At 37.8% G+C, this 144179-nt stretch overlaps 2 protein-coding genes across 5 annotated transcripts; one reads left to right on the top strand and one right to left on the bottom strand.

Moving 5' to 3' along the window:
* The first annotated feature begins 44697 nt into the window (after positions 1-44697).
* On the top strand, positions 44698-45491 carry LOC126349273 (uncharacterized). Its single transcript, XM_050002417.1, has 2 exons — positions 44698-45177; positions 45257-45491. The coding sequence occupies exons 1-2, from the start codon at positions 44970-44972 to the stop codon at positions 45382-45384; spliced, it is 336 nt and encodes a 111-aa protein (XP_049858374.1). The 5' UTR covers positions 44698-44969; the 3' UTR covers positions 45385-45491.
* Positions 45492-82936: 37445 nt separating this feature from the next.
* LOC126349227 (scaffold protein salvador) lies at positions 82937-137293 on the bottom strand. 4 transcript variants are annotated; one of them, XM_050002415.1, is made up of 11 exons: positions 136708-137293; positions 135688-135874; positions 135535-135608; positions 123183-123301; positions 108196-108355; positions 107337-107492; positions 105807-105942; positions 96743-96929; positions 93900-94072; positions 91526-91691; positions 82937-91432 (listed from the first exon to the last, which is right to left on the bottom strand). In XM_050002415.1, the coding sequence occupies exons 2-11, from the start codon at positions 135776-135778 to the stop codon at positions 91315-91317; spliced, it is 1380 nt and encodes a 459-aa protein (XP_049858372.1). In that variant the 5' UTR covers positions 135779-135874; positions 136708-137293; the 3' UTR covers positions 82937-91314. The 4 variants fall into 4 exon arrangements, with proteins under 4 accessions (XP_049858372.1, XP_049858371.1, XP_049858370.1 ...); XM_050002414.1 differs by having other exon boundaries at positions 137059-137194; XM_050002413.1 differs by having other exon boundaries at positions 136976-137147.
* Between the last annotated feature and the right edge of the window lie 6886 nt (positions 137294-144179).

Below are 144179 nucleotides of genomic sequence, written 5' to 3'. Positions count from 1 at the left end.
GTCTGAGTTTACTGTGTGTCTTTATGTATGTACATTTTTCTTTTTTCCCCCTGTTGCTAGTTGCACCTGTTAGTACGATTAATGTCTTACTTTTCAGGTAAAAATAACAAAATCTTCTATACATAAAACAGTAGTTGTAAAAAGCTGAATTATATAAAAAATTCTGCTACACACAAAAACCTATCAGAAAAGAATGATTACGATTTTGAAAAGACTGCCGTGAGAAATGTAGTATTTATATCCTTTATTTACCAATATAGTGTAAAAATAGTACCTATGTGCATACATAAGAAATATCTCTGTATAAAAAACGCTAGTATTAGTGTAAAATGTATCTCTGTGCATGAGTATATGTATATAAGTTCATCCATAAGCACAAAAATGTTAACAGAAGTAGAATTTAATGTAAAAAAAGAAAAAATATTGTTAAATACTAGAAACTAAAAAAATGTTAACAAAAATAATGTGTTGCAAAAAGTTTTGCTAGTAAAGAAAAAAATAAAATCCATACGAATTATAAAAATGGTGTAATGTGTGTGTGTGTGTGTGTGTGTGTGTGTGTGTGTGTGTGTGTGTGTGTGTGTGTGTGTGTGTTCCACATCTCCTAAATCACTGGACTGATTTCAACCAAACTTGGTATACATATCCGCTGCTGTCTGTCAACGATTGCTTTTGGGGCAATCTGTCACAACCTATCACAGTTCAGGAGATATGACGTCATAAACAACGAAATTTATGAAAAACAGCAGCATCGTGGACCATGTTTAAATTTATTACTTCTTTGCTACTAACTATATTGTAATACATTTTGCTGACAGTATCTACATAGGCCGCTGAATGTATGTACACAAATATATCATCGTATGATGTGCGATTCAAGAAATATGACATCATAAACACTTAGATGTGTGGGAAAATCGCCTCAAGCATGAAATGTTAATAGATTTATTCTTTACTACTAACACGTTCCAACAGTTGGGTCAACTCAAGAAAATTCGTGATACCTGGCAGTGCTTTTGACAGCTTTCAACTGTTAAGTTCGAAGAGTTGTTGGCAGAAACAGTTACCACACAGATCTCAAGAATCGTTATCACGAGAGAAGTTTACAAAATAACGTTGTAGACGCACCAAGCAGAAGTGCCCAGCATACAGAAACTATCTTGAATATTACACTACAAACACAGTTCATTTTCTGTTTTCGTTTCGAATAGAAAATTGGCAAAATGAATATCTGGGGAATGTTGGGGTTGTAAGTTAGTGTTGTTAATGAATCAGAAACTAAATTGTTATTATGTTCATCCCTACTATTATTTACAAAAAAAGGTACACCATGATCCTAACCAAACCTTGCAGCTGATCCCTTCAGTGGAGTGAATAAATCAAGAATTACGAGGTTCACACAGTTGTTCATATGAGAAAAGGGAGAGGGAGGACTTAAGTCTTCCTACCGGTCAAGTGACAGAATAAGGTCGAGGGGGAGAGTGACATTGATTTTGAAGCCAGAACCTGCACAGAAGATGGCCGACCTTCACTTCCCCACCACTTTTGTCACACAATTGCTCGAAAGGCATGGGCAGACACGTGACAGTTATCAGGTCTCATCCTGACCATGAATGTACCACATATGATTGCTCCAGATGTATTCGCATGATTCTGACATAAGATCGTTATCTGGGCTCCAACTCACTAGTACCCTACTCTCTACCAATCGAGTTGCATTGCCAATTTTAGCAGTTTCAGTCGAATTTCTGTTTTGCGATCACTTAATTCATGTTTTTTGGCGTTTGCATGATGACTGAAAGCAGGAAGCGTATTACAATATCCCGTGGTGAAACAGTTTCCAGTGACTGATTTCAGATTTCGGCCTTCTCTCTGTCATCTTCGCTCTTGGTGCCAGTGCGGTAGATGATTTCGATCCTCATCAGCATTCCTCTACAATGAGTGACATATTGAGCCCAGAAAGAGGATAATGTAGTTATTTTTATTACATTATTAGTATTGCAGTACTAAAAAACAGTTGTGCACGGCTTTCTGTTTGTCACTGTTTTTGATCACAAGGAGTTCAGAAACAATTGCTCCCACTTTCATTTCTCTGGCTCTACCAACAGCTAAAATATCACAAAACAATTTCTTCAGTATGGTCGCGACAATAATCTAGGAACCATATTTAGCTTTCAGTGTTCGTATTTTTCCAGATACACTAACGTAACCATTCAAGCAATTAAAAAGTTGTAAGTGAGAGGAACGCACATCTATGCTCGCTGTCAGATAGCTCCTACCAGTACCAGCTAATGCATGTGGTTGCGGAATTGCAACGCCCACAAAAACTCTCCTCCCCTCTCAAGTGGTCAGACTGCAGCCACCCTCAGTTCCATTCTCTATGCAATCTGTCCAGCCCTGAGACCATGGGATACCACACTGACTCGTCGAAAAGTGGAGCTTATTTTCATACCATTATTCCAGATTACCCTGCAGACTAAATAAGACACTTCAGGATGTGGAAAGAAGACTCTCAACGTTATGGATGAAGTTGAGCACAATTGACATCTGAACAGGACATATGGTAGCAGATATTGGCTACTGAGGTTATTAACTAGCACCAGCTCCAAGAAACGTTGTAAATAGTCATCTGTGTCTCAACAGTATTTTATGTAAGTTGAGTGACTGGGCTTCTTAAGTAAAAAAAAAACACCACGAGACAATCTATGATGTAATCGTCACAGTCCTAGCTACACTAATGGCCATTAAAATTGCTACACCACGAAGATGTGCTACAAACGCGAAATTTAACCGACAGGAAGAAGATGCTGTGATATGCAAATGATTAGCTTTTCAGAGCATTCACACAAGGCTGGCGCTGGTGGCGACACCTACAACGTGCTAGCGTGAGGAAAGTTTCCAACCGATTTTTCTTACACAAACAGTAGTTGTTCGACGTTGCCTGGTGAAAAGTTGTTGTGATACCTCGTGTGAGGAGGAGAAATGAGTACCATCACGTTTCCGACTTTGATAAAGGTCGGATTGTAGCCTATCGCGATTGCCCGCGTTGGTCGAGATCCAATGACTGTTAGCAGAATATGGAATCGGTGGGTTCAGGAGGGTAATACGGAACGCCGAGCTGGATCCCAACGGCCTCTTATCACTAGCAGTCGAGATGACAGGCGTCTTATCCACATGACTATAACGGATCGTGCAGCCACGTCTCAGTCCCTGAGCCGACAGATGGGGACGTTTGCTAGACAACAACCATCTGCACGAACAGTTCAACGACGTTTGCACCAGCATGGACTATCAGGTCGGAGACCATGACTGCGCTTACTCTTGACGCTGCATCACAGACAGGAGCCCCTGCGATGGTGTACTCAACGACGAACCTGGGTGCACCAATGTCAAAACGTCATTTTTTCGGATGAATCCAGGTTCTGTTTACAGCATCATGATGGTAGCATCCGTTTTTGGCGGCATCGCGGTGAACGCATATTGGAAACGTGTATTCGTCATCGCCATACTGGCATATCACCCAGCGTGGTGGTATGGGGTGCCATTGGTTACACGTCTCGGTCACCTCTTGTTCGCATTGACGGCACTTTAAACAGTGCACGTTACATTTCAGATGTGTTACGACCCGTGGGTCTACCTTTCATTCGATTACTGCGAAACCCTACATTTGAGCAGGATAATGCACGACCGCATGCTACAGGTCTTCTACGGGCCTTTCTGGACACAGAAAATGTTCGACTGGTGCCCTGGCCAGAACGTTCTGCAGATCTCTCACCAATTGAAAACGTCTGGTCAATGGTGGCCGAGTAATTGGCTCGTCACAATACGCCAGTCACTACTCTTGATGAACTGTGGTATTGTGTTGAAGCTGCATGGGCAGCTGTAACTGAACACGCCGTCCAAGCTCTGTTTGACTCAATGCCTAAGCGTATCAAGGCCGTTAGTACGGCCAGAGGTGGTTGTTCTGGGTACTGATTTCTCAGGATCTATGCGCCCAAATTGCGTGAAAATGTAATCACATGTCAGTTCTAGTATAACATATTTGTCCAATGAATACCCGTTTTTCATCTGTATTTCTTCTTTGGGTAGCAATTTCAATGGCCAGTAGTGTAGTTTTAGTCTTATACAGAAAATGTATGTACTAACTTTCCACCAAATTCTTGGCACTGAATTCGTCGAGTTGACTCCAACAGACACCCTACTTTTTGTTCAATCACTGCTTTTTGTGTAATTCCTTCTTCCACACTATGTCTATGGTGTGAAAGTTCACAAAGGAATGAAATTTTAGCAATGACATTGGGGAATACGTCAGTAATTTACTGTTCCATGCATTTTGAGCTACGAAATATATATAAATGTGCATACCCCTCACCCTGCTTCCATCACAGCTTGCCAGAGTTAGCAGTATATTTGTATCGCTATGCCACATCGTCAGTTATGAATGTGGGCTGCTGCCAGTCTCCTATTGTACGCTATTGGCAGAGCGTCCCATCGCAGCCAGCTACACGATTTCACACTTAGTGCTGCTTTAATTTTACAACCGGACAGCGTTCTATTATGCTGAGCGGCGTGAGGCTACAAGGGCAGCTATCGCTGTGATCACTGCATCGAGCGCGCCGCTGCTAAATGCTCTTTACCTCCGTAGAGGAATGCCTGAAACTACATCACTGTTAGAAAGTGTTAGACGTCCTTGATTGTAGTGACGTTCTGTTAGTTACACATCTTCACTCATAAATGTAAATGCATTTTGGAGGCGAGGGGGCGGGATGCCTTGCAACAGTACTTAGCAAAAATGTGATATCATACTGCCAACTATTGCCTCAGAATGTGGTCTGCGTTAACTGAGGCGTTCGCTACCTCTGCTCTGAAAGTGGTGCTGTTTTTTTTATTATTATTATTTTCTTCCTAATGTGCATGTGTGCGTTTATCATCATAGTGAAAATTTATTAATTAACCCCTACAAAGAAAAAGTGCTTCGAAGTTTTACACAACGAATGCCTAAACAACACTGGAATTGTGAAGAGATTTAACTGTTCAAGGACAGCTATGGGTCGATATCTGTAGAAGCTGATGGCCAAAGAAAATATGGAAAAATTACCACGAAGCGGATGCCTCCCCATTTTTTCGCCCCTGGAGGACAGATACTTCGTCTAATAAGCTGGAAAAACAGGAGTGCTGCTTCAACTGAATTGGCGAAAGCATTGCGAGAGGCAAAGGAAGTTGATTCCAACTTTTCAGTTGTTAGAAAGACTGTGCAATGGGAATGAAGACTAGAGTTGCCAAGAAGAAGCTCTTTTGAATATTGCTGCAATAAGGAAAAAGAAGTTGGTATGAATTAGACTACGCACAAACTGGACGAAGGAGACGTGGAGTACTGTATTTTCAGATGAAAGTCGATTTCCCATGACAAGTGACAGACCACAGTTCGTCAGATCTGAACCCAATGAAAGGGCTGATTCTGACTGCTTTGTCCGAACCATGAAACATGTTACATCTGTAATGGTGAGGGGAACAATGACATACGAACGTGATGGAAGGCTTTAATTGTTCTGCGAGCAATAAATAGTGATCAATACGAAGTTGTGATTCAGTGCCCTCTAGTGTTAATGCACGTGATACTGTCTTAATTTGCTCTGTGGATTTTCCATCAGGATCTGGTTCCATGCCAATCATTAAAAAAGTGAGTTTGGTTGTTTTATTTTTGTAACAATTTTTGCACAGTTACTGCTGCTATATATCACACAAATGTGTCATTTCAGATTCGTTTTGTCATGACTGAACTGGGTATCAGAAATTTCCATGATTCAAATGGTTCAAATGGCTCTGAGCACAATGGGACTCAACTGCTGTGGTCATCAGTCCCCTAGAACTTAGAACTACTTAAACCTAACTAACCTAAGGACATCACACACATCCATGCCCGAGGCAGGATTCGAAACTGCGACCATGGCAGTCGCACGGTTAAATTTCCATGACCAGGAATTTCGCCATACCTTAATCCAATTGAGCATTTGTGGCAACTGGCTGGGAAAGAGCATCAGAGAAAGAAGCATGCAACAAAACAGGATCTGTTGGAGGTGGTTGTAAAAGTGCGGTGCCACAAAATTGACATCAGTACCATTAGAAAATTGGTCGACTGCGACAGTGTAATGCTGTAGGAAGGGCAAAGGGGGAACTGACAAAATCCTAATATCATTTCAAGTACGATAATTGAATAATTCACTTGTGATACACAATACTTTACACTATGACCAAATTAAATGGAAATTTCGTCAAAATATTGAATATTTAATTTCAGTAACATGAAATGTCATTGTACAGATACGTATGTACTGTTGAGATATTTTGTTGGATTAAAATATTAGAATTTCTTTTCCTTGATTATAATGTTCCTTCTTGCTTATAGGCTACCGTTCTTTAAGACATATTTGAAATTTCAAAGACGGAGGTGTTTCTTGAAGTTCTGCACCCAATTCTTAAAATCCTACAGGGACACGCAGTACTTTAGATCAGTTGTGTACTTTTAAGTTTTCAACCACAAATCTCGTCTGGTATTTCGTATATTGTTTTTCTGGCGGCACCGCGCGACTGTATCGAACACTGAACAGACCTCAAGCAACATGGTATCAACATCGACAGCTATATGTACCAACATTCGGGATCTTGGAAGACCAGAGCGAGTTTTCTCAACGTTACGAGCAACATGCTGGCGTGTTACTCTGTATTTTGCTCACGTGATGACATTGTGGAACTGTGCAGAACTCTGGCCACAAGTCGAGGTTCACAGTACCTACTGCCTTATGGGTCTCGTGAGTGGACAGAGGCAGTTGACTTTCACACGATCATTGTTTATGGAATGCATGTTGATATTCTGCCCCCAGAAAGCTCATAATACACTATCATAATACTTGTTCAAAAGTTCCATAGCCAACCAACTTTAGCAATATAGGCCTACAGTTATATGAATCAGCTCAATGACAGTTCTTGAAAATGGGGATGAGTGTTTAATAGCGTAGTGGTCTACCTTTTTTGGCACACAGTACAGCGTTGTGATTCTGTGTCACATCGATAGGACGATTCTCGATAGAGTGAAAAGAATGGAAACGTATAATTTTCGAACCGACAGGCCATTCTTCACCTTTCTTGAGTGGTCCCTGAATGTCTATTTCTGTCAAGGATTTCGCTTTCATTGTGACCGTCGGTGATACCTGTATTGATAACAATCGGTTTGCTAAGTATAACGAATAACAGACTGTAACACATGCCAAGATCACAGTATATTGTAGGCATTGGCTAAAACCAAAATCAGTTTAGAAATATGTGAACACTGTGTACACTATCATTTTCGAGACTACCAGAGATTTGAAAGGTATGTCATTGTAAAATTATCATACTTTTGCCGGCCGCTGTGGCCGAGCAGTTCTAGGCGCTTCAGTCTGCTAGTGTCGCAGGTTCGAATCCTGCCTCGGGCATGGATGTGTCTGATGTCATTATGTGAGGTTCAAGTAGCTCTAAGTTCTAGGAGACTGATGACCTCACATGTTAAGTCTCATAGTGCTCAGAGCCACTTCAACCATTTTTATCATACTTTTCCTAGCTACTCCCCTAAGTATATAGTTTCTCCACACCACCTAAATTTATGGTTACACATCGCTTATTTTCTGTTTCACTCGTGTTGTTATAATGACGACGTGAATGAGTGTACGTCTTTGGATTTCGGTACAAACGATTACACTTTGCTTGTGATATTTCAGCATCTGGCTTAGTTGTCTTCTTAAAATGCTCTGACTTGTGATCTTAGCTACACTCGTCTCAGTATCACTACAAGTTTCTGTTTCAAAAGCGAACCTACTACATACAGCCTTCATACAGTGCGTAGTACAGAGGACCTTGTATAACTGATAGTCATTCTCTGTTGTTTTCAACTCTCAAATGGAATGATGAGAGAATGACTCCGTGCTTCCAAAAATTAAGTATCATCTATAATGTAGCTTTGTCTATGCTGTGAGGTAAATATCTGCTGCCTATGCAATTCTTATAAGTGCTTCTCCAGCAGACCAATGTAATGCTGTTCTGTTGATTTTACTTTAATATAAGGACTGCTGGATGGCGTTAAATCATCGCCACGTTCGTGCTGTGTGTTCTGAATTCTCATCTGCATTCAACAGGAAAAGTTTTCATCAGAATTTATGTGACTAAAGGTTCAAAAATCACACTTTCATTTCCTTTCAACCTATCAAGGTCTTGTACTATCCATGTGATTCTGTATTGTGTGCAAAAAAGAAGGTAGACCAATATTCTATAAAGCATTCATCCACATTTTCAAGAACTGTCATTGAGATTATACATACACTGAGGTTGCAAAACAATATTCACATATACAGGTAGCGGTAGTATCACATACACAAGGTATAAAAGTGCAGTGCATTGGCAGAGCAGTCATTTATATTCAGATGTTTCACGTGGAAAGGTTTCCAAAGTTATTATGGCCGCATGAAGAGAATTAACAGACTTGGAATGCGAAACGGAAGGTGGAGCTAGACGCTTGGGACATTCCATTTCGTAAATCGTCAGAGAATTCAATATTCCGAGACCCACAGTGTCAAGAGTGTGCCGAGAATACCAAATTTCGGGCATAACCTCTCACCGCGGACAACATAGTACCCAACGGTCTTCACTTAACGACCGAGAGTAGCGGCGTCTGCATATAGCTGTCGGTGTTAACAGACAAGCAACATCGCTTGAAATAAATGCAGATATCAATGTGAAACGTACGACGACTGTATCCGTTAGGACACTGCGGAGAAATTTGGCATTAATGGACTATGACAGAAAATGACCAATGCGAGTGCCTTTGCTAACAGCATGACGTCGCCTGCAGCGTCTCTCCTGGACTCGCGACCATAACAGTTGGACCCCAAACTACTGGACAACCCTGCCCCAGTCAGATGAGTCGTGATTCAAGTGGTAAGAGCTTATTGTAGGGTTCGAGAGTGTCACTGACCCCACAGAGCCATGAACCCAAGTTGTCAGCAAGGTACTATGCAAGCTGATGGTGGCTCCATAATGGTGTGGGCTGTGTTAACATGGAATGGACTGGGTCTTCTGGTCCAACTGAACCAATCATTGACTGCAAATGGCTATGTTCGGCTACTTGGATTGTTTTCAGCCATTCATGGACCTCATGTTTCCAAACAACGATGAATTTTTTATGGATGATAATGCGCCATGCAACCAACTCACAAACGTTTTGCGATCGGTCTGAAGAACATTATGGACAATTAGAGAGAATTATTTGGCCACCCACATTGCACGAAATGAATCCCATTGAACACTTGTAGAACATAATCGAGAGATCAGTTCGTGCACAAACACCTGCAACAGCAACACTTTCGCAATTATGGACGGTTATAGAGAAAGCAACGCTCAATATTTCTGCAAGGGACTTCCAACGACTCATTGAATCCATGCGAGGTCGAGTTGCTGTACAGTGCCACTCCGAAGGAGGTCCGACACTATGTTCGGAAGTATCCCTTGACTTTTGTCACCTCATTAATATGGCAACGTTGGTTGTCTGTGGAATTTTTCAGTAGTCTTACGCTCGTGTATTACGAACTTTCTAGGAGCAAAATATCAACATGCACCCATAAACAGCGATCGTGTGAAAGTCAGCTCGCTTTGCTGATACACGAGACACAGAAGAAAATAGGTACCATGTTGCTCAACTTCTGCATAGAGTCCGATAAGGTTCCATAATGTCACCACATGCAGAATATAAGGAATATATTTCCAGATTTATGACTGGATTGAAGAGTTCCTAATAAATAGCATGTTGTTCTTAATTGTGAGGTAACTCTGTTCATTCACAATTCCGGACGGCGGTAGATACATACGTCTATGTTGTACCATGTTCCTTGACCTCTCGTCAGCGTTTGATACAGTTCCATGAAGTCTTCACAGGAAGAAAATATTAAATATTAGACCATGTTTGCGGCTGTAAGCAAGAGTTCCTAGCTGATATCATGCTGCTCTTAACAATGCGGAAAGTTTAGGCTTAAAATCAATTTCAGGCATAACTCTTTGTAGGGCTGCAGCATTCATCAACAGCAGCTCTAGTGCAGTGGTCACAGTGGTATCAGCTCTCACCATCAGATGCTACTCAATACAAGAATACCATTTAGTTTCAAAATTAAAGCAGAGATGAATGTGAATTCATGTAGCTAACAGTGGCAGAACACACTGTCTGTAGTGTACAATAGGCGACTGACATCTACCTATACTCCTAAATCATGACACTGTGTAGTGGCATAAACATACTGCTAATTGCAACACACCCTGGTGGAAGTAGGAAGTGAGGTACACTGTCACCACATGACATGATGTGCACTGGTGACTGCAGTCGCACTGTTAGAGCCACACTGTGGTCAAACCACAGTACATTCCGTACTGGATGATGTGGCATCCTAACTAATGGGTATTCTGTGAACCCTAGCATGTCTGGGTGAAAGCCTCCAGCTGTGGCCAGAGATGAGACCACATTCTGCATCAAGAGTCCATTGTGTGCAATTGACCACCAGCCAGAAGTGAGGTGTGGTTGGATGCAGGGTGCAGGAAGGCATTGACAGTGTGATGTGAAGTGTCTGCTGATTGGCACAAAGTGGTTCGTGTCCTGCTCAGCATCTTTAAACAAAAACATGCGAGTGTATATCTCTCCCATTCCTAACCTGCATCACAAGAAAATGACCAGTGCTTGACAACCATACTGTTTGCATCTGTGGGCTGTACAGTTTTAAAGTTAGGACAAGTGGTCTAATTTTGACAAGCAGTGAGTTTCTTAATATTTTAAATTTAGAGTAAGTGGACTTTTGAATCCCTCGACATTTTGAACATAGGACAAGCGTTTCCTAATTTTCCACCGCTTTAAAATTAGAACACGAGGATTTTTTGAATATCCCATCATTTTAAACTTAGGAGAAGCGACCTCTTGGGTTTCAAACTTTGGTGTCAAGCTGTGACGCCATAGAGGTGGAGGAGATTGTTTAGCTGTCATTTCAAACTGCCCTATTTTAATTTAACGTCATTTTGTACGTGCAATAGGATTCTAAACTTAGTGTAAGTGGGTTGGCAACCATTCAGTTGGTCTGTTATATCACATTAAGCTGTTATAGGTCTGGGGAATATCTGACAACCAGCTAAGCAGTCCCTGTATCCTCAGGTCAGCCATCTTCGCTTCTGATGTTATAGAAGTTGTTCTTGTACCTAAGGTTGTATCTTAGATCGCCATCTTGGATTTTCGAATTTCTCACAAAGGTGACAATTGACCTACTTGCTGTCTTGCATTACCTATCATTTTACACTTAGGACAAGTGGCTTGCTTCCACAGTGATAACAGGAGATTGGGGAGGGGGGGACACAATTTTCTCGATGTCCCACCATTTTATACATGAGGCAGTTTGGATACATCAGATGTGTAGGAGGAGGGGATGGGGAAATCTGGCATATTGAATGACATCATCGATATTGTCATAGGGGAAGGGAGTGAAGGAAATATGGCCACAATCAGGCTGTTCCTGAACTATTACAGATATATTTTTTGCATTAACTGCTGGTGGATGGCTTTGCATTGTGCTCAGTAATGAAGTATGGTTCAGCATTACCTGAGATGGGTCATCATCAACGATTGTGGCAGAAACGTGTCGATTAGACTGCCAGTAAGGCTGCTCCTTCCATTTCTGCAGCATACCAAACGAGTACAGCATTCGTTTGTGAATTATTTTTATGGGCTCCGAGCAGAAGCGATTTATTTTCAGTTACCTGCACGATTACTGGTTCAGTCCTTAAATTTCTTGCGTATTTGTTTGCTTACTAGGCAGCCTAGCGTTTTAATAGCACTGTACTGTGGACTTTTGCTGTCATTAGTATAGATAGGGACTGTGACTACTCTTTTCTGATGCAGGCTGAGATGATGACCCTTCGCTCACATCTTCAGCTCGTGCTGGCTTCAGTCAAGCAGCTCGAGTCTTTCGCCAATTGCCATCAATGGGACAGAAGTGGTGACCATGAGACGTCCAGCCTGTCCATTGAGTCCCCCTGATCGCTCCTCTTCTATTGATGCCCCTGTTACCGTCTGCATTGAGGTTTACCTTCACTTGTTACTGACTGGTAAGTCATTCCAAGGTGTGGCACACTGTGAAAGACTTTACAGGAGGCCGATCGAAAGGCCTCCCCAGTTCACCTCTCACACAGGCTTAAGGTTCTATCTATGGCCGATACAAATCCTGAGCCAGGTGCATCACTTGTCCTGTTTTAGAGGAAGCCTCTTATTGTGCAAGATCTGATCAGTCACAGACGGAGGGATATTTGGCGGCTAGGAGCTGCAATGCCAGGTGCATAGCTGCCAAGGAGGGGAAGTAATCCAGTGTGAACTCTGTGTGCATACCCATCATCCAAGATGTGGAATGGGTCTTTTCAGATGCCATGAAATGCACTGGATAAAGCCAATGGCAAGTGGTAGCTCATGTCGGTACTAATAAACTGTGTTACTTTGGATTGGAAGAGATTCTGTCTGGTTTCGAGCAGCTAGCTGAATTGTGATATCAAGGCAGAGCTCACTGTCAGCAACATTATCAGCAGGACGACTGCGGACCTTTGCTGCAGAGCCAAGTGGAGGGTCTAAATCAGAGTCTCAGATAGGTCTGACACCTTATGGGCTACAAATTCTTCGACTTGAGTCATAGGGTGGTAGGGTATTGAGTCCTGCTTAATATGTCATGGGTCCAGTACACACAGGAGGCAGCTACATCAACAGTGGGGGCTACGTGGATTTTTAGGGAGGGGTCTTAGAAAGAACAAAGAGGGTTTCAGACTAAAACTAACCAAGTCAAACACAGGACAAGGGTTGAGCTAGGGACTAGGTTTTATAGTAGTGAATTATCACAACTATGTTGGGAAAGAACCAGAGCTCCAGGCACTAACAGAAAGCTGGAGGTAAGTTCAGCTGAAGTAGATCCATTTAGTAGGTTCCAGCTCACTTTACATTTTCCACTGAAAATCACTAGTTTCACTCGTTCTTTTCACTAGAAAATGGAAACCTATCTAGAATCTACTAAATGGATTTACTATAAACCACTCTTCAGGTCTAACTTCCTTATCAAAATTAATGACAAAGAATATTTCTTATATCACATTCACCAATTTTAAAAATAATAATTTTTTCATACAAAAGGTGAATGTAAGAAAATAAAATTTAACATTGTTATTATAAAAGATGAATGTAAGAAAATAAATAAAATGAACTATGGTGAATGTAAGAAGTCAATTCTTTAAATAAATTTTTCCCACACAAAAGATTTTTATGATTTGCTGTTTGTATATGCTTTTTGGGATAAGACTTATTTACTATTTTACCACTTTCACATGTAACCTTAATTTTCTGATGTCTCAGTACACATTCTTTACAAATCCAGCGACATCCATATTTTTGACACTTATCTTTATAAAATTCATTAATACTCTTTTTCTCTAGACAGCCACCACACTGCTTTAGCAGTTTGGTATTGTCCATTTATCCAAAAAATAAGATCATAAAATTTAATAGAAAAAATAAAAATCCATTCTCAATAAGAGCAAGTTTTTCAGTTTCTATTTTCTCTATCTTTCTGAAAATATTTCGAACTGAAATGCAAGCAAGCTATAACGATTTCTTTTAACTTTTTCTAATTTTTTATTCATTCAGAGTTAAAGGTTTTCAGATTCTGTCCTGTGCATCATAAGTTAAATTTTTCTTACCATACATCGTTACATATGCAAAAGTATTTGTAGATATATTTTCATTAAAAGTTACACAAAGTTTCATAGTCGTTTTCTGTGAAGATACAATATTCTTTCTGTGAATCATGTTAATCACGAATATAGGATAGTTTATTATGAAATTATGTGGTGTTATGTAATTGTCTGATTTGAGTAGTATAAGTGGTTGAAAATCGAGAAATGCATAATATTCTTCGAGAAAATTATTTAGGGTCTTAATATTCCATACTGCCTGTGGAAAATTTCGGTTCTTCCATTTTTCAAACATAAATTCCATAGATTAGCATGGTCGGATAATGGAGAGTCATATAGCTGATTACTCTTACAATTTGTCTGAAATGTAACAAATACAAAATATGGCATATCCAATTCCACCAAGCTATAGTCATTTTTGTGATATGTAGTTCGAATTTTCCTTGCCACTAAATCCTGGAACTTCTACAGTTTGTAGTTCATAAAAAGATATTGGAATGTTTAGATTTTTCAGAACATTTTCTCGTTACTCTAACTCAGTTATTATCACAGACACATACAAAATCCAGAATGGCATGAAAATGAAAAAATGAAAATAAACTGAGAATGCAAATAAAATGTAGCAAGGAGACGTTTATGGAGTTATATAGAATAACATTATAAAATTATTAATCTTGTAAATGTTTATCTATATAAATGAATAACTTTTCAATTGATTATAATTTACTACCAGGTATAAACCAAAATCAGTTAAAATTAATTGAAACAATGAACAATAACATAGTATTGAACCATTTTTACTGATTAAAAAAAAGAAAGGAAGAGGAAAAAGCTGGTGGAAATTTACTCTTTTCATTAACTATCCATCTTGTGAAACAGATTATTGAATATCTAACAAAAAGGAAAGACGTTTCGGGATTAACACAACATGAATGTAGATTTCTTCCATTACTATTAGCTGTATTATCTTATTTTGCATCAATTGGTTCTCTTGCTGATGGCTCTGCAGCATTGGCAAAGGAGTAATAAACAAGAAAAAAGTTGTTGTAGAATTGGAAAAACGGAAAAGAGATAATGAAGCAATGGAAAAGAGAACTGGCACTGGAATAAATTAAGTAAAAATATTTCAAAGAAGTAATTACAAAATTTGATAAACCTTTATCTAGTTTTAGCAGAAGAATTAATTAAACAATCAAAAATTAAATATTTTCATAGCGTTTTTTCGATTGATGAAGTAGTTAATGAGCCAAAAACATTAGAATATGGAATTTGTGTTTTATTCGATTTGTGGAAAATTCCAAACGAATTGGTTATATATCTTGGTTCAAGTTAGTTGAATTATAATAGACAATAAATTCACAACTTTGACGAAATAATATGTGGACCTTTGTGACTATTTATTTTAAAACTTTATGTATGAGTTAGAAGATAATGATATTTTGAGTTTAATAAATGGACATTTTTGGAAGTAAGGTGTAGCCTATAGATCACCCAGTTGATGGCCACATAAATTCAAACATAAAAGACGAATCTGATACAAAAATAGGAAGTTTAACTAAACATTTCAATAAAGAATTGCTTGTCATTTTTGAAACACCAAAAGGATATATTGATGTAAGGTGGAAGAATGCTAGATATAAAAGATTTAATAAATGGTTATGATGCTGTTACTAAACAGTATTTAGAAAAAGCAAATGCTAAAGAACCTGAATATACAGATATTTTAACACAATTCAGTAATTATGTTACTTCTAACCAATTTACTGAAAAACTTAAGTAACCCAATTGAAATGGCCTAACTAATTATTTTAAACAAAAAGGAAATAGAAAAGTTTTTACAGATTATTTCTCGAAGGTGGATATAACACCATATCTAAGTCACTTAAGTAACCTTCAGAAAAGAATATGCTACAAACAAAAACTGAAATTTCATTTTGTTAGAGATTATGATTAATGAAATATTCATTTGAACACAGTGTAAAAATCAGTAGAACTATTTAATTTGGGGTAAATACATTTGGTGGTTTCTCAATTATGATTTTAAAACGTAGATAAAAAGACATAATAACGATAAATTACAAATTTTATATCCAACTCAGTTCAATAATCCATTATTTGACATGAAAATGAAATCCAAAATATTCTAACTCCATGTCAGTTAGTTAAAACTACGCCTGTTTCAGGTGAATTAATTTTGTTTGAGAACCACATTAGCATCAAATGATGGCAATAGAACAGAATAATAATTTAAATCTTTTTAAATTTTCGTCTATATAAATGGAGAAACATGCTTCACACTCAGTCAAAAATGTCTCTGAGCACTATGGGACTCAACATCTGAGGTCATCAGTCCCCTAGAACTTAGAACTACTTAAACCTAACCAACCTAAGGATATCACACTCATCCATGTTAGAGGCAGGATTCGAACCTGCGATCTGCGGTCGTATGGTTCCAAAATGAAGCACCTACAACCGCTCGGCTAAACTGGCCGGCTCGCTCTCAGTCCTTCAGGATGAACACATTTACTGTTTGAAGTGTAAAAAGTTTACTGAAACACATAATCTTCACAGATAACTAAAAATGGAAGACAAAGAATTATAGGCCTTTGTACATTATGGAAATCTAAAAAGAGTAAAATCGTCAAAAAATATCGTAGGTGAAGGTCTAAATAATGAATAAATTATAAATGAATTATATAAAACAATGAAAAAACTTTTAAAAGAAGAAATGTAATTTCTTTTGGAATTGATGATTTATGGCAACATGATGTAGTCTAAATTGGAAAGTTGAAAGGAATGTCGGAAATAAATGAAGGATATATGTATTAACAGTTGCAGATGTTCTTTTCAAAATTTGGGCAATTCCAGTTAAAGATAAAACAAGTAAAAATACAGATGATGCTTTTAAAAAATGATGAACACTGTAATGTCAATCATTAATTAACTTTCAACGAATTAAAAGCAACTATTGTTGAATGGTTCAATAGAACATTTAAAGATAAGACATGGAAAAAATGTTCTCTTCAAGCACATTATAAATAGTAGAACTACTTTCGAAATAAGTTGACAAATATAATAATACAAACCAGAAATATAAGAATGAAACCAACAGTAACTAACAAAAATAATTATAAACCAACTGTTGCTGTAGCTAAAGGTAAGAAAAATTGCTGGCCTCAGTCTCCTTACATTGATGATAAATTTAAAGTTATAATAACTAAACTTAAAGGGCTTTTTAAAAAAGGATATAAAGTAAATTGGTCAGCAGAAATTTTTGAAACTGAAGATACCGTTCATTCAAATCCAATCATATACAAATTGAAAGATTTAAATGAAGAAGAAGTAAAAGATAATTTATATTAACAAGACTAACAAAAAATATCTTGATGTTTATCTTGTCGAGGAAGTCTTAAATGAAAAAAGGTAACAAGGTTAATATTAAATGGTTAGTTTTCGATTATTCACACAATGGTAGAGTAAAGTCTGCTTCAGCTGATGCTAATTTTTTAATAATGTTAGTAAAAATATTTTGTATATAAATGTAGTTTGATATTGAAAACTGACATACGTATGATATTGATTACAATATCTATTCTGTTAACTGTTGTATTAAAGAAGATGAGTGGTTACCAAAGCAACCTTTTACACTTTGATATGCAAATAAATGTTAACAAAAACGATTTAATGCCAAAATTCTTTGAGAATTTTAAATTTGAATTGATGGCATCACATAATGGATGTAGTGAATATTGTTTATTAGATGTACATAAAACACTTATGAATGTTATTTAAAATTTAATTTTGCACAAAGTAATTGGACATTTACTTTTGCTGAGACATAATTAATTTGCAAGTGCAAGACCCTTGTTCATTGTATTTTGAGGCAGCAGAACCTGTCTTCAGACTATGTTGCATCATATACCTACATCTTATAAACATATCAAACAGTATAAATGATAAAAATAAAACTTTAGCTCTTTCTAGCAGTATGTTATTCTGTTGAGGCACAGCCATAAGTCTGCATCAGTTGCTATCACAATAGATCTAAATTCAAAAATCAATTAACTGATGAAAATGTGAACTATTTATACAGTGCCAGCTGAAGCAGGCTATGGCCTGTACCCAATCTCAGCGCAGAAGAAATATATATTGTTTATGAAAACTTTAAAAAAAATTGTAATGTTGCTCACTTTAATACTTAAATTTTCCTTCTAAATTTGTATAGGATTTCATTTAATATTCCACAACTCTTTCCATATATTTCTTTTTGGATTAATTTGTATCCTTGTGATTCCAAAAGATTTTCTTGTGTTTGTCTAACTATATTATTCTTGTCAGGATATTCTTCATAGCTTTACTATGTAATTAGCGTTAGTTCTTCTCTAATCAAATCATCTAAGACTATTTTATCAATTATATTGTTGTTTACTTTGGTAGTGAGTTACTGAGAAATATTTTTGGTTTTATTTCTGAAGGAGGTAGTAATATATTTTTAAATATTTTATCTCTAACTTCATAATCATTTAATTATAGTTCATTCAACGACAAGTCACTCCCTCTATAAATAAAAATATGTAAGTAATATTTTGTGTTATCAAAGGACATAGTATATAATTCTTTAGAATATTTTCTATGTCCTTTAAAAGTTGATTATAATAATCTTCGAGTATTCAAACTCATCATCTGGATTTACACCAGAAAAGCTTAATTTGATTAATCTGATTGTTGTTCCAATAACTTAATAAAAATGATCCTTCTGTTGTTGTTTCATAGTCACTGCCTCGATTATATCATTTTTCTATTTTCGACTTCAATTTGTTTATTTGTTTTAATTTTTATATTTTTAAATTCTTCATACAGTTTTTGTTCACCTGATATTCCTTCCAAATTTAGTTTATCCTGAAATTCTTGCCACATGATCTTCATACAATTCTTGTATATACGACATAGTATCTCAATCTATTTTGTCCTGAAATTCTCTTGCAAAATCTTCAGATAAATTTCTTTTTAGTTTGATTTTATGATGGAATTTGAAGATAAATTTAAATTGGGAATAATTTTAAAATGTAAAAATCTATTTATCTTGTATAGTAAGTTGTTGTTTTTGTTCTTTCATTTTTAATTTATTATAAAGATTATCGAATTCCTTGTGTACATGGAAATAATATATGTCAATATTATTATAAAAATTATTTTCAACAAATTCTGAGCAAAGAACATTCGAAAATATTATTTTCAATGGAAAATGATGAAAAACAAGAAACTGAAACAGTGACAAAGAAATGAAAACTTGTCAGCAGATAAAAAGTTGATTTATATAGATTTTTAATATTAAATTTTTTCCAAACTAATTTTGCATGTTTATAGCCTTCATCACTTACTCCATAGTCATCCAATCTGCTATAAAATTCTTCCTTTGCTGCTAATTGTGTCTCTTCATTTTTTTTCAAGAATCCATGTAATGATATGGTTATACACCTTTTCCGACCACCAAATTAAATAACTAATCTGGGAAAATTTTTGTGAAGTTTTTCATTTGATCTCTTTTCAAATTGCCAATTGTGAATGTAGGGCTCTAGGTGCTACAGTCTGGAACCACGCGACTGCTGTGGTTGCATGTTCGTACCATGCCTCCAGCATGGATGTGTGTGGACCGATGACAACAGATGTTAAGTCCCATAGTGCTCAGAGCCATTTTTTCTTTTCGAATTTGATGAAACTTTATCAAGCAAAGTAGCCATAAACTTAAGTATGTCAATAAATGTCGTTTTTAAGCTTCCAATTCTCTTACCAAAACTAATATGTCTCTCTTCATTGTTGAATTTAATGAAATTTTATCAAATGTGAAACCATAAGCTTAAATATATCAATAAATCTCGTTTTTAAGCTCCCTGTTCTCTTACCAAAACTAATATATCTATCTTTGATGTTTAGTATTAAATCTACTTCTTTTTCATCATAGACAGGTTCTTTCACAAACAGCTGCAAATTATATCCTGATAAATTATGTTAATAAATTGGTACAAAAGATCTGGCATTTTATCTGTAAATTATATTTGTTACATAACGGGTTTATAAATGTTTCAGTTAAATCATAATGATGACGAAACTTTATTTTTAGTGAGTAATAACAGTTACACAATGTACATTTTATCAGTCTTGCGTATCTGGATTGTCCTTAATGGTTTCATTTGTTCAGAAAACATTCTTCCAATTTATTCAACCTCTTTCTTATAAACTCAATAAATCTTTTATGACAATTTGGTCCTCTGTAACCAACAGGAAATTTATAGTGTCCATTTAAATATTTAATATAATAGCAAAATCCACTTATTTCCTGTTTTTGATATGTCATGCTATATGAATTATCTGGATTTGGTTGACAGTTATCCATCTGCAATAGTAAACTTTCAAAATTAGCATAAATAACAAATGCAACAAGGTTGAAAATTTTTAAAACTTACATAGGAACCATTCTCTGGCATTTCTACTTGTAATGGTTTGTTAACTAAACAGCTTGATGTATGATTATCTAATTACTCTTTACTAGTGAAATGGAGTAAACACATATCACAAATAAATTGTGGTTGTTCATGTTTATAAATGTGACTCAAAACAAGCCTTGCCAAATTTTTATATAACAATTGTGTGAATTATTTTCTTCCTTAAAACAAGTGAGATTTCCTTTTTTAGTGGATCAACTTCATATTTTTCATCGAACGAATAAACATTTATAGATGCCTTAATCATATTTTCAAATTTTGGAATATAATCAACCTCTACAGGAAACTCAAAAGTTTGAAATATCTGATTAAGATCACTACCAACATTTTTATATTTACTAAGTATATCTGCATATTTATCTGGAGTATATAGTGCAGGATTGACAGCCCACAGAAAATATATGTGATCAATATTTTTTACATGAAGAGATGGCTTTTTATTTTTATAATATCTGGTAATTTGATGTAAGATAATCGTCTCTGTGGAACAAATCTGTTAATTCCTAGTAGTAACCAACGACTCTATTTAATGACCATCCTGATCTGTGTGCCTTTAAATCATCCATCGTTGATAAAATATTAAGTTTAACAATCTTAAATATTTAGTTAATGGACTTTCATTTGTGATTCTAAAGTGTTCCATCTGGAACTGAAATTCCCTAATATTTCTGCTTACCTGCATTTCGTATTCACAAAAATGCCTGCAAGTTATTTTCCATCAATGATGTAATCTTAGAGTACTTTTACAGTTTTCATAATCTTCGGTATTACCACAGTTAAGAAATGACTAGTTTCAATAGAGTTTATATTATTTTCCATATTTATATTCTGTAATTTGTTTCAAAATGCAATATCAACTAGATAACCTCTAATCGTTCTTCTCTCTCTCTTTGGTTCTCAAATAAAGTAATATAAAAAGGAAATAATATTTCTTTATCAATTCTAGAATTTTGTTTCTCAAGGATGTTGTTAGAAAATGGAAATGGTTTTTTCAATGGTTGACCTTCATTATCAGATCTAGATAATTGTTACTCAAATATGTTGTTAGAAAATTGAAACATTTTTTTCAATGCTTTATCTTTGTTAGTTTCGATAACATCATCATCATTTTTAATTTTACAATAATGTAATTGTTTCCAAAGATGTCCTTCTTGTAGATTTAAATGGGTGATTTATGTCTTTTAATAAATCTAATTAGAATGGCTTTATTTAATTTTCTATATCCTCTTAAATCATTCCTGTCATAATAATCGCAAAACTGAACAACTTTGAATTGTCCCATTTGGTATGTCTGTTTCTAGAAAATATAATTGACTAGAATTGTAAACACCAATTTTTCAATTTTTATATTTCACAGTTTCCACAACACATTTTTTTACATTTACAATTATAGTTATCGTTATGAGAAGGATTTTTTAAAAACAATATAATCTTTTTATCTGCTGACAAGTTTTACATTTCTTTGCCACTGCATCTTAAAACTGATGTACTTGAATATTTTAGGAAAACTTGTATAAAAGCATATTATTTCGATCCATCTTAGTATTTTACTACCTCAAGATTATCTTGGGCTGCAATGTTGAATATGACAAATTAGATTTATTTCCCGAGTATGAAACGATTTTATTTCTTGAAAAAAGAATAAGAGGAGGAATAGCACAGTGTTGTAAAGATACTTTAAAGCCAACAATAAATATATGAAGGATTTTTATATTGAAAAGATATCGAATTACATAGCATATTTAGATGTGAATAATTTATATGGATATGGTATGAGTCGATATTTATTATTTGGTGAATTTATATGCGATGAATGAAATAATTTTGATAGTACAAAAATAAGTGAACTTTCAGCTACTGCAAGAAATAATTATGTTTTTGAAGTAAATTTAGAGTATCCAAAAGAATTACATGATATGTTTTTGAAGTATATTTAGAGTATCCTAAAGAATTACATGATTTACATAAAGATTTACCAATCACTCCTGAAAATGAAACTGTACCCAGAATTAAACAAAACAAATTGTTAACTACTCCAGAAAACTAAAAGTAAATGTGTAGGTCATTATAGAAATCTTAAACAGTATTTATCATTAGGAATGAAATTAATAAAAATACATATAGTATAAAAATTTAAGAATCGGATTGGTCAATGAAGTATATAGATTTAAGTACAGAAATGAGAAGTAAAGCAAAAAATGATTCTGGAGAATATTTCTATGAGCTAATGAATAATTCAGTCGTTGGCACGTCAATACAAAATATTAGATATAGAGATGATATAAAAAATTAGTATCAGATGGAGAAAAATGTTGTAAATTACGAGCAAAGCCAAACTCTAAAGCAAGAACTATATTTAATGAAAATCTTGTTGGTATTCATATGAATAAGACGAGAACCACATCTAATAAACAACTCTATGTTCGAAGAGTATACTTAATTTATCTAAACAACTAATGTATGATTTTCACTACAGAATAATGAATCCGAAATATGGAGAAAACATTGAGTAGCGTTCTCGAGATATAGTCAGTTATATCTACAAATTTGATACTAGTGATTATGCTGAAAATCATATTTATGGTGCTCCACAAGTTGACAAGGAAAATGAAAGATGTATGTAATGGAAAAATAATGGAAGAATTGTGTGGTCTGAGAGCAAGAAGTAGGCTTGTGAAGTTGGTGATAAAATAGAGAACAAATCTAAAGGGGTTAACAAATCTATTGTTAAAAATGGAATAAACTTAGAAAATTATACAGATTGTTGATTTAACAATAGAGAACAGTACAGAAGAATTAATGATTCAAAGTGAAAAACACAAAATATATACAACTGAAATAAACAAGAAGGCCTTGAGCCCCTATGATGAAAAAAGATTTGTTTTGAAAAATAAAATAGCTGCATTGCCATATGGTCATTACAAATTTTTAAAAAATTCTTATATTCGCCATAATTTATTTTATTTATTTTCTTCTGTTCACCTTTTATAAAAACAATATTAAATTTTATTTTCTTATGTTCACCTTTTGTATGGGAAAAATAATTACTTTGGAAAACTGGTGAACGTGATATGAGAAAATATTCATTGTTATTAATTTTTCTAAGGGAGTTAGACCTGAAGAGTGGATTATTGAAGATCCATTTAGTAGGTTCTAGGTAAGTTTTCATTGTCTAGTGAAAAGAACGAGTGAAACAAGTGACTTTCAGTAGAAAATTAAAAAGTCAGCTAGATCCTACTAAACGGAACTACTTGCCGAAAGATTTACGAAGGAACTAACACTCTTCAGAAAGGAGAGATTGAATACTATTTGCAGTGGTGTCTTTAGCTGTTAGAAGTACTTAATGTTATAGTGAAATTGTACTAGGTAGTTCCTGTGAGTTAGTATGGGTAGAGGTTACAGTTGACAACTGGAATCAGTTAATAATTGACTCCTTTTACTGACCACCAGATAATTCAAAGAAGACTTGAGTCTTATTTTAAATAGATTCCTCACTCATATAATTGAGATTAGTATTGCCTTCAGTCTAACCTCGAAATGTTCGCGAAATTATGTGCTTAAAGTTGGTGGTAGGTATGAAACATGATCCGAAATCGTACTAAATGTTTTCCCTGAAAATTAATTTTAACTCTTCGTTCAGGAGTGTAAATAGTTGAAAAAACATTCTCAGCCTCTTAGCAACAAGTGATCCCGAGCAAAAAGGGAACATCATGTGGGATGGACTGATTAATGACCACAAGCTAATTGTAGTGAGACTCGATAAAAAATAAACGCAAAATAGACTCAATAAAAAATAAACGCAAAATATATCCTTTTAAAAAAGAGATAAGAATTTGCGTGACACCTTCCTAAGAGACTGCCTCCATTCCTTTCGAACTATGAAAGAACAGATCAGATGTACTCTTGGCTTATATTCATAGAAAAATTATCAAGAGCACTGGAGAGATTTGTTCCAAATAAATTAGCAATAGAGCGAGCTGATCCCCCATGGTGCACATAACAGGTCAGAACCCTGTTGCAGAAGGAACTAAAAAGCAGGCCAAATTTAAAGAAACGCAAAATCCCTAATACCAACGAAGGTTTACTTACTGAAGCTTGAAAACTTAGCATGAACTTCAATGCAAGATGCTTTTGATGGTTTCCACTAGGAAATTCTATCTCGAAATCTGTCACAAAATAAAAAGATATTCTGGTCATATGTGACGTACGCCAGCAACAAGACACAATCATTATCTTCACTGCACAATGGCGAAGGTAATGTAACCGATAACAATGTCACTAAAGCATAGTTACTGAATATGGTTTTCCAAAATTCCTTCACAAAGAGGATGAAGTAAGTATTCCAGAATTCGAATCAAAAACTGCTGGCAACACGACTATCTTTACTTAGCCAATTAGTATAACAGTTACATTCCTTTCAAAGTATGCTGACACAGTACTTCTGTACTTAACAAACAAATACAACTGCTCACTTGATGAAAGATCTGTACCTAAAGATGTGAAAGTTGCACGGATCACACCAATACTCAAGAAAGGAAGTTGGAGTAATCCAGTGAGTTATAGTCACATCGCTGGCGATGATTTTTAGTAGGATTTTGGAATGTACACTGTTTTCAAACATTATCAGTTACCTCTAGGAAAACGATTTGTTAATACACATCCAGCATGAATAAAGAAAATGTCGTTCTTTTGAAACACTACTAGCTCACAAAGTAATCAACAAGGGATCTCAGACTGACTCCATATTTCTGTATCTCAAAGGCTTTTGATTCTGTTCTTCGCAAGTGGCCTATAATCAAATTGCATGCCTGTGGAATTTCATCTTAGCTGTGCTACTGGATTTGTGATTTCCTGTCGGGAATAGCTGACAGGTAGTTATCGAGTAATACAGAAGTAATATATGCCAATCCCCAAGTAAGTGCTGTAGAGCATCTGCTGTTCCTAGTTTATGCAAACGATTTGGGAGACAATATGAGCAACTCTCTTAAATTGTTTGCAAATGATGCTGTCAATTACCGTGAGTACTAAAATGAATCTGTTAAATATCAGTTGCACAATGAATGACACAAGTCTTAAGTATGCCAGTTCAGTTAAATACATAGGATTTACGACTATGAACACCTTTCATTGAAACAATTACATAGATAATGTTGTGGAGAATCCAAACCAAAGACTGTATTTTATTGGCACAACACTTAGAAGATGCAAGAGATTTACTAAAGACACTTCCTACACTACATTTGTCCATTCCCTACTAGAGTATTACTGTACAGTACAGGATCCTTAAAAGATTCGAATTATGGAGAACATCGAAGAATGCAAAGAAAGACAGCTCATTTTGTATTATCACAAATAGGGAAAAGTGCGTCACACATATGATGCGTGGGTTGAGGTGGCAGTCATTAAAAATAAGGCGTCTTTCAATGTGATGAGATCTTTTCATGAAATCTCCAACTGTATCCTATAAATGCGAAAATGTTTCGTTGACGTCCTGCTATGTAGGGAGAAATGATCATTGTAATAAAATAAGAGAAATCAATGCTCACATGGAAAGATTCAAGTGTTCGTTTTTCCCCTTCACTGTTTGAGAGCGAAAAACTAGAGGAATAGTGAGAAAGTGGTTTGATGAACCCTCTGTCAGATATAGAACCCGTGTGAATTGCGGAGTAGTCTTGTAGCTGTACATATAGAACCCATGGACAGGTCCCATTGTTATGATGTTTGGAGAGGCACAGCAGTGTTACTCCTGGCGCCATGATTTAGAGAGCTGTTAGGTATGATTTCAGATCATAGCTGGTCGTGACTGAGAGAACTCTGATGGAACGACAATACATCATGGACATCCTACATTCTCATGAACTACCTCTATATGACAGGAACCTGGTATAATTTTCTAACAGGATAACGATCATTCACACACAGCACATGTCTCTACAAATACTGTGTGTGATGTTGAGGTATTCGCATGGAAAGCAAAATCTCCCAGATCTATCACCAAAAGAACAGGTGTGGGGTCAGTTTCTATGTCACATCCGTCTTGGGATACCAAGGAACAGTCTGTAGGCCAACTTGCCTCAGCAGTCAACACAACTGCTTTATGACACCCTTCCCAACAAAATCAAGTCAATGCTTGCGTCCAGACCAGAGAGGGTGCAACTCAATACTGATAAGTGGGCTCATACTTCCAAGTTCTTTGCAAATTTGGCTCGATTTTGTTATAACTGAAGTAACATCACATAGCCTCTAACCACACAACAACAACAACAACAAAATTCAGTTATCATGGGTTCTAAATTGCAAACCATAGGAGCTATGAGCACTTGTTCAGGGTTCTCATGCTGTTTCACAGGAGCAAAAGGAACAACCACCTAGTGGTATTTTATTGCAGTGCACAGTTGGCCATATCCCCAAAGCCCCAAGAAGACGTTTAATTCAGACAAAACGCATTAGAAAGGGGGTTTTGTCATAGCTGATTACGAATCTGAAATTAAAAATTGTCTAAACAAACTGGCGGATCCAATACAGCAATGAGATCAATAGTTACAACAGTTAACACAGTGACAATGTGTTTTGCTTATTAAACCAAAATAAGAGAATATTCATCGAAAATGTATTGAACAATAACATTTTTTCAGTACCAAAAAATTCCCATACAATAATTTAATGGAACAAACCTCAAAATTGGTAATAGAATACAACAATAAACCTAGCAGTATAATCAACAATAGAAGTAATTGTTATGATATTAATAATAATTAATATTATTATTAACATTATTATTACTATTACAGTTATTATTATTATAACAATAATAAGTGTCGCTATTGAAGACAAATTGCTCTTGAAATTCAAAAAGTAGTCTGAATGATGTTGAAGATGTTCTGCTACATACAAATTGATGTGATTGGTCTTATAACTTTTTAATCCAAATCAGTATCGTTCTCAAAGTCCCCAGAGACAGAATTCACATCGGAATCCGCTATGGTCTGCCATGGTGTGATTGGAATTGCAGGAGACAGCAATATTTCTATTGCCTCCTTTGACAAACGTTTCATGTGTTTTTGTGGTAGGTTTCTAATACTGGAAATATATGGATTGAAAGTTACCATAAGCGCTTGATGACATCTTCCATTGTTTGTACTCTAGAACACTTTCTGGAAAAGTTTTCGTGATATCTTTTAATATCTTTGTTCCTCGCTTCCCATGCTTCTTTCGATAACTGACCAATTGCTAACAATGAGTGGGATATTGTTTGTGGACTTTGAATCAATAGGTTATGCCTTAAGTGGAGATGTAATGCCATCGATACAACTCAACAAATTTTCTTGCTGTTGCCATCGTATAATTGTGGAACTTATCCTACTGATTTCCTGTCAACTCTAAATTACGTGTAAGATGACGTGAAATGGTTCTATCAAATCTATGTCCAGTGATGTTACAAGAGCAAGTGTTCTCGAATTTTCAAAAAAGCATCTAGCTGTATGTCCATCATTGGTACTTCCCTAGCCAGGTTTCAGACGATCAACAGTTAGTCCCAATTTTGAACTGAGTCCCTTTTCAGTGATCTTCTTGTGCATTTCTAACAATTCTTTTTCTTTGGCACTGCATACTCGCCATTTTTTAATCCCAAGTTTGAATGACGAAGACAACCAGCATTTGAAAAACCTAATCCAAGCATATAATGGTGAGAGTCAAACCTCAGATTCTGTGTGTTGACTTCTTGTTGTAAAACATCATCAATGTTACTGAAATCTTTACTAGCACTTCCACATAAACAGCAATGTTTCGAAGAGTCTGTGAATGCGAGTGCATTGCATACGTTCCCATCGATCACTGTGAACATCATATTGTACGAAACAGTGATTTATTTTCCATACATAACATTTTCAAAGAGAGCAAGTGACTTTATCTCCTTTTCAATCCATTGTACTACACTGACTGTAGTTTCTGTGCTTACGTGCAAAATGTGTAGTCTCAGTGCTCTACAGAATCGAGGAGTCGAATATAATGGATTCTTCCAAATCACAACTGCTCCCTATGATTGTTGATCATAGAAATAAGTTGTAAAGGTATCCCTGAAAAAATACATTCACATCTGATACGCGCTCATCCTTAAATGTTTGTTTACATTCACTCTGCCCAGAACTTCCGTCACGACCCCATTTGTAAATGAATTGCACGGCTAACATTTGTTTGATCCACACTACAAATTATACCCTCCTGGCACAATAAAATATGGTCAGCTGTATGATCCAATAAGGCTTATAGCTGGATTCCAGCCAAGTTTTCTGTGATGGTGATAGCAGTGTCAGGCTGATAGCAACGTTTTTTGCTTCCGCCAGTTTCTTGTAGGAAGGATACAGCTATCACTTATTCTCCTTACTTGTCGTTCTCAATACCTGATATTGACTCTTTTTGAATTTGTCAACCTCTACATTTAGTGAATGAGCGGCTTCAGCAGGCAAAGTTTTTTCACTTGTCATGGTCGATTCAAAGACCTGTCGATAAGAGGACGCTCTCTCATTGTTCTCTCATAAACAACCTTTTGCAGCATTCAGTTGACCTGCTGAGTGCAGCATCATTTCATTAGCGTAAACTAACTCTTGTGACATCAAAGTTTCATGAATTGACTGGGTTCTTCTGCATTTCGACCTCTTGTTCAATGACGCAAACTCCCCAGAAGGATGGGCACTGTATTTACTAGTCGATAGCAGATCACAGTCCACCTGACACTTGGCACAAACAACAGGTGCTGGAAATGAAACGAGTCCATTAAGACATACATTGTTTTGTTTCCGAAAGAGGCTTTCTGTCCTGTTTGCCTTTTGCCACATTGCTCTCTATTTACCAAACGATGTGGAGAGACATACTTTCATATCTTCCAGTATGTGCAACGTTCGACCAACTTTCTTGGAAAGTTATTCTTACAAGTAAGGGATTAATGCAGGCAGGCCACCACTCAAATGGTGTTTAGCAATGCTGAATATTTCTTGCCCTGTGAATTTCATATAGTCTTCATCAAACCTCTGTGAAAAATACTACATTAACATTAGCAACAAATTAAGTACAGATAAACACTCAAATATCGTAATCGTGTTGCATGGGAAACATAGTTCTGAAGCCTGCTGTGCCTGGTCTGGACAAATATTCATTATACAAGAAAATAGGCAGATGTAGACAGCTGATTCTTGTCAACTCCGTCCGATAATTGATCAATCTATAGTGTGGGAGTTGTGGTTCCATGGTATATTGCGGACTATGCTACGTTTACTCCCATTAAGAATGTAATATCGGCAAATCATGGCACAAGTATCGGTAAAGATCTAATGTAAATAGGATAACCATGACAGTAAGACTGCATTAGTGGATGAACGTGTTCTACATACCTGTAGCAATCGTTTCAGTCTTGTTGAACTGAATTTCTTCACTTCACTACATAAATATCCACTCACTAACTGAGTGTAGATTCACCTAATTGTCACAGCGACATGTCTGCTCTCAACAAAAGGTCACCTTTGAACTGACATAATACGACAGGTATCGAAGATATGGACCCATCGTTTTGGAGTGAGATGCACTCATCCCTCCAGATTTCCAGAACCAGAAACTCATTTTCCAGTGTTGTGCCCATGATTTGGGGATTGGGCCGCACTGTGCATGGAGTACGTTTCCCCTCCACTGTGGGGACTTTGTTTGTTTAGAATTGTTTTGTATGTTAGACGACAGAATATAGTGTATTGAGTGAAACTGTTTCAAGTGAAATGGCGAAATACAAGTATTCCATTCACTGAATAGTATTCTTGTAAGATTCATAAGTGCGTACAGAATCAGCACGTGCAATAAGGAGATTATTTCAAAAGGAATTTCCAATTGTTCACGTTCCTAATCGGATTATGATTCGTCGATTGATAAATAAATTTCGTGAAACGGAAAGTGTTCTTGACAAGAAACATAGACCAACATGTACAGCACTCACAGAGATAACAATGGGCATGTTCTGAAAAGGTCACCTATAAAATCAGTTTGACAGTCTTCTCAGCAAATGAGAATTTTGTATGGCTCTATTCAACTGGCTACAAAGTTACTGAAATTATATTGCTATAAAAGCTATAAAATAACTGTAGTACAAGAACTTAAACCAGGTGATACGGTAAAAAGGTTGTGGATTTGTGATTGGATTCTGAATAGGTTGCACGACAGAGAATTTGACCCTCGCCTAACTATCTTTACTTTTTTTTGGGACGAAGTGTGGTTCCATCTGAGTAGATACAGGTTAATTCGCAAAACAATCAGTACTGCAGTTCTGAAAAGCCTAATGTAGCATTCAAGCCACACCTGCGTGATCAGACAGTAGGAGTGTGGTGCGCTATTAGTAGTGAGAGAATAATTGGCTGGGTTTTTCTTTTCAGAAAACAATTAACAGCGAGAGACACATGGAAAATATTTTGTGGCCTTTTTTTGCCAGGTAACTGAGAGCGAAAGTGCTTTCTCCACCTTTCAGTAGGATTCTGCGATGTCACATACAGCCAATTCCCAATTTCAGTAAATCTATTTCGTTGTTGTTGGGGTCTTCAGTCCAGAGACTGGTTTGATGCAGCTCTCCATGCTACTCTATCCTGTGCAAGCTGCTTCATCTCCCAGTACCTACTGCAACCTACATCCTTCTGAATCTGCTTAGTGTATTCATCACTTGGTCTCCCTCTACTATTTTTACCCTCCACACTGCCCTCCAACACTAAATTGGTGATCCCTTGATGCCTCAGAACATGTCCTACCAACCAATCCCTTCTTCTGGTCAAGTTGTGCCATAAACTTCTCTTCTCCCCAACCCTATTCAACACTTACTCATTAGTTATGTGATCTGCCCATCTAATCTTCAACATTCTTCTGTAGCACCACATTTCGAAAGCTTCTATTCTCTTCTTGTCAAAACTATTTATCGTCCAAGTTTCACTTCCATACATGGCTACACTCCATACAAATACTTCTAGAAATGACTTCCTGACACATAATCTATACCCGATGTTAACAAATTTCTGTTCTTCAGAAACGCTTTCCTTGCCATTGCCAGTCTACATTTTTATATCCTCTGTACTTCGACCATCATCAGTTATTTTGCTTCCCAAATAGCAAAACTCCTTTACTACTTTTAAGTGTCTCATTTCCTAATGTAATTCCCTCAGCATCACCCGACTTAATTCGACTACATTCCATTATCCTCGTTTTGCTTTTGTTGGTGTTCATGTTATATCCTCCTTTCAAGACACTGTCCATTCCATTCAACTGCTCTTCCAAGTCCTTTGCTGTCTCTGCCAGAACTACAATGTCATCGGTGAACCTCAAAATTTTTATTTCTTCTCCATGGATTTTAATACCTACTCCGAATTTTTCTTTTGTTTCCTTTACTGCTTGCTCAATATACAGATTGAATAACATCAGGGAGAGGCTACAACCCTGTCTCACTCCCTTCCTAACCACTGCTTCCCTTTCACGTCCCTTGACTCTTATAACTGCCATCTGGTTTCTGTACAAATTGCAAATAGCTTTTCGCTCCCTGTATTTTACCCCTGCCACCTTTAGAATTTGAAAGAGAGTATTCCAGTCAACATTGTCAAAAGCTTTCTCTAAGCCTACAAGTTGTAGGAACGTTGGTTTGCCTTTTCTTAATCTTTCTTCTAAGATAAGTTGTAAGGTCAACATTGCCTCACATGTTCCAGTATTTCTACGGAATCCAAACTGATCTTCCCCAAGGTCGGCTTCTACTAGTTTTTCCATTCGTCTGTAAAGAATTCGTGTTACTATTTCGCAGCTGTGACTTATTAAACTGATAGTTTGGCAATTTTCACATCTGTCAACACCTGCTTTCTTTGGGATTTGAATTATTATATTCTTCTTGAAGTCTGAGTGTATTTCGCCTGTCTCATACATCTTGCTCACCAGATGGTATAGTTTTGTCAGGACTGGCTCTCCCAAGGTTGTCAGCAGTTCTAATGGAATGTTGTCTACTCCGGGGGCCTTGTTTCGACTCAGGTCTTTCAGTGCTCTGTCAAACTCTTCACGCAATATCGTATCTCCCATTTCATCTTCATCTACATCCTCCTCCATTTCCATAATATTGTCCTCAATTCCATCACCCCTGTATAGACCCTCTATATACTCCTTCCACCTTTCTACTTTCCCTCCTTTGTAAATCCATAACATGTTTCAAAATAGAGTTATCACTAACAATATAATGACTCCTCGTTCCCAGGACTTAACCTTTGTGATTTTTATACACATTTTTCAAACTTTCATAGCCATTAAATACACAAATGAAGACTGTCTGTTACCACTTACCGAACTGAAATGACATTTAGTTCATTGTTGACTTTGTAAGCTATATCAGAGAGTGTGAACAATTTCTGCATTTCAGTTAAAATTGCGTTTAACACACACATGAGCGCACACATGCGCATGAAATTATATTTTGAGAACGCCATGTTATATGCACCCTTTTTTCAGCGTACTTATATTTATATTAGAACACCTACATCAACGTCAGACGTTACGTCCAACTTCTAAAAATTTTCCTGTGATCAACTGTCGTAACAGACTTGTAAAATGTTTTCACCAGCACCTTCACATACAGCAGACGCCCTAATCGTGACCGTTTTCTGAAAATACGATGGACATCAAGGGAATTTAGAGGGAACAGGTCAGTTAAATTTGTATCTTCTTCACGAAAGTGCTGGGAACAAACGTCTCAAGAATTTGTAGGCAATGGCGCACATAAGGAAGGGAGCGGGGGGATGGACCTGGAGGTATGGTTCTTTTTAATATTATAGAAGACGAATGTCGAGTTGTAAGTAACCATAAAAAAGTTCCAGCTATACCCAGTTAAAAACCTACATGATATCAACTTTTAAGTCATATTCTTAAAAGAAAAATTCCTGATTGCACTATATTTTTTTCTTTGCCTGAGTGTTAGGGGAGGGAGCGTGTCTCCTCCTTGCTCCCAGTCATGGGTGCCCTTGTTTTATAGGTGAACAGTTCTCCCTGTGATCTTCTTTAAACCAGCATTCCTTAGAGCTCTCCTTTTCGCTAGTCTGAAGTATCATAATAATTACAAGATTAGAAACAATCATAACATAAGTAACAGCAATGTGACTGTGCCATTTGCTAAAAACACACCACTATTACTAGATTTGTTAAAACCTGTAAACTAACATATTTAAACACTGACAGCATTTCAGGTAAGACAAATTGTATATAATTATTTATGCTTATGTACAGTACAAAGGCAGATGCACATAAGATGTTTTACTCATGTATACATTGAGAAATGTTCCTTACCTTGAATCTTCTGTCTACTGCACAAAATATTACAGCCAAACATGACAAATGTAGTTACCATTACGTCAAAACTCTAAAGTTAATGTAGTTATGTCATTTTATCCCTATTTCTTATGACTGTTTAATCAGTAGACAAAGGTGGTTTACATGTCATTTAGAATCGTAATATGATGGCTGCTACAAAGTGCTACCTTCAGTGACATCAATAATATTGCATACAGTATCGCCAGTATAGTAATACATGCCTTATGTTAAATACACTAAAATTTTAGAAACACGATAGTTCTGATGACAACAAGTAAATATGAAATGATGTGCACAAAAATTATCAGTGTGCTCTACTGTTGCTGCCAATTTAACTGAATGGGAAAGCTTTTCCAGGAACAACTAACCAGGGAATAAAATGGCACACTCCAATTTATACTGCAGTTAGCCTATTCCTCAGTTAGCTATTCCTGGATTTATCCTGAGATTTATAGCTGGCCCTTAGCCTACTTAAGTCAGCTGTAGATGTGCTGTCTTGTTCTGCCAAGAGTGAATAGACCTTTGATCATAGATATTGGTACCTTCAGTCGAAGGAAACCATGTTCCAATTAAAACAGAGATTCAGTTCAATCTCTTTAGTCTCCTATTAACAATACACATGTATGGGTGTAGTCAGTTCATGGTCAAGACTGGTTACAATTCAATTTCTTTTATGTAAGTTGTTTACAAACTTACACGAAAATACTTATTCATGTTCAGATATTATTCTTTGCTATAAAATCTGTATGTTATTATAATTTGTTTTAGCTCCACTTTGAATTTATGAAATTCTCTTATTTTCTTTTTGCAGCAGGCAATGCACTAAAAAGTATTTTGAGCCAATAATGTATACTTTCTTGTAAAGGAATTTTTTTGAGTCTGCTTTATGAAAATCATCTTTGTTTCTTGTTTGATACTTATGAACACCATTGTTCAATGTTGAAAATTCCTGGTGATTCTTCAAAAAACTCACTTTCATAAATGTATAAAATAGGAAGTAACATTGTTTTAAATTCTTTAAACATGTCCTTGGATGGCCCTCTATGGGCAGCTCCTTTTATTATTCTAATAGCTCTTTTTTGAAGACTGAAAGTTTGTTTTTTCATACCTGTATTTCTCAATAACATCACAGCTTATCACAGTAAGCTATTCATGTAAGTGTAATAGGCACACAACAATGGTTCAATGCTGAAAAAATCCAGAAGCATTCTTAGCACATAACAGCATTTATTAGTTTTTTATTCAAAACTTCTACATGCATCTCCCATCTCAAGTGTTCATCCACACACACACACACACACACACACACACACACACACACACACACACACACACACACACACACACAAATACACACACACAGAAATTTTGTGTATGGAGCTTGTACTATAGTGTAGTTCCCTAAATCAGCTTTCATGGTGCTTCCAACTTTATTTCTAATGTCAGTTAAATTCACTCATACTATTTTTCCTTAATTACGAGCAAAGTGTAACCCCTAGCATGTTGTCCTGCCTCATTTAATGTCTTAGAGAGAAAGATAATCCTCAGGGCACCCTTTTATGAAAATTCTTGTGCCATCAGCAAACATTCTTGTGTCTGCATCCCTCAAATCATTTGCAGATACCAGAAACAACAGAGTGTATCACTTGGAAGACTGAGGCACTCCATAGCTTTTTTTAAAAATCTGATAGGTATTCCTTGCCCTTGTGACTAATTTGTACTCTCTGTACTCTGTCAGTGAGATAAGACTTGAACCATTTGAAAGTCAGTCCCTGGAACCCATAACAACATAGTTCCAAAAGCTGTAAGTCATGGCTGATTAGATCAAATGCTTTGGATAAATCTAAGAATAGCCTGCAGCTTATTTATTCATATTCAAGACATTAGCATCATATTTTTGTATTGAAAGACTGCTGTTTCTGTTGATTTGTTCTTCTTCCTGCACCTATTTTGAAGATTCATCAATATTTCATTTATATTCAGGAAATCAGCTTGCCTTTCGTATTTTACTCTTTCACTTACCTTAGAAAAAACTGTCAGTAGAGACTATGTTTTATAATTATTTATGTCAGACGTGCTATCCTCTTTGTAGAGTGACTTTATTATGGATCACTTTAGTTTTAATGGAAAAATCCCTGTCCTGAAAGAAGTATTAATAATGTAAATCAGTTGAGAATCTTTACTGGTGGAACTAGGTTTGATTGCCTTTGCCTGGATTTCTATCAGTACTACTAGACATTCTATTTTTTATTTTATTAACAGCATCTCACACCTCTGAATCTGTTGCTAGATACAGAAATTTCATCTTTTCACAAGTTTGTACATTTATATTCTTATTGTTTTTAACTTCACATCTTATAATCAGGTTTTTTTGCTATGTTTATATTATGTTCATTGCATATACTTGCGATCTGTTGAGCTTCTTCTGTCGATTTTCCCTCACTTTCATTTTGAAGTTATGTTGTTATCATTAACAAATCTTCTCTGTACATGTTTTTCAGTGACTGTACATTTATTATTCTGCCCAATGCTTATTATCATTTTCAAAGTCATATTATCAGAAGATCCAGTGAGCTGTTACTTTAATATTAAAAATAATGCAACATTGTTTACCAGTCAGTAAGCCCAAAGGATGTTTATTGACTTTTATATTAGCTCCACAATTCTAAGACCGTTTATGTTTAGGATAAAATAGGTTAAGTAGTGTGTAAGCTTAGGGACTGGTAATCTTAGCAGTTAAGTTCCATAAGATTTCACACACATTTGAACATTTTTTATGTTTACCATAGAGTATAAATATCTACAGAGAGAACATTCAGATGCACAGAATGAGAAGTCTGTCCATAGCATCTACTGCAGTTCCAGTTACATAATGTTGAGATGGTGCATTTTAGCCCACACAGTATTTAGCGTATTTTCAGTGTTACTGCTTCGCCGCTGCAGATAGATCATCTTCAGAAGTACTGTGAAACTTTTTATATGCGTTTTATAGCCATCTGAACAACTTAATACAATGAACTGAAGTTATCTAACCTCTGTTCTAATTAATTATGTTACAATAATTCAGAGGAGCTAGAATGTCACGAAAAAACAACGGATTTGAAACTATGAAATTGTTACACTAAATATGGTAAGAGATTTACACCACCTGCTGGTCCATTACTATTTGCAAGTTTTCTTTACTTTTCTGCTTTTATATACAAGTAAAATATCATTAATATTTATTCGACATCTCATCAGAAAAGTAAACCCATACACTACGCACAAGAAAACAAAAAATACAAGATCTATGCTCGACTTTTGGAGTAATAAAAATGTGACAAGCAATAATATTCTTTTTTTAGATTTTCTATTTCACTGATTCGTATTACTAATCTGTCCTATGTTGCAATGACACTTTATGGGAAACTGTCTCATGCAGAAATACAGATATACACAAGGGTTTGAGAACCTGCATAAAATGTCGGAAATTAATCAGATCATCTCATCATTTTGTCCATATAAGAACATAGCACCAATGCATATACACTGACTGGCAGTTTACTCAAAAATACTTACAAACTTATCTGTCTCTTGTCTGATAAATACATGGCCATAAGATCGCAGAAATTGTCTCTACAATGAAATAATATATAAGACTATCTCTCAATATTTTTCAACATATAAAGTGCTTCATATCAATATGACATTTACAGTTATACATTTTTGTTGGACGTACCTGTGAAACCCTGGTCCATGTGATGGAACATTTTTATAGTAATGTGTGACTTTAATTACTTATAAGTAATATTTCAAGTAGATCAAAAAATATATTTAAAAAACTTCCTATTGTCAGCATAACAACTTGTTTGATCTCAAAATTGATTATCCCAGATAATATCTGTCACGCTGCTAAAGGAATCTCCACTTGACACTGTGTAGAAATGTTGTCTGTAAAGTCGTGTGCATGGCACTAAATTGCATCTCATTTATCAGATTTTACACGACTATTACTTAAGATGGAAGCACTTTTCAATAGCAAAAGGAACATATAGTCACAAAATACTACCCTTGCACAACACTGACATATGTCTCCTATTATAATATTTCATGTAAATCGTCCGAAATAATTAAGCTTCATACATCAGCACACAAGAAATTGATATTACATAGCATGCTATGTCACTACTTTTAAAGATTCAATCTGAGTTGAATTCTGTCTTTTAAAGTAATTTGGGACCACCGGTGCACATTTATTTCCATTCATTTATATCTAACAACATTTATGTTAGTTAAAATTCTCGATTCAAAACTGCCATGTAGATATTTTTGTTAAGACGATGGCAGACAGACGATAGTCAATTTGTCTATTGTTATTCTCGATTCCTTTTATATCAAGTTATTATATTCAGATAAAAGTCTTTAAGCCTTTTGTTGTCTATTCTTTAGCATTTAAAATTATTCTCAATGAAAAATGTTTCATATTTTTTATACCCACTATTAGTAAACTCCACTATAAGTTACTTGTGCTAATGGCTGCACTCCTAATTGTGGAGCTGAAAATTAACACTTAAAAACATTAATTGGATTGGATTACAATTGAAATAAATACAAATCCATGTCTAGACAACAGCGACTCTATTTTTCAAATAATAATTAACAATATAGTTAAAGGTTTTCTCTTTACAGGCCTCAAACATCTTATGTTTGAACAGTTCATCGGTTAGCACAGGAAGAACAACGGAACCACTATTGTCACAGATAACAAAAAAAGAGTATAACTGTCGTTTTCTATGAACGTAGTTCTCTGATAGTTTTAATTTACACAGAAATTAAATTATTACAGAAATAATGAAATCTTATCGTCATTTTTACACGATACAGTCTCATTTATACACAGTATCGCTAATATTTGTTGAAGTTTGTACACTTAGTTCATTTTAACATCTTGGGGCTCAAACATGGTGTTGTGGATATTACATCCTTGTAGGAAAAGACATATTGCTACTTACCATGAAGAACACACTTCAAGCTGCAGCCAGGCACAATTAAAATACACTTACATAAAGCTTTCAGCTACAGCTTTTATCAGCAAAAGAGAAACACACACTATTCAATCTCACACACAAGCACACCTCAAGCACCCATGACGACCAACTCCAACAGCTCTGTCCAGTACCTATCTGCAATTAAACGTGCCTGATTTACCGTAAAACGCAATCTATCTTTTCCTACATTGTTTGATTTTGTCCTCCTTACACATAATTGTCTTTACATCTGTATCATCAACAATAATGCTTTACAGCTGTTATCAAAACTGAAACTTGCAGAAATGTTTATAAAACAAAGAAAATAAGTATGACATTCAAGTTTCGCTATTCCCGCAAATTGTAGACAAGCAGCGGTGTTCCAAAACTAGTGACTAGTCCAGTTTGAGAACATCATTACATTTACATGCGACACATCTTCCGAAAGACGAAACCCGAATTTCGAAAACTGTTTTTCGCATTCATGTTTACATGAAGTGGATTCGCTAGCCCAGTTATACATGGCTCCTGCAAAACAGCCATTACAATTTGTGATTTATTCAGTACAATCAGTATTTCTCTTCAATTAGACGAGGTGTAAACAGCTTCAGTCTAATATTTCTACTTATTGTTCACTGTGCGAAAAGACACTCCATCCACATAAGCTGAGAATTTTCAAAAACAAGACGAGAACTGACACCTCAAGCATAATTCAAAACCAGCGGCATTTACAAGGGAACGGAGATGCGGAAATGGAAAACGGCAATTAGATGCTGACTTCCAGACCCGATTTTGAAGTGTTTACATGACCACCCACAAGCAGTATTGGGAAATCGGTTTATGAAATCCGGTTTTGGGAGCCCGATGTAAACAGTGTGCAACAATAATCAGTTCATCATAAGAATAAACCTGATGGAAACAAACACAAACGCGATGATTTGTCAGAAGACGTAGTACACGTACACTGGTGTTGTTACACTCTTGGAAGTTGGCCCTACTTTTGTATTACATATCTTAGTGCTAAGTTACGTTAAATGAAACTTTAAGATATTCAAATGTTGAATGTTTTTCTTAATCACGCTTTAGCTACGTAGTTTTCATTTCAAAAATCGTGTGCAGTCAGAGCCTCTGCAGCGTTGTGCTCTGATTGTTGCTCTGTTAACGCGCAGTATGAAAATGGCTGGAGCATGGTTAAAAAGTGCCGAGAAATATGCCATTCTTAATGTTTTTCATAAATTTACGGAGATAATCGGCTTTGATGTTTTACCAACATTATATATAATACAGTTGGTACAAAAAGACCACACTGAACATGCAGTGGAGTCGGTAGCGTAATGGAATGTGAACCAATCGCATTTGTTCGTGCGTTGATTCAACTCTTTAAAGTATCTTTTTTTTCTCTTTCAATGTGAAATACCCACATCTCATAATTATAAAAATCATCATCGTTTTTTTCTAATACTGCACATATTCTTGTTTCTAATTACATATTGGATGTGAAATTCGTGTTTTCATTCCAATTACAAATTCTTAATTATCGATGTTTTGTGAAAGACTGCCCATAATAATAATAATATTTTATTGTCGTTAAGCTTACAGAAGCAATAGACAACGTCAAATTACAAAATGTAACAACATTATTTGCAGGAGTTATAAATACAATATTACAATAGTTTTATAAATAGTCAATAGACAGGAGATACAATATATAAAGTGAGGTAGTACAACTAAATCAATCAGAATGTACCAGTACAAAATACAGGAAGAAGTCAGAATACTGAATACCAAGACAGGAAAACATATTATATACAAAGAAATATTACATCAGCTTATAATAACTGCCCCTTGCAACTGTGCTTAGAAAAACAGATTAATGCTTATCACTAGCTACTAATAAATAGGTAACTAGAACTGCTAATTAAATAATTAATATTATTACTACCTACTAACAAATAGGTAACTAGAACTGCTAATGAAATAATTAATATAGTATATTGGGAGTAGCCAAAGTTTATAATATTATTTGTTTTTGACTGCAATCAAGAAATTCATCAAGGGAATAAAAAGGATGCTCGACCAGCAAATCATACAGCTTTGGCTCGATCTTTTCAATAGGTCAATCGAATTTACAAAGAGAAAATTTATTGCAACATTTGGAACCTATTACATGATAGCTTTTTAAAGACTTAGTTAAACGCTGAAAAGGTACATCAATGTGTTTCCTGTTTCTCGTATTATACGAATGCATATTTTCTATTAATTGCTTGTTTGGTAAATTGTTCATGGTATGTGGAACAACAGTCATAACTTCAAGTTTCACAAACAATGGCTTGCAGGAATCTAGTCTACCAGAATCAGTGATAATTCTTACAACTTTTTTGCAGTAGAAGAATATCATGTACATGGCTACAGTTTCCCCATAATAGTAAACCATAAGAAATAATGCTGTGAAAGAAGGCAAAATATGCTGATCTAATATACTGATCTGATACACAACCTTTTAACCTTCTCAACAAATAGATTACTCTAGAAAGCCCAGCAGATATATTGTTAGTGTGGTAATTCCAATTAAGTTTACGATATAAATATATATCAAGAAATTTAACATTATTTGAAACATTCAGAAATAAGGTATCTCTTAAGCCGAAAAACATGATCTGTGTTTTATTTTGATTTAATAAAAAGCCGTATGCTCTGAATCATTTTGATGCTTCACTGATGGTATTTTCTGTTATACTTTTTAACAATTCAATGTCAGGGTCATTGTTGGTAAAGGTTGTATCGGCAGCATATAAGATTTAATGGGAACTTACATTAGATGGTAAATCATTAATCATAATAAGAAAAATCAATGGGCCAAGCACCGAGCCCTGATGCCCATCACATAGGACATCGGCTACATTGGATCTATCTTCATTAATACAAACAATCTGTTTACGGTGCTCCAAAAAAAGACCTGAGAATACCCAAGCCACTGTTTTGAAAACCTAAAATCTCTAATTTATGCAGAAGTAACTTATGGTTCACTCAATCAAATGCTTTACTTAGATCACAAAAGGTGACCAGAGCAAACTCTTTATCTTCGAATACCTGGAGAACCTTTTTAATGAGCGAATCAATAGCATGAGTGGTTGATCTATTTTTCCTAAAACCATATTTCTCAATGGAAATAATAGAATTATTATCTCGAAAGTTACACATTTGGTTATACATAACAGTTTCTAATACTTTAGAAAAAAAACAGGAGTGAGGTATATGGGGCGGTAACTAGATGGACATTTTCCATCTCCATTCTTCACACATTTAGCATTGGAGGGCAGCGTGGAGGCTAAAAATCGTAGAGGGAGACCAAGAAATGAATACACTAAGCAGATTCAGAAGGATATAGGTTGCAGTAAGTACTGGGAGATGAAGAAGCTTGCACAGGGTAGAGTAGCATGGAGAGTTGCATCAAACCAGTCTCAGGACTGAAGACCGCAATAACAACATTCTTATACACAGGAACAACTCTACATAACTTCAGTACATTGGGGAAAATTCCGTGTCAGACACTTATTTATAACATAAGTTAGAGGGCCGACAATGCATTCAATAACATTTTTCTATATCTTAGAGGATATACCGTGTATATCGGCACTGCTCGAAGACTTAGACTTACTTTAAAAATTTTAAACCTCCTGCTGTGTCACTTCAGAGAACAAAAAATTATGTCTGTCATGCCTAAACCCCAAATTACAGTTTTCCATCATTTGAGCAGCAGTGTCCGCGGTTTTAATGATATTTATCTGAATATCCCTAACTGACTGTGTACAGAAATTGTTAAAATCATTTGCTGAGATAGCTACCTCTTTTGGTTTGTTATTTTTGGCGACTGAGTTTATTATATTCCAAGCTTTTTTACATTTATTTTTTGATGCCTCGATACTTATAGTGTTATGTTAATGTTTTTTTTGCTTCAATAATAGTTTTTCTTAGCTTTTGTACAGAAAAATTTGGATTGCTGAGTATTAATCGTTTTATTTAGATCGAAAAACGACATAACTTTATTCTTTAAATTGACTAATTAAAGGATAAACCACTCTTTATTTCTCTTTTCGATTTTAGATTCACTGGCGGTCACTTTAATTTTACATCTTCTTTGCGGAATAGGCATTTCAAACAAAGTATCGAATATTGAAAAAATTTTCTCAAAAACACAATCAGCTAACAAATGTTCTACTTTATCAGACATATCAAACCAATTGAAGGTATTAAGCTGGGATCTAAAATTAAACAATTTTGTGTCATCCACAGGTCTTGTTACAACTAATTTGGACTTATGAGATGTATTGTTACAAAAGAATTTTCAAAAGTGAGAAATACACCATCATGATCAGAAAAGAGAAAGTTGACTACACCACATGAAAAAGTTGATCTTAAGTAGTTTGTTACGATGTTATCAAGACAGGCCAAGCCTCTGGTTGGTTTGGTGTTGTGGTAGACAAAGTTAAATTGCCTAAGTAAATTATTAAATTCTCGTACACTGGATTTATCTTCTGTAATATCAAAGTTAGCATTTAGGTGCCCCCAATTAGTATCTCATAGTTTTTCCACTTCTCACCACTAAAAAACTCTAATAATTCCTCCAATTTTTCAACAAACAAAGAGGGATCACCTTCTGGGGATCTGTACAGAGTTAGAACTACTAACTTTATGTCATTTATACATATTCCTGATACCTCAAAATGAAATTCCTTACACGGAGAACTCACATCTAGCTTGCTACTATAACCCAGCCAAGAGTTTTTAACGTAAACTGCAGTACCATCATGTATACACTTATCCCTGCAGAAGTTACTAATCAGTTTAAAGTCATCAAATTGAATAAAGCAAATTTCATCATATTTACAACAATGCTCATTAACATGAATCACATCAAACTGATTTTCTAAAGTTGTTTAAATTAAGAAAACGTAACAATTTAATTTTAAGGCACAAATGAAGAACCAAATTCTCTTTATTTGGACTATGTCCATCATTTTATACCACAGAGGTAGATGAGTATCGTAGAAACATGAAAAACAATCATTTTCACAGCATCGGGCATATCATACAAATGCTGTATTTTTACATTTGCTACTGTGCCATTACAACATGAACCCACCAGAACTGATTTGGAGCCAACTTCGGGATTTGGCCAGAGAAGTAACATGACTGTAAAGCTGCCCTACATATTGGAACAAAGGCACACGGCTTTTTCACACGTCACTGCCGAACGCTGTCGGGATATAGAACGGATCGTCATAAAAGAAGAAGAGAAAATGCTGCGCCTGGTTGGCTTCGTGGATTCTGTTGTTGATAGGCTCATTGTCAACGTAGCAGGTGATACTTCCAGAATTGAAATGTATTTCTCGGATTCAGATAAGAAAGGAGACGACTGATTGTAAGCAATACCTTCAGTGGCTTCAATATTTAACTGTACGGTGAAATCCTTCAGTACTCCCTTACGTTACATACAACTTATCCAGAAAAATTACCCTGTGGGTAAGCCAGGAATTTCATCATTCTTGGTTTTATTTACATTAGTACGTCAGCTAAATACGATAACGTGTTGTGGTTTTCTTATAGTGGTCTAAGGAGCTTTTGTGGGAGATTTGCAGTGTAGTACTTCATTCCGCTTAAAAATTAAATGGTATTCGAAGCTGTATTGCACCTGTGCTCCTCTCTTTTTACGTGTGAACTGCAGCTGGTCGCGTCACTGCAGGCTAACTTAACCAGCTGACCGGCCAGTGCTGTCCAAGTTAAATGCGCCGGTAAAGCTGCTGTCCCGTATTATCGCTAAGTCGATGTGCGCGCAACACACAGCACAAAACGTACCCTTATTTTCGTACTTGACAGTACTCGAGACAGCCTGGATGCAGTCCAAAATGAAACGGAAATCCAATAAAGTTCCAGCAAACGCGGAAGAATACGTAGTACAATGTTTACATCTGGTTTACTCTTATGATGAACGGACTATAGATTATGCTCACTCCATAGATATACGTACTTTATGTTGTTTGCACTCGCAATATCGATATTTCGTAAAAATCTGTGATTATTTGTCGTCGTCCTCAGATGCAACTGCTAACCGGTTTGTGAATTGAAAAGAATCAAAGAATTAAGAAAGCAGCGGTGTAGGATGATTGAATGAGCGTTTAATTATGATCTTTTCTTTTTCAAAGTAAAATACAACTTAAATATGCACCAGTTGTGGAGGCAAGCAAAATCTTAGTTATGTTTTGCTACAGATCTCCAAATTCACATATATTTTAGTGTACACAGTCTGCGCGTAGACTGCACTATGCAGTTCAAGTGGCTTAGACGTTTTGTGCGTAGACGGACCCGTCCGATACCCGCGCAAACAGCTACAGATTGGAAGAAGAGATTATCCATTGCGTACATGTTAATAGCTTGGAATGCCTTCGGATTTGTTTGTTATATGATGTACACTGGTCGCACGGACTGGGCAAAGTATTATGGTTACAAAACATCGGATGATCCTACGCCAGGTATGCTGGCAGTGTATTATAGACGCAGTTGTGTTCATTAAACAGTGCGCAGTTTATCGTTATTTGTCCATTGTTCTAGGTGTGTACTGGGCCCGAACATTAAGCAAGGGAGAAACAAAGATCGTCAGGCTCTCTGGCTTTCATAAAACAGGTGAAGAAACATTCAAAAGGGAGGCAGAAACCACCGAAGATGTCCCATCACCTTGATTACTGTCCACTATGTGCATTACCCTTCAGCGAGTGAAAATATTAGTATTGTATAGGTATCATTGCGCAGGGAAACTTGATTGAAATAAAGTTTGTTGTTAACAGCAGTCGCATATGTTTGTCATATAAGTCATTCAGTACTGTTGTCATGGGGAGCACCAAAATTGTGGAAGACAATTTGCCGTTTCTGCCGTGAGAGAGAGGTGATGTTAACCCCCAGTTGCCCAGTTTATCACCGTGGTTTCAGTTCTATATTTTGGCGAGCTCTGCAAATCAAACATGTAACGGGTGTTGCATTCAGAAGTTACTAGATAACATGTACAGCATATTTTTGTAATTGGTAATCAAATATAGCTATCTTGTAATCCCAAGTAATGCTAATTTCGTTTTTCATGTAACACACTGCATATTTTTTGTATGATGGGGAAACATGGGTGGAAATACTCCAGAGTACACATATTTGGTTTATATAGGTAACTGTCTGCCATATGAATGCTGTCATGACCTAATGTTTTGCTTACTTTCCCACAGAAAGTGAAACAGAAGTGTGGGAAATGCAAGTTACTGTCACTGTTCAGTACTGTAATGCAATATTCCAAGAGTTATGTCAGCAGATGTAGTGCCACCGAGCCAAAGGGAGTGCCATAAAATTGTACATTAATTTATTTAAATATTGCGTGCTTTCAGCTTTGAGAAGCTAACTCAGTTGCTGCATTCGAAATATTTTTCATTAGAACTTTTTTTGTGAGTGAGGGAAGTGAATAGCCAGTGAGATAAGATCATGTGTAAGTGATGCATTGTTTCTATGAGAAGAGATTACAAAGCAACAAGCAGTTTGCAAAATGAAGACAGGATCAGTCATTTGCAAGGAACTTTAGACTTTTGAAGATTTATTTCCTGTGAGTTATGATATTATTAAGAGCTAAATTGCTTAGTCCGTCGTAAAAACTATTAATCATTAAGATGCAAAATCAGGGGTCATGGAACACTTCTTAAACATTCAGCTCGTAGCAAATAATAGAGAATTAAAAATACAAAACAGTTACAGTCTGTAGAATCACAGTTCTGAAAAGCAACTTGCAATAATTTTCATCAAAAGATGGTCTCATAAATAACATTTAGTTTGAAATCATGAAGTAAAAGCAAATGGAAATATATACTGATTAACTGTGCATATTGTGGCCTTATTTTGAAATAAAAATATAGAATGGACACATGTTGATAGTTACAAGTTGTATTAGTGGTGGCATAGTGGAAAATTCGTATAAGTTGTCACACAGGGTGACTCAGAACTGGCATTCTGTTTTGAACAGGTCTTTGATTGTTGTTAGACAAATAAATAAATGAATGAATCATGCTTGGATATGCAAATGATTAGCATTTCAGCTCAACCGCATAAAGAAGCTAGAAGTACTGCCATCTACAGTCTCTATATAGAGAACGATCTCTCTTTCAGAAATTTAAATTTGGTTGTGTGTGAGAAGATTGCATTGTTTCTCATTTAAGGAGAAATACCTTCCAGCACTTACTGGCATTCAGTAGCAGTAGAATTGTGACCTATTGAGACTCTGGTTTTATTATACCACGATCTTGCTTGCATTAGTCAGAATCCTGCCAATTTTGTGCGAATATGGAACTGATTGTTTCATGAGGGCCATACTGAACACTATGCAAGTAATGTCCAAAGGACAGATTAATAGTCAGTTGTTACAGTAAGTAAAATTTTGTTATTTAGTGTCTGTTGTGGTGTTTCAATTTTAATGAGGATCAGTCTGCTTTAAACTTCCTCAAACGATAGTGAAAGGTATTTACAGAAGTAAGTACACAATGATTGCTGTTCAGATGACAAGTTTTGATTGAACTTGGATATGATATTGATGTCCTGCTTTGGCATATTTTTATAACATTCCCAATAAGGGTAGAAGGGCATACCATAGTGACAGTTCTTAACATCCGAGATTCAACAATCATCATCAAATTCAGGCATGCACTTGACAATCATGTGGGAAATTGGATGCCATGGACAGATGTAGAAGTAACTTAAGGCATGCTCTAGGTGATTGTGTTGGGACCTTTGCGGTTCTCGTAGTGTATTAATGAACTGTCACACAATATTATTTATAAGTTGAGATTTTGGGGGATGAAGTACTGTCTAAATGAAATGCATTTGCAGTAATATTCAGCCATATGTAATTAAGATTTCAGAGTGGTGCAAAGATCAGGAAGTTGTTTTATATATTTAGAATTGTAATATAGTATACATTATAAAAAATGTATCTCATGGTTACAGTAACGATAATCACAATAGGTACCGCTACTCTATGGTGAAACATGTGGTGATCTATCTTAACATTCATTGCTTTTGTGCAGAAGCTGGGCATTTTGAACAGATACATCAGTTAGATGAGCTGTTACGGAAAAATGCCATTTCTGCCTCATACGTGGGCAGTAGAGGGATATTTTTCGAGGTACTGACACCCCCAGTTTCTGTTCTGTGAAAAAAGAGTCCAACTTATCAGAGAGGCAAAACTTGATTGTAGTTGGTGGCAATCATAAAATCATTGTTATCCTGCCATTGGACAATCGAAATACCTGAAACAATGGAAAAAATCAGCTTGAGTGTCATACATGTATACCAGTACTTCATTGTAAAGTAATTTTCTGATCACCAGTATTATTACCTGCCATTATGTCTACGAAGGATTCATGTGCACCTCTCTTTTCCTTCTTTAATTTTTAAGGTTAAGTTTGTATGCAGCTGTTCAGAATTTGATTTTGACAAATGGTACCTTACCTGATGCAGCAATACGTCTTTTCTTCAGACCTTGTAAAATTTCAGTACTGGAAAATAGATTATCAAAGAAGAGTTTATGTGGTGTATCACATAGCAGTTGGTCGGCATATGTTATTACGACTCCGCATCCTAAGCCTTTGACAGCATATTTTTCATTGCAAGCTCCAGCTCCTTGGTAAGGTTCCAATCATACAGAGTGATCATCGCTAGTTCGTCCACAGCAGAATTTGTACCCATACCGAACAGGCTTTCCTTTGATTAATTGTTTGCATCTATGCCTGCCAAAATACAAAACCATAGACTCATCTACAGAATGATGTTGGTGTGCAACAAAATTTTTGAAATTGCCATTTAGCTTACTTAGTTGCTGATTTTGCAAAAATCTATCAGCAACTAAGTATGCTAAATGGCAATTTAGCTTGTGGTGAATGCTGTACCAAGAGACACATTTTATTTCATTATGAAAAACTTGCATATCTGTATCAATGATCAATTACATAAATCTTGAGATGAAATAAAATGTGTCTCTTGGTAAAGCATTCGCCATAAGCGCATTGTGACTATCGTTTTCTGCATAACGTTTTCCTCCTTGGGACCACTATGTAACCACTCAAAATAAGAATACTTGTAAACACAATTATTTCATTTCCAATGCAGTCACCTAACTTGTTTCTTTTGACAGCATACTAATTGCTGTATATAACAGCCATACTAATTATTCCTTCATCACAACAGTTGGTGACATAATCTAATGGACTTTTCCCTGGATTTGCTGGGACTGTACGCACAAAGAGCCATCCTTTTTTGTCCACTCATATTGAACTTTCAGGACATTGAGTTGCAGAGTGTGATGATGCCTGATATTTCTTTGACGATTAAAATGGCCGGGAACAATAATACTTGAAGATGGTAATTTTTCATTCTTATCTTTGTAGTCAGTTATGGCTGCAATTCTTGTATCAGAGTTTGTTATGAAAACACTGGAATTCTGTTGGTTCACTGATCTGTCAGATCATCAGCTGCATTATTGGGTGAGAAAAGTGTCACATCTATCCCATTTCTGGGCACATCATCAGTACTGTTCAGTATTGTGCTCAGGTCATGCAACGTAATTCATTTCCTGTCCGCAAATAAAGTTATGTCTAATATCCTTCTGGAAAGATGACAAGAAAGATGTCACTACGATTTCTGGCACACACATGCACTTCAAAAATAGTTGTAGATAACAAAGATCTAACCTTCCTACTACTACATGTACAGTGAACTTTAAATACTTATTAAAATCATGGAAGGTAAACTTCCTCATCAACAATTATGTCTGTCAACTCATCCAGCTCAGTTACACATTGAACTTCACATTATTCAAATGCAGTCTATAATAACGAAACAGAGATAGAAATTATACATATCTCAACAATGCATATTTATATCATATTTATAAATTTTAGAGTGCAGCGGTCAGCCGTCCATTTTAGATTTTATTATGGAAATCCAGATTTCAGCTAGTAGCTAGCCATTCTCAATGCACTATTTTTTATTCTCAGACCATGTAAGTCCCTGTTGTTTGGGAATCAGTCACAGTTCTGTGAATACTACATAGTAGTAGCTACTAGCCGAAATCTGGATTTGGATAATAAAATCTATAAAGAACAACTGATTGCTGCACTCTATAATTTATAAGTCACATACAGTCGCTGAGTGCATCCACTTTCCGGATGGAAGGTAACCTGGTATATATAATATTTTATTGTTGAAAAAAAAAATTGGTGAAAAAATTAATAACATGGGTTTAGACAAGACAAGAGACTTTTATTTTAAGAGTGTGTGTAATCCTTCAGAAGGGACGTCAGGTTCATCTAGGTTAACAGAGGTACTGCTGTTTTCTGACGTACATGTAACATCATAAGCACCGTAGTATGCGATTAATATTGTCATAATGCTTTGCAAACTTTAATGGGTATGCCTGGAGAGATGATGATGATCTTCTTTTTGAGGCACACTATTTAGAAAACCAGCATTCAAAGCTGACTGCAGAACAGTTCTACCACAGCCAACATACATTACGCACAAGGACAATGAAGATAAGAAAGAGAAATTAGGGCTCTTGATTGAGGCATGTAGATAGTTTTTCCCTCACTCTATCTGAGAGCAGAACAGTAAAGGAAATGTTTTGTAGTGGTACAGGGTATCCTCCGTACAGTGCCTTGCAGATTACGTATGTAGGTGTAGATAACTGCATGCCTGTAGTGTTGGAGTGACAGAATGCAGGGTAACAATAACAACTATCTACAGAATTAAAAAGTATTCACTGTGGAAGCTCCCTATATGGTCTCTCTCTCTCTCTCTCTCTCTCTCTCACACACACACACACACACACACACACACACACACACACACACACACACACACACACACACACTGTAAATGATGATTTATTCTACATCCCTGTTCTCCTTGATTTACTGATCACAGTGGTTTATAGATTTACTGATCACAGTGGTTTATAGAATTATAGGAAACAATTTACAAGCATTTCCTCTGCAAGATAAGCATTGGCACAGTATATCACTGTAGACTGTTACAGTACCTTTATTACATAAACCAAATAATGTGACACAGAGAGCCTTCTTCTTCAGGAACAGATCTGTGGCAGCCTTCCTCAGTGTGTGTTTTCAGGTCTGGCTATGAAATGCATCTATGAAGAACACAGATTATTTCCTTGTGTCAGAAAGTCTGGGTTGTGTCTTAGCTCGGAGGAGACAGTCAATACCGCACTCCGATTGTTATGCAAATTGTTGCCCTCAGACAATCTTACAAGTAGCTTTATGAATGTTTGGAAATTTTAACTCCGCAAAATGTCTGACGTGTTCTAACCAAGAACTGAAAATCCACCTTACTTAACTCAGTAGCTGAGAATGTTATTTGCTCCCCAGAAAGCAGGTTAATTCTTGATTTGGGATTAACTGTATTATGTAATTTCAGAAAAGTTACAGTCAGCCACAGGTCCTAATTGTGAACAGTTTCATTAAATAAAACATTACTTAACACCCAGCTCAGTAAAAAATTTAAAATAAATGAACACATCAGCTTGTTTGGTGCTTAGAAATATTTCTTAATGTGCAGACAATAAAAGTGACATGTTTTCTTACACCAACAACATAAATTAAGTATTATTCTGCAAAAAGTAGCAATAAGAATATCGTGAAAAGGAATGAATAAATATAAAATTAAAAGAAAAGTCTGGAGGTAGAATTAAAATTCAGGGTAGAAGGAGATCAGTGATAAGATTTACATGTAACATTGCTATCCTCAATGGAATTGAGGGAGAATTACATGACCTAACAAATGGAATCTACTGAGCACAGAGAAAGCCAAAGAAAGATGAATGTATTGAAGAAATTTAACAGCAAAATGGGGTACTTCAAAGCAGATGAAGCGAAGGAGTTGTTATGGTGGACAAAACAAGGAAGACGTAAGAAGCAGACTAGTGCAAGGGAAGAGAATATTCATCGTGAAGATAAGTCTGCTAGTATCAACTATTTTGCTTAATATGAAAAGAAATTTCTGATATTTTATGTATGGAGTACAGCATGGTAGGGAAGTGAATCACGGACTGTGGGAAAATTGAAAAAGAAAAGAATTTAAGTGTGCAAGATGTAGTTGTGTAGAAAGATATTAAAAGTTAGGTAAACTGATAAGTTAAGAAATTGGGAGATTCTCCACAGAATCATTTAAGAAAGTAGTATGTGGCGAACACTGAACAGCTGAAGGGACGGGATGAAGAACATGTGTCAAGACAAGGAATAATTTCTATTGTGCTACAGGGAATCATAGTGGGAGAAGTCAGAGATAGAATATAACCTGCAAACAAGTGAGGATCTGTTGTGTACTGTGCTATTCTGAAATATAGAGGTTGCCACAGGAGATCAAATAAATCACCATGGGCCAGATTAAACCAGCCATGAGCCTGATAACAGAAAGAGAGCATTCTGGACAACATTTGAAAATAAAATTTTGATAATCAAATAGCATTAACACTGGCCGGCAATATATTTTCCAAATTTAGACAAATTGCTTAACTCTCATACAGCTAGAGTGAGATTCAAACCCGTGCCCTGTTATTCCGATTTGGCCCTGTTATTCTGATTTGGGTCCCTTATAGTGCCTTTAAAGCACTTGAGATGAGTGCATAGTTCATTCTTTTGAAGAGGCCACAAGCAATTTCCTGTCTCATCTCTGACCAATCTGAGGTGTTACTCGTTGTCTAATGATTTCATTCAGTGTAAGTTAATGCATGACCTACCTTGCTGGAGGTGTAATTAAATTTGACTTGGGGGACTTTATTACACTGACAAAAACATTTTCAGTACTCACTAAAACCATCATAGATACAATACCATGGTCAGTCCATTTTCCTAATAGTGCCCAGGAAAGCAAGTATTTGATGGAAATAATACTTTCATTAAATAGAACTTTCTTCAACAAATACAACTAAAAGAAACAAAGACATTAACACCCATTATTGTGAAATAAAAGTGTTACAGTGAGCCATTAAATGCAAAGTCCTCATGATTAATGGAAAGTCAGTCATTAATCAACAGCCCTACCACAATAAAGAGACTATTAGGAGAGCCACAGCTGGGCAGTAAAATAACAGATACAATATGTAGTTGAGGTAACGACAATGAAAACAAGTTACAGGGACTATATACACTAATAATAATGACGTGGCTCAATGGTTTGGTGCAAGTATTTCAGTTTTGGATGCCATTCTGGTGACTTGCATGCCCCTGAGCCAATGGCACCTAGTGTTCCCAGTCGATCACCCACCTGGTCACTTAACTACGCCAAACATTGGATAACTGTCATGGCTGGGCTAGAACCTGTGTACCCAACATGGCAAGATATCGGCACACTGATGACCATGTCCTTAATAGTATGTTGGTCCACACTGTAAAACAATACGGCAGTGATTCTATGTGGCATGGATTCAACAAGAACTTGGCAAGTTTCTGAGGTATGTGGCATCAAATACGAGGCCTTTTGGAAAAGTATCTAACCTTGTTTCTTTTTATTCCCAAATGCCTGATGGATTTGAATCTAGTGTGCTGACCTTGAACCTTCATATGTATACATGAATTTTTTCCCAACTGTCAATAGTGTTGGTTGCTGGCAAGCAGCAGTTGAGTGAGGTAGTGTGTAGTGTCACACTGGTTTTTAATTGCAAGGGAAATGATGGAATGATTGTACCAGTGCTACTGCATCAAATTTTGCCAGAAACTGGGCGACAGCCAGATGGAAACCATTTGGAAGGTTCAAACAGCTTTCAATGATGACGCCATGGGCATCATACAGAATAAGGAGTGGTACAATCAGTTTAAAGACAGCTGCACTTCGGTGGAGAGTGAGCCACACTCCAATCAGCGATCAACGTGCCGAATGACCAGGTCATTGCCAAAGTAAACACTGTGGTGATGCGGGACCATCGTGTGTCTAACAGAGAAATTGCAGAAGAAGTGGACATCAGAACTTTTTTGGCACATTCCATTGTGGAGAAAATCTGGCCGTGAAGAAAGTGTCAGCAAAATTTCTGCCCAAGCTGCTGATGACGGGGCAAAAGCATATTCGTTTAGAAGTTTCCCAGGACATGCTTGACTCCACGAACAGTGACTGAACACCATATTCACTGATAACAAGTAGTGGGTGTATAGGTATGACCTGGAAACCAAATCCTAGTCATCACAGTGTTAGCATTCTTTATCATCAAGAACAAAGAAGGCCCACCAACTGTGCAGCAACATCAGTGTGATGAGTACACATCAAAGGGTCAATCACCAAAGAGTGCAATGATGTCCTCTGTTGGCTGCATGATGATGTGTAATGCAAGAAACTTGACTTCTTGTCAACAGGAAATTGGTGCCACCATCATGACAATGCTCCAGCATATTTCTCACACTTGATTCATACTTTTTTTGGTGAAAAACTGGTTTTCTGTGATTCAACGGCGCCATACTCTCCTGATATGGTCCTCTGCAACTTCTGGCTGTTCCCCAAACTCAAGAGGCCATTGAAAGAAACACGATTTTAGATGAGAGGATATTATGCAGCAACGACAGCCAAGGCAAACTCCTTTCCAAAGCAGACTTTTTTTTAGCATGCTTCCAAATATGGCAGCACCACTGCGACAAGTGTGTGGAGTCCCAAGGGAACTAGCTTGAGGATGATTATGTTTCCAACACTCCAGGTAAGCAGCTTTTTTTTGCCAGCCAAAGATGTGATACTTTTCTATCAGACTTTGTATCTACACACAGGCCGTGCAACTCCCATTAATATGGGCCAACAGTAAGTACACGGAGCTGGCATCCCAGTTATGTTCCACCAGGTTCAGATCAGGAGATTTTGGTGGCAAAGAAATCAATGAGAGTTCACTATTATGCCCTTCAGACCACTTTGGCACAATTGTGCTCTTGTGATACAGGTAGTTATCCAACTGGATGATGCCATCAGGAAAGAGACAGCAAGCATGAAGAGGTGCAGGTGGTCTGCAGTAATGTTGACATAGTCCACAGCTGTTGTGGAACTTTCAGTTACTACCATAAGACCCATGGTAGCTCAGGTAAATGTCCCACATAACATAATACTGTCCACTTGCTCCCGCCAGTATGCATCCATGACCCAGTGCATGTTTCAATCAGCCATTTACCTGGATAATAGCATATCCGCATTCAATCATCAAACTGGAGTAACATAAAAACTGATTCATCCTACCAGGTGAAATGTTTCCACTGCCCCATGATCCAATCTTGATGATTCCATGCCCACTGCAATTGTAATTGATAGTGTCATTGCTTCAACATAGGAAACACATTGGGTTGTCTGCTGTGGATCCCCATTTCCAATGCGCTGAATGGTGTTCTGTGTAATGCTTACAAACAAACATTGTACTCTGCCATAGATTGCACCCCTTCCTGCTTTACAGTGGGCCAACTTCCAGTCTCCACACATTGTAATGACACATGACGTTCAACACGTTGTCACCTCTTCATAATTTCACCATCCAACTGCTTTTCATAGATGGTCAAGACAGATGATAATTGCCCACAGTCACTGAGTAGTTAATAATAGAAGACAGCTATTCATCAGATTCAAAATTAGGGAAAAATAGTATTAAGAAAAGGATAGAGTGCTGCTGGTCATAAAGTTGACCAGTTGAGTTGCAGACAGGCACAACAAAAAGACTGTTACACATTACAGTTTTCGGTCAAAGCCATCTTCAGCAAAGAAAAAGAGAGTGGACCTGCTTCGAGTAAGTCAGTCCCAATAAAGTATGTATGTTTACATGGATGTCAGGCATCCAGCAGTGTGTCCCTGCTCACAGCAGTGCAGAGTAGGACTCATTTATTGTGCATTTGTAGCTAGAACTCATTAATAACCACATTCGTAGCAAGTTTCTCCATTCAAGCGTACATGTTATCTCAAAACGTGGTTAAGAATTTAAATAAGTAATATATATCCATCATATTTGTCTTGTGTGATTCACAAACTCAATATTACTTTTGTGTCTGTTTTGAGTAATACTAGGAGTTAAGCGCAATGATGAGCACTCAGAAAGGCTTATTGTGTTGTATGGTTTATTCAGACTAAATCTGGCACTCTTATGAACAGGAACTTCCAAATTAGGTATCAGAATTGTTAAAGATCAAGTTTTACAAATGTGTACAGGTGATATTAATGTTTTGAAGACCTGTTTCACAAGTACCATCACCATAGCTGATGCAAACATGTTGCACAGTATGGAGTGGACTGGAATATAGTTCAAATGTTGTGCATATCACAGAAGGAGCACATATTGAACTAGAATAAAAATACTTCCTGAGTATGTGAATCACATTAACCAGAAGTGCTCATATGTTACTTAGTTCAGGTGCTGTAGTGTAATGAAGTTGCAAACTACCTTCCACCACACTCAGTATATACCCGTGTCAAGACAAGATCTTCCAGGCATCCCTTTATTTAGATGGCATATAGCTTAGGTATATATAAGTGTTTGTATATGGCAGTTATGAAAATAGTTATGCAGTCTTTACCAAGGGAGTATGTATTGTTTTACATGCCACACCATGTACTGTGTACAAGTGGTGCTAACACAATCTGTAGCACAGGGTTAGTGGATATGTACAAGGATCCCTAAATGTCATACTGGCCTTTACATGTGAAAGCCAGAATAATAATTTATCTTCTAACAGCTGTGGATTGGAAGACATTAAAAAGCATAACAAAGAGAGAAAATTAACGAACTACACACTGGTGCAGCCTCGACAATGTGGTTACCTGTAAAGGACCTGACAGGCAGAGTGCAGATCAAAATAGGACTTCTTATGAGTACAACTGAACATAATTCGTATGTAAATGAAATTTTCATATTATTATGTCTCTTATAACTGGACGTAATACACACACAGTGTCCAATGTTGACAGTAGGAAAAATCTTCCTTGAAAAGCATAGTTTAACATGCTGACAACAAAAATGTCTTCTGTCATTACATAATAATTTAGGTGTTCACAAAGACTACAAGTTAACTTCTGAAAATTTGTTTATACAAACAGCCATATACTTAACCACTCATAGCAAAAACATGCATTTACAGAGTGAAGATGTTGTACCCAGGTAGGAACTGCCCAATGGAAAGTTGGAATTAATTACAACTTGATGATTTATTCTGAAAACAAGATGAAACATAACTCAGCGTAATCACTCACGTCCAGGTCCATAGCCAAAGTTCACTCTCATAAACTCTATCACACATTATAACTAAAAACACACACGTCTACATGACAATGCCATCTGTCACACGCTACACCTGACAACTGATTACTTCACACAGAAAAGTATCTCATTAATCTCTCACTGTCTGTATTCACCCAGTTTATTGCCTAACACTTTATTTTTGTCCTTCTACACCAAACAAGCATGTATAGCATTAGTGATTTATGTGCAAATGTGGTAGTAAGTAGTGTATCTGATCATGATGGTCAAATGCTCACACAAAACATTAAAATCATTTAGTTAGCATAATTAAAATAAAGTAGTGACTAACAAAAATGTAATCAATGATTAATTCATATTGTTTAGAACTTAATAACTTATGGGAAGAACAGTGGGAGAGAGTTGCTCAGTAGGCATAACTGATAAACATACTCTTTCAGCACTTTGCCCAGTTTTTCCTAAACAAATGAGGATAAAAGTAAACAGAAGCAGGGGATGAGGTTAGTTAACGTGTGGGTTTAAAGTATCATGTGCAAGGAAGAAAAACCACAGGACAGGGTGTAAGGAAGAGTTGAAACTACATTATTACAAATATTATAGCCTATTATTGAAAAAAAAATTACAGCACACAAGCTCTACACACAAAACTAAAATACCCCATGACGAGTTGGGGGGGGGGGGAACCGATTCATTATTAAACCATAAACGTAAAAGCAATGAGGAAAATTATGTTTGGTTCTCTGATAATTGCTATTGCAGAAATGATGACACACCGAAATCACTGCCCACCAGTTTCAGATATTACGTCAACTAAGTGGCAGCAAACACTGTGTCTTACAAATAACCAACCAGCCATGGATGCAATAAATTCACCCCAGCACACATTGTTTAAAATACTAACAAAAGTTAATTTCAAAAATGCAGCATATAAGGAGATTAAAAAACTGATTACACCTGTCAGAGATGGTAGTTGTTTTGGCAATGATGATGAATGTTAAAATTTTATGCCGATTTAGTAGGACAATCCTTGAGTTATCTTTTTAATCTGTTCGTGACTCAGAAATATTTAATGACAGTGTTAGACATGCACTAGTGATGCCCACCTATAAAACTGGAGGTAAATCCTCTACTTACAAACCTGCTTCACTCCTTTTAGTATTTTCTATTTTTTTTAAGAAAGTGACTACTCATTATTTGCTCAGTAGCATGTTACCTTTATGGCGAGTGTTATACTTATAACACAGGAAACACCATTTACTTTCACTACGTAATATTTTATTGGCACACGATAAATCAAAACAGAAAGAAATAGATTTCGACAATCACGGTAACAGTCATGACGAATGTCTCACACCAACTAGTCAACAACGAAAGTAAGTAAAAACTGAGTACAAAAAAGCTAAGATATTAATATTTTCTGGCAGTTCTGCTACACCTGCCTCCCATTTCATATGCAGAGAGCCATATTTGATCCCATAAATGAAGTCATGATGTAATAAAATTCTACCTAGAATACTCAAATGTTCTGGTATTTGTGGAATCTCTATTGAATGGATGGGTTGTATCTGTGTAACAGGAAGCAGATGGTCAAACAGACACATTCAACCACAGTACAGTACATGGGCATCATTTAGTTCCATTATCATGGACATTCAAAAATTATGAGCAACATTTAAACTGATTGTAAATTGTGCTTTCCCGAAGTATGTGCTAAGTAAGTAGATAAAGGATAGAAAAGACCCTCTGTGGTGTAATGACAAAATTTGGAAAATGCTGGGGAAACAGAGATAGTAACATTCTTTCTGAGAATCTGAGAAAATAAATTCTGGTCCTACAAAAAATCACTAAAGGGATCAAAACTTCTATTCCATCATGCATCAAGCTGCCTGTTGTGGCAGAATGAGACAACAAAAGGAAAGGTGATGTTTTAAAGACAGCATTTAAAAAATCATTCATGGACAAAGAAGTATGCATTACTGGAATTGAGAAGCTACTGACAGAGCTAAAAGCCAGTATATCATCAGGAGAACGGAGAGTACTCCATGGCATTGGTTCCTTACTTAGTTTGCATTTATTGTGAATCCTTCACCCAGCACAAAGTGCCAAGTGAGTAAGTAAAATCACTGGTGGCTCTTGTATATAAAGGTAAAGGAACAGATCCACAAAATTGATGACGAATATCCTTAACATTGGTTTGTAGCAGAATTCTTGAACACATTCTAAGTTAAAATACAAAAATTTTCTTGAGACAGTAAAGCTTCTGTCCACAAATCAAGAGAGATTTAAACTGCATTGCTTGTGTGAAATTCAGCTTCCCCCTTTCTTGCATGATATCTTGTTAATCATCGATGAAGGATGACAGGCAGATCACATATTGCTAGATTTCTGGAAAGCATTTGACATAGTATTCCACTGCAGACTGTTAATGTAGGTCCAAGCATCCAGAATAGATTCTCAGATATGTGAATGGCTTGAAGACTTCTTAAGTAATAGAGGCCAGTACATTTCCCTCACCGGTGAGCGTCTCAAAGGCAAGAGTCAGGAGTGGCATAGGGAAGTGTTAAAGAACTGATATTCTTCTTTATAAACATAAATGATCTGTCAGATAAGGTGAGCAGCACTCTGCAACTCTTAGCTGATGATGCTTAGGTTTATGAAAAAGTGTTGTCGTTGATGACTGTAGGAGGACATAGCTGTTGTTGTTGTTGTGGTCTTCAGTCCTGAGACTGGTTTGATGCAGCTCTCCATGCTAATCTATCCTGTGCAAGCTCCTTCATCTCCCAGTACCTACTGCAACCTACATCCTTCTGAATCTGCTTAGTGTATTCATCTCTTGGTCTACCTCTACGATTTTTACCCTCCACACTGCCCTCCAATGCTAAATTTGTGATCCCTTGATGCCTCAGGACATGTCCTACCAACCGATCCGTTCTTCTAGTCAAGTTGTGCCACAAACTTCTCTTCTCTTCAATCCTATTCAATACCTCCTCATTACTTATGTGATCTACCCACCTAATCTTCAACATTCTTCTGTAGCACCACATTTCAAAAGCTTCTATTCTCTTCTTGTCCAAACTATTTATTGTCCATGTTTCACTTCCATACATGGCTACACTCCATACAAATACTTTCAGAAACGACTTACTGACACTTAAATCTATACCCGATGTTAACAAATTTCTCTTCTTCAGAAACGCTTTCCTTGCCATTGCCAGTCTACATTTTATATCCTCTCTACTTCGACCGTCGTCATCAGTATTTTGCTCCCCAAATAGCAAAACTCCTTTACTACTTTAAGGGTCTCATTTCCTAATCTAATTCCCTCAGCATCACCCGACTTAATTCGACTACATTCCATTATCCTTGTTTTGCTTTTGTTGATGTTCATCTTATACCCTCCTTTCAAGACACTGTCCATTCCTTTCAACTGCTCTTCCAAGTCCTTTGCTGTCTCTGACAGAATTACAATGTCATCGGCAAACCTCAAAGTTTTTATTTCTTCTCCCTGGATATTAATACCTACTCCAAATTTTTCTTTTGTTTCCTTTACTGCTTGCTCAATATACAGATTGAATAACATCGGGGAGAGGCTACAACTCTGTCTCACTCCCTTCCCAACCACTGCTTCCCTTTCATGGCCCTCGACTCTTACAACTGCCATCTGGTTTCTGTACAAATTGTAAATAGCCTTTCGCTCCCTGTATTTTACCCCTGCCACGTTTAAAATTTGAAAGAGAGTATTCCAGTCAACATTGTCAAAAGCTTTCTCTAAGTCTACAAATGCTAGAAATGTAGGTTTGCCTTTCCTTAATCTTCCTTCTAAAATAAGTCATAAGATCAGTATTGCCTCACGTGTTCCAACATTTCTACGGAATCCAAACTGATCTTCCCCAAGGTCGCCTTCTACCAGTTTTTCCATTCGTCTGTAAAGAATTCGGGTTAGTATTTTGCAGCTGTGACTTATTAAACTGATAGTTCGGTAATTTTCACATCTGTCAACACCTGCTTTCTTTTGGATTGGAATTATTATATTCTTCTTGAAGTCTGAGGGTATTTCGCCTGTCTCATACATTTTTCTCACCAGATAGTAGAGTTTGGTCAGGACTGGCTCCCCCAAGGCTGTCAGTAGTTATGGAATGTTATCTACTCCCGGGGCCTTGTTTCGACTCAGGTCTTTCAGTGCTCTGTCAAACTCTTCACGCAGTATCGCATCTCCCATTTCATCTTCATCTACATCCTCTTCCATTTCCATAATATTTCCCTCAAGTACATCGCCCTTGTATAGACCCTCTATATACTCCTTCCACCTTTCTGCTTTCCCCTCTTGGCTTACAGCTGGGTTTCCATCTGAGCTCTTGATATTCATACAAGTGGCTCTCTTTTCTCCAAAGGTCTCTTTAATTTTCCTGTAGGCTGTATCTATCTTACCCCAAGTGAGATAAGCCTCTACATCCTTACATTTGCCCTCTAGCCATGCCTGCTTAGCCATTTTGCACTTCCTGTTGGTCTCATTTTTGAGACGTTTGTATTCCTTTTTGCCTGCTTCATTTACTGCATTTTTATATTTTCTCCTTTCATCAATTAAATTCAATATTTCTTTTGTTACCCTTGTCTTTTTACCTACTTGATCCTCTGCTACCTTCACTACTTCATCCCTCAGAGCTACCCATTCTTCTTCTACTGTATTTCTTTCCCCCATTCGTGTGAATTGTTCCCTTATGCTCTCCCTGAAACTCGGTACAACCTCTGGTTTAGTCAGTTTATCCAGGTCCCATCTCCTTAAATTCCAACCTTTTTGCTGTTTCTTCAGTTTTAATTTACAGTTCATAACCAATAGATTGTGGTCAGAGTCCACATCTGCCCCTGGAAATGTCCAACAATTTCAAACCTGATTCCTAAATTTCTGTCTTACCATTATATAATCTATCTGATACCTTTTAGTATCTCCAGGATTCTTCCATGTATACAAACTTCTTTTACGATTCTTGAACCAAGTGTTAGTTATAATTAAGTTATGATCTTTGCAAAATTCTACCAGACGGCTTCCTCTTTCATTTCTTAGCCCCAATCCATATTCACCTACTATGTTTCCTTCTCTCCCTTTTCCCACTGTCGAATTCCAGTCACCCATGACTATCAAATTTTCGTCTCCCTTCACTACCTGAATAATTTCTTTTATCTCATCATACATTTCTTCAATTTCTTTGTCGTCTGCAGAGCTAGTTGGCATATAAACTTGTACTACTGTAGTAGGCATGGGCTTTGTGTCTATCTTGGCCACAATAATACGTTCACTATGCTGTTTGTAGTAGCTTACCCACACTCCTATTTTTTATTCAGTATTAAACTTACTCCTACATTACCCCTATTTGATTTTGTATTTATAACCCTGTATTCACCTGACCAGACGTCTTGTTCCTCCTGCCACTGAACTTCACTAATTCCCACTATATCTAACTTTAACCTGTCCATTTCCCTTTTTAAATTTTCTAACCTACCTGCCCGATTAAGGGATCTGACACTCAATGCTCCGATCCGTAGAATGCCAGTTTTCTTTCTCTTGATAACGATGTCCTCCTGAGTAGTCCCGGCCCGGAGATCCGAATGGGGGACTATTTTACCTCCGGAATATTTTACCCAAGAGGACGCCATCATCATTTAATCATACAGGAAAGCTGCATGCCCTCGGGAAAAATCATGGCTGTAGTTTCCCCTTGCTTTCAGCCGTTCGTAGTACCAAAACAGCAAGGCTGTTTTGGTTAGTGTTACAGGGCCAGATCAGTCAATCATCCAGACTGTTGCCCCTGCAGCTACTGAAAAGGCTGCTGTCCCTCTTCAGGAACCACACGTTTGTCTGGCCTCTCAACAGATACCCCTCCGTTGTGGTTGCACCTACGGTACGGCTATCTGTATTGTTGAGGCACGCAAGCCTCCCCACCAACGGCAAGGTCCATGGTTCATGGGAGGGAGGACATAGCATAAGTTGGAATTTCTATTTGGTTTGATGAAGGGGAGCATGCTCTAAAGTATTTAACAAAGATGAGTAAGAAAAACAATCAAGTAATTTTCAAATACAGTATTAGTTGTGTGCTCCTTGACATAGTCATGTTAATTAAATACCTGAGCATAACATTGCAAAGCACTTTGAAATGGAACAAGCACATAAAGTTGGTGGGAGGGAAGGCAAATGGCCACCTATATTTAATGAGAGAATTGTAGGAAAGTGTAGCTCCTCTATGAAGGGGACAATGTACAGAACAATAGTGCAACCTCTTCTTGAGCCTGCTCAGGTGTTTGGGATCCCCACCAGAACAGACTAAAGGAAGATATCGAAGCAATTCAGAAATGTTGCTAGATTTGTTTCTGGTAGGTTTGATCAACACTTGAGTATAATTCATAAAGACAAACTGGATTCCCTGGAAGAAGGACAATATTCTTTTTCCGAACAATATTGAGAGAACTGCATTTGCAGCTGACTGTGGTTTACACACAGAAGACACAAAAACAATTTTCATGTAGACTTCACCTCCACATCTGGGGTTTAGTGTGGAGTTACATACTCTGGCAGAATTGAACAAACCACCATGCAACATAAATCAAGAAATTGAGACCTCCAAACAATTCAAAAGAAAATTAAATACTTACCTCATAAGCCACTTTTTCTATGAATCACCTGAATATCTTAATTCAGGGACTAAAAAATTCTTTCAAATTCATGGCAAGTGTGTGTGGTCATTGTAATACTTCATGACAAATAGTAATGTACTATATACATAAGACCAATTTTCTGTGAAAAATATCCTTGTAATCATCTAATATTAAGCTACCCATAACAAATAACTAGCTGCAAGAGGTGTAACTGAGTAGACAGCAGACTTTTTTTCCAAAAAGTAGCAGCCTTCTTTCCAATTTATTTGATGAAATTTATCTGTCATAAGAACGGGCAGCATTAAAAAGTTAGTTTTCTGTTAATACCGTAAACAGATTAAGATTCTATGATTTACTTATAATTTTTAATGTTTACCTTGATTCATTTCACATCCCATAAAGTTTCTCCTTCTTGATGGTATCTACAGAACACAATGAATGGATTAAAGCATGAATAAAAGCATTAAATGAAGATTATTTTCTTAGTGGGAGGTCTTTTCCTTTCTGTCTTCTTTACTCAAGCTCCTGTGGTTTGCTCGTTCTACATATGGACCTATGATCTGTGTCAGTTTTGTTCGTAGCAGCAGGTATGGTCAGCCTTAGTGTGCATCTGTTTCAAGATGCAATGTTTTCTATAGTTGGCAGGAATTTCATTGTTTTCACATGGCGCCAAACTTAGAAGCGAACTACGCTGTTTGCAGCAGCACTGTGTAGTAGAATTTTTTTTTTTTTTTCCTAATTTGTAACAACAGTGTTGTTGATTTGAATATACACTGCTAAACAAAAGATGTGAAGAACCTAGAAATGGAGGAGGTGATGAAATGAAATTTCATGGGTTAACAAGATTTGTGATATTATTAGAATGACTGCAAAGCTGAGTCAAATTTATAAAGAACTTGGCAGCTTGAGCCCACTTACCAGTATGACTTTGCATCCCCTATGGCCCGGATGCATGCACTTATTTGGTAGGGAAGGGTGGCATAAAGTTTTTGCATCTTCTCCTATAGCAAGCCAGCACTACTGTTGCAGCTGGTCCTTGGGTACTGGCCCTGGACAGAGTTGATGTCTTAGCTAGTCCCACACATGCTGTCTCGGCAAAGTATCTGGTAACCTTGCTGGCCACGAAAACACCCAAACATCACACAGACAGTTCATAGAGATGTGTCATGTGCACAATGCCCTCTTGAAAAATAGCACCACAACACTGTTACACGAGAGGTAACACATGGGGATGCAGGATGTATGTAATGTACCACTGTGCCATCAGTGTTCCTTCAATCACTACTGGCCATTGCCTGAAGTCATACTCAGTGGCTCCTCACATCATGATGCCAGGGGCAATAGAGCTGTGCCTCTCCAAAACATTGGAAGAATGGAATCACACACCAGGTCACTGCCATACTCACCAACAACAGTCATCCAAGGTAGTGCAGAACCGCAAATCATTGCTGAGCACAATGCAATGCCATTTGTCAGCAGTCCACACTTCCCAGTGATGGCACCTTCCCAAACATGGCTGCTTGCGACATAGTGTTAATGGCAGCTTCCCCTTGGGTTCATAATTCCCTAGTGAGGCTGCTGCTAGTCTTTGACCAATGGGGCAGGATCACAGAGAATGTTGTAGGGGACTCCTTTACATGTTCTCGGATCGCAGTAGCATATGTGAAAGGGTTACAATGTGCTTGGTGCACAATACGGTGCTCTTCTCTTGCAGTGGTAAAGTGTGGTCAGCAGGAACCTAGAAAATGAGTATGTCTGCTCTCTGGTTCTCATGCAGATCTACACTGGGTCACTAATATAACAAAATGCCCACAAATGTATACATTGCACGACTGAAGCCAGTCAAATGGAGGTGCACAATTGATGACTTGTTGGCCAAATGGATACCCACAATGAGGCTCCTTTCAAACTCTATCTGATGCTGATAACTCTTTCCCACATGAGTTCACAGCATCTCTGTGTCCTTCACAGTGATCAGTCAACATCTGACACTGTTCACACACTTTATATGCCCTACCATGCCCAGTAACAACACTAAAAAAAATGGCTCTGAGCACTATGTGACTTAACTTCTGAGGTCATCAGTCACCTAGAACTTAGAACTAATTAAACCTAACCAACCTAAGGACATCACACACATCCATGCCCAAGGCAGGTTCGAACCTGCGATCGTAGCGGTCGCTCGGTTCCAGACTGTAGTGCTTAGAACCGCACGGCCACTTCGGCCAGCAACAACACTAAACATGAACAACACTAACACACTCTTGTGGCCATTCTACAGGTCACAGAGAAGTGCTGCTCTAAATGATTACTTACCTGCCAAGGGTGTGCAAGTACATGTACAAGTTATATTCACACCTGGCCATATTTTCTGTGTGTTTTTCTTGTTTTCCAGGCACTGTACAATATCATTTAAAATTATTTTTACCTCCATGTATCACTTCTGGTTTTGTAGAAAATGAATTTCTTTTTTACATGCTGCATTATCTGTGACATTACATTTATTGGAAAAGGGCTAGTGCCCTTGTAAAAAAAATTCTTGAAATGTAAATTGCTGGAACACTGCATATTGTGGGTAAAATGCCCCTTATAACTTTTTCATGTACAGTGTTTACTATTACACTGGCAGCTACAGGCATTCCCTTTGAACTCCAAGAAGCAAGCACTGGGCTGCAAGCATGTGCCTCATGACAGCTCTACATATACTCATATATGCCTGACACAGTACAGTCTGCACTTCATTTAGAAAACCACTTATGTGTATTCCAGTAATCTGCAGGAGTGTAGTCAGAAAATAAATAGAATTTAGTGGGAACTGAGGGACATTCAGCATAGGGTATTTATTTCAGTGCATGAAGCATTTGTATTCAGAGACAGATAGAAAATAACACTTTCATTGATAAAACAGGCAGCCAGGAAGCAAATTGTAATGTACATAATTCATACTGATTCAAACTAGAGATACTCAAAAACTGACAGGAAAATTATGTTCACCCCATTTGTAATTCAACCAATGCACAAAATCAGTTATCATTATTGCATCAGAATACCCAAGGACTAAGGGGTAAGTTTAATGGGTTGCTTGATTGTGTTGAAGAATTAGAGTTGAGCAAACCACTTGATATAATCTGCCTCTCTGAAAATCATGTGACCACTGCTGTATGTATGTTAAATGTTACAGGATTCAAGTTAGTTTCTTACTTCAGTAGAGAAAATACGGAGAAAGGAGGAGTTGCCACATTTGTCAGAAACTGTTTTGATTTCAAGAATATTGATATTAATAAAATTTGCTCAGAGCAGCTCTTAGAAGCATGTGCAACAGAAGTAGTATTTCATAATAAGTCTTTTATAATAGTAAGTATATACAGATCACCTTCAGGAAATTTTAACCTCTTCACAAAAGATCTGGAATCTCTGTTTCCCCATCTCACGATAAAAACAAGGAAATAGCGAATGCTGGTGATTTTAATGTGGATTTATTGAAAAGCTCTGTCACTGAACAATTATTGCAATCAGTAACACTACGATTCAATTTAGTTCCTACTGTGAACTTTGCAACTAGGATATGTAAATGCTTTGAGACTGCTATTGATAATATCTCCATAGACAAATCTAGTGAAAAAAGTCATATCACAAAACTAATAGTAAATGGGCTATCTGATTATGACAAGCAGCATCTTGTGTAAAATGTTGAAACTTATCAGGATAAAAAATCTATAAAATCGCAGTACAGCAGGGTAATAAATCAGTCAAAAATTGAGAAATTCAGGAAATTGCTAAAAGACACAAACTGGGTAGATGTTTACAATACTTCTGACTCAAATGGAAAATACAAATCATTCATTAATAAAGTTACTTCCACTTTTGAAAATTGTTTTCCACTAAAGTTAACTCAAATTACACGAAAGTCAAAAAAATAAACCATGGATTACACAAGGAATAAAGATATCATGTGGGGCAAAAAGAAGACTTGTATCTACTATCTAGGAACAGCTCTGATGTTAGCATTGCAGTGAATTACAAAGAATAGTGCAGAATACTGAAGCATGTAATTCAGAAATCGAAGTAGCTTTATTTTGAGAAAATGATAATTACATCAAGCAACAAAATAAAAACTGTATTGGATAAAGTGAGGACAGAGACAGGTGGGGCCAAAAAGGAAGAGGAATAGAAAGCTCTAAAAATAAATGAGACTTTGGTAACAAGTGCATGAAGTGTTGCTAACCTCTTTAACCCCTTTCTCTTACTGACAGCTTGGGGTTATTAGGTTTGACAAACAGTGAAATCAAAGAGTGCTCATGAGAGTTGAGTTCTATTTTAAGTTATTTTGTAATAAATCTCTATTCAGTGGAACATTTCCAGACTGTCTAAAATATGCTGAAGTTAAGCCTCTTTACAACAAGGGGGATAAAGAAATATCATAAAACAATTGATCAATTTCACTTTTACCATCTTTCTCAAAAATATTTGAAAATGTTGTGTTCAAGCATCTCCATAAGCATCTGACTACAAATAATATATTGTCCAAGTCACAGTTTGGGTTTCTTAAGGATTCTGATATAGATAAAGCTATTTACACTTACAACGAGAATGTACTTAATTCAGTGGATAATAAATTAGAGGCTAGTGACATTTTCTGTGATCTGTCGAAAGCTTTTGACTGTGTGAACCACAGCATTCTCTGAAGTAAATTATAATATTATGGTGTCACCGGCAATGCTGCAAAATGGTTGAGTCTTATCTAACTAACACGAAACAAAGTGTATCATTTCAAAATACCTGTGCAGTAAGCCTTCAACTGACTGGAAATTAATTGCATGTGGTGTTCTGCAAGGTTCCATCTTGGGTCCACTACAATTTCTTGGGTATATTAATGAACCTCTCTTCTGTTACATTGGCAGATGCTAAGTTTGTTTCATTTGCAGATGATACAAACATTACAATATGTAGCAAGTCAAGTAAAGGTTTAGAAATAGCAGCTAATCAAATTTCCACTGACATTAATGAATGGTTTAAAACTAATTCACAGTCATTACTCTTTGAAAAAACCCACTATATGTAGTTCAGAACCTGTAAGAGATTTCCTTCCAGCATATGCAACATATGAAGACATGCATATTGAAGAGCTTGTAAGTGTTAAATTTCTGGGATTACAACTTGATAATAAATTCAGTTGGGAAAGGCATGCCACATAATTGCTTGAGCACCTAAAAAGTCTGTATTTGCAGCAAGAATGATGTCAGAAGGATATAAAAATAAAAAGACTTGCATACTTTGCTTACTTTCTTTCTATTATGTCATACAGGATCATATTCTGGGGTAACTCATCAAACCAAGCAAAAGTTTTTAGTGTGCAAAAGTACGTAATAAGAATCATTTATGGTGTAAATTCAAGAACATCATGTACAAACCTGTTCAAGGAACTTTGCATTCTAACCACTGCTTCTCAGTATATTTATTCCTTAATGTAATTTGGTGCCTGTAATATATCTTTATTTCCAACCACTAGCTCAATACATAGTATCAATACTAGGGATATGAACAATCTACATAAAGACCTAAAATCACTTTCTTTGGTCCAAAAAGGAGTCCAATATTCAGGAACACATATTTTCGATAAATTGCCAGCAACCACAAGAAACTTGGTTTCAGATGAAGTGTGGTTTATACAGAGATTGAAAGACTTTTTGATAGGCAACTCCTTCTACACTACAGATGAATATCTAACAGGGATTGTTAGATCAGCCTAAGTAAAAATGTCTGTTAGATTTCAGTTTTGATGGCACTCGGTCCCAATGTCAAGATTAGGTATTTTGTGTATGATGCATTTATTAAAGGTGTATAACAATGGCTCACCCTGACAGTTTATTAATTCTGTAAATATTAGTAGTTCCAGTTTACTGTAATGTACTCACCTATTTTGACAACCTCTATTGATACATGACCATGGTAGTAAGTATCATATTCAAATGTTTCATGTTTTTTATGTTGTACTTTCTGGCACATTCCACACCCATGAAAATCATCTCATTTTTGGGTCTATGGAATGAAAACAGAATCTAATCTAATCTAAAAGAAAAATAGTATCAAGTGATACAAAAATAGCAAAACTATTTAACTAGGAATCTAGTTTAATAGTGGATATGGTTGGGAAACTGCATGGGGGAGAACTAGAGGGACAAGTTAGGAATGTTGTCAACAAGTTCACACATAGTAAAGGGGAAGTATACATCACTGTAAAGGCAATAGGTGCAAATAAAGCTGCAGGTGTAAACAAAATTAGCAGATAAATAATAAAAGTGATTGCTGCATTGTGCCTTAACTTAGATAACTATTTGATTTGTATAAATAATTGTGTTCACAGATATATTGAAATAATGGTACTAATACCTGCATGAGAGGGAAAAGGAACAAGGGGTCATAGAAGGTACATACCAATTAGTCTTACTTGTATTGGGAGTAAATATGATAATGGAAGCTTCTTGATGCAATATAAATATTGTTAATGGCATAAAGTCATGTTTGCAGAAAACAGGGTAGTGGTGCATGAGTTAGCATGGGTTCAGAGCAGTGTTTTCATGTGAGGCAACGTTAATTGGTTATCAGGAGGATATTTTGTAAGTAATTGAAAGAAAGGGCATCTTGGCTGTTTAGCCATTGGTGTCTCCAAAGCTTTTGATATGTACATCATATGGTACTGCTAGCAAACCTACGTAGCCTGGAAAAGCAATATGTTATGAGGCAGCATATTTTCAGCACAGAAAATAGATGGTGATGGATTTCACATCTAAGGTAATGATCATAGAGCTGGGTAACATGAAGAAGTAAATCAGGACCTTCAATGTATCCAATTCACGCCAAGAATATAAAAAGGAGCTTAGAGGGTTGTGAGATATAGTAAAAGAACCGAAAAGTTACAAAAACTGGATCCAGGTAAATGGGCTGCTGCAAATGCAGAGAAGAGTCAACTAATAACATTCATAAGTAGTGTAAGTCATATGATTATGAACAGCAATCAGCCAATGTCAGAGAAGGACTACAATGCTGATATTTTGGTGTGACAATGAGTATTAGAAAACTACATATAGAGCTGTACGTAGATAAGGGAGTAAACAAGCTCATAAGTTTCTGCATGTGTTAGGATACCCTAGGGTGCAAGTAGTGGTATAAATGAGAAAACTTGCATGCCATTTGTAAGGCCCCAGTTGCAATGTGCTGTCAGGATACGGGGTCCCAACTTCCAATTAATTGTTGCACAAGAACTAAACATTGTACAAATGTAATACATATTGCATTTCGAAGAGAAACTCTGAATTTTGTTTTTACAAACATTTCATGTGCAAACCATGAGTGACCGGGCAATGTCAGTACAGTAATCAAATTCTTGCCTTACCCGTCTCAGCATGGCATCGCTTCTCTTTGGCAGGCACAATGAATTTGTTGTGACAGTGGTAAATGGTCTTCCTTGTTGGTGGCTTCTTACTGTACTTGGTTCTAAACATCTGTAGCACACTTGTTTTTGTTGCACTCCAACACACAGAAAGCTCGCTCTGCACGTGAAATCGCCATGTTTGCAACTAGCGCTGAGTAAGGTCAAATTACCAAACTATGCTGTGGCAGTATACATGAAAATAGACTTTCATGATTTCTCTTCAAAATGACATATGTATGATATCAGTACAATGTTTGGTTCTTGTGCAATAAATAATTGAAAGTGTTCCCAGACTTTATGTATACCCTGTACTTATGTGGTAAATAAATGTCTTGTTCAGTGTATTTGTGAGCAAATAAAATTATCTTATACCTTATATCTAAAAACAAAGATGATGTGACTTACCAAGCAAAAGCGCTGGCAGGTCAATAGACACACAAACAAACACAAACATACACACAAAATTCAAGCTTTCGCAACCCAAGGTTGCTTCGTCAAGAAAGAGAAAACTTGCATGCTGTTTGTAAGGCCCCAGTTGCAATATGCTGTCAGGAACCTGCCAACGCTTTTGTTTGGTAAGTCACATCATCTTTGTTTTTAGATATATTTTTCCCACGTGGAATGTTTCCCTCTATTATATTCAATTCTTATACCTGACATATACACACATCGAAAAAGTTTTGCATCACTCCCCTTCCCAGAACTCCTGCAGATAGACATCGACTGTGGGTATTGTTTCACAGACACAGTCCCTTTGACTGTTCAGAGATCTCACTAAACCCACCTAAAGATGTAAACTACCATGCATGAGCAGCACCTATTAGATAGTTGGGGTCCAACAGCCGATCAGTCCCAGTCATTCCACCAGGAAGGAGGTACATGGCTCATGTTGTCTGTAGTTCAACCATACCTAGACAGTCAGTACCACAGTTCAATCATGTCAGTATTGTTACTTTGTGCCAGGAAGGGCTCTCAACAAGGGAAGTGTCCAGGCATCTCAGAGTGAACCAAAGCGATGTTGTTCAGACATGGAGGAGATACAGAGAGACAAGAACTGCCGATGACATGCTTCGCTCCGGCCGCCCAAGGGCTAGTGCTGCAATGTGCAATGGATGACCGCTACCTACGAATTGTGGCTCAGAGGAACTCTGACAGCGATGCCACCATGTGGAATAATGCTTTTTGTGCAGCCACAGGACGTAATGTTATGACTCAAACTGTGCGCAATAGGCTGCATGATATGCAACTTCATGCCTGACGTCCATGGCGAGGTGCATCTTTGCAACCATGACACTATGCAGTGCCATACACATGGCTCCAACAAAGTACTAAATGGACTGCTCAGGATTGGCATCACATTCTCTTCACCGATGAGTGTCGCATATGTCTTCAACAGACAATTGTCGGAGGCATGTTTGGGGGCAACCCGGTCAGGCTGAATGACTTAGACACATTGTACAGTGAGTGCAGCAAGGTGGAGGTTCCCTGCTGTTTTGGGATGGCATAATGTGGTGCCAACATACGCTGCTGGGAGGTATGGAAGGCTCTGTGACAGCTATACGATACATGAATGCCATCCTCCGACCGATAGTGCAACCATAGCAGCAGCATACTGGCGAGGCATTTGTCTTCATGGATGAACATTAGCACCTCTATTGTGCACATCTTGTGAGTGACTTCCTTCAGGATAACGACATCACTCAAGTAGAGTGGCTAGCATGTTCTCCAGACATGAACCCTATCGAACATGCCTGGGATAGATTGAAAAGGGCTGTTTATGGATGAAATGACCCACCAACCACTCTGAAGGATCTATATCGAATCACCATTGAGGAGTTGGACAATGTGGACCAACAGTTCCTTTATGAACTTGTGGATAGTATGCCATGATGAATACAGGCATGCATCAATGCAAGAGGATATGCTACTGAGTATTAGAGGTATTGGTGTGTACAGCAATCTGGACCACCACCTCTGAAGGTCTCACTGTATGGTGGTACAACATGCAATGTGTGGTTTTCATGAGGAAAAAAAGGGTGAGAATGATGTTTATGTTGATCTCTATTCCAATTTTCTAACATGTTCCGGAACTGAGGCGATGCAAAACTTGTTTTGATGTGTGTACATTTTATTGCCAATTGCTTGGCTGCGCTATCTCTGGATGTTATGAAGTCCAAGCTCTTATTCTGTTCTAGCGTTCTGCAGAACTGAGCATGGAATGTCAGAGACCTTAATCGGGCAGGCAGATTAGAAAATTTAAAAAGGGAAATGGATAGGTTAAAATTACATATAGTGGGAGTTAGTGAAGTTAGGTGGCAAGAGGAACATTACTTTTGGTCAGGTGAATACATGGTTATAAATACAAAATCAAATAGGGGTAATGTAGGAGCAGGTTTAATAATGAATAAAAAAAAAAAAATCGGAGTGCGGGTAAGCTATTACAATCAGCATAGTGAATCTATTGTTGTAGCCAAGATAGACACAAAGCCCACACCCACCACAGTAGTACATGTTTATACACCAAATAGCTCTGCAGAAGATGAAGTAATTGAAGAAATGTATGATGAGATAAAAGAAATTATTCAGATAGTAATGGGAGATGAAAATTTAATAGTCATGAGTGACTGGAATTTGATAGTTGGAAAAGGAAGATAAGGGAAAATAGTAGGTGATAATGGACTGGAGGAAAGAATGAAAGAGGAAGCCGTCTGGTAGAATTTTGTATAGAGCATAATTTAATCATAGCCAACACTTGGTTTAAGAACCGTGAAAGAAGACTGTATACTTGGAAGAAATCTGGAATCACCAGAAGGTTTCAGATTGATCATATAATGGTAAGACAGAGATTTCAGAACCAGATTTTAAATTATAATACATTTACAATTTATTGGTTATGAACTGTAGATTAAAACTGAAGAAACTACAAAAATTTAGGAATTTAAGGAGATGGATCCTCACAGACTGAAAGAACCAGGGGTTATACAGAAATTCAGAGGGAGCATTAGGGAATCATTGACAAAAACAGGGGAAAGGAATACAGTTGAAGTATGGGTGGCTGTGACAGATGACATAGTGAAGGCAACAGAGGGCTAGTATAAATCCCTGGGTAACACAAGAGATCTGAATTTAATTGATGAAAGGAGAAAATATAAAAAAGCTGTAAATGAAGTGGGCAAAAGGGAATACATCAGTCTAAAAAATGAGACTGACAGGAAGTGAGAAACAGCTAAGCAGGAATGGCTAGAGGGCAAATGTACTGATTTGGAAGCATGTATCACATGGGGAAAGATAGATGCTGCCTACAGAAAAATTATAGAGAGCTTTCGAGAAAAGAGAACCACCTGTATGAACGCCAAGAGCTCAAATGCAATAACAGTCGTAAGCAAAGAAGGGAAAGCGGAAAGCTGGGAGGAGTACTTAGAGGATCTATACAAGGGAGATGTACTTGAGGGCACTATTATGAAAATGGAAGAGGGCATAGATGAAGATGAGATGGAAGATATGATACTGCATAAAGAATTTGATAGAACAGTGAAAGGTCTAAGTCAGAACACAGCCCTGGAATTAGAAAACATTCTGTCAGAACTACTGATAGCTTTGGGAGAGCAACCATGACAAAACTCTTCCATCTGGTGAGCAAGATGAATGAGACAGACAAAATACCCTCAAACTTCAAGAAGAATATAATAATTCCAATTCAAAAGAAAGCAGGTGCTGATAGATGTGAAAATTATTGAACTATCAGTTTAATAAGCCACGGTTGCACAATAGTAACACAAACTCTTTATAGGAGAATGGAAAAACTGGTAGAAGTCTACCTCTGGGAGGATCAGTTTGGATTCCAGAGAAATGTACGAACATGTGGGGCAATACTGACCCTATGATTTCTCATAGAAGATACGTTAAGGAAAGGCAAAACTTTGTTTATAACATTTATATACTTAGAGAACACTTTTGACAATGTTGACAAGAATACTCTCTTTAAAATTCTAAAGCTGGCAGGGGTAAAATACTGGGAGCAAAAGGCTATTTACAATCAGTACAGAAGCCAAATGGCAGTTATAAGAATCAAAGGGCATGAAAGTGAAGCAGTTGTGAAGGGAGTGAGACAGGGCTGTAGCTTGGAGTAGAAATTAAAGTTAGGAAGAAGAAATAAAAACTTTGATGTTTACTGATGACGTTGTAATTCTGTCAGAGATGGCAAAAGACTGGGAAAGACAGCTGAATAGAATGGACAGTGTCTTGAAACTAGAATATAAGAGGAACACCAACAAAAGAAAAACAAGGATAATAGAATGTACTCAAATTGAATGAGGTGGTGATGAGGGAATTAGATTACGAAATGAGAAACTTCAAGTAGTAGATTAGTTTTTTTACTTCTGCAGCAAAATAACTGATGATGGCCAAAGTAGAGAGGATATAAAATGTAGACTGGTAACGGTTGTTAAAGCTTTTCTGAAGATGAGAATTTTTTAACATCGAGTATAGTCTCAGGAAGATTTTTCTGGAAGTATTTGTACGGAGTGTAGCCACATTTGGAAGTAAAACACGGATGATAAACAGTCTAGACAGTAAGAGAACATAACTTTTGAAATGTGGTGCTACAGAAGAATGCTGAAGATTAGAAGGGTAGATCATGTAACTAATGAGTAGGTACTGAACAGAATTGGTGAGAAAAGAAATTTGTGGCACAACCTGACTAGAAGAAGGGATCAGTTGGTAGGACACAGTCTGAGATATCAAGAGAAAACCAGTTAAATATTGGAGGGAAGTTTGGGAGGTAAAAATCATAGTGGGAGACAAAGTGATGAATACAGTAAGCAGATTCATAAGGATGTAGGTTGCAGTACAAGTTACTCTGAGATGAAGAGGCTTGCACAGGACAGAGCAGCAGCATGGAGAGTTGCTTCGAATCAGTCTTTGGACTGAAGACCACAACAACAACATTCTATATTTAGACATTTACTGTCTCTTTTGCATAAATTTCTTTTCAACTGACATCAGGTCACAAACTGATGGGTAGACAAAGTTATAGTTATCAACCTGAAAAGAAATTAAAGTTGCATAATAAATTTTTCATTTGTTTACCAGTACGTCTATTGTCTTCACACACGTTGAAATCTGCATGTCATAGCACTGTAGCACACAACTAGAGGAGCTAAAACAAAATGTAACACACACAGTTCATCTCCACTTTATGAATGATTTTACCATTTATTATAACTCCTCTGCATTGCAAGAAAGTACAGCCGTGCAAAGATTTCAGTGTGTACCACATTGTAGACATGTACCTGCAGATGAACAAAAAACTAACAACCTAATCTTTTTGTTTGAAGCGATAATTAATAGTTTATGAATGCTCTCATAAATGTCTCAACAGGTGTTGGAAATGTAGGACTGAAGATGGTATTTCCTCTTAAGGAGTGAACGATTCATCAGCATTAACTATGTCACAAAAACATAAGCCGGTTATTCATAAACATTAAGCATGGATGAAAGAATGGCTTGGAGATATGTTTGGAAACATTGCGTAAATACTTACTCTGATTCAAATTAGAAGACTGAGTAGACCAGTCCATAATTGTGGTTTTTACCATGAAATTACCGTCTGCAAACTATAAATGAACAACTAGCCATTTTACATACATATACAACACATTTTCTTTTACTGTTGTTTGGTGGTACAGAACAGTAACAGTGTGAAAAACGATATTTTGTTGTGACAGTAACAGATCAGCAAGTTGTGTATTGACAGCAAATTGTTGAGCATTAGGATTGAAACTATGTCAGTGGTGTTGGAGATGATGTGAAAGAATTACAGCCAACATAATTAAAATCTCTCTTTTTCCAGAGCAGGAAAGGGTGTTACATGTAAGCAATAAAAGTGAAAACAACGTCGCAGATATTTTTGAAGGAATCTCTGACAGTGTTAAGACTTATTTTAAAAATAAGCAACACATATAGCATGGTAACCATTCAATTCTATAGGGTACATAGCCATCCTTACATTCTGATGATGTAGAACGCTGAAGAGTTACTTTAACAGCTAAGTGAAAGCAAATCCCACTTCAATGTTAATGTTAAAGCAGGTAAAAAAATGAAATAATATTTCTTCAGTGAAACCGCGGAAACAATACTACAAACGACAGGTGGGATACATTGGTAGAATTTTCGAAGAATAATATGTTTGTCCCTGATACGCTCTTCCCAAAGAAAACAAAATGAAGTTGGATAGGCTAAATAGCACTAAAAATTCTACCTATTTTTGATAAAAAAAGTAGTAAATGATGTAAAGGTCCTAAACCAATTTTAAGTGTTCATACAGTACTATGATGCAGAGTAAAAATAGATACAAACCTAAAAAGAATCACCCAACGCGATTAGGTAGGAAATGGGAACTGCACATTACACAAATGTAAGAGGAGAGAGGAAAGTATGATTAAATTAAGTGGCAAAGTTAGCATCTTAGAAAATCAAGCTAATGGTGAAAGATTGAAAGGGGTAATTGTTTCAGTACTAAGGCAAACAACAAAACAGGTTGCAGTTATAAAGAATGCAAAATAAGAGGGCATCTCAGATAGAATAGGATCTAAAAAGATAAAATGAAGGTCTCACGACTGGAACATTAGAAAACAACAATAATATGAAGAAAACAAGACAAAAACTCATGTAGGACAGACATCCTACTTTATTATTTTTTTCCTGAACAGGGAAGGAAGGCAGATGTAGTCTTTATTGTTAACATTTTAACTACTGATTGACAGCTTTGACAACAATTCCAAAGTGTGTTAAACATTTGTATAGTTCTAGAGACGAAATTCAGATAGTTAATAATGAAAAGGCATCGAGGAATTAATGCCACATGACGTGTATTAAGCCACTCAAAATATGAAAATGTATCAAAAAGGATCATCCAATTTAAAAAATCATAACTATTATGTTAATTGAGATATGTGCATGAACAACATACTTTTGCAAAGAGCAGACTTTCGAGTTTTACATAGTTCCCACTAGGTAGCAGCAGTGTGTACCCACTTGAGTTATAGTAAAAATGGTGTCAGGTAAACAAAGTGTTTTGTGTTCTACATTTTGCTCAGAGCAGGTCAGCAATAACTGTTCAGCGTGACTTTCGTAATAGGTATGGTGTGGATCCTCCTATGCACATAGCATTAGATGATAACATGTACAATTCCAAGAAACAGGTTGCTTGTGTAAAGGCAAATCACTAGTTCATCCCCAAGTGTCTGGCACAGACATTGAGGCTTACACATGAAGCCAAACAAAATTCAGCTACTGCAAACAACAATGTGTGGAGTTCGGTAATTTTGTTCTTTGTAAGATGGAGGATGACAGTTTTCTTGCAGCTTAGTGTTTAGTGACAAGGCAACATTGCATTTAAATGGCAAGGTGAAGCATCATAATATGAAAATGTGGGGCACGGAACAACCACGTGAAGTCATACAACGTGAGATGGTCTCTCCAAAATTTAAAGTTTCCCAAGAAAATGTGTATGGTCCAGTTTCCTTTGCTGAAAACACTGTTACAGGAAGCAAGTATCTTGATATGCTTGAGAACTTTCTTTTCCCACATTTGGAGACTGATTCAAATGACTATTTACCATCAGGATGAGGCACCACTACACTGGCATTTTTAAACCAAAGAATTACTGAAAAATGCATTCGTCACACTGGACCAAATGATTCACTTCTATTCAAATGTCAAGCGATTCATTGATTATTCCATGCGGCTTTTTTTGAGCCCAACTACACACCCTCTCTCAAATTTTGATGTCTGTATATCATTCACACGTCTATCTGTGAGGCATAGTTACTGTACAACTGAGTACATGAAATGAAATTTGCAAAGACTTTATGCTTTGTTATTGACACGCCTCTGTTTACTATCCTTGCCAGCTGCATAGTGAAATTCCACTACAGCACCAAACATTCATTCACTGGCTGCCAAAGTTAACAATTTTGTGTTTTCAGTCAAAACCTATATATCAACTTGTGACCAATTTGCATAACTCCTTCGTGATGCATGTCCATTTTCCTGTCTTAGAGAGTGTTTCTGGGTATAGGGACACCACTACACACAAATATTAGCAGTTCAACTTTTAAATAAAGTATTCCAAACTGTCCAAAAGGAGCCAAAGTTTTCATTACCGATTTTGCCCCAGTACTTGTTAAATTCTGACTTTTGCTATTCTACTTTTGTTACTTACTGAGCACCAGTCAATGAATTGGCATCACAGAGGATCTCTAGTCAAGACGAAATTCAAACAGACAATGTTGGTGCACAAAGTGATGTGCAGGGAACACTAAGGGCATTCTGGTCATTGACACTGATGGTTACTGTGAAACAATGCGGAAACTGCAATATGCCATTAAGAACAAGAGGCGAGGAATGCTTATTGCAGATGTTGTGCTGCCCCATGACAATGCTGGTCCCCATACAGATTAGTGCACAAAAACTGTTTTGCAGAGCTATGGGTTGTTTGATCATCCAGCATACAGTACTGATCCTTGCTCCTGGCAATTTCCATCTTTTCTTGCACCTCAAGGAATTCCTATCCTCTGACCATTGTTTTGACAATGACAAATAGCTGAAGACTACTGTCACATGCTGGTTCCATTCACAAGTGGCACAGATATACAAAAGTTGATCCCATGATATGACAAGAGCGTGTATTCTCTTGGTGACTATGTTGAAAAATAGCTCAAACATTGCTGTACCTGTCGCCAATAAAGTTTTTCCTGTAACTATGTTATCTTTGTAAAAAAAAAAAAGAAGAAGAAGAAGAAGAAGAAGAAGAAGAAGAAGAAGAAACCTACTTTTTGGACGTGCCACATACTACGACTAATTTAAGAAGAAGAAGAAGAAGAAGAAACCTACTTTTTGGACGTGCCACATACTATGACTAATTTATTTGTGTAATTGTTCCAGAATGCTACAATGGCACAGTCATTATGAGTGACACAGCTCCACAGTAGAGGAGAGCATGTTACAGCATAATAGGCTTCCAGAAGATGACTGCAGTTCAGTGGAATTGATTAAAGCTAACGGTGAAGTACTGTAAAAGGAACTTACAAAATTATTCATGGAATACCTTTAGAGGAGGCAATCCTCAAAATTAGATAACTGCTGAAACTTTTATACTTCTAAAGGACACAGACAAAGAAGAAGAAAAAAAACACCTTGGACCTATCAGAGCCTCTTCTCCACAAGTTGCAAGATGCCCATTACAATTATCACCAACTGCGTAAGTAAAAGCTGACTTTAAATCAAGCAAAGGAAGTCGATACATCACAATTATCTCAATGCAAATCTTAAATTAAATTACAGAGGGCATCAATGAATGTGAACTATTGCTTGTCTGAGAGTCGTCATTTTTGAGAAAGTTTTTTGTTGTGTTCCAAAGAAATCATTATGGAAATGGAAATGATCGTATGGCATTGTTGGCCGGGAAGCCCCATGCGGGGGAGTGCAGCCGCCATATTTCAAATCCTTTTCAGTTGGCATTTCGGCAACTTGGGGAGGCAATGATGATGAAAATGATGAAGAGACACAAAAACCAGTCCCCTGCCAGGAATCAAACCCGGGCCCCCTGCGTGGTATGTGGAAATGCTACTGCTATACTACGGAGGGGGACTATCAATAGGAATAGCCCAAACTAATGCATTTACCAAGAGAAGAAGTTAGGAGACAAGAAGAAAGGCTGGAATGAGATTCTGGAAACATCCCCCAGGTTGTGGCTACGCCATGTCTCCGCAATATCCTTTCTTCATGGAGTGCTAGTTCTACATGGTTCACAGGAGAGCTTCTGTGAAGTTTGGAAAGTAGGAGACGAGGTACTGGCGGCAGGCAAAGCTGTGAGGACGGGCTACGAGTTGCACCTGCCCGCGAAAGGCAAAGGTCCCGAGTTCGAGTCTCGGTCGGGCACACAGTTCTGCCAGGAAGTTTCAAAAAGAAAGGCTGTTAGTGTGTATAAGTGCTGAAGGTAAGAAAGTTCAGTAGATAATTGACAAGGAGAGAAAGGGGAGGGATACAGAAAGAATCTGAAGAAACATTAATAATTATTATTAAATATGCATATGTTGTTCACAACAAGACAGAGAGGAAGAAATACCACAAGAAATATCTGCATTCCTTAAGTTCTTATGTTAGTTCTAAAACTCATCTCTGTTGTTGTTGTTGTTGTTGTTGTTGTTGTTGTTGTTGTGTCTTCGGTCCAGCCTGGTTCGATGCAGCTCTCCATGCTACTCTATCCTATGCAAGCCTCATCATCTCTAATAACTACTGCAACTTGCATCCTTCTGAATCTGCTTAGTGTATTCATCTCTTGGTCTCTCTCTACAATTTTTATCCTCCACACTGCCCTCCAATACTAAATTGGTGATCCCTTGATGCCTCAGAACATGCCCTACCAATCAATCCCTTCCTCTAGTCAAGTTGTGCCACAAATTTCTCTCCTCCCCAATGCTATTCAATACCTCCTCATTAGTTATGTGATCTACCCATCTAATCTTGAGCATTCTTCTGTAGCACCACATTTCAAAAGCTTCTATTCTCTTCTTGTCTAAACTATTTATCATCCTTGTTTCACTTCCGTACAGGGCTACACTCCATACAAATACTTCCAGAAAGGATTTCATGAAACATCTATACTTTATGTTAACAAATTTCTCTTTATCAGAAATGCTTTCCTTGCCATAGCCAGTCTACATTTTATATCCTCTCTACTTCGACCATCATCAGTTGTTTTGCTCCCCAAATAACAAAATGCATTTACTACTTTAAGTGTCTCATCTCATAATCCAATACCCTCAGCATCACCTGATTTAATTCGACTACATTCTATTATCCTTGTTCTGCTTTTGGTGGTGTTCATCTTATATCCTCCTTTCAAGACACTGTCTATTCCATTCAGCTGCTCTTCCAGGTCCTTCGCTGTCTGATAGAATTACAATGTCATCAGCAAACCTCAAAGTTTTTATTTCTTCTCCATGGATTTTAATCCCTACTCCAAATTTTTCTTGCTCAATATACAGATTGAATAACATTAGGGACAGGCTACAACCCTTCTCAACCACTGCTTCCTTTTCATGCCCCTCAAGTCTTACAATTGCCATCAGGTTTCTCTACAAATTGTAAATAGCCATTCGCTCCCTGTATTCTACCCCTGCCACCTTCAAAACCTGAAAGATTATTCCAGTCAACATTGTCAAAAGCTTTCTCTAAGTCTACAAACACTAGAAATGTAGGTTTGCCTTTCTTTAATCTATCCTCTAATTTAAATCATAGGGTCAGTATTGCCTTGAGTGTTCCAACATTTCTACTGAATCCAAACTAATCTTCCCCAAGGTTGGCATCTACCAGTTTTTCCATTCCTCTGTGAAGAATTCGTCTTAGAATTTTGCAAACATGACTTATTACACTGATAATTTGGTTATTTTCACACCTGTCAGTACCTGCTTTCTTTGGGATTGGAATTATTATATTCTTTATGTATAAGTGTATTTCACCTGTCTCGTACATCCTGCTCGCAGACTGTTCTCTTTTCCCCAAAGGTTTCTCTTAATTTTCCTGTAGGCAGTATCTATCTTACCCTAGTGATACAAACTTCTACATCCTTCCTTTGTCCTCTAGCCATCCCTGCTTAGCCATTTTGCACTTACTTTTGATCTCATTTTTGAAACGTTTGTATTTCTTTTCGCCTTCTTCATTTACTCATTTTTATATTTTCTCTTTTCATCAATCAAATTAAATATCTCTTCTGTTACCCCGGGATTTCAGGGTTTCTACTAGCCCAGCTTTTTTTTTTTTTGTTCCTCTGCTGCCAACTATATATCTTATTCCAATCATGGTCAAGTAAATGGTTCCCATTGGAAAATTAATTCAAAACAGTACATTCAGGTACAAGCAGTGTATTTACTACAAAGAGAGCATGTATACAAGCACCACAGCTACAAAAATAATACATCACTTTAATATATGAAATCTTTACACAACTTGTGTGACTAAGGAACTCTCAGTAGGAAAAGATATATCACAGCCATTAAATAAGCACTAATATGCCAGTTCTTGTCTGGAGATACTGTACAAATCAAATTATTTTATATTGTTTGTAAAAAATTACTGCTAAACAAAAAGTAAGATAAATCTTTACTGTATGAGGTACCAAATATACATAATTTCAACTTCTTCATATTAAGGCACTCAATCTTGCACTGATTCATGCAAAAACACATCACATCAATGATATTTCTCACACTCAAATTTTCACATTTTAGATGGCTTAATTTTTTCCCTTTACAATCTAAGGCCAAAAATTTCACAAATTTTACTCTGATCTGAAAAATGCCATAGAAACACTTTAATGTGGCTTACATTTATGTCCAGAGAGTGCATGAGATTGAAATGAACCTCAGAACAACAGCTAAGTTTAATTTCAAGTGTATACATTTCTTTTGACCTCTGAAATTTACCAGTAAATGGAATCAACAATGTATATGCACAAAACAGTTTTTTCTTTGAGAATGTCTCAGAAAGCAGATGAAATAACTGCATACAGTAACATAAGACAAAGAAACAGACAGTTACAATGAAAATGCTATTGGTCTTTGAAGGACCATTCCAACAGTAACAAGTCGCCTAGAATAAAATGGAGTTTCTGATGATGAAATAAGTTTGGAATTGCTGAATTCTTTCATTTCACATTTGACTACCAGTGACTTCGAACAGGACACTACTGAGTACGCTTTTTGTATCTACTCTGTCTCTGTGCAAAGTATCTGAGAGTTTGAATGTTTAATGTGTCCATAACATAATTCAACTTTCAAATTTTCCACTAAAGCTAACAATTTTGTGTTTGTGCCTTTTGTTTTTAACAAAGCAGGAGCTGTTAATGGCACAAAGGCAGCAGTAAAATTGGATCCTCATGTAAGTATTAAAAATATTACAGTTTAAGTAACTTCTGTTTCAAGGAAAATTGAAAAATTAAATTAATGGAATGATGATGACAAAAACAAGCAATCTGTTTTCACATATCAAAATAAATTGAAGATGCCATCATTTCTCAACCTAATATGACACAGAGTATAATCATTGCATTTATTCTTTCTTTCTCCATTGAAACATCATACTAGAAATTTACTTTGTGCAGACATACAAAACTTCATTGTATAATACAATGTTTTACTTTCTGACATAAGTTCTGAAGTAAATTCTAAACTTATAACATATTAACCACACATCATTCATTCTCCCACTCAGTATGAAGTAGTCTTTAGTTCTCAGAAATTGATGGCCACTTTGACAATAAAATACTGCAGTTTGCAAGATACATACCAGTCTCAAATAATTATTTGTGTTACAATGTCTGTATATTGGTACATGGTATGTCCAACCCTCCACCCTGTCCCCCCTCATCCTTTGAATATTTCACCATACGTTAACAACGCAAAAATGAATGGTTACAGAAATGTCTAACACTGTACTGATCTCCGAGAAGTATTCCATGAACTGATTTGATATTGGAGTCGATTCAAATATCGCAGGATATGTATTATTTGTTACAGTGATACATTAATTTTTCCAAATTTCTCAGTACGGCATACACAATTTAGACTAAATGAAAACTATCAGCCGAGAGTGGTCCTCATGACAACATTAACAAAAATCTCCGCTCATTTTAACTTTTCTCGAACATAGATCAGTGGTGGTGGAGGACTAAAGAAAAAGTATTTGTACTTCCTGTCCATAGTGTTTGGTGGTGTTAATAAAGTAAATAACTGTGTCATCCTTGTAGCAAGTATTACATATTTATCTGTTCTTGTTCAATGTGTAAAATTCTCCAAATGGGGAACATTTTCATTCCTATTCTGAGGGTGTCTATGTACAAAGTGGGGGCAGAACTTTACACCCTTTACAAGAAGGCTGTGGAGAGGACGAGAAATAAGATGCAACTTCTTCAGGCAGATCTACTAATGAAAGGGGGCCTACTTATGATGTTGCAAATCAAGCACCAAGTTAAAACTGACATGAAGAGGAGTAAAACCTGCAAATGTCTTAGGCTGTATCTGGTCTCAAGTTCTGGCATCACCTTTGCTAAAAAGTGACAACATTTCATCTCATTTAAACGTTTCCTGCCATCAAAGTTAAAACTTTTTTCCTAGGACTATAATGGATGATGCCTGTTGCACAAAAGCATTCATCAATGGCATTTTGCCTGCTATTAAACTACACTGTTATTTGGTAGTCCATGTAGACAAATGAGTTGCCAAAAAGCTTCTGATTTTTATTGATCAGGAGTAGAAAAAAAAGTCACAGCAAATGCACACAAACTTTCTTGCCCCAACATAACCATCTAAGTTGATTGGCAGCTTTGTTCTTTATGACCTTTACTTACTTACAAACACTACAACATACAAACAAACAAATTTATTCAACGAGTTGGCAGGTACTATAAGAGGGGTAGGAGGTGACCTTAAAATTGTCTGAATTCTCAGAACTTCTAGTATGTTGTGTGTACATTTGAAGTGTAGAATCCAAGTTTTTTACCAAAAGAACCCTGTCTTATAGCAGTGTCCATGTAAGAAAGCAGTTGGTGTTTGGTAACACACAGCAGGAAGGAGCAGAGCACCACACGATGCACTAGCCAATAGCGTGACTCGCCCAGATGGGTAATTTGGACACAGACATAACCTTAATTAACATAAAATACAACAAAAAGCAGGAGGATCTTATGAACCCACTTCAAATCGCAATAAGAGGACACCATACAGGTACAGTATTGTTGAAGCAAAGGACATCACATTCATCTTTCTTGTAGACAATAGTGATGATGCCAGATTTCCCTAGGGTATTTACTTGATCAGGTAGATGAAGACATGTGAGAACTTCAAAAAGTCTTCTCAAAGGGAGAGAATATAATTATCTCAGATTCACCCAAAGAGTGTACCATCCGATTCAAGAAAACACTCCCAAAATTCTGTGAGACTGGTGCCTGAATGAAAACTCAGAGATCCCTTAGAATAAATGCTTTGATTTGGTAAAACTGCTGGCAAGATAACTCTGGTGTATATTCACTCACAAATTTTCACCACAAATGGTTACACATCCACTGAAAAGTTTTTGGGTGGTTCAGTGTGTTTTGCCTCAAATACTGCTGTTCCTATTTTATGCTATGATTTTGACGAACAAACTGGCTACACTTCTGTGAAAGAAAAGCTGCCTTGGTCTAGTGACTCCTGCTGAATCTTCTAACACCTTTAGGATTTGCTGCTACTTACGTGGAAGCTGCAAGGTTTGAAGGAAGACCAAATTCAACGAGTCAACCAGTCCATCCATCCAGTTTACCTTTGACAATGCTGACTTTACATATGCCATGGGAGGAGAAATGACAGTGATCCCTGGACAAGCAGGAATTTGCAAAAGAGAAGGGAGCCATTTTAAAGTGAGCTTAGCATTGGACTTAATCAATAAAGCTGGCAGTGTGCAAGTAAACCAATATCAACGCTGTACCAAAGCAGAATTAAAATTAATGGTTTTCTTGAGCAAGGAACATGTTATGAGCAACAGGATGGTCCAAAACAGTATGCTTTCCTTCCAACAACACATCTCGCAGCAAATACGACACAGTATTTATATCATCCACACCTGCCGCAAATTACTGAATCAGAAAACAAGTGTTGTCACTTTCAACGAGCTATTGTACTGGAAGGCTTGTGGTAGTGTAGCAAATTATTCACTTCTGGCACTATTCAGTGTTATTGTTAGGCTAGGTGGTTTCCACCTGATTATGTCTTAAGGATGAGGTGTGAAAGATTACATTGGGATTGTGCTGAATGAACTGTTCTGCACGAAAAATGCTGGAAACAGTGTTGATCAGATATTATGGTTGTGCATATGCCTCATTCTCAATCGTGATGCTATGGCTGGTTTAATTATTGAATGAAATGATTTTTCTTCATGAAAAGATTTACTCATTCTCATGGCAAATCCACATCTAAATAAAAATTAAATGGAAATAATGTACAACCAACACAGAAAACTTATTTATTTCAAGAAATTTTGGGGGAAAATGCAGCATTCAATGTTATGAAAACCAAATTCTCAGAAATGCTGAAAAAAACTTAAAGTTGTGGTCCTATTGCTACATTTGTGGCACAATACTGCCACATGTGCACTACGATGAAAAACCAGCACATCAAATGTGTCAAAGAAATGATTTCCTATTTCCGTGCAACAGGTCATTTGATATACGCAAGTGTGCACATCTGTATTATCTGAACACGATCAACAAAAAGACGTAATAAATACGCAGGAATTTTACAAGTTCACAGCTCTTTGATACTTCATTATTTATCTTCCTCTAATATACTCATCAGGCATCTAGTCAGACATAATCAAGGTCTTCCTGTGTTGCCAGGAATGATCTTGATATTGAGAAGCTGGGCTTGGGATGTTATGCTTTGACAATTAGAGGCATTATTTGACACATTTACTCAGCCTCAACAGGAATCAGGATCCCATTGAGCTTCTCGAATAATTAAGTTCAGCTACTTTTGCTCTTTGTATTATTGATAAATATGGCTACATCCATACATACAACACAAGAGGTAAAAAGTAGGTAACAACCCCCTTTGCATGACACCTAGGCATTTGCAGCCCGTGCGGGAAGTTGAAGGGAATGTGTTGTCAACACTGGAGGTCATGAGAGCCCAGAGGGCCAATGTAAATATCTTTCAGCGAGTTGTTGAGTGGCTGCGGCCTAGCTGTTTCAAGGTAAGGTAAAACGTTGTTTTTCCTATAATGCTATGGGCCATTTCAGCCCATTTGTCACATGGAATGGTTCAAGGTGTCAGTGCCTCAGAACTTTTTTAACCATTTGCCTAATAACATAACATGTCTGATAGGTAGCAAAGTAAGTTCTCAATTTAACCTAAAATCATTTCTCCTGGACAACTCATGTTACATGGCTGAATTTTTAATTTAAATCTCATATGCTGTAGAAGAACTAGTTTTCAAGTGAAGTTTCACGACCAGGACAAAAAATGTGTTCATTTACATTAGCCCTAATCATGTATGCATATCCAGTACACTGGCTCATTCTATGCCATTCTTTTGAAAGAATCATTCAAATGATCCATGGAACATGTAACTCACTAACTAAGAGGATAAAATTCAATAATGGATCATGTCCAGGAGAAGACTGGGCTTATTCATTTCAGATATGACACAAGCAGATGCTCAGCCCTAGACTCGTCAAAAATATAACAATGAAACGAAAGCCTGTGGGGCCAAAGGATATCAGACGTTCTTTTGGCAGCCTGAAGGAAGCAACTGCAGATGTCCCTCCTTCAAACTTGTGGAATTATGACAAAACAAACTTGTGGATGATTCTGGTGTCAAAGCTGTTTTAATAAAATATGGTATCAAATATCCAGAATGAATATGAAATGCATGTGAGGCACGTACAACTATTATGCACTGGAGGAAAACTAATGGCTCCACTGTTCATTAACTAGGAAAAACTTATTTACAAATAATGGCAAAGAGGTGGATTGCCTAAGGCTTGTTATAACTGAACAGAATCTGGCTGGGTAGATTTAAGAACATGTGAAGAAGTGTTCGTGGAAACAGTGTTACTACTGCTCCAGAAACTCCGTGGGAAAAAGATGTTCACTGGGGACAATTTAAGTTCCCATGTGAGTTATTAAGTCATTATTAAATGCAGAGACAATATCATCGTCATTTTCGTGTACCTACCTCCTAATTCTACCCATCTGACGCAATTCTTAGACATGGCTGTGTTTTGGTCAATGAAGGACTCATGATACCAACAAACTGAAAAAGACAGAAATGGAAGAATGATGTGGAACAGCAATTAAAGTGGCCTTCCCCAAGTTAGTGAACCACTTATTTGAGAGGATGAGCAACACAATTGAAGCACATCTAAAATTTGGGTTCAGATTTTGCAGAATATATACCTTCAATCTGAACAATAAGTTAAGCAGTAGCTCCTTGGAAGCTGAAAGAGAGAGAACTTGAAAAACCATATGTTCATTTCTGCAGCATTTATAAGAAGCACAAAAAGACACTTTGGGCATAACTGAAAAGAGGGGCGAGAAAATAAATGTTCCTCCAGGTCAAGGCTTTACAACTGATAACTTTCCTCGGGAAGACCATACTCACCCCATTACCAAAATGCAGAACATTTCTCACAGGAAGAAGAAAATCATCAGTGATGACAACAGCTCCTTTGAAGATGGAGATTCCTGTATCAGCTACACAGAAAGTGGAGATGAACTGCCAACAACTGAACAGCATTGCATAGGAAGTGCTAGAGGGGATGATAAAAATAAAACTAGGTGAAAACATTTATACTGCCAGCCTGTCTTCTCACAACAGTCCAAATCTAATCACAGAAGTTGCTGATCACATTGTTGTAAGCTACAAGGGACCACACTACCCAGACCATGATGTTTTAAGTGAAGGACTTTAATGTGTCATGTACGGAAAAATGAAGCAAATACTGGAAACGGCCAACTGCAGTTCATGAAATTTGCCACTCTCAAGAGCAATTAGAACACAAGCTTCCAATTCCCAGACAAATATGTAGAAGGGAAATATTTCCTGTTGACATGAAACCTTGAAAGTGTATTCCTCAGATGTTGTGACTTTAGATTTATTTTGTAACACCATTAGTGAGTTAAGTACATTAGTAGTAGCTGATTTAGTTTTATTTCAGCATAATTTCCAGTAATTTTATCCAAAACAAAAGCAACTAATGGACTCAAGAAAAAATATTTTTCTGTTGACACTTGATTTAGCCAGGTGTCTTAGATCTTAACACACACATCTTGATGGGATGAGAATGGTACATTGGATCTCGGCTATGATTTTCAGAGGTTTTTCAACTAATACTAAAATGACCCCACTTTAGGGGTAGCATTAGTACAAAAGAAAACTATTTCAAAACATACGTAATACACATAATGGTAATAATGACAGCTGAATAACTTGAGGAAGTAGGATACTTAATTTGAGAGAGAAAGTAGGTGTTTCTAAGAAGAACAGTGTGACATGTTCAAAAATATGTCAAAACTGTACTAAACTAACCCCATCTTAATATATGTAATGCAGAAATGTGTTTGACAAATGGAAATTGTAGGAAGAAATGTCTAAGTGCTTTTAGCTGTAGCATGTAAAGGGAAAAGTTAGAACAATTGTAAAAATTGCAAAATTTCATTGGCTTTTGACTCCCGAAAATTTAGCACAGGGTTCTTGAGATTGAAAACTTTGATTCTACACCAGAAACAACCTACATACGACATACCAGAACTTCAGCCCTTTGGTACAATTCAGTTAATCTGCCAACTGAACTATATACTCAGATCAGACTATTACAAGACACAGTCATGATCATGTATGAAATTTCTTGGTGCTGAACAAACCAATATTTATCAACACCGAAATATTTAACTGCTACTGGTTCTGCATTTCAAAGCCAAAACTGCAGAACCAATAGCTCCAGATATGAAACACTGCAGAAGTGAATCTCTGTTTATCACAACAGGAAGTACATTACACTCATTGAAGTGATGTGTTCTGATGACTTAGTAAAACAACGCATGTATCTAAGGAATTACTTTCACATCAATTTGGTAAAATATTTTCATTCTTTTCCACTATTGTACACGATATCTGATCTCTGTAACTGAGTTTGTAGCAAATAAAATTTTCATTATCCAGCAGCTTATCTTGGTGAGTATGACAAACTTTATTTATTTATAAGCTATTGGACAGACCCTGCTTAAAATTTACTAAAATATGTATCAGCAGCCTGAACCAACAGCATTAAGTAACAAACCTTTTTAATCTGCAAAGGTTTATATATGTTCACCCCTTCTCCTCCTCTTCAGTTCTCCCTTCACACTTGCATTATTTCTTCCCATCATAAAAAGTTTTATCTTCAATTAAACCATTTCAACTGTTTCATCAAAGTTTTAAATAATGCTATTTATAAAAATAGTGGTTAAATCAAAGAGTTCCCATTTTATACCAGAGTAATGCTTTTTCCTCTCTACTTTATATCAACCCTTCAAGTCCTCAAACTTAATATAATGTACTCATATATACATACCACATACACAAATAATCACTAATATAAACCTAACAAGTGGTCCTGCATTTTAAAATATACAAAATGTTTCAATACTTTCTTCAAAATATAAAGGTGACTAGTTCTCTCACTGAAAAATGTCACAAAATAACTTTTTAATGTTATACTTTGGTCTCTACATGCTGAGACAAAGCTGCTTCTTTCAATAGCTCTGTGGTAGCTCCTGACTGTTCAGCAGCAGCCGTCAAACGTCGCTCAATTTCAAGCACCAAGGAAGCCCTGGAAGCACATATATATTATCCTTCCTATTACAATATATGGCTCAATTTATCCCTCAATAGTTTTACCAAGAATAAAATTTACTATACAAACCTGTATGCTTCATACCGCATTACTATTTCCTCCAATTCTTGTTTATATAAACGTGTTAACATGGCACTAAAACAATCCAATTCAGGTAATCTGAACATTTCCCATCTCAACTTGTGATCCAATTCTTTTGATGCTCTGGAGTACACAACTAACCACTGTGGTATTTCTGCCAATGAAAATTAGAATCAATTTATTAAATAATTTTATGCAAACATGTATAACACAAAACATACCCATTTAATTATGAGGGTTATTTCTACATGACAAACGTCAAATGCAAAACACTATGGATAATTTCGCATACCAAAACTTAATACAACAGCGAGCAAATGTTTACTGAAATTGAGTACATTTTAGTTCCAGTCCTCTAAATACAGGAACTTGTCATAAAGAAGGAAAAGTGCTGTTTGTTGGGATGGCCATGCACAGGGTTGACTTCCTTCCTGGTCGTAATGGAAGATGGTTTTTCTCCTGGAGTTTGTTGTTCTGGTGACATACCATCACCACGTAAGGTATGTTCCTCTTACTTTATTAGTGATTATACATTCCCTTGCAGGTTTATTTTTCACACTCCCAAAGCACCACATTTTCATTTCCACCCCATGCAGAGATTGTTCATATCCTGTTTTGGTTGCTTTAAATTATGAGCTGCATACATCCACCAGGCAAATGACTGATCTATGAACACCTGTAAGTGGTTTGGCATTTTCCTCTTACACAGCACACCAGTGACTTGGCACTATTCCAGCCACTAGTGCTCAAGGCTCTGTTCAAAGTTGTAAGATGGTTGAAGTATTGAAACTGTGTACTTTTGCTGAATGGTTAGTTCTATATAACAATGGTGCCAGTAGTTCAATGTCCACATACCAGACAAAAAACAAATGGCTCTGGGCACTATGGGACTTAACTTCTGAGGTCATCAGTCGCCTAGAACTAGGAACTACTTAAACCTAACTAACCTAAGGACATCACACACATCCATGCCCGAGGCAGGATTCGAACCTGGGATCGTAGCGGTAGCACAGTTTCCGACTGTAGTGCCTAGAACCACTCAGCCACTCTGGCCGCTCATCCCAGACATTCAAGATTTGTTTTACATTTCAACTCAAGCAATTCAGCTCAGGGTCTGATTTTTTTTCCCCCCAACTGTCAAAAAATCCCATCATCAGTATATAATACCATCCAAGAATGGCGTGTCTTAATATTTACTGTCATTGTGTCCAGACACAGAATTAACAGGAGGCGTGAATAGGCAGACCCTTGGTGCACACCAACACTGAATGGTACATAAGGTGAAATTCCAGCTGAGCAGTGAACAACACTATTAACCTTGTGGTACAGAGACTGGACAATGCACATAGGCTTCTGGAGTGCTTTGTACGGGTTGGAGGGAAACCTTGCAAAACCTTTCTTGAGGTCCAGAAATTTCAGACGTAATAGTTATTTTGTTTATCAGCATTTTTCTGCTAGCAGAAGGGCTGCATGCATTCTATCTGTATTTCTGAAATTTGGACAATATTTCATAGATAACTGCCATAAAATGCACACAAAAAGTTTCATTTAACAGAGAATGTTGGCTGTGCAGTGACTGGTGTAGTCACCTTGATATACTTTAATAGTGATACTAGTTTGTCAGTCTCGGCTAAACTGCCATCAATGATGCTATTGAGTAGCACAGTAGAAGTTTCAGCTGTTCTTCATCCTAGCATCTTCAGTACTTCAAATGATATGTCATCTGGTTTAGACATCTTGCCTCTAATGATATTTAGTCGAAGTGGCTGGAAAAGTAAATAATCCTGCCACATGTGAAGGTTTTCTTCATTGAGAAAGGTGAAACTCTGCTGAAATTCACCATGAAGTATATGGCATTTACAAGTATTCGGTGACAAGCAAAATAAGAATGAGCTCAGATTATGGAACATCCACTATTGTTGTTGTTGGCAACATTTGAGCAAACTGTAACAGGTGAACTGAAGTATCAAAAGCTGCATGCAAATGGACACCAAAATTGGCATGCAAATGGACACCAAAATTGTTGATAGATTATTGCAACACTGCACTTTCATTTTTCAACGATGCCCATGCAATGAGGTGCCTATCCATTTTCATACACCTCAGGTGGTGGTATGCTTCTTAAGGCTAAGAAGTTAATAAACCACTGGAAGTTCTGAATGGGCTGAAACATCAGACAACACAATTCTAGAAAAAAAAAAACACCTCAAGCAATTTCTAGAAAACAGAAAAAGTAGACACAGAAAAATTAAATGTCTGATACAATGAAAAGTAACTCTGTTTCTTTTACTCACTAGTATCCACACAATTAACAGATCTACACAGTGTGACATCCCATATCAAATATTCAAATTTGACTCACCTTCATTCAGATAAGGATTTGCAGGAACAAGTACACTGTGAGGATGAAAATGAGTATGTCTTGGTGGTGGTGCAAGCATTCGTGGTTGTACTTCCATCTGAACTCTTGCCTCTGGCTGGTAAATGTAATGTGGTGCACAAGGATGTTCATATTGTGCTTGTCGGGTTATATGACTGAAATAAGTGAGTTACATAAGAAATTCAGCACAACAAATCCAGTCAAATCACATTCTAATGCAATATTTACATTTCAAATTCCAAATTTTTTCAATGTTTTTGTTGTCTCAATAGTGTACATACATTACAATTGTTATCATTTTTCATATCTACATAGGATTTCTCTATTCACAGACTGCAATTCTAACATTTTAAAATGTTGTAACTCATCTGACCATCAGTGGACACACATTTATTCCCTGAATATTGCCATTTGAATATTGAGCTTGGCACTACTTTGTAAATGATAGGTAGTATCACACTGCCATGGAGGAAGTGCTACATTATTCACTACACAAACTATTTTTCAATGACATTTTAATCCCATTTAAAGAATTTTCTCCTCCACCTTAAGCTTAACTACTAGCTTTCTTTTTTTATAACCTTATAAAACCAGTGTAGTTATTTCAGCGATAGATTCACTTTATCAACATTATATTAATTAAATTATACTACAATTAAATTTCAGAAGCTATTACTTATCCAGGGAGGAGTGGGCATAAACCACAAGTAATCTCCAATACTATTTTTATAATATTGTAGGTCCAGCTAATCTCTGAGGAAACATGTAAGTGTTTCATAACTTCAATATACAGCAGTTAACATGTCATTTAAAATGCCGCGAAGTATTTATTCACTGTCATTTTTCAAAAGTTCTGCAGAAAATGTGAAAACTATTAACAGCATTTCTTTATTTCTACATAGTTCGCCCCTGGTAGCCGAGTGGTCAGTGTGACGGAATGTCATACCTAATGGCCCAGGTTCGATTCCCGGGTGGATCGGAGATTTTCTCCGCTCAGGGACTGGGTGTTGTGTTGTCCTTAGCATCATCATTTCATCCCTATCGACACACCAGTTGCTTAAGTGGCGTCAACTTTAAAGACTTGCATGAGGCGAACGGTCTACCGGACAGGAGGCCCTAGACACATGGCATTTCCATTTCTACATATATAAATGAGTGCATCCCAAAGTGGAAAACACACTTGCGCGATGTAAACAAATCATGTTTAGGACATCACAGCATGGAAAGAAGCCCTTGGCGTAATATGTAGAAGTACTGCTGGTAATTACTGGGTGAGAAAAATGGCCACTAATATGACTACTTTTCCACAACTAGTAACTGTTTCTACCACTACATGTTGCATACTTATTCCTTTATTCCCGAAGTATGTTTCTACTTTCAGTTGTTTCTTGCTGTCCTACACAATTAGTTACCAACTGATAATGTCTTGATAACTACTAGGATAATTCACCAACTCATACTTGCATACAGAAGGTCAGAAATTTATCCACTTTCATTTCATACTCTAGCCCTTTCCCAAACAGATTTTTTGGAACACTAATTTGCATCAGCTTTGTAACTTTTCACATGTCACAGAATGATCAAGCCATGAGAAATAACAATTTGTTCACTGAAAGAGCCAACAAACAAGGGGGGGGGGGGGGGGGGGGGGGAAGAGATAAGTGAGACTCCATAACTAAATGATGGATATAATACCGATAATGATAAATCTGCATCACTGCTTATATAAATTGAAGAGGAAGGGGGAAGAAAGGAGAGAAAAAGGTAATGAACTAATTATATCAGCTGCATTGGAACTGTGTGTGGAATGAGCAGCGATGAATGAAAATGTGCACTGCACCTGGACTCAAACCCAGAATCTCCTGCTTACTAAGCAGTTGCATTAAACATTGCACAACCCAGACACAATGTTTATTGCAAATGCACAGCCTATCTTGGTATGCTCACCACCCAACTCACATTCCCACCTAGTGCTGCCTATCAACAGTCCCCATCCATGTTCGTGTCCTCCATGCTCACTAATTTTAGATTACCATTGGAGGTCGAGTGTAAATGTCCATCTACACTGAAGGTTGTGGATTTATTGTCCAGCAAAGTGAATTAATTACATCACTGCATGGTGTGTGTTCTTTCGGACATGTCCAAAAGAACAGACGTCACTCAGAATCCTCCGCTATGATACGTACTATGTAAATGGAAAGGGGGCAGAGAGGAAGGGAAAGAAAAAGTAAAAGGAAGAAACTATGTATAGCAGCAAGAGTTCACATATTAACCACATATTTTTATAAGTGGTCAGCCAACCAAATGTACCAAGGGAAACATTTTTTGCTAAATCAGTCAGCTACTACTACTATTTTTAGCATTTACTTTTGTAATGGGAAATATGAATAAACTTGAGTCTAGAGACTACACACTTGTTAGTTTTACCTATTTTAATATACTGATACACATCTGTTTGTTTTAGGCGGACCAAAGATGGTAATGTCACTGGCTATTCAGCTATAATTCATTCCCATCACGCTCACAACAGATATTGCGGTTGGAGCATAGAGAACCATTTGTTAAGTTTCGCCATTTTCACTACACCACAGGATTAAGCAAAAGTCTTAACCTTCTGCTGGCTATCTCGAGAACCAACTATCAAGATTAAAAATTAAACTTTTTCATACAGCTATACGGCACATATTAGCAAACAAAAATACAAAATTCTGCACAAATATTTCAAATGTCAATTTGATTATGTGCTGATTATATTAGAAGGAAGGCTAAGAAATTTAAGTATTACAATTTGAAATTAGCAATCAGCATATATAAAATAAACTTACTTTACATAGTAAACACCATATTCGGGGGATTCTATCCTCTCCCATCCTGTTGGGAGCCCTTCCTTCTCCAAAGGATGACTCCAATGAGTTGTTTTTGTATTGTGGTCTATGTAATACTTTCGACCTCTCATTGTATAATCAACAGACCATCCAGGTGGCAGTGGCAACTCTTCTGTCTGATCAATTGCTGTAACAAAGCAACAAATTAACTCATTATAAATAATGAAAGTTATATGAATTATTCAATATGATACTTAAAAGCTACACTGATTTCAAAATCTTGTACCATCTGTTTTGTTAAACTGGAAATTCAAACGGATAATGATAAAATAAAATCATAAATTTAAACTAATGAGACTCAGAGTATCACAACAATATAAGTATCTGTTGTCTGATACTCAATAGAATATAAACTTTATACCTAAATGAATTAAACTTAAAGGAAAACATTCATTATCCGACATAAAATACACGAACCTGTGGAAGCAAATAACCATGTTTAGAATTCGTTAGGATGCATTTCTTGAAATATTACAAAAAAAAAAAACAATGTAGTGGCTCCAGTATCTTAGTTATGGTTCTAAAGGGTACTGCTTGATGTTATCTTTATATGTGGAGTTGAGGGTTTCTGGAGAGGGGGAGAGAGCCAAGGCTTTAATCACATGTAAAAAACACAAAAAGAGTCACTGCCATTTCTGGGTGCTAATACATATTTGCAAAAATTATTTTTTTAAATAGGTGTGCCATTCTTGAAATGAGTTTTACTGTTTTAGAGCTTTGTGTACAACTACTGAAGGTGAAACAACAAAACTTAAATGCTTCACCCTATCTTCACAGCATGGGATGAGTGGCAGGTACACTGCATTTTATGGACTCTTGGTACCTGTTTTAAACTTCCTGGCAGATTAAAACAGTGTACTGGGCCAGAAGGATACGTGTTACAGTCCCCACCTGGCACATAGTTTTAATGTCAAGAAGTTTCAATAAGGTGCACCCGCCACTGTAGTATGAAATATTCATTCTGGAAACAATCTTGTATCATGTAAATAAGTCAGTTCTTTGCCGCAACCTTCCTTCCAGAAGTGCTAATCCATCAAGGCATGCAGGAGAGCATCTGTGAAGTTTGGGAAGTACGAGATAAGTAGTGAACAAACTAAAGATGTGAGGGCTGTTCACGAGACATGCCTGGATAGCTCAATTACTGAGAACACTGATAAGCAACTTTCCAGGTTCAAATCCTTATGCAGCAGTTATATAACCCACTAGGAAGTTTCAGATTCTCTCATATCCATCCAAAGAGGTGACAGAAACAAATCAATTACCAAGGAAATCCATGAATTACTCTTGTGGTCAGACTGTACCTTTAGTTTTATTCCCAAATGTGAAACTGCCACATTAGTTAATAAGCAGGGGGAAGATGCATCTAGAGACATTTAACAGAAGTGGCATACTTCAACAAAAATCAAGGATCATACTGCAAATATCTATGTTTCAATTACAATGAAAACTTGGCAGAATATTTCAGTGCTGTTTTCCACTCCACAGTGTTTATGGATATATAACCTTATGTAACTGCTCTTGCAAAAATAGGCAATCCTCTTGTTGACATTGATTATTATCGACAGTTATTCTCTAATTTCTCCCAGTGTATTAATTGATCAAACTGTCCACTGATGTACTAACAGTTCACAGACACCAGCGAAAACACTATTTCAGTGATACCACACACCCCCATCATCAAGTGTGCTGACAAAATTACCTCTTTGACGAGTGCATAAGCAACTGACAGCCCCCCCCCCCCTCCCCACCCCCCCACCCCACCATCTCCTGCAGGATGTGCTCTGTACACAATCTGCGCCAGAGGGTGCAAATCAGGCGGCCAGAGAGGTGGTTGTATTGCCAAGTGTGGTCAGCATCTCACTGCTGATTTCTAAGCACTGCTGAGGTAATAGACAAGAAGACACTTGTTGCAGAAAATGAACTGGCAGCCAGGATGGACAGAGTACCAACATCCATTCTACAAACCCATGGCATTCCCTTCACCAATGTAGCCACCTTCAGTGTAGACAGTGTACAGTGACCCACACGAGATGTGAGGTGAGGGGATATAAGTCAGCCTCTGCACCCTAGTCAGTTCATATGCATACCTGACAATAGCATCATACCTGAGGGCCAAAATACTGTCCCTCTGTGGCTACTGCCAGTTACACACGTGGTAAACATCAGGAAATAGTTTCACGTTCTGCAACTATACACTGCCATCAGCTGCTTGTGACATTAAATTTCTGCTGGACCGAAACTCGAACTGGTGAGTGGTCACATATCGTGAGTGGTCACCTAACAACTTTGCTATAGAAGCATGCCTCCTGGACTGATCCAAACTTCCACATATCACTGAGTCACAACCTTTACACTTTCAGTCTTTGTGATTCCCCAACAGATTAAAATCGCAATATGATATTTGCCTCCTTGTGTGGGAATAAATAACTATGTGTGATCATAAGAACTGTGACTACATGACATATGGAAGATTGACCAGCCCAGCTGGCATGCTTGGACAGCCGAAATGGTAATAACTCACGGTACACAGGAAACCCAGGTTTAAGTTTGAGTCTGGCAAAAATTTTAACATGTTACAGCTGACATCAATGCACAGTCGCAGAATGCATTTCATAAGTTACTGGTGACCTGAAAAATTATCAGACTGGTGAATCTAAAATGAGCAGTTGTCTATCAGTATATTAAAACAGGTAAGAATAACAAGTGTGTGTGTGTGTGTGTGTGTGTGTGTGTGTGTGTGTGTGTGTGTGTGTGTGTGTACACTCATAAACTCTTCCTATTACAAAAATAAAAGCTAAATAAAAGAAGTAGTAGCTGACCGAGTGTGCAAAAAAAATGCTTCTCTTGACACATTTGGCTGCTGACTACTAACAAAAAACATGGAAGGAGCAGGCCACCCTGAGAACAAGGAAAAGGTAGTTAACATATGAACTTTTGCAGTTAAACATGACTGTTTTTATCATAGGCTAAGAACAGTAAGAAACAGCCAGTAACAGGCATTAAAATACTCTACCCCGTAATTTGGGCAGAAGTCCAGATAACACACAAGAACTTGAAACCTATCCCACACTCATCTCACAGTTATTTCAAAAAAAGAAACAGTACCAAGAAAAATGCTGCTCTCTTGTCTGAATATAAAATGTGATGATACTGCTGGGTTCTCCAGCAAAGGAAGTGTTTGTGGGGGGTCACAAGATTATGCCCTATTCTCCTGCATAAAGAAGTAATAGCACCTGGATAGCACGTGGTATTATTTATTTGTTGGTCGAATAATCAGTTTCGTATATTGCTTGTACATGTGATATAGGATAATGGTAAACCTAGTTAGTTTACAACACAGTAGTCATTTTCACTACATTGTTGACATAATAAAAGTGCATAATAATGTAGGTTGGTGTACTACATTGCTTCTACATGTGATAATAGCAGTTATTAAGTGAGATGACATGATAAGCACAATGTAAACTATATTATGAATTGACAATTAGTGAAATTTGGTAAATGAGGCTTGCTTATTATGATGTTCCATTAACTCAGACAAAGAATAGAAGCAGTGGTCAAGCAAAAACTGTTTCAACTTTATTTTAAATGCATTTAATGTTGGTATGCATTTTAGGTAAGAAAGTGTATGGTTATATAACATAGCTCTAGAATGACACACTCCTTTTCTGCATAAGTTTGTATTTACTGTGTTCCTTTGTAGGTTCATCTTCTGTCTAGTTTCATATGTGTGTATATCATAGTTGTGTTTGAAGAGATTTTCCTTTTTTTAAATGCTCCCTTTTATGAAAATTGGTATTTCGTATACTTACAAGCAAGGCAGTGGCAATACTTTCAGAGTTTTAAAAAGGGGTCTACAGGAATCCTTACATGTAGCTTTTTTTTTATCACCCTGATAATCTTTTTCTGTATTTTAAATGTTTTTGTAGTATTGTTTTCGTTTTAAGTGTCCACTGCTGCCTTCTCAGCCTGGTATTTCCCAGTATTCCAACATGGCTTGGTATCCAATAGAATGATATTTCCTTCCCTCTCACTGCAGTAAGTAAAGAATACCTTCAAGCTGTCCCACCATTGTGTCTGCTGGGTATATTTACTTCAGTAGGGCACTTCTGGATTCACAGGAGACAATTATTAGATCATTTTATCCCATATGCTCCAGTACATTTGGATTGTATACAGTTCCACATCAAGAAATATAAACCTGTCTGAAAATCTAATCCTAATGACACGGTCAGGGGAGATCATTGAGCAGTCAACAGTAGGGCCCTTATTAAAATTGTTACTGTAAATAATTGTAAAATGTTGCAGCTAATCTAAAAGGAGTGAAGGTTTGCTTTTAGAAATAAAATCTAGTGTACAGGATTTACTGTCCTTTCTCATCTTTAAAACTGGCCTATGCTTCACTACTAACCACAGAGGATACTTGGTCCAAACATTCAGCTCCACCGAACCAAGCCTGTTAAATTATTCCTTTGCTCTAGTGCCAAATTGTCTTGTTGCTCCTTTGGAATTTATGCATATGTTCTACTGGCAACAAATGAAAATTAAAGGCTGCATAATGGAACTGACCAGACCTTATGTGCATGTCACACCAAGAGGAACTTCAGTCTGTTGGTTAAAGGTGATTCCCAGGCTCAGCATAAGAAGCTGAGGTCCAAGACCAAAACTGATGTCCCCTAGTCAAAGTTCAGATTCATTACACAATGAAGATTGCAAAAAAAAAAAAAAAAAAAAAAAAAAAAAACCCACACACACACACACACACACACACACACACACACACACACAGAGAGAGAGAGAGAGAGAGAGAGAGAGAGAGAGAGAGAGAGAGAGAGAGAGAGATATTTGAAGCCTGTTGTTTTTAGCCCTTAATTCCTGCTTTCTTAATTACTTTTACTAAGCTATAGCCTCCAGATTAGACAACAACAAAAAAGATGTCCACAAAGACAATCAGATAGGTCTCCTTCCCCAGATTCAGGAAGGAGATGTAATTGCTTCCCTCTAAGTATGAAAGTGTGAATCATTGTACTAGTTTTTGTCATGAATGCTATTTGTTCTCTCTGGCAATCTGCATTTTTGCCTGAGCAATGTAAAATGCTGCAGGTGGAGTGCGAAGGAACATGCAGAATGCCGCCCACTTCTTCTGGTGGATAAATGACATTCGTTGCTCATCTTCCAGGTTTAAGAGGGCTCCAAGGATATTAGCAGCAATGTGGATGACAGTAATGATATGTTCTACTGTGTTGTCGATGTTGGCTTCATGTCTGAATATAGACAGTTTGCCCACAGCATGCACTGTGCACTGAAGTCTCTGGGGAGGAGAAAGGGACAACTTAGTTTGTTGTTTTATCCATAGATTCATAACCAGTGAGATAAAGGAAACATAGGGCTATTCTTGATGAGTGGGAGGATAATGGCTACAGAATGGCATGTATCATGGGTGAATACTGCCAGTCCTCCTTCCTGTGGATGTTGAAGCATTAGAAACAGGTTTTCTGAAGATATGACATGCACCTTTCCTCTTTTAAAAGTGGAGCCATTAATTAGAAGAAATTTTCTTTTACATTGGATATTTTTTTGGTTAGGAATATTGGACAATGACATGTATTTCCAATTTAATTTCAGAGTAATCCATATGAGTTGCTGCTGATTTTCTAACTGAATTTTGTGCCTGCCGTATTTGGATTTTGTTTGTCCCTCATTGAGAATAACTACTATTTTTGATGTTACATTGGCTACTCCAGAACTGTTGAACTCATCCGTGCTCGAAGTTTAGTGACCCAGGCTTGTGCCATTAATTTATTAGTGACCTCTGCTGGGACAAACATAGATGTAGCTACAGTCTTATTAACATGGGCCATTGTTTTGTGTGTGTGTGTGTGTGTGTGTGTGTGTGTGTGTTTATCTGCTGCTGATATTTGCCGGCAGTAGTAACTCATTACAGATTTTCTCAGACTGGCAGTCACAGGAATACAGTACACAGTGAGTTACGAAATCTGTTATTCATTTTTTTTTTTGTGCCTCAGTCTACAAAATTCTATTGGTCACTAATCATCATCATCATCATCATCTTCTTCTTCTTCTTCTTCTTCTTCTTCTTCTTCTTCCTTCTTCTTCTTCTACATATACCTGGAAATTCCTATGCCAGAGTCATCACTTAAGCAGTCTACATTGAAGTCTGGCACTGAACATGATTATTCTACTAAGTGATCATCTCTCCCACATTTTACCCAGTTGCCTTACCATTAAAACCCACTGTTGAATGACTATATATTTGGCATTTGCAGTACTGCTATAGATTGATTCTTAAGGTCTTACATTCAGTCACATAAATCTGAGCTTAACGTGCTTCTGTTATACTTTCCACTTCCCATGCCATTTGAAGTTCAACATTATCAATATCCACGACTTCTCTATAACTTATGATATCCTTATTGAAGTTCAAAGCTTTTTTTATGCTTACTGAATACTGACCCAAATCCTTAGTGTTCAGAAGTGAGGTAGCTTTCCAAAACATAGCAATCTGAATCAAGTGTTCCCCATGCGAAGCAGCAATATTTTACAAAGTTTTATTCACAAATAAGAGGGACATTTTCTCAAAGTATACTTCTTTTCCATCACAAAGATATCTTGACACTGTTGTGGCCTATTATAACAATCAACATTTGATTTTTTCCAATTCATTTTCAGGGGGACTATTCTGTCAACCCATTTTAGTTGGGTACTGAAGATCGCTAACAGCCAAACTACCACTGAAAGATTTGTTTCTGTGTTATGAGAACCCACGTACGTTGCCACGAATACTTAGGAACCTATACGGCCCACAGGGCGGGGCAGGAGCTCAGACCTCTCATTGACCTATCACTGAAAGATTTGTTTCTGCATTTATGAGGATCCATGTATGTCACCACAAACAGTTACAGACCTGTAATACAGCCCCCTGGGGGTCTCAGCCAGTGAAAGGTTATATTTGCAGTATGGAAAGGGAAGTAAAACAGCAAAAACTTTGGGCCGAGATCACAATCCACGTCCTTTAACAAGTCGCTCAATAATTCCTTTTACAGGTATCGTATCTGGAGCCATGGTGATAGCACATCACACATCTAGCTTCCTATATACAGGCTATATATGTGGATACGGAAAAAAAATTCTGCATTTCCCCAGATTTCCCAATTAAAAATACAGTGGAAACACACTTTTTCCTGGGTGAAAACACACTTATCCCCCGGGTGAAAATGAACTATATCCCAGGTGGTAGTACAATTTTTTTAAAAAACTTATCAATCCTTTTTTTGAATGGTACAGATTTTATATACTGGCATAGAAATTCCCGGCACTCTAGGAAACGAAACCCAGCAAAAAACAACATGTTTCAGACTGATCTTTGATGTGCAGAACCATGTACAGTATATTGTGTATTTTCATATTACAAAAGTACAAATATGAATTCCACTAGATACAGCACACTAGCTTCCGACACCTTGAAATCGAAATTGCGATGCACTTTTGTCAGCCAATCATAGCTCCTGTCGCCACTCACTTTTGATTATCAAATGAAATGTCATCTTAAATTACAGCTCAATTTTGTTTATGTTAAGAAACATGAAGTATTTGATATTTCAGTGACAGCAGATTTTCATAGCACAAGGCATGTGACGAAATCAGCCTATAGCAACATCACCATTAAACAGCACAAACACACAAAATGGAGAAGTTAATGGTTTAAATTAATATATATGCAGTGTAACTACATGAAAAACTAAGCATTCACATATAAAATTGGTTGTGAAAAATTTTTTGCTGTTTTTTCCAAGGCCACGGTTAGACAGGATCCTAGCAGCACAGTTTGAATTCCAGCAGCTGAATATTTCTGACAAGCACGATTATAAACTTCACTGCTGTGCACTGAACATTTCTGGGTCATCTGGTTAAATAAATGTTCAGTCGAGCACTTCAGCTTTTCAAAGAACAGCTAATAACACGTGAAATTGCTCAAGAGCTCACCTTGCACTTCTTTTAATGGCAATTATACTTTTTGCTATTGTTCCTACTGAATTTGCGATCAATGAAAGAACTAACAAGAACTAACCTTCAAGCAAAAGCATGTGCTACCCTTTAAAATATATCAAAGACAACTGTGCCAGTAAAATTTTAAATAATGACGTAAATGGCTGGTCTTCTGGGCCCAACATTTTTCTAAGTGGCTGGTCCTTAAAGTTTTAAGTTTTGAATCAAATTCAAACACTCTGTAATTGAAGAAATTCATTGCACATTCTGACATGTAAAACAATTTATCTAACATTAAAGAAAACTTACTTTGAAAGTAACACTTTTCAAATCATCATTTACAATATTTACCTGCGGGTTATTAGAAATATAAACTGTTGTGCTGTCATGCTCATCTGTTGTTACGAAGTATTGCACAGTCTTCACCATAAAGCCTTTGGCACATTTTACTGTCGGAAGATGCATGTGTGTGCAATGTATTTTGGTGTAAATGGCACATTTTCTTTCCAACCACAGTTGTAGTGTGGTGTTTGTGTCTCAGTTACATTTTATTGCTGCAGTATTCTGCAGTACCAGGCAAAAGTAAAATTCTTTCTTAGAGTATCAGTTCTTACCAGTTAAAATTACAAAAATTTAAATGAAAATTAAAACAATGAAAAATTCCCAGAATTTAAAAATTCTGAGGTTTTTCCCCAGATGAAAAAAAGTCTCAGGTTTTTCCCAGCTTACGTGTTTGTTCCAGGGCATTTACACCCGGTAAAACAAAAATTATGTATATTTATTTTCCAATTTCGATTATCCAATGAAATGTCATCATAAATTACAGCTCAATTTTGTTTATATTAAGAAACATGAAGTATTTGATATTTCAACAGATTCATTTGGCTGGCAACCTAAAACTACATTATGAATGTGAAATAAATGGAAATATACTCTGCAAGTCTACAGGATTTCCCATATTTTGAAATTAAGCTTAAGCTTTACACGTAATTAGTACCTTGTGAGGAATTCTGGTCTCCCTGAGCTTGCTGGTGTGGTGATGAATGGGCTGGTGCATTGTGGAAGCTCTGGTGTGAATGTCTAGGTGTGTGCAGAGGATGGATGCTCACATGCTGATTATATGGCACAGGGACCTATGACATTTAACTATCTTTTAACATTTTTAAAATAACAGCCAAGTTAGAAAGAGAACAAATTAATGATACTGAATCTATTCACTGAAACAAAAACAATATGACAATGTTGAATTTTATTAATTTTGTTATTAATTGTAAGTAAGTCAAAAACTATGTGCAAAACAAAAATATACAATTACATAGCAAAAAGTTATGGATATAAAGAGCAATTCCAAATTGAGCGACTAATATGTAGTGTCTGGAACAAAAAACATTTACGGTAAACATTAAAGCACCTTGGTACATTTCATCAATGCACTGGTATTTACATTGCAGAATTTTGTAGTGAAGTCTGAAACAAATATGATTCCATTTAAACCAAAACTCCATTCTCTCACTCACTATTCACATCTCAATGACAATATCATGAAAAGGAAAGTTGCTACTCACCATATAGCAAAGATGCTGAGTCACAGATAGGCACAACAAAATGACTGTCACAAATGAAGCTTTTGGCCAGTAAGGCCTTCGTCTAAAATAGACAGACAGTGAAGTACTGCAGGTTAGATGGAGAGCAGGCAAGAGGTGGGGAGGGGGGGGGGGGGGGGGTAGTGGAAAAGGAGAAAAGCAAAAAGACTGGGTGTGATGGTGGAATGAGGGCTGTGTAGTGCTGAAATGGGAACAGGGATGGGGCTGCATGGGTGAGGACAATGACTAACAAAGGTTGAGGCCACCTGTGCAATGTATTGCAGTCAAAGTTCCCACCTGTGTAATTCAGAGAAGTTGGTGTTGGTGGCAAGGATCCATATGGCACAGGCTGTCAGCAGTCATTGAAATGGAGGAAATCATGTTGGGTAGTGTGCTCGGCAACAGGGTGGTCCACTTGTTTCTTGGACACAGTTTGTCACTGGTCACTCATGGAAATTTAACTTGTTGGTTGTCATACCCACATAGAATGCAGCACAATGGTTGCAGCTTAGCTTGTAGATCACATGTAGCTCTGCCTTTGATGGAATAGGTGATGTTAATGACTGTACTGAAGTAAGTAGTGGTGGGAGGATGTATGGGACAGGTCTTGCATCTAGGTCTATTACACGAGTATGAGCCACGAGTTAAGGGGTTGGGAGTAGGAGTTGCGTAGTGATGGATGAGTATATTGTGTAGGTTTGGTGGATGGTGGAATACAACTGTGGAGGGTTGGGAAGGATAGTGGGCATTTAAGGGCATCACAACATGCTCTACTTTCTTTCCTTTTACCTCTATCAACCATCACACACACACACACACACACACACACACACACACACACACACACAAATTGTACTCTCATTTCTGTACTTTTTTGTTCAGAAATCACTACTATATTTTTCAGATACATGTAACAAGGGCTTTCTGTCTACAGTCACTGATACCTGTTGATATGGTGATACTCTATATTCTTCCACACGAGAATGGTAGACTGAAGAATTTCCATAGTTTACTTCATGGTGGATTGGAATACGTTCATGCAAGTCAGTAGCTTCTGTTGATCCACGTACAGAAATATAGCTGGGACTCAGCTGAGGTGACTGCAACCAAAAGCATATGCACTTTTATGAGGAAACTTAACAATTCCAAGCATGCAAATTACGTACAACATAACTGTGAACCCTTTAATTCACTAATTACATTGAAACCTTCAATCATAGTTCCAAAGACTACAAATGTACAATGTACAAGCCATGAAAATTATTATACAGATCAGTGTGGAAGAATCCGCTGTTCTAATTTTGACAGAAATCTTAACTTATTCAGAGATTTTTCTTAACAATGTAGGAAAAGATAGACTTATGTTTACTGTAGAAAAGACATTTTAAGTTGCAGAGAGACACAATCTAAACACACTTACATAAAGACTTTGGCCACAGCCTTCATCAGCAAAAGAGAAACACATACCATTCATACACATAAGCACACACAATGCACACATGACTGCCAATGCTGGAGCTGGCAGTCATGACTGCATGAGGTTTGCTTGCTTGTTTGTATGACTTGTGTCTGTTTCCCTTTGCTGATAAAGGCTGTGGCTGAAAGCTTTATGTAAGAGTCTTTCAACTGTGACTGTCTGCAACTTAAAGTTTGTTTTTTTAACGGTAAGCAGCAACTATCTATTCCAACATTGTCCACATTCCTTCCTGAAGTTTTCATTATCAGAGATTTTTTTTCTTTTCCAAGTAACCTTTCTTCACAATGAAGTGCACACAACTATGCTCCTACTGTTGAATCACTTACCTGCATTTTATTCAGGCTGTACTCAGATCCAGTGTACTGGTTGAAATATGTATGACTTACTGAAGGAACCAAAGCTGTTCCATATGTTGTGGGAGGCAAACGTGAATTACTTCCACTTCCATCACTGCCACTTCCACTACCCACAGACATGCTTGCAAACCTGTTCAAGAAAATTACACATTCCTAAAATACCATACACAAAGAAAAATTATGGTTTCCATACGCTATTTATTTAGTTATTTTCATCCTAATCTATACATGAGTCAGCAACTTACCCCATTTAGTTTAACAGTGGAAAACGCTCTTCATATGTCACATTAATTGAAATTGAATTTTGAAAATACATTACTCAAATATAAGTTATTCAACTCTAGTAAATAGAACATCTGCACATCACAAAATTTAGCAGGTGATTTAGAAACTGTATGGGTATTGACATTCATCAGTAGCAGTCTTGTGAAACTGGTCAGTAACCTAAAAATGGTACGGGAAACTTATTATATACCATGAAACTCCTTACCTAACATGAAACACAGTCAATTCCTTCCACAGACACACATTACTGAAGATTTTTAAGAAGTAACGAATCATTATGGCTACCCTTTCTTTCGCAACAGCCTTCATAAATTTAGTGACTTACAGAAGAATTTCCACTTGGGCTGTTCAATTTAAATAGCTACTTCACCATCCCCCCCCCCCCCCCCCCCCCCCTCCTCTCTCTCTCTCTCTCTCTCTCTCTCTCTCTCTCTCTCTCTCTCTCTCTCTCTCTCTCTCTCTCTCTCTGTGTGTGTGTGTGTGTGTGTGTGTGTGTGTGTGTGTGTGTGTGTGTGTGTTCAGAGTCAATGCACAAATTCATATAAGCAACAAAATATTAAACATACATGATACGAATGTGTGCTAGCTTTAGTGTGAAAATTTTGCTGCACTATAAACATAGATGATATTTTTATCCTTATGACTATTATAAAGAAATTGTAAGTTATATGAAGTTCATGTGTGATATTTACATTTATCATATTCCTACTGGTTCCTGATAATGGGCTAGACAGATATTGATAAACATATAATTTTATTGTGAAAATTATCTGAAAACAAAGAGTGATACGGTAATAGCTTCAGTATGGGGAATTAGAAAGATGTGATAAGTTAGCAGAATGCAAAACAGATGCAATGGTCCTGAACAAGACATTATGCTGTGCAGATGCAAAAGGCATGGCCTCAGATACAGGACAGTTATGAACATAAATGGGAGCTTCCAGCTTTTTCTGCACTTCTCCAGTGTTATGAAGAGGTTGACCTACCAGAACCAGCAGCAACATTCTGCCACCAAGAATTAAGAGCAAAACTTGAACTTTGTTTGAGCAGTTTGTGTAATGGAACAAACAGACTACAACAGCAGTGCTAGCTCATAAATCTCTTGGATGACAACGATTAATCTCTCTCTGCTCACAAGCAATTGTTTTGTGAATTTCAAAATTCATGGCATGTTCTGTTCCTTTCATGTATATTGTAAAACACTAAGTGAGAAATTACAGCAACTTGATGATGTCTCATCATGGGTTTTGACACGATCCTTAGGACAGAGAAAAATAAGCTAAAGGCTTTTAAGTGGTTTGAAACAGTGTGGCTCTGTAGAGCTGCAGCAACATGGAGTGATCTGCGCCCCAGTTTGTGTTGCTCAGGCAGTGGAGGGCATTAAGGTGCTGCCAACACTATGTTTATGCTGACAAAGATGAGAAAGCCAAGTCAAACGAGTGTCAAAAACCAGACCTAAGAATAGATATGTCTCCACTACAGAGAGTGGATAGTCATTTAGGCAAAGTGCTGGTTCCAGATGAATGGTACGAAGCCAACATTTGTTCTTCATGGTGGAAAACTGGCTAGAGCCCATGGCTGCACCTTGTGGTTGGGGATGGCTGCCTGTAGGCGATGCTCAGCAACACCAGTACTGGAGCAGCAGAACAAAATGCAAAAGTCATCTGCATACAGAGAAGGTGAGACGGAGGGCCCGACAGCTGCTGCTAGACCATTAATGGCCACTAAAAATAGAGAGACACAATACAGAGCCCTGCGGGACTCCATTCTCCTGGATATGGAGGGAACTATGGGAGGCATCAACTTGGACATGGAAAGTACGAAGCAACAGGAAATTCTGGATAGAAACTGGGATGAGGCCTCAGAGACCTCACTCGTGTAATGTGGCAAGGATATTATGTCGCCTGGTGGTTTCATATGCTTTTCGTAAACAAAAAAATACGACAACAAGGTGTTGGTGCCTGGAAAAGGCTGTTCGGATGTCAGACTCGAGGGAGACGAGATTATCAGTGGTAGAGCGAAAATGGCGGAAACCGCCCTGGCACGGAGCCAATAGGCCACATGATTCCAGGACCCAAACCAACCGCCAACACACCACATATTTCAGCAGCTTACAAAGAACATTGCTGAGGCTGATGGGCTGATAGCTATTCACATCGAGCGAGTTTTTACCGGGTTTGAGAACTGGAATGATGGTGCTCTCCCGCCATTGTGATGGAAAGGCGCCGTTGCACTAGATCTGAGTGAATATGATGAGGATATGTTGCTTGTAGTCAGATGAGAGATGTTTAATCATCTGGCAGTGGATCTGATCAGGCCCAGGAGCTGTGTCGGGGCAATGTGCAAGGGCACTGAGCAGTTCCCACTCTGTAAATGGTATGTTACAGAATTCAGTGTGGCATGTAGTGAATGAGAGGACTTTCCCTTCCAGCTGCCGTTTGAGAGTGCAAAAGGCTCGAGCAAAGTGCTCAGCAATCACGTTTGCATCGGTAGATACCACACCATTTATGGTACCACTGGGAATGACTGTTGGGGTCTTGTACCCAAAAACACGTTTGATCTTTGCCCAGACTTTGGAAGGTGACATATGGCACCCAATAGTCGAGACATATCTCTACCAACACTCCTGCTTCCGTCGTTTGATAAGCTGGTGAATGCGGGCACGGAGTCGGTTAAAGGCTGTAAGGTGCTCCACTTATGCCGTGACCACCAAGGGACTGCCTTACGCCGGGAGCACCCTAAAGAGTGAGGGACTGCATTTTCAGCCACAGAAACAATTGATGTAGTCACCTGCTCAACCACCATATTGATGTTACTATGTGGGAGAAATTCAACGATGACAGCAGAGGTGAAAGTTTCCCAGTTCGCCTTATTTAAAGCCCGTCTGGGCTGGGGAAGTGGTCAGTACCACACAGGTCGTCATGTACTCTCCAGTGGATAGAGGGGAGAAGCCCTGGGCTGCAAATTGATAAATCAATGGCCAAGTAACTACCAGAGCCACACTGAAATGTGTGGCGGCGCCAGTATTTAAGAGGCAAACAGTAAAGTTTCAACATCTCTGCCTCGGCCAGTAAGCACGGTGCCACCCCACAAGGGGTTATGGGCATTAAAATCTCCCAACAGTAGGAAAGGTTTAGGGAGTTGATCAATCAGTGTGTTTAACACATTCAGGGTTACTGCACCATCTGGAGAAAGATATACATTGCAGACAATTATTTTCTATGTCATCCTTATTCTGACAGCCACAGCTTCAAGAGGGGTTTGAAGGGGCACAGTGCCACTACAGACTGAGTTTACGACGTAAACGCAAACTCCACTTGACACTCGATTATAGTCACTACAGTTCCTGTAATATCCCTTATAACCGCAGAGGGCATTGCCGGGAACCAGGTTTCTTGGATGGCAATGCAGATAGCCGGTGTAAAGCTTAACAGTTGCCATTGCTCAGCCACGTCATTGTGAGACTGGGAAGGCATGGAACATTCAATGAGGCAGTTTACGCCGCAATGTCACCTGCTGCCACCAACTTACTGCCTGAGCAGTCTATATCCATTGCGTCTGAGGGTCTGGCAAGATCTAGGTCCTCAACGGACGCCAGAATCTCCACCCCATCCTCAAGACGCAAAGCTTGTAGTGGTGGTGCGGGTGCCACTGCAATTTCCTTGGTCTTAGGGGGTCTTCTTTTAGGATTTCTCTCGCTGCTTCTTGGGTTTCCCTGGCTGGGAGGACTTTACTGGCTCAGTCTCCGGGACTGAGGATGAATGTGAAGCCTACGACCAGATGGGAAGGGGGGGGGGGTATTGCTCCCGAAGTAGGTGGTGTGGGAGCAACAGGGAGGGAAATGCCCACCACCATCAATGGAGCAGGTGTAGTCTTCTGGCTCTGAGAGGTGACTGGGGTTGGCAGAGCTGATGGTGCCAGAACTATTGTAGAGGCGGTGTAAGACAATGTCATACGTACAGAATGTAGTCATTCAAATTCTCTCTTTGCCTCAGTGTAGGTCAGTTGGTCCAGGGTCTTGTACTCCATGATTTTCCTTTCTTTCTGGAGAATACTGCAGTCCGGCAAGCAAGGCAAACTGTGCTCTCCGCTGTCGACACAGATGGGGGGCGGAGCACATGGAGTATTGAGATGTGATGGGTGTCTGCAATCTCGACACGTGACGCTGGAAGTACAGCGGGAAGACATAAGGCCAAACTTCCAGCACTTTAAGCACCGCACCACATTGGGGGAGGGATATAGGGTTTTACATCACAGCGTTAGACCATCACCTTGACCTTCTCGGGCAATATATCACCTTGAAGGCCAAGATGAAGGCACTGATGGCAACCTGATTATCCCTCGGGCCCCGGTGGACAAGTAGGCTGAAATGTACACCTCGTTGGAAGGTATCCTCACCCAAGAGATGGAGAATGACCAGGACTGAAATGCGACGATGAGAAAGTGGGCTAAAGATCTCAATGCACGATTTATACAATGCACCATTTAAGGTGCCCTTCCCCAAATGGCTCGCTTTTTGGGAAAATTTTCACTAATGGAGGTCAAACCCTACAGGAGACCATCACATAAAGGCCAAAACGTGTGAAGCTCTTTTTAGTTGCCTCTTGCGACAGGCAGGAATACTTTGGGCCTATTCTTACCCCCACACCCACAGGGGGGTCAGGCAGAAGGCAATGAATTATTCTAGATTGAGAGTTATCACTGCCAAAAATTTTACAATCCTTGCTGAGTAAATGCCTGTTCCAGAGTTCTCATACACTATGGTCTTTAGCTATAAGCAACCATGTTGCTCTTTGATATTTTGTAATATCATCAACCCACTTTCCATTGGACTGTTCTCATTGCTTTTTCTTCAACCTTGGAATCCAGCAAATAACTTCCCTGTTCCATCTACCATGCATTTGCCTGACTACATGTTTCATCCTCAACCATTTCATTTTCAATTTGGTAATAATTATTTCTTCCACTTCGGTCTGTTTTGTGGTCTTTTTTTTTTCTTTTCCTTTCTCTTAAGTATGTATGTCACCCTTGTTTTCTAAGCAACTCAGGTCTGAATGGATTTTCAATTCAAAGCCCACTAACTACTGCTGTAATTTAAAACTGGTAATACAAAATGAACTACGCTTTTAAGACACATCAGAAGTTTAATTTTTAAAACCAATTTAAGTTTATAAAAACCACTCCCCTCTTATACCACTTTTACTTTTCTATTTCTTTTTTTTTGTGGTTCATGCAGTCATTTTCAGTCATTATCAAGTCTCTCATAAATCAAAATGCCAGCAACTGGATCTATGATTTCATTGTCAATTTCTGCTGTTTTCTCTTTGATGTATTCACTGCATATTATTTCTACCTTAATATAGTGGATTCACAGTTCTGCTTTCAAGCTTGCTCTGTTACGTTGTTCTATTTGTTGCTCAATTTTGTCTTCATTAGAAAGTAACAGCACAATGTTGTCATCAGCAAACCAAATGCAACTCAGGTATGTTCCATGAACATAAATTCCTTCATTTTATCAGTTTAAATAAACAAAAACTTTCTTTAGTTCTACTGAGAGTTAGTTTTGGGAATAAGGAATCTCACGGCCTGCTTATCCTTAGTTCTAAAATGTCTCAATAGGGAAAACAAGTGTAATGGAATCTGCAGTATTGATATACAGGGTGATCACAATTAGAGTTAAACTTTCAAAACACTGTAGAAATAACACCTCTAGTCAGAATGACACCAAATAGCAATGCAATATTATCGGAGAAAGGAGAAAGATCTGGCAGAATAGTGTGAAAATTGATCAATAGATGTTGCTGTATTTGTCAGAATATGTAAATGAAAACACCTGTCATGTGCACGATCCTGTGGAAGTTGGTATAAACACACCAGGTACACGGCTTTTGCTCCTTTCATGTTTGCGACACTCGCCATGACTGTCTCAGCGCAGGATCACGCTTGCTTGTAAAGCTGTATTACAAGAATGATGACTGTGCACACTTCGCTCTGCCGATGTTCCGGACACTGAAGGGTTTGAAAAAAGGTGTTGGTCCGATGACAGCTGTGGGTCTCAAGAAAATGATTCGGAAGTTCAAAAAGGCGGATTCTTTTGATGTGCAACCTGGTAGGGGAAGGAAACAAACTGATTCGATGTCAGTGGAAGCAGTGAATGCAGGAGGAGACAAGTGGTGGTGTGCAAATATGTAGTGCACAGAAAATTGCCCAAACACTGGACAAGCCTGTGAACAAGGTGCATAAAATCCAACAAAAAACACCCTTCTTTGCTATTCATTCAAAATTATCCAATTGCATGAGTTGCTTCCTGTTGACCTGCTAGCAAGAGAGACCTTTGCTTTAGAATTTCTTGCTCACATGGAAGTGAACAATGACTGGCCATGGAAGATTTTGTGGACACATGAATCCTACTTCCATCTGACAGGATATGTCAATACACAGAATTGACAAATATAGGCAATGGAAAATCCATACGCCAATCAACCAGTACCACGTCATCCTGAAAAGGTCAGTGTAGTGCGGGTTTAGAGCATCATTTATCCTAGGGCTATATTTTTTCTAAGAGTCAGGTGATTCTGGTCGTGTTACCTATACTGTCACTGGTAAATGCTGTGAGTATCTTTTGCACAACCACGACATTCCAGCTCTCTAACAGAATGGATGGGATCATTTTTATGCAAGATGGTGCATCTTCACACATTGCAAATCTAGTTAAGCAGCTGCTGAAGTGCCACTTCGGAAATACTAGAATTATCAGCAGACATTTCCCTACAGCCTGGCCGTCCCTATCATCTGACCATAATCCGTGTGACTTTTGGCTGTGAGGCTATCTGAAAGATGATGTGTTCAGTATTCTTATTGCAAACTTCATTGCATTGAAGGCACACATTGCGCAACATGTTCTGCATGTGACCCCAGAAAACACTATGATCAACTGTGGAACATGCTGTTTCTCGATTTCAACTTGTTGCAGGGAATGGTGCACAGCATACTGAACATGTTTTGAGACAGTCACACAGAAATTAATAATCCAATCTGATTTTGATTACTGCTTTTTATGCTGTTTTTGGCCTCAGGACAACTAAAAACCATTTTTTCCCATTCGATGTGATATGACCTTGCCGTGGTGGATGGGATTACATAATTAACAGTATCACACCTGTACACCCATGCACACTGAGTAGCACAGTTTGTTTAATGTCAAACATACACCTTAGCCATTGCTGTATGATTTATTTGTCATTTGAAGTCTACCATTATTAAATTATGATACAACTGGTACATTTTGTGACATTAGGTCTTAGAGTAGGAAAAAAAGGAGAAGGGAAAGAAGAAGAAAATTTTTTAATAATTCAAACATGAAACCTGCAGTGTGTGTATGTCAACCTCAGATTACCTCACTATGAACTAGGACCAACTTTCACTAGCAAAATTTTGTGGATCAAGTCAGGTTCAATTTGCACTCATTATTTCACAATGTAATGACACTGCAAAACAAATAGATTTCATTTTGTCGAAACATAAGTTGAAAAGAAGTAAATAATAAATAGTAATTGATAATACTTCCACATTGCTGAATTTTGAAAGAATTTGAACTGTAAGTGTAGGTGAAGGAAAATACTGGCGATGTAAGTAATGAGTGCACACAATAATTGATTTAATTAGGGTTCTCTGAGACAAGTATTAATGTGAAAAAGTTGAGACAGTTTTCATAAGTAGTTAGTGGCAGAATGAAAAAGGGAAAATTTAACTATTTGCAGTGAAAGGAAGTGTGTATAGAGTTTGACAGCAGCCAGTAATAACTGACCACTTCTTACAAAGATGCTCTGTAGGCTTCACAACCATTAACAACGCAATTCACATTTAATTCTAGGTATGTCAGTGATCAAAGGAGAGCAAAAGTTTAACTGCTAAATACCAACATGTACTTAAACTGCTATGGCAACTTCACACCGGTTGAAGAGAAAGAGAAAGGACATGAAGGTCAATCAGCAACATCATCTTTATCCACAAATAATACGATAAAGTTATGTCTTGGCTTTGTGATTATGAGGTTGACTGCTGAACCTAAGTTCTGAGAACTGACCCCTTATGATAACACAACTTTTGATACCACACAAGCTGAGTAGGTCACTTGCTGTTTTCCTATCATTCTGGGCCCCTGTGGTGGGCATTGTCCATGAATGCCCTCAGAGGAAACTGCATTTCCTTTATTCATTTTCATTGTGGCAGCTGGTTGAGTGCAGATGTGTTAGGGCTTGTTGCCAGATTCTGCCTGAGTGAAAATGGACGTAAAAACAGAGCAACGAGTCTGTGTGAAATTTTGTTTTAAAGCCAGAAAATCAGCTTTTGAGACTTATAAACTATAAAAAACAGCTTTTGGAGATAACTGCACGAACCAGTCAAATGTTTTTGTCTGGTTCAACACATTTAAAAATTGCCATGGATTATTTGAAGTTGAACCACGGTCCGGTCGTCCTTTCACCTCAAAAATGAATGAAAATGTTGTGAAACATTGTGACTTAGTACGTTCTGACCATAGACTTACAATTAGGGAGATGACTGATGAACTTAAGTTTCCATTCAGTTCAGTCAATTTTAACTGAAGATCTGAACATGCTCCCAGTGTCCACAAAATTCATTCCAAAAGTGTTGTCAAGTGACCAGAGACAATACCGACTTGAAGTGTGCGCCAAGAACTGATTAATGGGACTAAAAATGACCCAGATTTGTTAAATAGGGTAATTACATGTGACGAATCGTGGGTATATGGATATGATCCTGAAACCAAAGTGCACTCTTTACAGTGGAAGACTCCAGGTTCACCACGACCGAAAAAAAAAGCACAGCAAAGTCAGCTGAAGGTGAAGACAATTTTGGTGATTTTTTTCGATTTTACCAGTACTGTGTATCGTGAATTTACTCCTGATGGCTAGACAATTAACCAGGAATACAACAAATGTGTCCTCGAGCATTTGCGCAAAAAGGTATGGAAGAAAAGGGCTGCATTGTGGAAAGACAGGAGTTGGGTGCTAGCTACACCATGACAATGCTATGGCTCATCATGCCTTCTCCATCATTGAATTTTTGACCAAATTCAGAATTCCTGTGCTTCCACAACCACCATCTTCCCCTGATTTGGCCCCTGCATGCTTCCACCTGTTTCCTAAACTGAAATTTTCACTGAAAGGGAAGCGATTTGACTCAATTGATGACATCCAGGTAAATAGGAGAGTTTCCTTAACACACTTCAAGGAAAAAAAATTCAGGAATCTTTTCATAAGTGGAAACACCGTTGGAGTCCGTGTGTTCTGTCAGAAGGGGACTATTTTGATGGAGATGCATCACAGTAACATGTACGTACCACAATTCTATGATTACAAGCCCATTCCGAAAACTTTCCATCACATCTCATACAAACTAATAAAGAAGCTCAGTTTGGCATGTTTGGCCCTTAGAAGCATCTCTCACTGCATTGACCTTACCATTAGAGTGTTAGTGTACTTTTCTGCTGTCTTAAACATCATTTACACTTAACTTAAAATGCGTGTCTTTGCAACATTGTTCCACCAAAGTCAGCAACATGTTGGCAAGTGTGCTGACCATTCACGCCCCATCCACACCAGTTACATACATTTCTACAAATGTATTTGCATTATCTGCTATGATTAGCTGGCAGCAAACATTTCACATTGTGTATTCACCCCAAGAGCTATCCTAAGGCAATTGAAGAGGAAGAAACAACAAAGTGTGGTGCTCCATGACTGACATTGAATGATGTAAGTAGATGCTGAAATAGATGGTCACTGTCAGTGGAATGAGGGCACTTAGTAACTTCCAACCAACTTTATACATAATTTCAAAAACTTTCTAAACTTTTTCTCACTTATATGCTTAACATCATATATTTGACACATGACTATATTATGAAAAGGACAGATTATATAATGTAAATGGATTGATAAGGAATTTACTCACCAAGTGGTGGCAGGGGAGCACACACACCAAAGGATTTAACATTTACAAGCTTTCAAAGCCAGTGGCTCCTTTTTCTTGCAGAAGAGTTGAAGGGGAAGCAGTCTTTCCTTCTCATCCCATCCGGTAAGTCTCCCCCGACATGGGGTTGTGGGTGACTTTTCAGAACTGTACCCATTTCTCTAAAACTCTCCACTCATTTTCCATCCCCTTCAACTCTTCTGCCAGAAGGAGGAGCCACTGGCTCCGAAAGCTTGTAAACGTTAAATCCTTTTGTGTGCGCGTGTGTGTGTGTGTGTGTGTGTGTGTGTGTGTGTGTGTGTGTGTGTGTGTGTGTGTGTGTGTGTGTGTGTGTGTGTTCCCCTGCTGTCACTTGGTGAGTAGATTTTATATCTATCCATTTAAATAATATTGCCAATAATTGAATATTCCCAATGAAAAGAGTGGATTGCTACTCACTAAATAAACAAGACGTTCAGTCTCCTCTATATGGGGTCCTTCCGTGTCAATTCAACCAATCTGAGAAAATGTTCCAGCTGATATTCTCAGATTTGGCTGAAATTTAGCACACCAATGCTACCAAGTGTGGAACACTCATGTACAAAATTTTAAGTTCCCCTGCCAATTAGTTCCAGAATTATGGCTTGTGAAAGAAGGTGGCAAGACCTGGAAATTGCAACCCGCACCTGGCAATCTATCTTCAGACCCAACTTCAGGTCTTAATAACTTTGGAACTATTCCGCACAGTCCAGTGAAATTTTTACAACCCAGTAACACCCACTTAGAGAACACACTATATGAATCATAACACCAACAACATTTCTGAGGGAAAATAAAAAATTCCAAAATGTAATTTAAAAAATGTAATACGTTAAAAGGGACATATTATAGGTGCCCTCCATGCCAAATATAATTCACTCAAAAAGGGTATAAATTTTTTTGTGGTAAGCTTAATGTGGCCTAAACACACATAGAACTCATATTGCTCATATCAGTCACATAAACATAGTTACATGCACACAAAAATACAAAAATTAGAAAAATTAACTGAAAAACATGGATTATCTACGTGTGGTAGCACAAAAGGAAGAAGTGATATCCAAGCCAAATTTCAAACACTGCATAAGTAGACCATAATATAATATGTGGAAAAATTTCAACCTGTTATTGCAAGGCATCTGTGTACAATAAAAGTTGGCAGAGATGTATTTGGTTAAGTTTCTTTTAACACGATTTAGCAAATAATAGTGATGATGCAGACAGCTTGATTCAGATAAAGCTGCAGCAATTGTTGGGAACCATTAGACAACATAAAGTTAAACAGTGGTAGTTTTCAGGGACAGAATGAGTCATTGTTAGGCAGGAACAACAAAGGAAACAAGCAACAATTACAGGTTACTTATGTTTTTAAGATACTAGTTCAGACTGGTCAGTACTGTTGTGGAAAGTCAGTATGGAGGCAGTAGAGTGTACCAGTGCTGCTTTTGTTCAAACAAGTTGCAGTATTGGTAGAGCACAAGCATCTGAATGTCATAAAACAACATATGGAACAAAATGTGGCATTCGCTTTGCACTGTGTGATCTGGATGAATCAGACCAAGATTTGTTGCTTTGGAGATCCGGGATACATCCTGTGGGCACAAGAATACAGTTCCAGGAAACTTAAGTGTTTGTTATCATCGTATGAAAGTGTTTCTGGATAAGTATTCTTTCCTACAAAGAAGTTTTTTTGATCCACTTCGGATTCATAAGAAGACAGTGATGTGTAGCCTCAGAGAAATTGATATAAAATCAGAATTGAAAGTTAATCAGTGCATGGGACTTAACATGAAACCAGGACAAAAGTTAGGTTCCAGGTGTGTTACACTGCTAAAAAATGAAGAATATTCTGATAATTTACATGACAGTGACGAAGAGTATCAGCCACCTACAACCACAGCGGATGAGCAATTGCATACTTCAGTGACTGCTCTTGGTTTGTCTCCCATGAAGACACACAAAGTTGGGAAAAGAGAGAGGCCCAGCTATGGTAGAAGAAAACTACAAGAAGCTCAAATGGAATTAAAACACAAAATAGCTGACACACTAATGGTGGAAGAGGAAGAACTATCTGCTCCAAAGGAACAGAAATCATGCCAGAAATGCTCTGATTTGGACAAAATTGTGCATGATTTGAAAGAAAAATGTGCCATATTCACACGCCAGAAAAAAGTAGCTATTCTTACCCTTGCGCCTTCAAGCTGGTCTATTGACTACACTGCAAAGGAATTCAATGTTCCTACATACATTGTAAAGCAAGCTAGGAAAATAAAAGCAAGGGAGTGCTTCCATAACTTCAGCAGGCTCAGGGTAAGCAATAGAGTTCAGCACCTTTAAGGTGCTAGTGTCGGAGTTTAATGAAAATAATGACTACAGCCGAATAATGCCTGGAAAAAAAGACTATGTAACGATGAAAATGGGAAATGTACATGCACAGATGCAAAAAAGACTGTTGCTGTGCAACATATCAGAACTATATGTGGAATTCAGGAAAAAGTATCCCAATACCAAAGTAGATTTATCATCTTTTTCCAATCTTCAGCCAAAATATGTTGTGCCTGTAAGTGCAAGGCGCACACACAATGTTTGTGTATGTGAGACCCATCAAAATGCTAAGCTGATGTTTGCTGCTATAAAGGATTCTGGTCTGGATTACAAAGGTGCATTGAAGCTGCTGGTGTGTGACATCAGTTCCTACCAGTGCATGATACACAGGTGTTGCCTTCACCAGAGTACTACACAATAGTACAACAAAATAAAAGATGTCAGATTTAATTTGAGTGCCAGCAGAATGTGGGGTCATTTTCAAAGCACCTCCACTTTATTGTCATTTTTAGGGCCTTATACACTCACATTGCAAAACCAAATATAGTTTCTTAGGTGGTTTAGAACATGGTCTTCCTAAGGAAAGAGTTTGCAAAAGACATTTTCTTGTAAAAGTGGGCTAAAAATAGCTGTTTTCGATGATTTAAAAAAAAATCGTCAACTTTTCCGTCAATTTGTAAACTATCGGAAAGCAGTAGAAGAATGAAATCTTATATTCTAACTTGGTAACTTATTACGTGCAAAGTTTCAGGTTTATCCCGTAATTACTTCTGGAGATACAAAGAGTTAAACGTCATGTTTCTGGCTATATTTTTTCTGGCCAACTTCACTTTAAATTACCCATACACAAATCACCCAGGAAAGCTTATTTATTTATTTATTTATTTTGCCTAAGAGAGTGCAAAATGTACAAGATGACATAGCTTTGTTTCTTTCCCGGAAATATTACCAAAGATATTACGTCCCAAAGTTGCCAAAAATCCATGCGTGCACTGTTGATAGCTGTGCTATGTGGTCAAACAAAGGGCTACATCTCTTGAGGTATTGATTTAATGAACAGGAAACTTTACCAGGGTTCATTGGGAACATGTGTGATTTTTCATACAAAATTTCATCAAAACCCATGATGTTCATGCAGTACCTCTAGACTACTCGGCACCAAATGACCCATAAGCATAACAACATTAGGCAGTATAGTTATAGTTTATTGTTAATGTACAGGGTGGTAAGAAACACACTGAAAAGCTTGTAAGGATGTTGCACGGAAAGTTGTGGTGAGGTGTAAAGGTTAGGAAAAAAATTCTATATGTTGCACCATTTCCAAGTTAGCCAATCAGATTTCTGAGAGCGTAAACTGAAGCACTTGTGCACACACACAATAAAATGCAGTAATGAGCAGACATTTGTGCATCTGTTACTTACCACTTGTTCAAATGCTCATTACCAGTTTGTGCCTTTTTTTAGAAATGATAAATTTAAACCAGGTGCGCAAAAGCTACAATTGTTTGGTTTGAGGAAACTGAATAAGAAAAAGTTTGGCAATGCTGTCTCTAGCAGGTTGCTTAAATTGTGCACATGACGACTTGGCTGACTATCTTCAGTGTTAAATAATTCTGAAATGACAAAATGTATTTAATTTTTTTCTTAAAAATTATTCTCTGCAGAACCTCCGCTTCAACACCCTAATAAGCTTTTCAGACTGTTTCTGATTGCCCCATATAATTTGGCCCTGTCAATGTCCCTGAAGGTTTTCCATCTTGACAAAATCTACTGATCATCATGAGAAAATGAATGACTCAATTTTCCATATTTTATCAATTGCTGATATGTAAGACAAACTATATTAATCTTTCACAGGTGTATCAAGTTTAAAATAGTATCTGTAACTCACTCTTTTCACATTGGCATGCCTTTCCTACAATTCGATGTTCTCTTTAAAATTAAATGACTATTTTGAAACACCTATGAAGCCAATTTAGTTCACAGTACCACGAACACTGCCATGTACTACATTACTCAGTAAATAATACAAAATTTATTTGTTAAATAAGTTACAGTGCATTAATTTACTTGGACAGAAAATATAAATTTAGGCAACACTAACTACATTTCAAATCAAAAGCTGAAAACAGAATGATGTTAATATGAAGTGAAAACTATCCTCTAATTTGTGGCAATTTTTGCACACACAAAAAGGATAGGAGAATAAAGTTTTCATTGAACAGACTGAGAACTTGGATACTACTTCATTAAAATTGTATCATGCTCAAAGTGACCTGAAGTCCAATGTACATAAGTCCCTCAGAAACATTTGTAGAATGGAAAGAATTTACCTCTGAGCAATATCTGGGACGGAACTGCTTGGCGTGTACTTTCCTTCATGACCTCCTAGGTTGGGAGCAATTCGATTATTACCAAATTTTTGAGTTATGCTGGTTTCCTGCACAGTGCTCTATAAGACAAGAGAAAAACAAAGAAAATGCCACTGGTATGAACATAAAAACTACAAATTTGTACTTTAGTGGGAACTTTATCATCTTAAAAGCTGATATAGTTTCAAATAACCAGAATGAATTTCCACTCCGCAGTGGAGAGTGTGCTGACTTGAAATTTCCTGGGAGACTAAAACTGTGTTCTGGACTGAGACTCAAACCTGGTCACAGATTCAAGTCCAGGTCTGGTACACTGTTTTAATCTGCCAAGAAGTTTTATTTTCAAATATTTTACTACACAATAAAATCTACAGCAGGACAGTTTCTTCACATATTCTGTCATCATACTTGAAACTTATCTAATTGATGATTAAACACATTAAATGTTTTTACTTGTGGGGCAGAAAGAAACAATGTAATCTGTAACAAATATGTGACCGTCTCCACGAAACCATACTATTTGTTAGAAAATCACATTTTTAATTTTATTATGTGTCCTCATACTCAGGCCTACTTAAATTGAGAATCTGTCTAACCTAATTGGAAGTGTAAGTTCAAAAGCAAATTTCCTGTTCATTCTTAAATTTTTAACACTGGTTCTAGTGACTTGTAGAAAAACAATTTCCTTATGCCATAAAGCCCTGCTACATGACTTAAGCAATGGTTTCCTAAAAACAATCTTGTATACAGAACTGGATCAACATATTAGGTTTGCAAATAAGTGCATAGTGTTTTTCTGTGTTGTTGTTGTTGTCTTCAGTACAGGGCCTGATTTGATGCAGCTCTCCATGCTACTCTATCCTGTGCAAGCTTCTTTATCTCCAAGTACCTACTGCAACCTACATCCTTCTGAATCTGCTTAGTACATTCATCTCTTGGTCTCCCTCTATAATTTTTACCCACCACGCTGCCCTCCAATACTAAACTGGTGATCCCTTGATACCTCAGAACATGTCCTATCCATCGATCTCTTCTTCTACTCAAGTTGTGTCACAAATTTCTCTTTCTCCAATTCTATTCTAGTTACATCATCTACCCAGCTAATCTTCGGCAGTCTTTTGTAGCACCACATTTCGAAAGCGTCTATTTTCTTCTTGTCTAAACTATTTATCGTCCTTGTTTCACTTCCATACATAGATACACTCCATACAAATACTTTCAGAAAGGACTTCCTGACACTTAAATCTACGCTCAATGTTAAAAAAATTTCTCGTCTTCACACACCCTTTCCTTGCCATTGCCAGTCTACAATTTATACTCTCTCCACTTCGACCATCATCAGTTATTTTGCTCCCCAAATAGCAAAATCCACCTACTACTTTAAGTGTATTTCCTACACTAATTCCCACAGCATCACCTGATTTAATCTGACTACATTCCATTATCCTTGTTTTGCTTTGGTTGATGTTCATCTTATATCCTCCTTTAAAGACACTGTCCATTCCATTCAATTGCTCTTCCAGGTTCTTTGCAGTCTTTGGCAGAATTACAATGTCATCAGCAAACCTCAAAATTTCTATTTCTTCTCCATGGATTTTAATTCCTACGCCAAATTTTTGTTTTGTTTCCTTTACTGCTTGCTCAATATACAGATTGAATAACATCGGGGATAGGCTACAACCCTGTCTCACTCCATTCCCAACCCTTGCTTCCCTTTCATGCGCCTTGAGTCTTATATCTGCCATCTGGTTTCTGTACATATTGTAAACAGCCTTTCGCTCCCTGCATTTCACCTGTGCCACCTTCAGAATTTGAAAGAGAGTATTCCAGTCAACAGTGTCAAAAGCTTTCTCTACATCTACAAATGCTACAAATATAGGTTTGCCTTTCCTTAATCTTTCTTCTAAGATACGTCGTAAAGTTCGGCTTCTACCAGTTTTTCCATTTATCTGTAAAGAATTCATGTTATTATTTTCCAGATGTGATTTATTATTAAACTGATAGTTTGGTAATTTGCACACCTGTCAACACATGCTTTCTTTGGAATTCAAATTATTATATTCTTCTTGAAGTCTGAAGGTATTTCACCTGTCTCGTACATCTTGCTCACCATATGGTAGGGTTTTGTCAGGGCTGGCTCTCCCAAGGCTATCAGTAGTTCTAATGAAATGTTGTCTATTCCCATGGCCTTGTTTCGACTTAGGTCTTTCAGTGCTCTGTCAAACTCTCCACGCAGTATCGTATCTCCCATTTCATCTTCATCTACATCCTCTTCCATTTCTATAATATTGCCCTCGAGTACATCACCCTTGTATTATCCCTCTAGATATTCCTTCCACCTTTCTGCTTTTCCTTCTTTGCTTGGAACAGGTTTTCCACCTGAGATCTTGATACTCGTTCAGGTAGTTCTCTTTTCTCCAAAGGTCTCTTTAATTTTCCCTTATGCCTTAACCCTAGTGATATATGCCTCTATATCCTTATTTTGTCCTCTAGATATCCCCGCTTAGCCATTTTGTACTTCCTGTCGAGCTCAATTTGAGGCATTTGTACTCGTTTTTGCCTGTTTCATTTACCGCATTTTTATATTTTCTCCTTTCATCAATTAAATTCAATACCTCTTCTATTACACAAGGATTTCTACTAGCCCTCGTCTTTTTACCTACTTGAGCCTGTGCTGCCTTCACTATTTCATCTCTCAAAGCTTACCCACTCTTCTTCTATTGTATTTCTTTCTCCCATATTTGTCAAGTCTTCCCTAATGCTCTCTCTGAAACACTCTACAACCTCTGGTTCTTTCAGTTTATCCAGGTCCTCTCTCCTAAAACTCCCATCTTTTTGCAGTTTCTTCAGTTTTAATCTACAGCTCATAACAGCTCATAACCAACAGATTGTGATCAGAGCCCATATCTGGCCCTGGAAATGTCTTACAATTTATAATCTGGTTCCTGAATCTCTGTCTTGCCATTATGGAATCTATCTGAAACCTTCCAGTGTCTCCATGCCTCTTTCATATTTATAACCTTCTTTCATGATTATTAAACCTACTTTTCCTTCTCTTCTTTTTCCTACTATCTAATTCCAGTCCCCCAAGACTATTGAATTTTTGTCTCCCTTCAGTATATGAATAATTTATTTTATCTAATCGCACATTTCTTCAATCTCTTCATCATCTGTGGAGCCAGTTGGCAAATAAACTTGTACTACTATGGTAGGTGTGGGCTTCACATCTATCTTGGTTACAATAATGCATTCACTATGCTGTTCATTGTAGCTTACCCGCGTTTCAATTTTTTTATTCATTATTAAACCTACTCCTGCATTACCCATATTTGATTTTGTATTTGTAACCCTGTATTCACCTGACCAGAAGTCTTGTTCCTTCTGCCATCAAACTTCACTAACTCCCACTATATCTAACTTTAACCCATATATTTCCCTTTTTAAATTTTCGAACCTACCTACCCAATTAAGGGATCTGACATTCCACGCTGTGATCTGCAGAACACCAGTTTTCTTTCTCCTGATAACAACATCGTCCTCAGTAGTCCCTGCCCGGAGTTCCAAAATGAGGGACTATATTACCTATGGAATATTTTACCCAAGAGGACACCATAATCATTTAACCATACAGTAAAGCTGCATGCCCTCAGGAAAAATTATCGCTATAGCTTCCCCTTGCTTTCAGCCATTTGCAGTACATCTCAGCAAGGCCATTTTGGTGAATGTTACAAGGCCAGAACAGTCAATCATCCAGACTGTTGCCCCTGCAACTACTGAGTAGGCTGCTGCTGCCCCTCTTCAGGAACCACACACTTGTCTAGCCTCACAACAGATACCCCTCCGTTGTGGTTGCACCTGCGGTACAGCTATCTGTATGAGCCACGCAATCCTCCTCACCAATGGCAAGGTTCACGTTTATAGGGGGTGGGGGTTTCCATTAAGTTTAATAAAAGCAGAAGACACACACACAACAGATTTTACTCATCAATAATATATTCTCCTTCACTATTTACAACAGTCTGCCAACATAGGGGTTACTTTCTGATTCTATGACTATTCACATGGTTTTGAGGCAAAGAATTCACTGAGTGATGTTTGGAGCACACTGTCATCCAGAAAGGAAGTTCCTTGAAGGTTGTTCGATAGAGTGGTAAAGGTGAAAATCAGAGTGCAAGATCAGGTGAATAACGTGGGTGCAAAAAAATTCCTAACCCAACTCCTGTATAGTGTTTTTTGTCAGTCTAGCAGAATGTGGGCAGGCATTATTGTCGAGTACCATCACTTCACGCAGTCTTCTTCATCGTTGTGCTTGGATTGTGTCTGCAAGACACCCCAGCTGTTGACAATAAATGTCAGCAGTGATGATAACACCTCAGGGAAGCAATTCATAGTACAGCATACTGTCGCTGTTCCACCAGATGCATACCATTATCTTTTGTGGATGAAGACAGGCCTTTGTACAGCGAATTACTGCTTTATTTCAGCTCAACCATTCCTTTCTTTTCCTTACGTTAGCATAAAGGCACCATTTCTCATCACCAGTACCGAAAATGATACATGGCTGGAATGGTTGGTGTTGTTCACAAGTCAACTGATGACGAGCAAGCAGAGATACATATATGCCCACCTGCAGATTTTTGTGATTTTTGACTTAGAGCATGCAGTACCCACACACCCAATTTTTGACCCTTCCCCACTGCAATCAAGTATCACAAATGATGGAATGATCAGAGTTCATCACATTTGACAGTTCTCTAGTACACTGACATGGATCATTCTGAATTAGAGCAGTTAAACGATATTCATCAAACCCCGAATGTCTTCCTGAGTGTTTCGCATTCGGGAGGACGACGGTTCAATCCCGTCTCCGGCCATCCTGATTTAGGTTTTCTGTGATTTCCCTAAATCGTTTCAGGCAAATGCCGGGATGGTCCCTTTGAAAGGGCACGGCCGATTTCCTTCCCAATGCTTCCCTAACCCGAGCTTGCGCTCCGTCTCTAATGACCTCGTTGTCGACGGGACGTTAAACACTAACCACCACCATCTTCCTGTATGTGAAGAGTCACTAATGTCAAAAAGATCCTCCTCAAACAGAGAAAACTATTTCCTTGCCATGCTCTGTCCAATGGCATTATCCTGGTACACAGTGCTGCCTTCGTCGCTGTCATCCTCTGTTGAACTCAAACAGAAGAATGTGTCAGAAATGTTCAGATTTCTACACTTGGCACCCCATTTTCTAGTGACTACAACTCACTATCGTCACATGATAATATGCAAACTCAAACAGTAACAGTGAACTACAAATAAAAAATGACAACTGATAAGCAAACCCATAGCAACTGGAATACCAAAAAAACAAAACAAAAATGCTACACACCTACGTATCAACCTAATAATATGCTTTCATCTGAGTGAACACGAGAATATTTTCTTAGACTGACTGTATTTCCTACGCATAAACACAGAAACTTATGGTTTGCAAGTTCTATCACCACGGTCTCACAGTTAGCATTTTTAGTCAACCTAATTCTCCTACAATCTAACTTATTCAATTTTGATTAACGATATTGACAACTTAAAGACTTTCAGGAGATGGAATCTTACTCATTTGGTAAACAGGCTTCAAAAAAGTGGTTGGAGAAGGAATGTTTGAACACTCTTGCTCCTTGGGTATGTGGTGCCCTAAAGCCAAGGAATCAGCAATGATAAAAGCATGGGGATGTAGATGGCAAGACAAACAATTCTACCAGGGGCACAAAATGCACCGCCACTGAACACTGTTTACAAAGTCTGCAAGCTATAGTACAGTGTGTGGGAAAGTGTTCTTCATATCAATTTTAACTTTTCTGCCACATTATTTTAGATTATGAAGCAAGAGGAAAGATGACAGTCTGTATTCTTTAGTATGCACCTTAATCTGCCACATTTTCCTCACAATCCCAACATATCTACAAAGACAGAACTGTTTTACAGTCTTTCTCAAAAGCAGATTCATTCTACCACAATTGGTATGTAAGTTCCCAAAGCCCTTCCATATTTTTTCAGAATCCCTGTAACCCATTACAGTCCCAGCAGAATGTCTGAATTTTTTCAAGGTCAGCTGTCATAGCTATTAACTAAGAGCTCTAAATCTTTCTATGGTACCCTAGAATAAGTCTTTCTAGCATTCTGTTTATGATTTTCTTCACAGATTCATCACAATCTCCAAAAAATTCCAATAAAAGTGTTTCATGAGATTTCAGAACACCTTGTATTTCCCAAAAGTATTTGAATAATAAGACCAGCTCCGGAATTTAACAACTGATTATTTATTTGGATAATATGGATTCTCTCTGTCATGGTCATTGGTCCATGTTTAAAGAACTGCCATTCAGTACATCAAGTGGAAATATGTTCCATGTCATCATGCATTCTCTTTTGGTCATACACTGACGACACTGTCTTGTAGACAGCGGAATAATAAGTGAACATATTGTCAGAGTTGCTGACCCTATCTAATAAATAATTTAGGTATACTGAGAACAATCTATGTTTCCATTGGAGTAAATATTATTTGTCTCAACTGAAAATCTGTCATGTTGTATAGCACACTCATACATTAATCAAAACTTGATATGATCTGACTGACAAACTCCCCGTTCAATTGCATAAAATACTTGGAAAATTTCGTCTGTTGACAAGTCATATGCATTTCAAACTAACTGCACTCATACTAATAAATTAATGACAATGCTGATACATGGTGAAACAATGCTCTGGTGGGTGGTTTGCAAGTTTAAATCTCCTCGGGGTATGACCATGAGGTGCATCTGACCTGCGGTCGTCTCACGGTGGTGCTGGCATCAGTCCATATATGCAGAGGTGTGTTGGTGCATGTCAGAGTTCGGTGCAGACAGTAAGTGTGCAGACATTTTCAGACTTGCTAATAGTGACAGTGTGTTGAAAATGGCTAAAAGAACACATATTGATGATGTTATGTGGGGTAGAATACTAGGGCGGCTGGAGCCTAGTAAAAACACAGGAGGACGTAGCTCAGGCCCTCCGTGTGCCACAAAGCATGATCTCAATTTATGGCAATGATCCAAGCAGACAGGAAACGTGTGCAGACGCTACAGTATGGAACATCCACGGTGTACAACACCACAAGAAGACCGATATCTCACCATCAGTGGCAGCAGATGGCCACGGAGTACAGCAGGTAGCCTTGCTCAGGACATTACTGCAGCCACTGGAACAATTGTCTGTCTCCATACACACTGTCTACAGATGACTGAACAGACATGGTTTATTGGCCCCGAGACGTGCAAGGTGCATTCCACTGACCCCTCGTCACAGAAGAGCCCATAAAACATGGTGTCAAGAACACAGTACATGGTCACTGGAACAGTGGTCCCAGGTTATGTACACAGAAGAGTCCAGGTATAGTCTGAACAGTGATTCTTGTCGGGTTTTCATCCGGCATGAACCAGGAACGAGATACCAACCCCTTAATGTCCTTGAAATAGACCTGTATGGAGGTCATGGTCTGATGGTGTGAGGTGGGATTATGATTGGTGCACGTTCACTCCTACGTCTTTGACAGAGGAAATGTAACAGGTCAGGTGTATCGGTACGTCAGTTAGCACCAGTATGTCCGCCTTTTCAGGGATGCAGTGGGTCCCACATTCCTCCTGATGGATGACAACGCACGGCCCCACCGAGCTGCCATCGAGGAGGAGTACCTTGAAACAGAAGATATCAGACAAATGGAGTGGCCTGCCTGTTCTCCAGACCTAAACCTCGTCAAGCAAGTCTGGGATGCTCTCGGTCGACATATCGCTGCACATCTTCAAACCCCTATGACACTTCAGGAGCTCCGACAGGCACTGGTGCAAGAAGGGGAGGCTATACCCCAGCAGCTGCTCGACCACCTGATCCAGAGTATGCCAACCCGTTGCGCGGCCTGTGTACATGTGCATGGTAATCATATCACATCATATTGTTGTCGGGGTACATGCACAGGAAACAGTGGCGTTTTGTAGCACATGTTTTTCGGAACAGTTTTCTCAACTTATCACCAATACCATGGCCTTACAGAACTGTGTCGCGTGTGTTCCCTATGTGCCTATGCTATTAAAGACAGTTTTATGTAGTGCCACATTGTGTGGCACCACAATCTGCCATTATCCTTAATTCATGAGCATGAGTGTATTTTCGTGAAAAAGTACTGATGGAGTGAAGCTTTTCTTCCTCTACAAATATCAATATTCGAGCTTAAAGTATGATGGGTGACCCTTCAAAATGTGAATATTAGGTAAAATTGGCTAATTCTGTTGATGTATTTTTATCACTCATATTTGACGGGATTGTCGAACACCTGTTCTACCATCACCAAAAATTGTACTATTCAAGTTTCCAAATAAGTTTTAAGTAGGAAATGGGTAATTCAGTGGGACATTCACTGTAAAATGTAATAGGGATTCCACAGGGAATTGACAACTCATTCTCTCTCTGAACAGTCTCAACTATTTTTCAAAACTGGGAGTGCACGCTTCAAAGCCACTTATTTGGCAATGTGTGAATTACCAGTAAGTGTCTTAGAACTGTATGCATTTTAAATTTGGTATTTAATATTTCTAGTTTCTGTCTGTCGCCTTCAGTTTTATTCATCACAATGACTAATGACAAACTAAATGGAAAATTTGTATCAATCCATTGTCTTTATGTAGAATCAGAACTTCTTACAATTTACTTACAGATATAATACCACACACAGTCATTGTTATGTATGCACAAGTTGTCAGCTTTCCTCTATCAATTTCCTTACATTCTCTTTTGAAGCAAGAGTGTAACAAACTGTTTCCCCAAGCTTCTTTGAACAGGTACTATTAAACCAAATGGTTGATTGGCTGGTTGGTGAAGTGAGGATAAGGAACCAAACAAGAAGGTCATCAGTCTCTCAATCCAAGAGTGGTGCACCCAGAGGTAGACATGTCCACCAAGAATGTTTTCTGATCTAGTCCGGATATCTATAACAATAAAAGCAAGGATGCTAAAAATGTAATGGACATAGTTTGTACTGTCAATAAGTCAAAGTAAAATGGAGGAGATAGGGAAGTCAGCATGCAGATGTCACCAGGGCTCTGCACACTGCAGGAAATGTCTAACCCGCAGCTGTCCTATTTCTGATCCACTACAGTCAAAAGTATCCACTATTCAACAAAGTGTGACACCCAGAACAGATAATTGAGTGTAGCAGAAAGGAGGCAAATTGAATACAAAATAAATTGAAGAGGGATCCAATAGTACCATCGTCAAGGAGGTAGGTTTGGGGAAACCCAAGACTTAGCATACAGCTGAAGATCCTCAATCCCCCCGCCCATGCTCCACAAGTAGATTAAAGTCTTCTAACAGAGAATGAAAATAACTTTGAGAAAACTGAAAACAAGGTCAACTATCAATGAATAGTCTGCCAATATTACAGGCAATGAATCCGAAGTCCATACTTAGCATCGAGAGCAAAAGGAAGGGGCATTCTACCAAGACATGAGCTACTCTCTGTAAAGCTACACAAAATAAAACTTATGAGTTAATCTGGTGTGACTGACTTGAAAACAACATAGGACTGCTGATTCCTTCTGGGAGAACCAGAAGAAAGAGCACCCTACTGCAGCAGTCTCCTACACTGTACTGAGTTTATTAGGCAGGGCAACAGCCCACAAGATTTCTTTCCAATTCAGAGTGAGCAGAGACCACATGTGCACCTGCAAATCCACACCTGAGATTGGCAAAGTGCACAGGGAGCAAGTAACTGCCTCTCTAGCCAAACAGTCAGCTAGTTCATTCACCTTTAAGACTTGGCACCCAGAGAAAGACAACTGAGCATGCAGCATGACAAAGGTTAGTTGAAAGACCTTGAATGGCAGAGATGAAAGAGTGGCAAGAATAGCATTCATCAACAGCCTGGACTCATTGAGTCACTATGTATTAAAATGCAGTCAGGGGAGGCCTTTTAATAAAATTAAGGGCTTTGCTAATGACTGTCAGCTGTATGATCCTCGCAGCAAATGGCTCCAAACTGGCAGGTGTAGAGCATATTCCATCTGATCCAAAGTTTTCGAGCTGTCAGTATTAAAGACAGTAGCACCCGTGGACTCTTTAAGAACTGGACATTACAGATGCCAGAAGGCCAAGATGGCGACCAAGACCTTAGGACCTTGGAAGAGACTGGTCCTAATCCATGGCCTGGACATCACACTAGAGGGACTGCATAAAAAAGCATGATGGGCACAGTCCTGGATGATCACATGCCTGAAGAGCTGTAGATTGAGCACCAGTGGAAGTTTTAATTAATAAATGAACCTTTTGCATTTTTCCTCAGACTCAACTTCACCAAACTTGTCTTCAGTGTTTTCAACAAAATATAATGGTTTCATTGTAGGAAAAGGATCGTCAGTAGCTCAAGTACAAAACAAGTACTGGGAGAAGTGTTTCACACCCAGGGATCTGGCTTGTCCCTCTTCCCATGGTGTAGCAAGGGAAGGGAAAGTTATGGGGTCATACCTCTCTGCATTATAACAATCTTTTACACACACACACACACACACACACACACACACACACACACAAACAAACAAACGGAATGGCTACCGAGCTGGGTTATAGGGTAGGACCTCCGCAAGAAAGGAAGCGCACAAGGAGAGAGAAGCACAAGAGCTGCAATATACTCTGTGCTGGGCAAACTTCTCTGCATGGTCAGCATTTCTGTAAAATTTCGAAAAGGAGTAGCATGTTAGACTCAACAAGGGGACCACGTAGTTCAACAGATGTAGAATGCCGGAGGGAAGAAAACAGTGCCTAAATCACAAACCAGATCCAATCACAATTGGTACCTAGAAGACCAACCAATCAAAAGACAGAGTGGAAAAAAGAATAGTAGAAGGATAGACTCGCAGCATGGGGAGGGAATTAGTGCTGTATGGATTGGAGGCCCCATGGTGACCACACACCTACTCACAAAAGAAATGTGAGGGGAGAGGTTACAGGTGTCTCATTTCATTCCATGATGCATATTACTAATGATCATAATTGACAGAGTGACCAGTGCTTGTAGCCACAACAAAATATTCCATCACAGTGACGGACTGTGCAGTCCTGTATGCACAATTAGACTTTCACATGGTATTCTAGGAATCTGCACCACTGCAGTAATGACCTGTACAACTGAGCCTTTGTACACAAGTGTTTCTGCAAGATGTCAAAAAAGCCTTCAGGAATAATACTTTCAGCTCCTTACAGATAAATTAATAAGGAAAAAAAAAATTGCTGCTCCACACCTGTTTCTGGTATTTCATGCACCCCTTCAAAATATATAAATGGCGGTATCAACTTTGTATACACACACAAAAACATTTCCTTTGTACACACACACACACACACACACACACACACACACACACACACACACACACTCTGTTCTGCACAAAGGCATTGGGGGGGGGGGGGGAAGACAGAGGGGGGGGGGGGAAGAGAGGGGGGGGGGGGAACTGTGTGAATCACTGGCTGTACAGAAGAAGAAGAAAAGGGCAACAGAATAACTCTCTCCATCTTCTCGTCACAGGAAAAAATGAAATACCCATAGTACACAGACAACAATGATTTTTTTTTTCCTTGATGACACGTGTGTAACCACAGACATTCCACCCTAGTATTTTGGAAGAGGACAGAAAAAATAGAATTTATAACTGTGAACGCAGAGGCTGAGGCTTCTCTCTTTTACCTGCGGGCAAGACAATGTTTTCATCAGTTTTACAAAATGGATCTGTAACCAGTTACAAATAAATTAACAGGAACATACAAAACATCACATGTTTAATGTCTTACCTTCAGGTATACAAACAGTACTCAACAATGAGCAGTTAATCCTTGAAATGTGTCATGTGACTATAATTTACAACTAGTTACAGATTTCAATTTTTTTATACTCTTTTGGTGATTATCACAGCTCCACCACATATTCAGATTGGTCTTGAAAAAGCAAGTATTCTATTGTTCCTGTTTTATGATCTCCAATTTACTTTTCTGAATATCTGCATGCTACGCTCTCCTTATCCTTCGCTCATAGACATTTATGAGCATAGTTTATTTTTTCTACAACTATCTTGAAAGTGCACTGTGCAAATCAACACAGTTTCACATAAAATAGAAGAAATGTAAAAAGTGCCACAAGCAGTACTAAAAAAAAAAAAACACTTTTTTTAAGCAGCCTCATACAGAACAAACTTAGGTTTCCACTGCTCGCAAACAATTTGCTCATACAAATGAGTCTGCTTACTGTGGTTGGTGAAGGACTCTGGTTAATCCGTCTATGTGACTTCTTGGTGGGCTCCGTCGTCCACACATTGATTACTGCAAACAAACCACATAGTTCACACTTATAAATCAAGAAACAAACGTACAAAGAAAGCGCATATTGGTATTTACTCACTGGGCATTTCTGGAGGTGTTTCTTTCTTGACATATTTTCCAACTACACCTTCCTTGATAGTTCTCAAATCTCTGTTTTTCCTCGAGAGCATTTTAACATTTAATTATTTGTAAATATTTCTGTTAAAACCTTAGTGTGAAGCTGTCATTCACTACTATCACTTAACCATTCTTTAATTGTGGAATACCTGCAACAGACAGTTAAAATGTTATAGAGAGCAAATGACATTATGTAATAAATACAGTGGAGTGTGGGGGATGAGAGTAGGAGAAAACAAGGATCTGATTACACTGCATACATGAATAATTCCGTGTTTATGTTGCACAAAAAGCTCTCTCACTACACATTATTACAATATTCCACTATGCAAGTTTAGAGCACATCATATAGGGCGTACAGCAAATTCCAAACATTACAGTACTTCCTATTGTGCCACACCATTTCATACTCAAGGGACCGCATCAAATATATCTACTGTTTCCCCTCGGACGTATCTCAGAAAATGTTCCACGATGTTAAGATATTTGTAGTCATGCTATAACGTATACTCTCAAGTAGATGGCACCGTTCGTTTCAGTAACGCAACCTGCACTACGAAAGTACATGAAGAGCGCTAGCAACACACCTGGTACACAACATGTTTAACTGTACCTTCCATGCATGATCTTAAAGGAACTTAGAAAGTCTGTATCTTCCTCTGACATGAAAGCATTGTTACCCTGCCAATTACATAGAGATCTGCCGTTAATTTGAACCATGACACGCCCTGCAGTTTTCGCATACACTAAACTTACTTACTCGTAATTGCCTGACAGCGATATAAATTTCATATTACTCTCACATGTACAAACTGGATTTCGGGGAGGCGTACAGGCCACACTAGTCTCGCGATGCTTCATGTCCCCAGCTAACGATATAGCAACCTTCGATCATAACATAAACCAATGTGTCTCAAGGTAGAAGATACCGCAAAATAAAATAATAATAATAATAATAATAATAAAAAGGGCTGCTGCTTACCATTTCGCTCAGGTTAAGCTATGTCAAACGAAAAACAAAATGCATTAAATCAACTAAACAGACCCAATGGAAGATATGCACACAAACATTCCATTAACAGTTCGGTTAATGCATCAGTGACACCCATATTACAATTCGTTTTTGCGCGGCTCTCGCTGTACTCTCATACGTGAGCAAGACGTTTCAACACCTTTAATGACACTTGTCAAATATCTGTTAAATTCACGGAATACACAACAGCACTTTCCTTTCCGAATTAGAAACATACACATCGCACTGAAGAATAGAAGATTTTTCCAAAAGACACTTTCTGATAGGCATGCACGACTGTAAACATGACAATTAACTCACTGTTAAGACAATGAATAACACTTCTCTCATCTCCTCACGAATTCCAACCTCAAATTTTTATGGCCTATAAAACATCTGTCAATCAATACAACTACATCAAAGGTGAGCTTCAGCAACCAAAGGTAAAATATAAAAGACCAAGCTGAAGCTAGATCGAGAAACATTAATAACATATGTCAAAATTTCCCACTACTTTATCAAATTTCAGAATGGAAATCTGCTTATGTATGAAAAAGAGATAAAACTAGTGTACTGATAAAGTGATAAATTTATATTTGGTCACCTTCGACTACAATATGTACAGTGTGTGGACTTGCAGCATAGAAATAGTCAGCTTAATCTAATGCCTTAAACCATTTAAAATACATATTACAGTTTAAAATATAAATCTGACAAATATGGTAGAATTTATATATATATTTATTTTCTTATATTTGAATCCTGAGTTATTTAAGTACTCTTATCACCAGGTGACTACAACAAAGATGCACAAAAACATATGATAACTCATGTGAATTTCATATATGAAGTCTTCACGGGTTGTCAGCTGAGTAGCGCTGTCGTCTCGTAGCAACATTTGAATGCGTCTCCATGATCTTCAGGCGAAGTGTCGGGATATATCTCTCTCACCTCCTTGGGGAAGTGTATGGAGGAGTTTATAGCCTGTAGGCTTTTACTCCACAGTGTGCGTTGTGAGTGTGTGATTGTCTTTTACTGTTTTGGCTGTCTGTGTGTTGTGTTGTGTTGGTGTTCTGGTGGTGTCTAGTACTTGCCTGAGGTTGACGAGATGTTGGGTATTTTAAGGATTAAGAATTCGTGGTGACTGGGTGTTGTGTGATGTCCTTCGGTTAGTTGGGTTTACGTAGTTCTAAGTTCTAGGGGACTGGTGACCATAGATTTTAAGTCCCATAGTGCTCAGAGCCACTTGAACCATTTTTTTGATTAAGAATTGGTATTAGGATTTGGAGATTTTTGTGCTTTTTCTCTTCGACTTAGCCGTCGAAGATCATCATGGGGCGTTTGTGCTTATCGCGGGACATGTCATACCGACCTAAGGAGTGGATGAGATTATTTCCAGATCTGGAAGAGGTCTCATAGAAAGCCCTTGCCAGGTCTTGGAATCTTTCTTTGAGGAGTGGGATTTCGGAAGCGGCGTGCAGATCATCGATGGGGAAACCCATGGGTAGGGGCAGTGCCCTCCTGAGGGCACGTTTCTGCAGCCTCTGGAGTTAGTCCAGGTGCTGCTTCACCGTGTATCCCCAGACAAGGCACATATACTCCATTACTGGCCATATGAGGGCCTGATAGAAATTTAGTCCTACAGAACAGGGAAGGGAGATGGTTGTGTTGAGGACTGGGTATAGGATGGACATTCTGCCACAGACCTTCCTGTGGATCTCGTCTATATGGGGTTTCCACGTTAGTCTCGAGTCCCAGGTTACACCGAGATACTTGGCGGATCTGCACCAGAGGAGTCGGGATCCATGTAGGTGTAGGTGAAGGGGGGGAGGGGGGGGGGCGTTGGGAGGTCCACGTCTCCCGAGTCTCCGGGTGATCAGCATAGCCTGTGTCTTTTCAGGATTGATGGTGATGCGCCAACGATGGGCCCAGGTTTCTGTATTAGCTAAAACCCTTTGTAGCCTACGAATGATCAGGTCCTTGTGTCCTTATTTGCAGTACGAGTGTAAAAGGCGGTGTCGGCAGCGTACTGTGCAGTGTGCATCACGGGGACCTTGGGAGTGCCCGCAGTGTGTAGACTATACAAAACGGACCCCAGGATCTATCCCTGTGGCACCCCAGCATGAATACGCCTTTTGGTGGAGGTGGCTGTTTCTACCTTGACAGAGAAGGTTCTATTCGTGAGATAGCTTTGGATTAACATGACTATGTTCCTGGGGAGCCCTTGTGTGTATAACTTGTATAACAGCCCTTTATGCCATACTCAGTTGAAGGCTTTGGCTACATCAAGTAGCACTATCCCTCAGTAGTCTCTGTGGTTGAAGCCCTCTGTGGCTGCTTCCACTAGTCTCATGGTCTGTTGTGGGGAGGAGTGCTTCTGTCGGGATCTCTCTGAGAGTTGGCAAGAGGCTAATCGGCCTTTAATGCTGTGGGAATGAAGGGATTTTCCTTGGTTTGTGTATCGCGACCACTTCCGCGTGTTTCCACTATGGTGGGAACTAACGGGTACGAGTAATCTCATTGAAGACATTCGCGAGGTGTTCGATAGCCAAGGGTGGGAGGTTTTTAACTAGCTGGTTGGTGACACTGTCATGTCCTGGTGCCTTTTTTGTAGGGAGGGATCTAATTACTTTTGCCACATCTTCGGGGGCGAAAAATGGGGGTTCGTCTTCTGGGTCCTCCTCAGTGCTGAGGAAAACAGCCAGTTGACGACAGACTACCTCTTCATGTTCTTCCTCTTGGGGTTCTGCCGCCTGAAACTGCTTCTCGAAAGTGTTGGCGAGGGCGTTGGCCTTTTCAGCATGGCTGCCTCTCATCATTCACTGACGGCAACCTAGCACATCTTTTGGTAAATTGTTTGGTTGCTTGCCATAGTGTGTGATCGTCTATTTTGAGGGCTGTGAGGTGGTTTTGCCATTGCCGGTTTCTGTGCTCATTGAGCGCTACCTTCAGCTCTCTCTGCAGACGACTCAGCAGCCTCCTTGTGGCCTGATTCCTGGTGATCTTCCACTCTTTTATCACTCTATTCCTGTGACGGTTTTGGGCTAGTAAATGTTCCAGGAGTTGTACTTGCAGTGGCGGACCATCCCTTTGTGGGGGAGTGGCATCTTCCGCTGCCTGCAAGATGGTTTCTGTTAGGTCTTGTAGCGATTGTTCTACTGTTTCGGCAGTAGCTGGCGGAGCGCGAGCGATATCGGAGGCGACAGTTTCTCGGTATCGCTCCCAGTCTGTACGTTTGTAGGACATCTGGTACCATGGGAGTGCTATCCATCCTCCCACATCGACTTCTAGAATCACTGGGTTGTGATCAGAGGACATTCTGTTGATTGTCCTTGCGGCCACGAACCCCGCGATCCTCCAAGTGCGGGCTATGTCTAAAAAGTCGGGCCTACCTCAATTTTTCGGAAAATGTGTGGGCTCAACCACACCAATGTTTCAAAGTGGTGGTCGCGCGCTAGTCGTTGCAGTTTGGCGCCTGCACTGGAGGTTACTCTACAGTTCCAATCGGGGTGTTTGGCATTGAAGTCACCCCCCGTTATGAGTTTGCCTTCAATTTGCTCCAAGGCTGTGATGAGATGGTAGCCACTGCTGTGGTTGATTAGGTTGTCGTGGAACTGTATTTCTATGGACTCTTTAATTACTGAGTCCCAAAATCCGTTTGTACTGCGTTTATCACGTATGCTAAAACCCTTGGTGGGTTATGGTCTACATCATGTGAAAACTTCAGCTGAGTTTGTGAAGGTACAACAGGGCATGCAGCTGGAAAATGAAGACCTATTAGTCAGCTTCAATATGACATCCTTATTCACACGAGTACCAATTGAAGACTCCCTGGATTTGCTCGAAGAACACTTTGAGGAGGATATCATCAAGCTCTTTCGCCATGTGCTAATCACCACCTATTTCAAATGTGGTGGGAAGTTCTACGAACAGATACATGGTGTAGCTATGGGCTCCCTCTTAGCACCATGCATAGCCGACCTATACATGGAGCACTTCGAAAAGCTACCACTGGACACTGCTAAACACAAAAGCCATCTACAGGTACGTTGATGATACTTTTGTAGTTTGGCCACATGGCAGAGACAAACTGCAAGATTGCCATCAATACCTCAATGATAATCATGCAAATATCAAATTTACCATGAAGATAGAAGAGAACAGAAGCTTACCCTTTCTGGGTATCCTGATCACAAGAAACATGGACGGCACGTTGTGACACGCAGTGTACAGAAAGAAAATACACACAGATCTCTATCTTAATGCCAACAGCTGCCACCATCCTGCACAACACAATTCTGTACTCAACACCACAGTGCACTGGGGCATGTCCATCTGTGATAAGGCAAGTTTGCCAGGAGAATTGCAACACCTCAACGACACCTTCAAGAAAAATGGATACAGTGAGACACACATAAGGAGAGCTCTGAAGACCGATCACAAGAAGAGAGAAGAGAAACTGGATGAGGTGGAAGCAATGGACTGTGTGTTCTTGGCATACGCAGGTCCTCCAACAGTCAAGATCGCTAGAATTCTCAAGAAACATAAAGTGAAGACCACTTTCCGTGAAGTGGTAAAAATCAAAGAACTTCTCGGTTCAACCATGGATCCACTAGACCTGATCGCACCTGGTGTGTACAAGATCGGATGCAAATGTGGGATGAACTATATACGACAGACACAGCGTTGCATCTTACTGCGCCACAATGAACACGTCAAGTATGTATGCTTGGGTCAGCCCAACAAATCTGCTGTGGCGGAACATAGCATTGACGAGAAGCACAGTTTCGATTTCGAGGACGCAAAGAAAATATGCAGTACAAACGGATTTTGGCATTCAGTAATCAAAGAGTCCATAGAAATACGATTACATGACTACCTAATCAACTGTGACAGTGGCTACCATCTCAGCACAGCCTGGGAGAAAATTAAAGGCAAACTCATAATGGGGGGCCACGGACACAGCAGACAGAGACATATGCCAGAACAAGAACCCCGCACACGCGTTCTCCCCCACCACCAGCCGCTCCAGGTGCATCGGGCGATTCACCGGGCGCGTGATTGGCCGGCGGCGAGAAGCGGAGAGCGGGCCAGCAGAGATGTCAGCCTGCGACCGACAATATCCCGACACTTCGCCTAAAGATAATGGAGACGCATTCCATTGAAACATTGCTATGAGACGACGACGCTACTCGGCTGACAACCTGTGATGACTTCATATATATGATAACTCACATTTAGATGTAGTTTTATAATCAGTTTTAAATATTATTACCATACACAGATAACTACAATAGAAAAAAATAAGAATATAATCTCTAATATGCAGATTCCTAGTTAGACACATAACCATTCAACTTGAATGTCAAGGACCTCTTTCAACAACTCTCAGTCTGTGTGGTGTTGGTCTATTTCTCAGCTGGTCTTCTGAATTTTTATGTGTTGTGTTTCATTAGTGAACATATTGTTCTGCGTGTGTACAGAGATGAAAAAGATAATACTTTTAGAATTTGGAAGGTAGTTTTGTATGGATCACTTTGTTTTTTATTCAGAATTGTCCTAATGGCCTTTATTAAATACAAAAATTCTTTTTGCATGCATGCTGCTGGAGTTTACCCACACAGTAATTCCATTCTGTAAGTATCATTCAAATAGAAAACAATACATTGTACATACAGGCTGTTTGTTAGCACCAAATGCAATTTGTTTCATAATAAATATTACAGTGCTTCATTTACAGCAGGCATTTTCTGTATGTTGTCAACGTTGGGGTGTACCATCAAATCCTGAAAAAATGTTATGCAGATATTTTTTTACTGTCTACTTTCGTCTGGAAATGTATCTATGTGGTCTTCTTTTCCTTTATTACTGAAAAACCATAAACAATGCCTTCTTTTAGATTTATAATTGAGTCACTTTGTACAAACCACTGCATTGGTTTTATTTGTTGAAATAAATGCACGCCTTTCACATTTTTTTCTACATTTACTAATAGCATATCATTTTTTTGTTTCTTCTTACTGACATCGAATACAGTCGTTAACACACTGGACTTAAATTCAGGAGGACGATGGTGAAAATTCCCATTCAGATTTATCCCATAAGACAAAGACTAGGAAGGTTTTTTTTGTAAGGGTTCAGCCGAAATCCTTCCCTAATCATAGCTTATGATTCATCTCTAATGACTTCCCTGTCAATGGGACATTAAACTCCAGTCTCCTGTCGTTACTTTAATGGCTTTGATATGCTTTATGAAACAGTTGAGCAATAGTGGTCCAAATACAGATCCTTGAGGTATATCATATTTAATGCCCGTGATTTCACATCTGCTACCAGACTCTGTCATCATGTACTGCTTTCTCTTGCAAACATATGATATTATCCTTTGTGCTGCATGTCTATGTGTTCCACAGCTTTAAAATTTTTCCGTTATAGTGGCTGTTTCATCAGCTTTAGAAAAATCCATAAATGTAGAAGACAGAAAGTATTTTTTTTCTAATAAGTAGTAACAGATCCCCTTGGGGAAAGGAATATCCTGTTGTGCCGGAAACACAATACTGTGTTTCTATAGGATTTTAATAAATACAATGTGTTGAACTTCTGTAATACTTTTGAGAAACAGATATTAAAGATGCCTAGTTATTTGGGTGATCATTGTTACCTTTTATGTGTGCTGGGACTACTTTGATTATTTTTGATTTCTCTAGAAATATTCCTTCTCAGAATGAGCAGTTTGCTAAATACAAAAATGCTGCAGCTATCTTCACACTCACATGCTATATTAAATGATGAGATATTTTATCAACTCTTACAAACTTCTTCGATTTTAGTCTCTGAATGCTTTCTATGAATTCCTGTTTTGTAGCTTATTCCAGAAACATTGAGAGGAATGGATGGGTTCAGTTCCTGCATGATTTCTTTCACATTTTAATTTTTGTACAGCATCTGTGAAACTGTTCATGAGGATCTTAGCAAATTTTGTTTCATTTGCAAGTGCAGTGGCCTCAGTTTTTATTGACTTAACGATATTCCTGTTACTTGCACGGTCTTTATCTTGCTGTGATATTTATGTCCCATGCTGTTTTACTTTCGTGTTTTGAATTTTTCATAGTTGTGTTCATTGAGTTGGCTTTGCTTATTCTGTCAATTGCATATACTTCTCCTGACACTTTTTATATGTCTCCAAATACTGTGTTTGTGCGAGATCCTTTAAACTTGCTTTGAATTCGATTACCTATTTAGTAATCAGTTACCTATATTTTCTCTGACAAGTCCTTTTGCAGAAGATTGCTGAAAATAGTTCATTAATGTGTTAAGATAACAAGCTCATCATTCTTCTCATCTGTTTCTTTTGCTTCCATTGTTTTATTACCACTCTCTTTGCTGATTGTTACTTTAAAAATGTCCATATTTCGTTAATTGATAATCGTAGCTCGTTTCTT

This window comes from Schistocerca gregaria, chromosome 1 (genome assembly GCF_023897955.1).
Source record: "Schistocerca gregaria isolate iqSchGreg1 chromosome 1, iqSchGreg1.2, whole genome shotgun sequence".
Classification (NCBI taxonomy): Eukaryota; Metazoa; Arthropoda; class Insecta; order Orthoptera; family Acrididae; genus Schistocerca; species Schistocerca gregaria.
Note: the sequence above shows the minus strand (reverse complement) of the source record. Positions and strands in the feature narration are given on the sequence as shown.

What these genes read in the sequence shown, in the direction of transcription:
- LOC126349273 (XM_050002417.1), top strand. Translation starts at nt 44,970, where the DNA reads ATGCAGTTCAAGTGGCTTAGACGTTTTGTGCGTAGACGGACCCGTCCG. An exon ending in ATCGGATGATCCTACGCCAG is followed by an intron (nt 45,178 to 45,256) that starts GTATGCTGGCAG and finishes CCATTGTTCTAG; the next exon opens with GTGTGTACTGGGCCCGAACA.
- LOC126349227 (XM_050002415.1), bottom strand. Translation starts at nt 135,778, where the DNA reads ATGCTCTCGAGGAAAAACAGAGATTTGAGAACTATCAAGGAAGGTGTA. An exon ending in AGAGTCCTTCACCAACCACA is followed by an intron (nt 123,302 to 135,534) that starts GTAAGCAGACTC and finishes CTTGTCTTATAG; the next exon opens with AGCACTGTGCAGGAAACCAG. An exon ending in GAGTATCACCATATCAACAG is followed by an intron (nt 105,943 to 107,336) that starts GTATCAGTGACT and finishes TAAATGTCATAG; the next exon opens with GTCCCTGTGCCATATAATCA.